Source organism: Colossoma macropomum, unplaced genomic scaffold (assembly GCF_904425465.1).
Source record: "Colossoma macropomum unplaced genomic scaffold, Colossoma_macropomum, whole genome shotgun sequence".
Taxonomy (NCBI): Eukaryota; Metazoa; Chordata; class Actinopteri; order Characiformes; family Serrasalmidae; genus Colossoma; species Colossoma macropomum.
In genome coordinates, this window is record NW_023494809.1 from 28,111,621 (window position 1) to 28,255,799 (window position 144,179).

At 39.5% G+C, this 144,179-nt stretch overlaps 4 protein-coding genes across 4 annotated transcripts in view; 1 reads left to right on the forward strand and 3 right to left on the reverse strand.

The window, feature by feature from the left end:
* Nucleotides 1-3,642: 3,642 nt before the first annotated feature.
* On the forward strand, nt 3,643-39,575 carry ankha (ANKH inorganic pyrophosphate transport regulator a). Its single transcript, XM_036558650.1, has 12 exons — nt 3,643-4,177; nt 11,586-11,802; nt 15,962-16,080; nt 17,558-17,641; nt 18,457-18,627; nt 20,577-20,711; nt 20,803-20,895; nt 25,126-25,218; nt 32,803-32,932; nt 34,248-34,371; nt 36,367-36,466; nt 38,736-39,575. Exons 1-12 carry the CDS (start codon nt 4,082-4,084, stop codon nt 38,883-38,885), a joined length of 1,512 nt encoding a protein of 503 aa, XP_036414543.1. The 5' UTR covers nt 3,643-4,081; the 3' UTR covers nt 38,886-39,575.
* Nucleotides 39,576-48,013: 8,438 nt separating this feature from the next.
* LOC118798717 lies at nt 48,014-68,382 on the reverse strand. Its single transcript, XM_036558232.1, has 10 exons — nt 67,596-68,382; nt 67,224-67,467; nt 62,939-63,085; nt 60,252-60,530; nt 58,124-58,206; nt 57,717-57,820; nt 53,529-53,672; nt 52,948-53,079; nt 50,950-51,219; nt 48,014-48,551 (listed from the first exon to the last, which is right to left on the reverse strand). Exons 1-10 carry the CDS (start codon nt 68,380-68,382, stop codon nt 48,321-48,323), a joined length of 2,421 nt encoding a protein of 806 aa, XP_036414125.1. The 3' UTR covers nt 48,014-48,320.
* Nucleotides 68,383-77,309: 8,927 nt separating this feature from the next.
* On the reverse strand, nt 77,310-81,301 carry otulina (OTU deubiquitinase with linear linkage specificity a). Its single transcript, XM_036558422.1, has 3 exons — nt 81,054-81,301; nt 79,565-79,686; nt 77,310-78,247 (listed from the first exon to the last, which is right to left on the reverse strand). Exons 1-3 carry the CDS (start codon nt 81,162-81,164, stop codon nt 77,809-77,811), a joined length of 672 nt encoding a protein of 223 aa, XP_036414315.1. The 5' UTR covers nt 81,165-81,301; the 3' UTR covers nt 77,310-77,808.
* A 22,796-nt stretch (nt 81,302-104,097) lies between these two features.
* The window catches only part of pou6f2 (POU class 6 homeobox 2), a 211,116-nt gene continuing 171,034 nt past the window's right edge, over nt 104,098-144,179 (reverse strand). Inside the window, 4 exon segments of the mRNA XM_036558920.1 lie at nt 104,098-104,786; nt 116,048-116,216; nt 122,672-122,828; nt 133,263-133,472. Coding sequence (XP_036414813.1) covers nt 104,282-104,786; nt 116,048-116,216; nt 122,672-122,828; nt 133,263-133,472 — 1,041 coding nt within the window. The 3' untranslated portion in view covers nt 104,098-104,281.

A 144,179-nucleotide genomic window follows, 5' to 3' on the forward strand; every position in this document is an offset into this window, starting at 1 on the left:
TATTTTTGCGTTAAATATTATTTTTGTATTAAAGTCTACTACTAGATTTCTATTTAGGTGCTATTTTTCATTCTTGAAATATGCCTTTAACTCTGATTTAAGTAGACTTAGAGTTAACTAATGTGACCACTACCAGTGGACGACACATATAAAAGCTGACAAGACAGACTCAGAACATTGTTTTCTTTATAAATCAAATTTTTAAAACGACATTCCAGATCAAAACAAAACACAACAAACACTCACAGTCTTCAGGGAGGTTTGATATTAGAACTGGTGGCAGGCAACCGCTCCGAAATCGGTCCCTGGCTGCCCACGAACAGGTTGCACTTCTCTACAATTTACATAAAAAATCAGTTCCGCAAATGTAATATTTACTCTAAGCTATTCCACCTCAAACTACAAGCCAAGTATACTTAAGCTTTATGTATAAGGCAAGAATATTTACTTATACTTTTCTTAAGTAAATCTCGATTAAAGGATTATTTACAAGTGTAGGCCAAATATACTCAGACTTTTCTGTATACTTGTCAGTATAAGCCAAGTATACTTAAGTATGATATTGCCCGGTATATCTCTGATAAGTACATAAAAAGTAAACTGAAAGCATCCTCACGTATTTTTAGTTTAAAAGAAATATAATTATAGCCACTTAAATAAACCTCCTTTTTTTTTAAGGGAAATCATTGCGATCTGACACGTTTCAGAACCGAAAAACGTCCTGGGCAAAGCTGTTTATGAGCCATAATATTTTTTATAAATTAACCAATTTAAAATTTAAAGTAATTTTTATCTTGGGTTTGCTGGGCTTTACTCCTCTGTTACACATGACTGCTGATACAACTTCATGATCGTACTCTGCTAGCTTGCTGGTTAGCATGCTAAAGGCTACACAGCTAACAACAACAGCAAGAAAGGCAGCAGCCCACGGCTCTAAAACAAGTTAAAAGCCAAAGAAAGCAATTATTCACAAATTTGTTGTACGTTATGTTCAAACTTCAAAAACGAAGATTTGCATTGTAAAGTTTTTTGGCTGGTTATCACGCTAAAGCTAACCTGCTGAGAGCGAGCGCGCTCCGTATGACTAATCCACTCCTCATCTTCTGCCGCAAGTAGCAACTTAGGTAATGTAGGTTTTCTCTAAGCAGTCTATCTTTTTGTGCTGCCCGCATAGCGAGCACATGGGTCATTCTACAGAAACGTCCACTTTTCTATCTCTCCATAGGAGTCACTGGTGTTACTGATCCTCATTGGTGTTACACATAATAAAGGAACACCAGAGACATTTTTAATGCACAATGCATTTTACTAATTGGCTGCTACAGAGCATCAAACCACATGTTGTCAGTCATGGAACATCCACTAAAATATGTAATTTAATCCATTTGTATTCTATTTTTTCACAATTACCTCAGAATAAAGTCGGTCACACCAGAGACTTCAGCTAAAAGCTTCATATGAAATCATGAGCTAAATGAGAAAATCTCTGATAACTGAAAGACACAGTGGACTCACCATGTGCTTTTCCTCATAGATCCTCAGAGAACAGGTAAAAGGAAGGAATGTGATGTCATCAGTGTGATTTTTATGGACTGAGTCCACCAACCAAAAATATCCAGCCAACAGTGTCCTGTGGGCAGTGTCCTGTGACCACTGATGAAGGACTAGAGGATGACCAACACAAACTGTGCAGCAGCAGATGAGCTATCGTCTCTGACTTTACATCTACGAGGTGGACTGACAAGGTAGGAGTGTCTAATAGAGTGGACAGTGAGTGGACACAGTGTTTAAAAACTCCAGCAGCACTGCTGTGTCTGATCCACTTGCACCAGCACAACACACACTAACACACCACACCACCACGTCAGTGTTACTGCAGTGCTGAGAATGATCCACCACCCAAATAGTACCTGCTCTGTGAGGGTCCACGGGGGGTCCTGACCACTGAAGAACAGGGTAAACGGGGGCTAACAAAGTATCAGAGAAACAGATGGACTACAGTCTGTAACTGTAGAACTACAAAGTGCACCTATATAGTAAGTGGAGCTGATAAAATGGACAATGAGCGTAGAAACAAGGAGGTGGTCATAATGTTATGCCTGATCGGTGTAAGTAGGACATATACAGTGACCTCCAGTGAAAAGGCTTCTATTTTGCCTTCTTTGAATATTTAATAAGTTTTAAAAGTTAAATATATAATATAATTTTTATTGCAAGTTAAATTATCAGCAAAGTGGATTAGTAGAATAATTGAAAAATTAACATGAATTTAAATTTTTTTAGCATTTGGTGGTATGTCCCCCTTTTGCTTTAATCACAGCATGCACTCAAACTGGCATGGACTATACCTGGAATGGACAGTACGATAAACACAAATTGCCCACTAAAATTTGCAGAAAATTCCATATTTACGTTTCTGGTAGAGCAGTGGTTCCCAACCCTGATTATAGAGGACCCCCTGCACTGAATAGTTTAGTGTTTGCTCTGCTCTCAACACACCTGATCCAACTAATCCGCTACTTATCAAGCCCTTCCTGAGCTGAGGTGAGTGTGTTAGAGCAGGAAAACACCACTATGTGCAGGACAGGAGGTCCTTCAGGACCAGAACCGCTGCTGTTGAGGACGTGTCGACTTATTTTCATTCAGGAAGTCAACAAAACAGGTAATTTGACCAGGTTGTTCAAACTTTTGCATATGACTGTATGTAATAATAGTAATAAGTTTGATCTCACACTGGATGAGTCAGTGGGGTTGGGGTGACTTTTCTGCTGGGCCAAATCAAAAAGTCCTCACAGGTCACTCTTTGGCAGCCCTGTTCTAGACTGATGCTGCTGTTTTATTGGATGGCCTGAAAATGTATATGTTGAAGCCATGTGGCTACAAGAAACTATATTAAGAAACATGGCCTCAGTATAGTAATTTGCTACTTCAATATATTATTTTGTGGCCTCAATATATTAATTTCAGGCCTAAATATATTATTTTGTGGCCTCAATATATTAATTTGTAGCCTCAATATAGTATTTCCCTGCTTCAATATATTAGTTTGTGGCCTCAGTATATTTTTTTGCAGCCTCAATATTTAAATTTTGGTCTGAATATATTATTTCGAGGCCTCAATATATTATTTCAAGGCCTCAATATATTAATTTGTGGTCTCAATATATTATTTTGAGGCCTCAATATAGTATTTCCCTGTTTCGATATATTAATTTGTGGCCTTACTATTTTAAATTGTAGCTCACTATGTTATTTTGAGGCCTCAATATATTAATTTGTGGCCTCAACATATTTTTTGTATTTAATATTTAAATTTGTGGTCTGAATATATTATTTTGAGGCCTCTATATATTATTTTACTTTTGGGTAAACAAACAAAACAAAAATACAATGTCACCTTAGAGGCACCTTTAAATAAAATGATTTAATGATCATATTTACTGGTTTTTACTGTAAGAATCACAGATAATCCTCTTTTTACACGCACAGCAAGAAGACTTGACTCAGCGGTGTGGCACATCACTAATTTCCGTCTAGTGGCTCATCTCGGAAACCCTGAGCACTCTTTGGCCGTGACGTAAGGCGGGGGGGCGGTGTGTCTGTGTTGTGCCGCCCCACGTGCGCGCTGAAAAAGATAGAAATGACAGCAGAGAGCCGGAGAGCAGGGAGAGGGAGCAGTGCGGCTGCAGGAGGCGCGGCGCTTTGCAGTGTTCTGGTCTGAGTCGATCAGCTGCCGCTAACTTTGTCCGCGGTTCGTTAAAAGTTTCCTGCGCAGCTGAAACTGTGACCTGTGACCTGTGTGGGATTACTCTGCTGATATATTCGGAGTGACCTTGCGCTGCTTCTCTCGCGCTGCTCCTCTCACGCTGCCGAGCTTAATGTCAGCTGCCTGAACTGCGGTGGGTTTTAGAAAGAGCTGCCAGCAGGCTGCCCGTACTGCGGTGGGTTTTAGAAAGAGAGCTGCCCGTACTGCGGTGGGTTTTAGAAAGAGAGCTGCCAGCAGGCTGCCTGTACTGCGGTGTGTTGTAATCAGACTGGGGCTTTCAGTTGGACGCGCAGGTTTCCTCCTCTTGCCGGTATCATGGTGGAACAGACCTCTTTCACTTCTTATTGGCCTCTCATCCGATTCCTGCTTCCTCTCGCAATTACCAACATAGCCATCGATTTCGGAGAACAGGTAAGAAGAGACCTTCATAACTAAGGAGTCTCCCACATTAAAGGGCCCATAGCCTGCATTTCCAGCGTCAGGCAAGCTTGTTTATACATTTCACACACAAAGGCAACTCAGTGTGCTTCACATGAATAAAAGCTGAAGGAAAATAAATAAATGAATAAAGACAAAGTGCTTCAGAATGAAAAACAATAAAAGATTTAAAAAAAAAAAAGCTGTAGCAGCATAACAGCTAAACACCGCTTCATCATGTTTATTTTGGTCTCTGGGCTCGACTAGCTGTCCTGAGTCCATAGATCTAAGAGACCTACCCACTTGATATTTTTTAAACGTATCAAATATGAGCTTTAAAGATGTCAGCTTGACTTAAAATATTTCTTTAAATATGGGCCCAAATGATTGGTGTAGTTATTAAGTAAAAAAATAAATAAGTAGTCAATATATTAATTTTTGGCTTTAATATATTAATTCATGACCTAATTATGTTACTTTGTGGCCTCAATATATAATGTTTTGCCTCTATATTATTTTGTGGCCTCAATATATAATGTTTTGCCTCTATAGTAATTTGTGGCCTCAATATATTATTTTGTGGCCTCCATATATTATTTTGTGGCCTCCATATTTTAATTCGCGGCCACTATATTTTATTTTGAGGCCTCAATATATTAATTTATGGCCTCCATATTTTAATTTGCGGCCACAATATTTTATTTTGAGGCCTCAATATATTAATTTGTGGCCTCAATATATTATTTTCTGTCCTCAATATATTATTTTCTGTCCTCAATATATTATTTTGTGGCCTCCATATTTTAATTTGCGGCCTTAATATTTTATTTTGAGGCCTCAATATATTAATTTATGGCCTCAATATATTATTTTGTGGCCTCCATATTTTAATTCGTGGCCACTATATTTTATTTTGAGGCCTCAATATATTAATTTGTGGCCTCAATGTATAATGTTTTGCCTCTATAGTAATTTGTGGCCTCAATATATTATTTTCTGTCCTCAATATATTATTTTCTGTCCTCAATATATTATTTTGTGGCCTCCATATTTTAATTTGCGGCCTCAATATTTTATTTTGAGGCCTCAATACATTAATTTATGGCCTCAATATATTATTTTATGGCCTCCATATTTTAATTCGCTGCCTCAATATTTTATTTTGTTGCCTCAATATACAATTTTGGGGTTCTCAATATATTATTTTGAGGCCTCAACATATTAATTTGTGCCCTCAATATGTTATTTTGTGTAAAAAAAATAAGTAGTGATGCATTAAGTTTTTTTATCACTTTATTTTGACAAAACCACATTTACCTACTTTATATTTAGACACTATTATTTTTTTCTTTTTTGATGATTCAATTAAACCTTAAATAAGACTTTAAACATGGGCCGAAACTATTCAGTGATTTATAGACCAGCAGCAGCACTTTAAACTCAGCGTGGAGGTTTCAGAGTCGCAGTAATGTAATATACTCTGTTCACCTGGTCCTGATTAAGAGTCTAGGAGCAGCAGTCTGAATGAGCTGCAGCTGTTTAATGTCTTTTTGGGAGGTCCAGTTAAGAGACCATTACAGTAGTCCACCATGCTGGGGATAAAAGAATGGATGAGAAAAGTCTTTTTGGGACACCAAACCTTTGATTCTGGCCATTTGATGGATCTAGAGGCTGTTTTGTTGACTGCTTTGATCTGGCCGGTGAAGGTTGCGAACCAAAAATAGTCCTAATTCATTCTCACGTGACATTTTCCAACTACTCTTTATCTTTTAGATGTGAACAGGCTGCTTTTGTTACTGTGCCTGATGTAGGCTGATATGCAAATGATCTCTGCTCTGATTGGCTGCCCTGTATTGTGCCTCATTCAAAAAGCGGTGTGGGCTGAAACACTAATGGCCAGAGCTAAACTAAAATGGTCATTTTCTTTTGCTGTTAGAGGCATTCAATTGTAAAATACTGTCTGTAGTTCAGGGTGAAAGTCATTGTATATATTAAATTAATTCAGAATAGTCCACCAACCAAAGATATCCAGCCGACTGCGGACCTGTGGTCAGAAATGCAGGGCTGTAGATTGGCAGTATCTGTGATAAGGGCTTTATTCTGTGATAAAAGAAATGCACCTGCTATTTGTTGGTTATTAAATAAAAATGAATAAGTAGTGATGCATTTAGTAAACAAATTTTAGCAATATATTTAGACTAGACAGCTTTTGTCTACTTTATATTCGTTCTTTTTTAATGATTCAGTTTAACTTTAAATACAACTTAATTAACCATATAACCTCTATATAACCTCTAAAATAACTATGTAGTTCTGATAGGCAGATTGCTATAAGATGTCTTTACAGTGGTGGTGATAGGAACCAGGTTTCGCCATGACTACAGCACAAATATAGACATTTTATTTACTATCCAGAACCACCAGTGAACCTACACGAGTCTTTTGTAGTGGTGATGATGGTAAAATGGTGGAAAATGTGGAAAAAAAAATCTTTTGGGGACTACTTTACTAACTTTCTGTGAGGGAGCTTTTAGAGGTGGATGTCTGGTTCCTTTCACCACCACTGTGAACTATTCTGACTATAAATAGGGAAGTTTTTGAAAAATCAGGGGAGTTTCCCTTTAACATCTGTGGAAAACAATGAAAGTGCATGAATTGTCATGTGATTGTATGAGCTAATAGACTGGGAGCAGGATGTATTTAACTGTATTCAGATAATTCAAAATGAATCCAAGTATTTGTCTTCATTCATTCACGCTCTTCACCGTCTGTTCCCTTGTGTCCTTTGTTTTCCAGCTGAGAGTCTGTTGTTTGTGTGTGTGTGTGTGTGTGTGTATGTGTGTGTGCGTGTGTGTGTGTGTGTGTGTGTGCGTGTGTGTGTGCGTGTGTGTGAGAGAGAGTGTGTGTGTGTGTGTGTGTGTGAGAGAGAGAGTGTGTGTGTGTGTGTGCGTATGTGTGTGTGCGTATGTGTGTGTGCGTATATGTGTGTGCGTGTGTATGTGTGTATGCGCGTGTGTGTGTGCGTGTGTATGTGTGTGTGTGTGTGTGTGTGTGTGTGAGTGTGAGAGAGAGTGTGTGTGTGTGTGTGTGAGAGAGAGTGTGTGTGTGTGTGCGTGTGTGTGTGCATGTGTGCGTGTGTGCGTGTGTGTGTGTGTGGATATATATAGATGAGCTCTTGGTCAGCAGCTGTCCTTGTAGTTCATTTGTGGGCCGGCCTTCAGTACCAAAACACTCTCACTGGAAAAACCTGGATCCATTAGGGTGGACGATCTGACGATATGTCTTTATTGCGATAAAATACATCATGATATGCTTTTCAGAGTAAATCATACTAGAGTAGAATGCAAAACTATATAATAACATTTACACCAGATATATATAATGATCATTGGTGATCAGCTCATTATGACATCATCTGATTTTATTAACTTATTTCAACACATCTTTTGGATTTTTTCCTCTCTTCTTGTTAAATACTTTAGTTTAGCAAAAATTAAATTGAAAAAGTGATCCTTTTCATAGACGTTTTTTAAAATGTGGCACTCGTTCAGAAAAATTAAATGTCATGATGCATATTATTACGTATATACTGAAAATTGCTTCAAGTATTATGAGGTTTTATTACATAAAATATATACTAAAATATATAATATACACTCACCAAGCACTTTATTAGGAACACCTCCCTGTTTCTACACTTACTGTTCATTTAATCAGCTCCACTGACCATATAGTTTCACTCTGTAGTTCTACAGTTACAGACTGTAGTCCATCTGTTTCTCTGCATACTTTGCTACCCTGTTCTTCAGTGGTCAGGACCTCCATGGACCCTCACAGAGCAGGTACTATTTGGGTGGTGGATCATTCTCAGCACTGCAGTAACACTGACGTGGTGGTGGTGTGTTAGTGTGTGTTGCGCTGGTACGGGTGGATCAGACACAGCAGTGCTGCTGGAGTTTTTAAACACCTCAGTGTCACTGCTGGACTGAGAATAGTCCACCAACCAAAAATATCCAGCCAACAGCGTCCTGTGGGCAGCGTCCTGTGACCACTGATGAAGGACTAGAGGATGACCAACACAAACTGTGCAGCAGCAGATGAGCTATCGTCTCTGACTTTACACCTACAAGGTGGACCTACAAAGTAGGAGTGTCTAATAGAGTGGACAGTGGGTGGACACAATGTTTAAAACCTCCAGCAGCACTGCTGTGTCTGATCCACTCAGGCCAGCACAACACACGCTAACACACCACCACCACGTCAGTGTCACTGCAGTGCTGAGAATGATCCACCACCCAAATAGTACCTGCTCTGTGAGGGTCCATGGGGGTCCTGACCACTGAAGAACAGGGTAAAAGGGGGCTAACAAAGTATGCAGAGAAACAGATGGACTACAGTCTGTAACTGTAGAACTACAGAGTGAAACTATATGGTCAGTGGAGCTGCTAAAATGGTGCTTGGTGAGTGTAACTGTAACTGTAACAGTTAAATCCTGTAAATTCAGTGCGCTCTGCACATTATTTTCAGTGTTGGCTGTGATAAAATATACCTAATAATACACCGAAGCTTATCAGTTTCAGAATTAATAGTAATAAAATTTTATTGTCAGTTTGGTTTGATTGTTGTTGACCTTTCACATGATTCAGATGTTTGCACTGAACAGTGACCATCAGACATGATTTCATCTTATCAAGCAAAAGTAAACAGATTTTTAATATACAGGTTGTAAATATTGACTATTGCTTGGAGATTTATGGAAGTTGGAGCTACCTTTTTCAAATTAATGATGAAGTGTTATTAGTGATGAGAGTTGGTGCCAAAAGAGTTCATTCATGGCCCACGACTCTGAGAGCCGGAGTGCCTTCAGTTGGAGTGTTTTTTTTTTTCCCACCATGATTAACTCAGACATTTTGGATGTGTGGAAACATGGAATTGTACCAAAGTTGAAGTACATTAAAATGAACATTAAGTAGAATGTGTACAAGTGCTGGGCATTATTGATAAAGTTTCAGACTGTAATATTTTCCAAATACATTATGATATCAGATGTTATTTAAAGGGATATTCCACCTATTTTTTTTATAACTAAATGGTTAAGATGTAAACAGTCATTCAGAGTGGTTTGGTGTGAAACGCTCTGTTCTAGAGAAACTTAGAGTCAGAATTGTTCACAGTGGTGGTGATAGGAACCAGACGTCCACCTCTAAAAGCTCCCTCACAGAAAGTTACTACATGAAATGAAGATGTTGCCTGAAGCCAGAGACTTTGTTTAGCAAAAGCTATTAGTAAAGATTTCAGCCTAGAACGTATATTTCCATTCCATTTATTGTGGAGAGGTGCATGCAGGGTATTCTGAGACAAAATAGAATCCAGCTCCACTCGTCATTTTGGATAGTAAATAAAATGGATATTAATTTATTCAAAATGAGTAAATTCATATTGGAGAAATTATGTTTGTTTTTTCAGTGTTGTATTTCAAAAGATTTTCCTGTGACTATCGCGTTTATGTCACTACCGAAACCGAGAGTTTTAGTCCATAGGCGGAGCCTTATTTTAGCCACACCCATGCATTTTAGAGCAGGAAGTGAGGCCGCATCCCTGCCCCTCATGGCCACATGGTGAGCAGGTAGATCCCATTGTTTTGAGGTAAATGTGTCCCAAAGTCTGAAAATCAGTGTGGAACATTAAGAATCGTCATATTTTCTGCAGTTAAGTAACCTTTTTGTGTCTTAATGAAAAATATGATGATTTTCTGTGTGAACAGCTGTTCAAAGCTGTGTTTGCTGGTCATATACTGGCTGCGTTTTTTAGTTCTGATCAAAATGAGCTAAAATTGTCACCACCATTTGGTAAAGTTTGGGTAGAGTTATGATGATAAAATGGAATGTGCAATTAATTGTTTTAATAAAATAAACATAAGGTTTAGAGTCACTCAAAGCAAAAAGCATTTTAGTCTAAAGTCAGTAAAATGTCAGAAATGTGTTTTCAACTCTGAACCACTTTGGTAGAAAGATCCATATACACAAACACAAATAGAGGTTTTTCTTGTCTATCAATACTGTTATACTAAAAATCAATATTTTTGTGTGCCACCAATACTGATATACTGGTATAACACTAATCTACAGTCAAATTATTAAACAAATAGATAAATTAAGTTAATATGGAGAATTTTTCCCCTTTTGTTTCTTTAAATGTTGAAGTTTTGTGTGTAAATTTGCAGACAGTCTTTTACAGAAAGAAGAGTCAGTATTGATCCGCTCAGCATTGACGGCTTCAAACAGCTGAAAAACATTAACCAGCCTAGTTTGTGTTTAATGTGAGACCAAACTAGTCTCTATATGGGTTTAATTCCATCAGTTACATCAGCCAAAACCATCAGTAGCAATCATTATATTTTGGGCTTGGCCCATTTATTTTGCACGGGAGTGTATACCAGTTTGCACTCCCTCCTGTGCAAATATCTGTATTTGCTTTGAGGTATATGTAGGATGTTGAAGTGCAATGTGTCCCATCATCCTCTCATACTATTCCTGTTTAGGGGACAGTGTTGGTGTTAGAGAGGACATGGATTAGTCTTGCATAGTGTCAGTGTGTAAGAGAGACTATATTAATAGAACTGAATAAAATAATGAATAAAACTGATTTTTTTTTGGCAAAACAATTGTCAAATTGTATAAATCACACTGCAGTCTTTTATAACTAAGCTGCTGAGTCATATGCTGAGTTTATCATGGTTGTGATGTCATCAGGCTACAGCAGTTCTGTCCACCCCTTCATACTGAATTGCAGTTACTGCAGACAGACTTCAATCAATCAACCTTTATTTAATCTCGGAGAAAATTGAGGGTGACCCTCATTTACAATGTTGCTGAGTTGATACAGAGCAAGGGATCGATAATGTGTAAAAAACATATCAAATAATAAAAGTAAATTTAATAAATAAAAAAGACTCATCAGGTAAGTATAAAAAAGTGAAACATTAATAATATAAATACATAAAAATACAAAAAAATAAAACAATAATTAAAATGTGGGTAAAATGTAAAGGTTAATAAAATCAGATCAAATAAAATAGGAGGGAGAATAAGATCAAAAAGTAAGCAAAAAAATTAAAATGACTAATAATAAAATAATCATAATTAAAATAAGAAAATGAATAATAAATAAATAAATACATAAATAATAGTGGAAATAAAATAATTATGGTAAAAAATCAGGTAAAACAGTTGCAGTGGCTAGAAAAAAAGCTTATTTGCATATTTCACTCCAAAAAGAACTGTAACAAAAACTAACAAACACAAAACACAGAAAAAACTGGCGTGTGTGCCCTTTAAGTGAAATGAGGAAAACGACTGTAGGCCTTTGTAACGCTCAAGCTCTCATCTCTCTCACGTCTCAGGCTCTGAACAGAGGAATCGCCTCAGTAAAGGAGGACCGTGTGGAGATGCTGGCCAGTTATGGACTGGCCTACTCTCTGATGAAGTTCTTCACTGGACCCATGAGTGACTTTAAGAGCGTTGGGTTGGTGCTCGTCCACAGCAGGAGGGACAGAAACAAGGCCTTGCTCTGTATGGCTGTGGCTGGTACCATAGCCATGATCCTCCATATCCTCATAGGTATGTATGAGAGTTATAGTTATTAAAAAAAAGCATGTGAGCATACTCTACCGTTCTGCGGAGGCCCTACTGTGAAATGGCGATTCATTTTTTTAAAAGGTTTGGCCACAAATTAATATGTTGAGGCCAAATTAGTTACAGGACAAATCAGTAAAAATAGAAGAAATTGGATGGGGGCAAATACTTTTTCACAGTACTGTTTTTGTGTACATATATATGACACAAGTAAACACAAAATGAAGATTTTCAATGATCATTCCGTTAGAATGACCAAGAAAGGAAAAAGATTTATTCCAAACCTATTTCACCCATGTGAAAAAGTTATTGCCCCCTAATCCTAATAGCTGGTTGTGCCGCCCTGGCCGTGACAACTGCAATCAAACATTTGCAATAACTTGTTATGAGTCTTTTACATCGCTGTGGAGGAACTTTGGCCCCCTCTTCTTTGCAGAATTGTTTTAATTTGGCTACATTGGAGGGTTTTCAAGCATTAACTGCCCGTTTAAGGTCGTGCCACAGCATCTCAGTGGGATTCAGGTCAGGATTTTGACTCGGCCACTCCAGGGCCCAGTCCCATTTCTTATTTTTACCCCTACCCCTTGTTTTTGAGTGTCACGTTGCCCCTTGGAACTGAGCTATAAGGGGTAGTGGTTGAAATCTACCCTCTGAAATGGGACCCTCAAATAAAAAGAGCATTACTTCATTAACAGCTACCAGCGCTGCTCTGTAGGTGACCCTGCCAGTCTGCAGTGACAGCAGAGGAGGGTAAAGTTCAGCTCCTCACTGCTGGGCTTTAGTTACATTTAGGGCGTCATATGCCTTCAAAGAGGGGGGCAATTATTTATCATCACCCACCCCTAATTCTTCAGTGATATGAAGCTGAAGTCAGATATTCACCAGCTTCTTGTTCAAATTTTCCCGTTCCACCTTAAATGGTGTAGCAGTTACATTCTGGCACTTCAGGCATCAGAACTGCTGGATTATTTAAGGTGGAACGGGAAATTTATCTAGCTAGCTACCGAGACATCAGCATACTATTAGCGATTTTTATGCTTGTTATGAAGAAAACGACCATAATACATTTAAATGACATTAAACTAATGCAATCATTATCATAATTTTTAACTGAGAAAATTCTCACATTTGTGGCTTTCTCTGGTCGCTTGCGCAGACATCTTGCCGTTTTTTTTTCTTTTCTTTTCTCAAAACTCTCTGTTTGGAGTCTCTGAAAACCCTCAGTTTGAAGGGCCATGTAGCCCTAACACTTCTCCCTACCCCTCTATCTCAACAAATATCGGGACACCCTACCGCTAGACGTGAACGCGGAAAACAGAGGGCTAAGGGCTAAGTGGTAGGAGCGAGGGCTGAAATGGGACTGGGCCCAAAATCTTAAATTTGTTTCTTTCTAGCCATTCAGAGGTGGACTTGCTTGCGTGCTTCAGATCATTGTCCTGCTGCATAAACCCAACTGAGCTTGAGCTTTAGGTCATGAACTGATAGGCGGACATTCTCCTTTAGAAATTTCTAACAGAGAGCAGAATTCATGGTTGAATTCAAGTCGTTCAGGTCCTGCAGAAACAAAGCAGCCCCAGACCATCACACTACCACCACCATGTTTCACTGTTGGTATGATCTTATGGTGGAATGCAGTTTTAGCTTTACGCCTGATGTAGCAGACACGTCTTCCAAAAAGTTCCACCTTTGACTCATCAGTCCACAGAGTATTGTCCCAAAAGTCTTGGGGGTCATCTAGATGTTTTTTGGCAAATGTAAGATGAGCCTTTGTGTTCTTTTTGGTCAGCAGTGGTTTGCACCTGGCAGTTCTCCCATGGATGTCATTTTTGCCCAGTGTCTTTCTTATTGTGGAATCGTACACTGACCTTAAATGAGGCAATTGAGGCCTGCAGCTTTTTAGTTTCTCTCGGTTCTTTTGTGAGCTCCTTGATGAGTCACTGATGCGCTCTTGGTGTAATTTTAGGAGGCCAGCCACTGCTGGGAAAGTTCACCACTGTTCCCAGTTTTCTCCATCTGTGGATAATGGCTTTCACTGTGGTTCTCTGGAGTCCCAGAGCCTCAGTAATGGCTTTGTAACCCTTTCCAGACTGGTAGATTTAAAAGACTTTGTTTCCCATCTGTAGTTGAATCTCTTTAGTGGCATCATGAGCTGCTTTGCGAGACCTTCTGTGATGTTTAGATTCAGCAGGTCTGGCAGTGATCATGCCTGAGTGTGGCTGGTGAAATTGATTGGTTTAGTATATAAGGGGGCAGTGATCTTTTTCACATAGGGCCAGGTTGGGCTGACGAGCATCTTCCTTCAATAAATGAAATCATAATTTAAAAACACGCATTTTGTGTCTACTTGGGTTACCTTTGTCTAATATTAAAAGTAGTTTGATGATCTGAAACATTCAGGTTTGACAAATATGAAGAAATTGGAGCAGCACTGTGTGTGTGTTTATATACACCGATCAGGCATAACATTCTGACCACCTCCTTGTTTCTACGCTCATTGTCCATTTTATCAGCTCCACTTACTATATAGGTGCACTTTGTAGTTCTACAGTTACAGACTGTAGTCCATCTGTTTCTCTGATACTTTGTTAGCCCCCTTTTACCCTGTTCTTCAGTGCTCAGGACCCCCATGGACCCTCACAGAGCAGGTACTATTTGGGTGGTGGATCATTCTCAGCACTGCAGTAACACTGACGTGGTGGTGGTGTGTTAGTGTGTGTTGCACTGGTCTGAGTGGATCAGACACAGCAGTGCTGATGGAGTTTTTAAACACTGTGTCCACTCGCTGTCCACTCTATTAGACACTCCTACCTTGTCGGTCCACCTTGTAGATGTAAAGTCAGAGACGATAGCTCATCTGCTGCTGCACAGTTTGTGTTGGTCATCCTCTAGTCCTTATCAGTGGTCACAGGACGCTGCCCACAGGACGCTGTTGACTGGATGTTTTTGGTTGGTGGACTATTCTCAGTCCAGCAGTGACACTAAGGTGTTTAAAAATTCCAGCAGCACTGCTGTGTCTGATCCACTCCGACCAGCACAACACACGCTAACACACCACCACCATGTTTGACTGTATCTATGTATATTTGACTAGGCTAGTGTCCAATGATAGTTATGTGAGTTAACAGCTTCCAAGGACTGTAAAACTTTGATTCCAAGTAAATGGTTTGATTTGAGTGCCGATTCCTTTTGTACAGTAGTGTATTTATGTGTTGTCTAGACGGCGCTGCTGCTGACCAGGCGCTGACAGATGATCAAACTCAAAAGAAGCATAACATGCCAACATTCACTGAGCAAAGTTTCAGTTGACCACATGAGTCATAGCCATTGCATCTGTATATGCTGATGCGCTGAGACCAGGGATATCAGTTTTTACATGTTTTTTGTTTGTTTGTTTGTTTGTTTATACTTTTATTTATGTTTTTATTTTAGTTTAGTTCCAGTTAGTCTTAAGAGTGCATGAATAGTTTTAGTCTTGTATTTATTTTCTGAAAAGTACTAGTTTTATTTTAGTTTTTATTTCATATTAGTTTTAGTTTTTAGTATTTTGATGAATGCTCTGTTAGAAGATATACGATAAGGGTAGAGTAAAGTTAATACAGCAGTAGACTGAGCTCAGCTCGGCTCCAGCTTCCCTTAAAAACGGCCAAACACAGAAAAGATCCGCTTCCGAATTCTCACTCATGCACTGAAAAAACTAAAACTATTTTTTTTTTCTCACTAATTCTATTTTGTTTCAAGTTAGTTGTGCAGTGAACATTATAGTTTTGATTTTGTTTTTGAGAACTGATGTTAAATATAATAGCCCTGGCTGAGACGGAGTAAAACTAATGAAATTGTTGCTGTTTCTAAGCACGTGACGTGTTTCGTGTCATGATTTTAAACATGAGCAGCACTTTTATAAGAGATGACTGCGTTTGCATTGTTCAAGTCAACTGTAGGCTAATATTAGCTGGATTATAGTGATTATAGTGTATTACTGTACTATGGATCATTTAATGTTTTTTTCTCTGCTATTTAGGTCTGTAATGGCATAGAGTAACTGTGTCTAATGCATGATTGTGGATTAATTCCATACAGACAAAACATTACAAAGCAACTGTTGTTGGCTGTAATGTCCATTATAAATAATGTTATTGTGCGTCAGCTTACACAGATCTGGGATATTACATCATCAACAAGCTCCACCATGTGGACGAATCAGTCGGCGGCAAGACGCGAAAGGCCTTCCTGTACCTCGCAGTGTTCCCCTTGCTGGACTCCATGGTGAGTCTGTGCCACCACCGAGACCCTTTAGCACAAATCAGTCAGGCTGTACTTTATACCTCTCATCAGACAGTGATGACCAACTCCACTGTATGCAGTACTGCGCAAACATCTCAGGCGTCTGATGAAAGATGTCTAAAGCTTTTGATCTGGACAGTAGATGATTGTTTGTTCATTTGAATAAATACAAATAAACAGTACTTTGTGTGTGTGTGTGTGTGTGTGTGTGTGTGTTTGTTTGACCATTTCCACAGTTCTTCTCTAGTATTTAGCCACCATTCAACACCTACTTTATCTAATCAGTCCTTCATTAATTTAAACCAGGCGCTGCTGATGGAATTTAACAAATCCATGCAATGATTACTCTTAAAAAAGGTGGTTCTTTAAGGGTTCTTTATTAAAGATGGTGGTTCTATGAACACTATGAACACTCGAAGGACCATTTGCATGCTGAAAGGGTTCTTTGCATGTTAAAATGGTTCTTCAGACTGATGGAGAATGTGTTGTATATGGTTCTAAGTAGCACCACAAAGGGCTCTTTTACTGTTAATGTCAAGCTTGTGATAGTAGAAGATATATATGTTGTACAATATATGTTGCAATTTAAAATATATAAATATACTCTTAAAGTCAATTTTAAAAGTCTAAAAATGTATTATTTGTCATGTATGTACACATACCTGATGACTTTTAAGGGGGAACAGACCAACAGAAATGGTCCATAATTACTTGGAAAAATTATTTATCCATATACTTCCATTAAAAGATAAGAGCATTTTCATTGGAGATCCTATATATATATATATATATATGTGTATGTGTCTGTGTGTGTGTGTGCGCGTGCGTGCGTGTGTGTGTGTGTGTATATACTCTTAAAAAGATGCTTCTTCAAGGGTTCTTCAGTGAAGAAAAAGGTTCTATATAGAACCTTTTTGAAAAAGATTCTATATATTACCCAAAAGGGTTCTTCTATTGTTACAAGCCTGACATCATAACAATAGAAGAAACGTTTGCAGTGCTATATAGATCCATGAAGAACTGTTTCATGACGCAAAGAACCCTTTAATCATGCAGAGGGTTCTTTGATTATTCATGGTTCAGTATAGGATTTTCTTTACTGCAGGATCCTTTACTAATTGCGCTGCTTTACACAATTAAAGTCATGACTTGTATCTTTGTTGTGATGTATTGTTTGACCTGTAATGGTGTGTTGTGTTGAGATCAGCTCTGTAATACAAGGTCCTGATAACATCTCCATTGTATTGCATTCTTAATTTGATGATACTGTTCTGAGCAGAATACCAGATGTAGCCTGAATATGTACATTTTCACAGCTAGGTAACATACATAATTTGGTGATTATGGTCATTTATGAATGTATTTTAGACTGAATTACCTGGAAATACCTGATTAACAAGTAAGATTCACCAGTTTATCTGATTAATATATTTTATTTTTATTCCTGTGTCTTACAAAGGCGTGGATTCACTCTGGCATCCTTCTAAAGCACAAATACAGCCTGCTGGTGGGCTCTGCCTCCATCTCGGACGTTGTAGCTCAGGTAAGTTCTACCCCAGTTCTCTCCTTCTCTTCGCTTAGAATGATAGCTTAGTAAAAAACACAGTTTTAAGCCTGCAGTTTGCACAGAGCTAATCGGTGAGCATTTATAAAGCTCAGCTCGCTGGGTCACTCAGTCATTTTAAACCTTTACTCTCTAACCACGTCCACCGTACCTTGTATTTGTTTATTTATTTGTTTATTTATTATTATTCATGTTCTTATTCTTACTTTAATTATGATTATTCTATTATTATTTTAGTCATTTTAATACATTTTTGGTTTCATTTTTGATCGTATCCCCCTTTTGTTTTATTTATCTTCTTTTGATTTTATTAAGTTTTACATTTTAGCTATGCTTTAATTATTGTTTTATATTTTCTACTGTATTTTTTTATTAATGTTTCATTTTTTATACTTACCTGATCGTTTTTATTATTAAATGTACTTTTATTATTTGATATGTTCTTACACATTATCAATCCCCTTTCCTGTATCAACTCTGCAACATTGTAAATGATATTTGATTTTTTTTTGTGTGTGTGTGTGTGTGCATATATATATATATATATATATATATATATACATATATATATATATATATATATATATATATATATATGTATTTATATATATTTATATTATTATATATTTTATTTCATTTATTCATTCATTCTTTCTTTCCTTCTTTCCTCAGAGTGGATGCTGCTTTTTTGCTTGTGTTTAAAAGAGTAATGTGTTTTGTGTGTAATGTTTCATTCATTGTCTTTTGTTGTCAGTGTCGTCTATGCAGTATTTCATCTCTCTCCTCTCCTGTAGATCGTGTTTGTGGCGATTTTGCTCCAGAGTAACCTGGAGTGTATTGAACCTTTGCTCATCCCCATCCTGTCTCTGTACATTGGAGCGCTGGTGCGTTTTACCATCGTGGGACTGGGCTACTACTGCAACATCCACGACACCTTCCCTAAGTCCAGCAGCCAGGAAGTGGGGGTACACTCACCCGCTCCACCCGTTCACCTGATCAGTCTGCTGATAATGGTGTTTTATCATACTGCACTAGAAACAGCAGCGTCACTGATTGCACAGTAACTCAAATACGCGATGTCTAAGTGTGAAAATATATATAAACATTACTCATGACTGTGTTTATAGTGGTTTATAGTGGTTTCCTAGCACAACATTCAGTCAGGCGCATGTTGCTTCTCTTAGCTTTGTGTCACTCTTTTGTTCATGTTTATGGGGAGTAGTCATTATGATGATTGACAGTGTTTGTGGAACAGCTCTAATAGCAGCTTGTGGTTATTCTCCTACTTTGAGACATTGTCTGAATTCACATTTGGGTGATTTAAAGATGGTTTGGCCAGAATTCAAATTTGTGCAACCCCACATTAAGTCCATCAGCCAAGACATGCTTGTTGTCTAAACTTTGCTTCTTTGGTTTTGCACTGGAGCTACAAAGCTAATGCAGCTAACAAGTAATGAAAGCTTTTAGCCAACAGGTGAGCACTGTGTAAACAGCATCCAGCACACATTCGCCTCAAACCATGTTAAGTAATCTGCATGTGGTTTCTGACACTGTATGTGTATCTATATCTATAAAATAGAAAAAAGTAGGGCTACAGTTCATGTATGAGATGGCTACTGCTACTGTTTTAGCTATTTTTGTACATTTTATAGATAACAGTTTGTCACACAGAGTCATAAACTACACAAGGAAGTCTATTTGAGATTATGTAATAATAATTTGACGCGGTTTAAGGCAGGTGTGTGAAGATTGCTGATTACGATAGGAGCTTGCTCAATGCTAACCTCGTGGCTTGAAGCTTCCATTGCTTAGCTACATTAGCCTCGTAGCTCCGGTATGAAACTAAGGCTATGTTCACACAGCAGGTAAAAGTGGCCTAAATCTGATTTTATTTCCAAATCTGATTTTTTGGTTTGTCTGTTCACATTGTCTTTAAATGTGATCTGTATGCGACATCAGTCTGAACAGATCAGCTCCTAAACTGACCTGCAAAAGAACAGAGCGTCATGCTGCTTCACGGCTCATCCAGAGGTAAACAATCACGACCGCCAACGAACGCCAGTCACTCCCGGAGGATCAGCTTCATCTTCAACAGCATCACAGGAGCCATCATGAAGCTTCACTGACTGACAGCTGGGCTCATCACCCAGAATGTGTTCAAGTTCGCCGTAAAAAGGGCGCGGTCCCTTCTTTGTTTCGCGTCCTTCGATTCTTTAAACTTTGCTTTCAGACATTAACTGTTCTTTGACGCTGCAGCCTCGTTTCTTTCGTTCAGCCATTTCTTTCTAAATCTCTTCAAACGTGGAGGGTTTTGGATGAGTCTCTTCTAATTTTTGTACAGAAATATCACCCCAAATGTTTATGAGTCTCAGCGGTGTGAAATTATGACTAATGTGGAGTTGGATTGACGTAAAAGTCGCATGAATTCCGATCCGGCTGTTCAGACTGAGTCGCATTGCCGCAGATCGGATACGTATCGGATTTCAGTACCACATATGAAAGCGTCTCAAATCGGAATTAAAAATGTCAGATTCAGTGTGTTTATCTGTTCACACAGACACACAGACACTCATCTGTGTCACATATGAGGAAAAAAATAGGATTTGGGCCACTTTTACCTGCTGTGTGAACAAAGCCTAAAGCAGCACCAAACATGTCTTGGCTGAATGACTGCATTTAGTGAAGAAAGTGATCCATTTTTGGCCTAACCATCCGTTTAAGTTAATTGTCAGTGTGTGATCAACTCTTTTGACTAGACTAAATTTGAGAAGTGTCGGTGGAATCATTTTGTCTCCTTATTACAACAAAAGAAAACTCTAAAGTACAGATTTCTAGCAAAGGCCAAAGCATGAGGAAGCCGTTCAGTGCCCTGTTTATCTTCTCTCATATTAGGTTTACTGCTGTATTGTTGTAGGGCAATACCAGCGTAAAGAAGATGTTGAATTTCTGGTGGCCACTGGCTCTCATTCTTGCCACCCAGAGGATCAGCAGACCTGTCGTCAACCTCTTTGTGTCCAGAGACCTCAAAGGAAGTGCTGCCGCAACGGAGGTCAGTTGTGCTGCCTTTCAGACTGTCTTATGGCCTACGGCTGAAACAAATTGGAACCTGCTTCAACCTTCGAATGTGTTTGTGTTGCAAGGCTGTAGCAGTCCTCACAGCCACCTACCCCGTGGGACACATGCCCTATGGCTGGCTGACAGAACTGCGAGCCATCTACCCAGCCTTCGACAAGGTGCGTTTCCAGATCTCTCTTAGATCCTAGCAAGTTTGACCACAGTGACTGATAAATGTTCCTACGTTCCCCAAGGTCCATACGCATGGAACGCCATGCTGCACCCCAAATGCATTTTGCCATAGATTGCTGTGAGTTTTACAGCATGGTTACCTTTAGTTACACTGGATGAACGTTACATTTAACCTGATGAGAAATTGTAGCACAAATGTTTTGCAATGTACATCCAGTAGGAGGGTTTTTCATTTTATTAGACAGGCTTTGCTTTATGGCTTTTACTGCTGACTGTCCTTTGAGTGAGTGAGTGAGTGTGTGCAGGTATGGAACTGAGTGCATTTGTAGACGAGCATATCGTCAAAATACCTCTAACTCTTAATGTGCGTTATTAGGACTGCAACTAACTATGATTTCCTTAAGCCAGGGGTCGGCAACACGCAGCTCCGGAGATTTGTAGGTAAAAATAAAATGATCCTCCTTTACAGTAAAATAAAGCTCTGCTGATCGTTCAACACAGTTTAACAATAAATGGTCTTAAACTCTGGAGTTAATGTAGAACTGCTGATTCACCCTTTAACCCTGAAGGTTGGCGCACAGACTGCTGGTCACCACAGAAACGCAGACAACAGTCTCGCCTAGCTAGTAGCTAACGTAACGGCAAAGAGGGAGATTTAAGACAAACATCGATAATTTGGAGACGAAATGGACTTATTTGCATTTATATTTACTCCAGCTGGTTTCCTGATACGTTTAATCTGCAACGAGAAACTGAAACACTAAAAAGTAACGAAACTGAGGTCACTTCCTCATTAGCAAGCTTCTTGATCTAATTCTCCCGTTCCACCTTAAATGGTGCAGCAGTTGCATTCTGGAGCCTCAGGCACCATTTAAGGTGGAACGGGAAAATTCAATCAAGAAGCTGGCGAATGAGAAGACGACTTTTGTCTCGTGAAAAGTTGAACGTTAAGAGACATTTTACAAGAAACTGTGCTACTTTTGTGGAAAAGTTTCCTGCTGGAGATGCAAGAAAAGTGGCTATAGCTGAGCTAAAGCTTAAAGCAGAGCAAAGTAAGTCTGCATTTTCGTGTATATATATATATATATATATATATATTATATATATATTATTTATATATATATAGGCTTTACTAGTAAATTAGCACATACTGAGACACATTTACAGCCAAAACACTGTAAATCAAATGCAAATGTAATTCGTTACATAATTAGAATTATGTAAATCAAATGTACAGCAAAATTACATACTTCTAATGAAGTAACTGAAAACAGGTGATGCAGTCAGTATTAATTAATAATAAATATTCAGTTAAAAAATGTAGTAGTGTTATGTAAGTCATGCTTGCTGCAGGAGTTACATCAGAACTTTTTTTGTTTCCTTTTCATTCTTTTTTCCCATAATGAGGTCTTTGTGATCATTTTGAAATCGAATCACAAACATGTCCTGGTCTGTCCCAAGACAACGGAATGTTCCAGCTTCAACACCCAACGCCCATCTCAGCCAGTGTGTTTTTCATAAAGCCCATGCCTGTAATTACATACCAGTGGTGTAACGGTGACGGTTTAACTAACACTTCAGCCCCTTTGCCTGTGGTGGTGGAAACCTACCGGGATGGCTGTGATTCAGCTGTTTGGGTTTGGCCTGGCTGGAGAAGCACAGGGACAGTGTCTACTTTTTTTTTCTTTGCGTGACTTTGCTTTTATTTGTTTTGCAGTGTACATTCAGGAGGAGGGTTTTTCATTTTATTAGACAGGCTTTGCTTTATGGCTTTTACTGCTGACTGTCCTTTGAGTGAGTGAGTGAGTGCAGGTATGGAACTGAGCGCATTTATAGACGAGCATATCGTCAAACGATAAGTGTCTCCAAAATAGTAACTTTACAGGAGAAGGCAAAAATACTCTGACCTTTCAATGTAAGTTAATGCAAAGAGATTTTATTCCAAGTGATTTTGGAGCATTTCTATTGGTTCAATCATCATAAAATTCTCACACAATATAAAGGACAGCTGGTGTGATGAAATGATACAAAAATAAAAATCAACAAAAATGGTGATACATGGTTTTCTTTGGACGGCGACAATATGCACCTGTGTATTTGAAAGAAATATTTTCATATAACATTTTTAATAATTTAGTTAGGTTTAATCATGCTGGGCTGTCAATTAGAGGCAATATTCTTATTGTTAATTGAGGTTAATTAAGTCTTATTTTAATTTTGATTTGCGTGTGGCGGAGCAAAGAATAGAAAACACAGTTAGTAGTATTTAAAAATGAAATATACTCTGAGCACATTCACAAACCTGGGTGTACTGCAGCACTTTCAGTTGGCTTAAAAGTAGCTTATATTATAATTTGATGTGTTTTTGAATTTGATTCTAAACAGTAAAAGCATTAAAAGCTAGTCAGTCCACCTTACAGGGCCCATATGATGGAAAACTGAATTTTATATTTTTATGAAGTAAAAGTATGATGAAGTATGTAAACACAGTTTCAAAATGTATTATTCATGCCGCAGTCCATATGATCCATATATGGAAACTAAGCTGCTGTTGTTTCCATGATGTCACAAAAACCAACACACTTTAACCTACATGAGTTGAGCTCCCATTCATGCTGAAGTTATACAGAGTGTTTCCGCCTGGACAGCTTTCTGAATGAGACACGGTACAAAGCAGCCAATCAGAACAAAGGTCATTTACGTATATCAGTCTTAAAGGCATAGTAACAATAACAATTTGTAGGTAATAATAACAATTTGTAGGTAAAAATAAAATAATCCTCCTTTACAGTAAAATAAAGCTCTGCTGATCGTTCAACACAGTTTAACACTAAATGGTCTTAAACTCTGGAGTTAATGTAGAACTGCTAATTCACCCTTTAACCCTGAAGATCAGCACAGACTGCTGGTCACCATAGCAACACAGACAACAGTCTCACCTAGCTAGTAGCTAACGAAACGACAAAGAGAAAGATTTAAGACAAACATTGATAATTTAGGGACGAATGGACTTATCTGCATTTCTAATCACTCCAGCTGGTTTCCTGATACGTTTAATCTGCACTGAGAAACTGACAAACACTAAAAATGCACAAAGTATTTGAATGAAATATTTTCATATAACATTTTTAATAATTTAGTTAGGTTTAATCATGCTGGGCTGTCAATTTGAGGCAATATTCTTATTGTTAATTGAGGTTAATTAAGTCTTATTATAATTTTGATTCGCCGGCTTCTTGTTCGAATTTTCCCGTTCCACCTTAAATGGTACCTGAGGCACCAGAATGTAACTGCTGCACCATTTAAGGTGGAACGGGACAATTCGGACAAGGAGTTGCAGAATGAGAAGCGACTTCAGCCTCATTAAAAATCGAACATTGAGAGACATTTTACAAGAAGCTATTCTAATTTTGAGGAAAAGTTTCCTGCCGGAGATGCGAGAAAAGCAGGTGTAATTGAGCAAAAGCAGAGCAAAGTAATTCGGAGTTTTCGTTACATTTTTTTTTTTGCCTGTACTAGTACTTTAGCACATACTGAGACATACTTACAGCCAAGATGGTAAAATGCTACTTAAATAAAATGTTGTGTCTCCCAAAGTGGTTTGATTGGTTTGTTGAAAGGACAAATTGGCTCTTCTTAACATTTGGGTTGCGACCCCTGCTCTAAGGGATAAACAGAGGTTGGAAAACTTATGGCTATTTTTGGTACATAAACCACACAAACGTCATAAGTGGAGATCAGGGAGGACAATTTAACACAATAAAAATGTTATGTGGTCTACAGGCTAAAAGCAAGTGAAAGCTCTGTGAAAGCATGCAGGCTGAGTGGCATCGTGTGCTTGTAGATACTTTTAACCCTCTTTTTTCATGACACCTTTTATTTAGCCAGATAAATGTAAATGATAGCAACAGTTCACTGAAATCAAATTGATGCACTTTCCACTCTTATCTTAAACAGAGTTGATCAGCCAAGTCATGCTTGGAGTCTGAAAGCTACTTTAGTTTTGTGCCTTATATCTTAGCAGCCTATATCACAAAAAACAAGCCTCATAACCAAAGAAGCAAACGTAGGACACCAAACACTTCTTGGCGGCTCGACTGCATTAAGGTTAAGAATGAAAATAATGTAGTTTCTGTTTCTTTAAAGATATGCCTTTGAGCAGTTTTTGGATTCAATTTAATGACAAATATATGTTTGTTTTCCTTTGTATTCAACAGAATAATCCCACCAACAAGCTGGCGGGTGGTACTGCTGTGACCAAATCTCAAATCAAGAGGTTCACGTTTGCCTGCTTCACGCTGTCCTTAACGGTAAGAAAGGCCTGTCTGTGTTACTACAAATGTATCCAAATACATCTGTCCAAAACTATCCAGACACACTTTCTAATTAATCCAGCTAATTTAAGGTGCAACCCTTGGTGACACAGGTCTTCACACGTACACACTCTTGAAAAGGATGGTCCTTTCAGGGTTCTTTAGTAAAGAAAACAGTTCTATATAGAACCATAAACACTCAAAGGACCCTTTGCCTGATTAAAAGGTTCTTTGCATCATGAAAGGGTGCTGGAGAATGTGCTATAGATGGTTCTATGCAGAGCCTTTTTGAAAAGGGTTTTTCTATTGTTCTAGTGTATAAAGCTTATAACAGTAGAAGAACCCTTTTGGATGCTATATAGAACCTTTTTTGAAAAAGTTCTACATAAAACCGCCTATAGCACATTCATGCACAATGCAAAAACCATTTAATCATGCAAAGGGTTCTTTGAGTGCTTATGGTTCTATATAGAACTGTTTTCTTTACTAAAGAACCCCTGAAGGACCATCTTTTTAAAAGTGCAGCTTAATTGCTGTAGCAGTCCTCCTGGAGATCTGCTGTCCTGTAGAGAACCTGCATCTAGCATGCCGACCTAACACTTATGCGTCTGGTCAGCCAGTCAGGGATCTCTGAAGAACTTAATTAGCTGGAGCAAGTTTGGCAGATTGTGGGACTCTGCAGGAAGGTAGATCTCCAAGAGCAGGGATAGTGACCTTGGATGCTCTGGAGCAGCCAGACGTGAGCCTAAGGTCACCATGCCCAATGCCAAGTGTAGGCTGGAAGGGTATAAAGCCCCCCAGCATTGGGCTGTGGAGCAGTGGAGCTGTGTTCTCTGCAGTGATGGAGCTCCATCCTATACCTTTGGGATGAGCTGGAGTGATCCAGAACTGACCATCCATCATCAGTACCTCACTAATGCTCAATCAAATCCTCACAGCAATGTTCAACATCTAGTGTAAAGCCTTCCCAGAAGAGTAGAGACTCAGCACACTGTAGCACATGAAACATCTTGTTTGACAGGACATTGAATAACATTTTGCTGTAGACAGTGTTCACAAGGCTCACAAGGGTTCTATATATTACCAAAATTACCAAAAGAGTTCTTTGGCTTGTAACAATAGTGGAACCATTTTTGGGGCTATATAGAACCCATTTCAAAAAGGTTCTATATAAAACCATCTACAGCACATTCTCCATCAATCTAAGAAACCCTTTAATGATGCAAAGAACCCTTTAATCCTGCAAAGGGTTCTTTGAGTGTTCATGGCTCTATATAGAACTATTTTGACTAAAGAACCCTTGAAGAACCATTTTTTTTAAGAGTGCACATGATACTTACATAACGTTGCTATCCAAAGAAAACAAGCTAAATGGCAACTTTACAGCAGAGGGCAAAAAAATCTTTACTTATAATGGAAGTTAATGAAAAGACATTTCATTCCCAGCAATGTTGGAGCATCTCTATTGATCCATTCATCATTTTTCACAACATAAAGGGCAGCTGGTGTCCTCAACTCAAGGGGATGCTGAAAAGTGAAAATCAGAAAAAATAAGGATGTATGGATAAGTTTTTTTTTTTTTAGAAAAAGTGACGATAACTTTGTCATAACAACTGACATAAACATATATAAACATTTATAAAGGCTTTTCCCAGTAGACGTCATTCAGCAGAAAGGTTACGTTTGCCAATTTTGATCAAAGTTGGTTTTTTGATCAAAGTGTAACTCAAAATTGGTTTTTGGAGACAAAAACTAACTTAAAAGAGAAAACTTCACATTCCTGTGGAAGATCATCCTAAAAGTTGTTTCCTTGTTGTTTTGGGCTGTTTTTGTTTAAATTAAAGTCACATGGCTTCTATTGGTTCTTGAGTCCTAAAGGAACCAAGCACTACAGTTTTTTGTACCATTTCTGGTGTCAGAGCAGGAAAAACAAACGCTCCTGGCATGTACCAACCGAACCAAAGTAACCTCCTGTTATGGCTGAAATTCCATTTTAATTATTGGTTATATAGGTAGATACTGCTATTGCAATATGCAAAATATTATGAAATATTTTAACTAGAGGTGTCAAATCATTAAAACAATTAATTGTGGTTAATCACATTATTCTTCGTAGTTAATCACAGTTAATCCCTTTGTCTTATTTGCACAATTTTGACTTTTTTCATTGACAAAGCAGTGCATTTTGTTATAACTACATCAGTGGACAAACTAAGCTTAATCAGAATATTTTTTAGTACTTTCTGTAACAATTATTTTCATCATGTGGATGCAGTTTCAGTTTTCATCGCCAGTGTCCAGTGAGAGCAGCAGCGGCTGCATGTTCCCAGTGAGTGTATATGTGTTTACAGTCGACTCCTCCATGACTGTAGCCTCTCACTCTGTGTCTCACTGTTCAGATGCAGTTCGTAGGCGTTAGGCCTGGAACACAGGTCGTACCTTTGAGGCATTGCTTGTAAAAAGGCTAAGTTTAAATGTTTTCTTTCCTGTCTGACGCATCTGTGTGTCGACTACAGGAGCTAAAATTATAAGCGGCTCTGCGTGAGTGCAAAGCCTGCCAGGATTAGTTGTTTTGTTGCAATTCAGGATCAATAACAGATGATGATGATGATAAAAGATGTATCCATGCAATAAAAAGTAGCCTGCAGTGAGGCTTGTGTGCACATGTTCTGCGTACGGAGAGGAGATGGAGGAGGAGTCACACGAAACGCTGAGAGATGGGGACTTGTGTCTATCCACTGTAAGGATCTGGCACTTGTAGCAGCAGTTGAGAGAGACTTATAAAAGACAAGGGAATCACTGACTTCTGCGCGCACAGGTCAGGGCTTGTCTCGCCTGATAAGCAGACGTACTGGATAATCAGATAAGATGGGCTCGGAGATCGTATGTATTGTAGATTTGCTTTAACTGCCTTACCGTTGTGAGTTTGTGTACGTTTTACAGACTGAAACGTACAAATGAATACAGTTCATTGACCTGCTACATTGTATTTCTGAATACTAGGCTTATTAAAGTTATTCATTTTAAACAGGGGTGTCGAACTCTGTTACTTCCAGGCCGCAGCTCTGCAGGGATTGGCATTTTCCCTCATTTAATGCTCTGAATTCAATTCACGGCTGTCTTGTTAATCAGCTGAGGAGTTAAATTAGGTGTGTTTCATGAGGCAATAATGAAGTCTGACAAATGTGATCTTACAGGGGAATTCCACTTCTATCTACAATGCAAATACAGCCATTTTATTTACTGTCTAAAACAACCAGTGAATTTACACGTCTTCTCAGTTTTATATGAAATGTTGGTGTAAAATAGTGGGAAATCTGGAAAAATTTGAAAAATGGATTAAAAAATTAAAAAGAATGGATTTAAAAAATAAAATTAGGCCAAACTCTCATCTCAAAACTATCATAAAGCAATGACTCAGACATCAGGCAGCGGATTCATAACCACTTCTTTGTAGTAACTTTCTGCGAGGGAGCTTTTAGAGGTGGACGTCTGGTTCCTATCACCACCACTGTGAATAATTCTGACTCTGAGTTTCTCTGGAACATAGAATTTCGCATCAAACCACTCTGAATGACTCCGTTTACATCTTAACCATTTAATAATAGAGAAATTTTGAAAAAATGGTGGAATTCCCCTTTAATTAGTGGTAAAGGTTATTAAGCATATCATCTCGGTGAACGGTGATAAACTGACAAATATGGCTGGATGGCGTGAAACGTAGCTGTAACACATTTATGCTACTAATGGCTTAAAGGGGAACTCCACCAATTTTTCAAAAGTTCTACATAATTAAATGGCTAAGATGTAAACAGAGTCATTCAGAGTGGTTTGTTGTGAAATGCTCCATTCTAGAGAAACTTACAGTCAGAATCGTTCACAGTGGTGGTGACAGGAACCAGATGTCCACTTCTAAATGCCCCCTCACAGAAAGTTATTGAAATGGACTTTATGATTGAACTGTGCACATTTTTTAATGCTGGAATTGCTCTTTAATATATTTTCCAGTCTCCAGTCAATAGTGGCCTTATTATGCATGATGTAAACTGCATTGTTATTTTAAAAGTACTGGTTGTACTTGCTGTATGTCTGGAATCTTGCCATCTAGGCTTTGTTGTTGGTGTTGGCTGCTCTGCTGTAGCCTGGAGGGGCTTTGTGATTGACTATATGAGAGTTTAATTATCTCGAGAGCTGGGCAGTATGACTGTATCGTTATCAAGATAAATTACATCCGTATGTTTGATGAAAAAGAGAGCATGTGTGTGAAATGTTGACTACAAGTAATTGAAATCATAGTTCTTGATAGTATTTTTAAAATGTGGAACTACTTTGTCTGTTCTGGCTTATTTGCATATCAGAAAAAAGAAGTATTGGACACATTGTGTATCGTAACAAAACCTATTAAAATATTGTGATGTTACGTTTTGCTGTATCGCCCAGCTCTAATTGCATCCCAGATCTTACAACCTGAACACTTTACCTTTGGCCTCATTTCCCTTTTGAAAATGTATTTTTTTAAATAGCATTTCAGGTTGTAATTTTTGAAAAAAAGTGAAAATGGAAAATTTTGTCCTGAACACTTTAACAGTAAATAAATTCAAATTATTTTAACAGGAAATTTTAAATCCATACGTATATTATTTAAATATTAATCAGTCAAATTCAAATTCTTTATTAATTCCATATTCAACAAAATAAGATCACAGAAGAGGTTTTTCAGCTCAAGATCTGACAGAACTGTGATTTTTTGACTGGTAATTATGTGGTTGCTCCAAAGAATTGCAGAATCCTGCTTTGGTTAAAAATATATATAAAAAAAAAAATATATATATATATATATCAAAGAATACATTTTAAATAAAATGAAAACTTCTTGTTTGCTTCTTGCTAGATTCTTGCTAATTTGCTGGAATGAGAATTCCATGTTCAATTTTTTTTTAAATGAAGGGTCAGTGGGCCTCTTAAATGTGTTCTTGAGAAAGGTTCTAAGAAAAAGTCCACGTCAGATTCATGACGTTCTGAAACCGTAGAACTGTTCTCACCTTCGTGCTCTTGAGTGTGTGTAGATAAGAAAACACCGGTGGATGTCAGAATCTTCATTAAAACTTGCTGAGTGGGTTTTAAGAAAAAATTTCCCTTTAATGTTCTGCTCAAAAATTTGGTAGAGCACATTTTGAGTCACTATATATGCCACAAAGTGCCATCCTGACCATTTGGTAGATGTGAATATTTAAAAAAACTGTGGGATTAAAAAATACGAGAGAAAAAAAAACAATTGTTTTTATTATTGCCCCAAAAAATAAAAAATACAAAATACAAAATTCCATTGCTTTTTTCTTGGTGAGGATATCAAAGGGTTAAGAACGGTTGGAGAACGAGGCCCAATGTTTTGATACTTTTGCCGAAGCATTTCTTAGAAGGCAATTCCACAGATTTTGCACCATTTCAGAACAAAGTCTTTCAGTGATTAGACATGACGCCTCTTTCTAGAAGATAAGACCCAGATGTTCCATGCATCTAATGTCTCTAAAGCTCCCTCACAGAAATCTCTTTCTTAAAATGGTTATGAATTCGCTGCCTGATGAATAAAACGTTGTGTTCTGATAGTTTTGTAAGCTTATGACCTATTTTAGTTTCAGAAAACTTGTTTGATCCATTTACAATGGAGGCACATGCAAGGCCGAAGAAAATATTTTTTTCAGATCTGCCACTGTTTTACGGTTCAACTCTACAATATCGCTGCTGGCGGAAGAAAACTTTGTATCTCCAAAATGGTAACTTTACAGGAGAAGGAAAAAACCTACTTTACTTTTAATGTAAGTCAATGGAACCAGAATTTTTTCCAAGTCATTTTGGGTCGTTTCTTTTGGTCCATTCGTCATGAAATTTACACACAATGTAAAGAACAACAGGCATTTTCAAATGATGTCAAAAACTGAAAAACTGCAAAAATGGAGATACAAGGTTTTGTTTCCCGACAACAGCGATATAAAACTCAGAAGACACATCCGGATTCACTGGTGGTTTTGGATAGTAAATAAAATGCTTATATTTGTGTTGTAGACATCGTGCCCCTCCTATCACCACCCCTGTCCTAAAAGAGACGAAGCATGTTGCTCCCACATGTGTGTATAACTTTCAGTGTTAATAGTGCTTTCACAGATGTTACCCACTGAGACACCCCCCAATTCTATGACTGACCCAGAAACTGTATGCTGGTATGAACAGAATGTAGAATAAAAAGTAATAATAGATGATGTACGAATAAGATGAACAAATAACACGCTATCTTTGAATATCTCCATATATATTAGCATAAGGTGACTATTTCTGAATCCAAGCTCAAAGCACATTTCTGTCCGTTGCCTTTTACTAACAGTGATCGATTTGTGCTGGTTGAGGTGTATAAATGTGACAAGTGGGAAACTAATGGTGGGTGGGATTCCCCATTCCTTCTTATGTTTATAAGAGGCACATTCTTTCATCATAACCTTGAATCACAACCCACATCATTTGTTATCGGCATAAAAGACAGTTTGGAATGCAGGTATGGATAGAAGACTGCAAGCCTGCAAGCTAGTTGGCCAGAAATTAATCCTGCCTGCATCAAACGTACGATAATCACAAAAAACTGCACAGAATGTCACTTTAAACGTTTAGGTTCTTCATCTCTGTTTGTGTTTTTCTCTAAATAGCGGTTGTCTCTGTGTTTTTAAGAGGTAGTAAAGCTGGTATGCCCATAAAAGGTAACAGAAAACGCCCAAAATATGCCCTTGTAAACATCACAAACTACAGATAACATGCTGGATCCAAACACTGACACATGCCAAATTGGTATCTTTTGTTTGGCTTTTGAGAAATAATAGAGCACATGCAAAGGTGTAGTTATTGGCAGTCCAGTCAGCTGTTTTGTTTTCTGTGGCTTGACCATTGATAAATGTTGTAGCCAGAGGTGCCATTACAGCGGGGAAAAAACAATAAAAACCACGCTGGTCAATAGAGATGAGGCAGCGCTGCTTTGATGTCCAAGCCTCGGGGACCAGCTGTGGTTGGAACTCGGTTTTTCTGAGTTCAATAACAGGATGTTTTGTGGTCTGGGCCGAGTTTCAGGAGGGCGTGGCGAGGAGCCAGGGGGCGGGCCAGCGGGCTCTCTTGGAGAGGCTCTGCGCTGTAAACAAGTGAGTCAAGCCTGCGCCTGGCCCAGCATGCGAGCGGCACGGCAGGGAGGCATGGCCGCGGGCGCTGGGCGAGGGAACGGGCGCAGTGTGTGAAAAAGCTCTGTGGGACGAGTCCTGATTGCATGTCTGTGCTAGAATGATGACAGACGTTCTGGCCCCTGGACTCGGTCAAAAACACTGTGCACGTTAGAGAAAAACAGCCAGCAGAGAAACAATGCACACTGCAGAGCAGGACTGACAGGATTAGATTGTTGTTTTGCCAAATGTGACATGTTTCCTGTGCAGGCTGGGTTATTTATATTAGCCCTTTCAGCTTCTTTGCAACAATAATGCTTAGTAAGGGTGACACATTTGTTCTCTCCTGTATACTCATGCATGTATATGTGTGTATTTATCTGTCTAGCTGTGCTTCATGGTGTTCTGGATACCTGGCGTGTCCGAGCGGATCCTGGTGGACGTAATAGGGGTGGATGCCGCGTTCGCACAGCTCTGCATTGTTCCTCTGCGGGTCTTCTCCTTCTTCCCTGTGCCAGGTTATATCCCTTGTCCACCACACCCACTGCTTGAAGCCATGGTGTCTGTCAACATGATCAATTCACATGTACAAATTACAATTTCAAAGCCAAAATACCAGCTCAATTCCAAACAAGTTGAACGGCTAATTAAAACAGAAAGCAGCGATTAGTAAATACTGTTTGACCTGCATTACATTGAACACGGTACAAAAACACAATAACAAATTTGATGCCCACAACACATCCCAAAAATGTTGGGATGGGTGCATGGTTTACCACGACAATAAGACATTACATAACCTGTCCTTTTAATTACACTTAATGATCGTTTGGTCATGCCAGTTGATCCAGTTTTGAGAGCGGAAATTTTTGCCCATTTCCGTTATGCATATTGTAATATTTTGCGCTTCATAACGCACCACCTGTTTTCAGTGGTTGACAGGTCTGGGCTCCAGGATGGCCAGTCTAGCGCCCACGCTCTCTGATTACCAGTGTTGGAAGTAACGAGTTACAAAGTAATGCATTACTGTAACTTCACTACTTTGGGCGGAAATTAGTAATGTGTCTAATTACCGTTTCAAATTTAATAATAATGACCTCCCGAGTGGTGCAACCATCTAAACCCTGTCATCAGGAGATCGCGAGTTCATCCCTGGTGATGCTACAGCCGTCTGTGCTGGGAGTCCAAGCGAGCGCAATTGGGTAGGATGGCCCCCCGTCTCCCCCATCACTCAGTGACACTCAGAACTGGCAGTTAGCGTCTCCTCCGAGCACGTTCAGCGGTCCAATGATGTTGCGTGAGCGACAGTTCGAAAAGATGCGCTGGAGCTTTGTTTGATTAGAAGTCAAACAAAGAAGCTTCTGGAGATTTTAGAACAATTCACTGACCACCTCAGAGTCCAGACCTCAACATCACTGAATGCGTTTGGCATTTCTTGGCTCGTAAAAACACTTTGGAGATATGAAAGACCATCCTGCAGATTTCTTTGAAAAACTGAAAACAACTCTTCCAAAAAGAATGGAGGCTGAAATAAATGAGTGAATGAATGAAGGAATGAATGAGTGATGATATGTTCAGTTGTTGGGGTTCATCAAGGGTTCTTTAGTAAAGAAAACGGATCTATAAAGAGCCATGAACACTCAAAGAGGGTTACTAAAGAACCCTTGAAGAACCATCTTTTTTAAGAGTGTAGCGTATGTGTTTTTCCTGACTCTAGTCTCTGACTCTGACTCTAACGGCTAGTTAAACCTGGAAATTAAATAAACGAACTCTCCATCTGTGAGAGACTAACAATGGCCCCATGTGACTCCTGACTCTCTCTTTGTGGTGCAGTGACTGTTCGGGCTCATCTGACAGGCTGGCTGATGACCCTGAAGAAGACCTTCGTGCTAGCGCCCAGCTCTGCGCTGAGGATCGCTGTGCTGATCATAAGCCTGACTGTGCTTCCCTATTTGGGGTATGCAAAACATCAGAGCAATGACTGTACGAAAACAAAGCGCTTCTGTAGGGTTGCATAAGTACCTGTATGTCTAGTTTCTCTGCTTTTCAGATTGTTTGGTTTATGTTGGTCATCCTGCTTCTACTGCGTACGTCACTTATTTTTACTTTGGTAGGAAAGACTCTCTCTCCCATCAAGCGAAAAGGGACCCTGCACTTTTTTGTTTCTGACTAAAACTCTCGGGGAGTTCAGAAGACATTCATAGCACATACATAACTTGAACTAAATATACATTAATAAATGCTTTATTTGCATTAGTAATATCTGACGAATGGACAGACAGAAATGGCCAAAATGGTCTGGAAAAACATCTGGTTCCATGATTTACATTAAAAGTAAAGTAGGTTTTTTCCTTCTCCTGTAAAGTTACCATTTTGGAGATGCGATGTTTTGTTCCAACAACAGCGATATGGTTATATATTATATATAATATTATATATGTATATATAGCAGAGCTATAGTTGTGTATGTGTATATATACACCGATCAGGCATAACATTATGACCACCTCCTTGTTTCTACGCTCATTGTCCATTTTATCAGCTCCCACTTACTATATAGGTGCACTTTGTAGTTCTACAGTTACAGACTGTAGTCCATCTGTTTCTCTGCATACTTTGTTAGCCCCTTTTACCCTGTTCTTCAGTGGTCAGGACCCCCATGGACCCTCACAGAGCAGGTACTATTTGGGTGGTGGATCATTCTCAGCACTGCAGTAACACTGACGTGGTGGTGGTGTGTTAGTGTGTGTTGTGCTGGTATGAGTGGATCAGACACAGCAGTGCTGCTGGAGTTTTTAAACACTGTGTCCACTCACTGTCCACTCTATTAGACACTCCTACCTTGTCGGTCCACCTTGTAGATGTAAAGTCAGAGACGATAGCTCATCTGCTGCTGTACAGTTTGTGTTGGTCATCCTCTAGTCCTTCATGGTCAGAGGATGCTGCCCACAGGACGCTGTTGGCTGGATGTTTTTGGTTGGTGGACTATTCTCAGTCCAGCAGTGACACTGAGGTGTTTAAAAACTCCAGCAGCACTGCTGTGTCTGATCCACTCAGACCAGCACAACACACACTAACACACCACCACCACGTCAGTGTTACTGCAGTGCTGAGAATGATCCACCACCCAAATAGTACCTGCTTTGTGAGGGTCCATGGGGGTCCTGACCACTGAAGAACAGGGTAAAAGAGGGGCTAACAAAGTATCAGAGAAACAGATGGACTACAGTCTGTAACTGTAGAACTACAAAGTGCACCTATATAGTAAGTGGAGCTGATAAAATGGACAATGAGCGCAGAAACAAGGAGGTGGTCATGATGTTATGCCTGATCGGTGTATGTATTATATAATATACATTTAGCATTCATAAACGTCTTTATAGGATTTTTGAGTGTGTTGCGTATGTAAGTAGGGCCTGTAACAGGAATCCGTAGGGAATAGCAGTAAGAAAGGGATACTAAGCAAATTTTCTCCCAGATTTTACATTCCTGCCTGTGTCTGCTTTATCCAGAACTAATTTGATGTCATGCTGCCTGTGAATTTTTGGACGGCCTAAAAATAGGATGGAGATTAGATGTTCTTGAGTGCTTTTGAATTAACGATGATTCAAAGCCACATATCTGTGGACCACTAGAGCTGCAAATACATGGCTGGGCTTAAATGCAGGCATTTCACACCTCTCCATAGATGGTAAAGCAAGTCTTCCTGGCATGATATATGCATGTACTTTCCTGTATATGGAAAAAATGCAAACCAAAAAAAAGGCTACCCACAGTAACAGAATAAATTCTGTTGTAATATCAAATGTATGCATTTGCCCTGCTAATGTGTAGCAGTCTCAGTGGCCAGTATATGTTTATTATGCACAATATGCAGGCTGTTCTGGGGACCAGTGTACATTTATTGAGTAAAATGCTCAGGCGCTGGACTCAGGACTGTATTCTTGAACAGGATCCATGGTGCTACGCTGGGAGTGGGCTCTCTGCTGGCTGGCTTCCTGGGGGAGGCCACGATGGTGGCGGTGGCTGCGTGCTATGTGTACCGAAAACAGGTAAGCAAACATCAAATTTAAAAATCGAGGTGCTGCAGAATCTTTCCAAAACACGAACCCCCATTCAAGAGTTTGGAATTATGTGTCATATTGACATATTCAGTAATAATTTATACAGCATATCGCTGTTGTCGGAAGAAAACCTCGTATCTCCATTTTTGTCGTTTTTCAGTTTTTGACATAATTTGAAGATGCCTGATGCCCTTTATATTGCATGTAAATTTCATGATGAATGGAGCAAAACAAACGGCCCAAAATCACTTGGAAAAAAAGTCTGGTTCCATTGACTTACATTAAAAGTAAAGCAGGTTTTTTCCTTCTCCTGTAAAGTTACCATTTTGGAGATACGAGGTTTTGATCCGACAACAGCGACATAATCTACACACTAAAGTGTAACTCCATGGTTTATACATGACGTTAGGTATTTTAAGAACAAAAAGAAATAGCATTGCTAGTTCATGTTATTAAATTATTAAAGGTAATTAAGTAATAATAAACTAATCATCCATTTATAGTAATTTTCCTGTCATGAAATTATTGTGAATAGTTATGTGAGATCTGATCACTGATTTTGATAGGAGACATTCTGTGTATTCATTTTATAGTAAGTTCATTCTTAATGCTATACTGCTATATCTGCAGCTCCATTAATCACTGAAAAAGTCATAATTTTTGCAGCTTCCTACAAATTGTTTGAAACCCACAGAATATAAGCATCATATTTTAATTATTTTATACCTGTATCTGCAACAGCACTGCCTTTATGATATTATAAATAGTGACTTCAAACTTTTTAGAGCATGTATAAAGGCACATTTTTAGGTTGTAAATACAGTTTTAATTCTATTCTATGAAGCAGTGTTAGTTTTAACATTAATCGTGTACTGTCTAGTCCACACAACCAATATACGTAAACTGAGCTGGCTAAAGAGCATGTTTTAAATTCATCATGGGTGTGATGTCATAACCATAAACATATTTACATAAGACTTTTTTTAAGCCTACAGCTGTTTAGCCAGCCCATTTATGGTGATGTAATAAGAACTGTTGTCACTGCAGCCAGTCTGTAGCACAGTTATTTAAGTTTCAGTGCAGGCTTTTGCCATATTGACGCATTTACAAAGTTCACTGTGACAGACTTGGGCCCAATCCCATTTCAACCCTCGCCCCGCTTAGCCCTCTGTTTTGCGCGTTCACGTCTAGGGGTAGGGTGTCCCGATTTTTGTAGGGCTTAGTGTTTGGGCTACATGACAGAGGGTTTTCAGCGGCTCCAAACAGAGAGTTATGAGAAAAAAAACAGCAAGATGGCTGAACAAGAGACCAAAGAAACCCACAAATGTGAGAATTTTCTCCGTTAAAAATTACGATAATCATTGTTTTATTTTAGTTTAATGTCGTTTGAGTGTATTATGGTCGTTTTTTCATAACAAGTGTAAAAAATCACTAACAGTATGCTGATGTCTCGGTAGCTAGCTAGCTAACTTTCCCGTTCCACCTTAAATAGTCCAGCAGTTCTGACGCCTGAACTGCCAGAATGTAACTGCTGCACCATTTAAGGTGGAACGGGAAACTTTGAACAAGAAGCTGGTGAATTTCTGACTTCAGCTTCATATCACTGAAGAATCAGTGGTGGGTGATAATAAATAACTGCCTCCCTCTTTGAAGGCATATGATGCCCTAAATGTAACTAAAGCCCAGCAGTGAGGAGCTGAACTTTACCCTCCTCTGCTGTCACTGCAGACTGGCAGGGTTGCCTACAGAGCAGCGCTGGTAGCTGTTAATGAAGTGATGCTCTTTTTATTTGAGGGTCCCATTTCAGAGGGAAGATTTCAACCACTACCCTGTAACTCAGTTCCAAGGGGTTAGGGTGACACTCGAAAACAAGGGGTAGGGGTGATAAGAAGAAATGGGATTGGGCCTTAGTTTCATGATGCTACATGAGGAACAATCAGCATGGGTTTCCTCTGAGAGCACTCATTATGAAAAAAGCTATAAGCTAAATCCACAAATGTCCCATTTACAAAAAAAATGAAAGTGAACATAACCATATTAGGTCTAATTTGCTCTGTTTACAATTTGAATGCAATGTGTTTATGGAAGACACTAATGGAGACTTGCAATGATTACCTTCTGAGCACAACCACAGGCCCAAAATTGGTGTATTACATCTATCGTGTCATGCAGTGCATGGCACACCTGTAAGGTAAGGGTCATGGCTTTGTAGTACATTACTGATGTCATTTCCTTTCTCTCTCATTCAAATACCCAGAGGAAAAAATCGGACACGGAGGTGGTCGTGCAGGCAGAAGACGCTGCCCCGATGACTGAGGTCCCATCCAGGACTCAACTAGACAGCGTCCAAGAAATTACAGAGCAAGACAGGCAAGGGGAGGAAGATGGAGAACGAATTGAAGGGTGAAAATCCGAAAAGGTGGCTGGACAGGATGAAGCGATCTAAAGTCTTGACAAGGTTTTTGCCTACAACTGAAATAACGGTGCAAATAAGGACAGTTTGTTGGACAATCCACTGTATCCCACTTCTGACACCAACACAATACAGGACCACCTGCTGTGGGATGTGGACATTGAGACTGAATTTATGTACACTATATGTCCAAAAGTATTCAGACACCCTTGTAATTAGTGAATTCAGCCACTTGAAGGTGCTGACATGTTTATGTGTGCACAATAGAAATGCATTGGAGATAGAATGGGACCCTGTGGAGCAGTGGAACTATGTTCTCTGGAGTGTTGGAGCACATCGAATACCTTTTGGAATGATCGCCCAACATCAGTACATGACCTCACTAATGCCCTTGTGGTTGAATATAATCAAATCCTCACAGCAATGTTCCAAAATCAAGCTTGAAGCCTTCCCAGAAGAGTAAAGGGGGACAAAAAAAAAGGGGACAAACTCCCCATTAATACCCTTCATTTCAAAAGAAACGTAAGCAAGTCTCTACACCTTTGGACATGTAGTGTATCTGCCATAGCACTTTCTGCACTGATGGAAACTTTTTTCTTGCACATACAAGTTCTTGCAAGACTTCCTGCACAGCAGCCGACAAACAAACCTTTGCCAAAGCAGCAGGACTGGTGAACTGGTGGATGTTTGTGCCCTCTTTATTGAGCTTAGCTGTCAAAAACGACAAGTAACTGTGTGAAGGGAGATGCTCCTCCACCCTAAGATGCATCAACAGCACATCGAGGGGAGGTGCTTTCTTTTTTTTGCGACAATCACAGACCTGCTAGCTGCTGAACTCTGCCAAAACATACCGGCTGGGCTTGTTTTGGCCTTGAAACGCACAATAGCTGTTAGCGCACAATAGCTATAGCACATTTACTCTGGTGAAATGTATATTTTGTTCGGGTTCTGGTTTTGAGGGATATTACATATATATTTTGAATTCTTCTATATTTTTATAAATGTCAGATATTCAACTTTTAGTCTAGTTTTCTATAAGAGGTTTAGCTAAGTAAAGCCCACTGAGGTAAAGAAAACTTTACTGAAAAATATCAACACAGGCATCAAGATATCAGTACAGGACTGCATTATCTATCATTTTTTGAGAGTTTCAAGCAGGACATGAGTGCAGCGTAAGAGCCTTCAAATCTCTGGAATAATGATAGCTTAGCGAAACCATGTAGAACCTTTCCCAATCCCAAGATCCTTGGCTTAAATCCACGATAAGATGCACTCCCTGACCTCCTCAAACCTTCAAACACTGAATAACAAAACCCATGAAAGCTCACTTGATTACATAACTGAGTTATAACTCTTCACAGGTGATACGGTAGTGTGCAAAAGTCAGAGTGAGTCACTCTTCACCTTTATTCCAGCTTCCATTCCTTTCAGGAGACTCACTTTCAGCTCCTCAAAGAATCTGCAGACACACCTCCAAAGTTCAGTCTTAGAAGCTGGTTGATAATTTTCTGAAGTAATCAAACCCATTCAGTGGTGTTGAGGTCTGGACTCTGGGGTGGTCAGTCCATCGTTCAGCTTCTTTGTTTGATGTGTCCGTCTCCTTTTCTCAGTGAGGTTCTTCTTGATCAGCTACACATCCTTTCAGACCCACAGCGCTGAGTCGTCTTCTCACAGTGGAAGGATGGACAGAAACACCTGTGGATGTTTTCAGATCTGAAGCAGCTTGATTTTCTCCTCTCTCTCAGAGATGAAAACTTGAAGTGCTGTTTATCTGATGGGGGCAGCTTTGGTGTCTACCAGCTCTTCCAGGTGGTTGTTAGGAGCCACATTTTCTCTGTAGCTTTTAACCATTTTTAAACTTCATTTTGGCAAACTTTTTTTTTCATGCAAGATTATCTAATATCTAATCTCCATAGAATTTTTACCTGAGAAATGAATAACTTGTGACTAGTACTTAATGGCCATTTTAACTCGAAATTAAATGAAGGGCGCTCTCTGGCTTTTGCACATTACTATATATTCAAAAAAAACTTTGGTGTGCAATATTCTTTGCCATTTTCTGTCCTACATATATATGAAAAAGAAACAATAACAAAAAGCATTTTGTTTTATTTTGGGAATGGCTATAAAGTTCTGCCTATTAACTGACAATTTGTTGGACTCTCAGCCTTTAAGTTCACTTATTAAAATCATTTTGGACGTTCTGTAGATGTGTGGTTTGGTGGGCAGTTTCAGTTCCAAACGTCTTCAACAAGCACATTACTGTCCACTGTAATCAGAGTGATTTCTGGACTTGATGCTGTTCTTTCAGGCCTGTAAAATTTCTTCTGGTGCTGTTATTGTTGTATCATTCACATCTGGACCAGCTATAAAGACAATCCACATATCGCTGCTGTCGGGACAAAACCTCCTATCTCCATTTTTCAGTTTTGGACATAATTTGAAAATGCTTATTGTTCTTTACATTGTGTGTAAATTTCGTAATGAACTGACCAAAATAAACATCCCAAAATGACTTGGAAAAAATTCTGGTTCCATTGACTTACATTAAAAGTGAAGTAGGTTTTTTCCTTCTCCTGTAAAGTTACCATTTTGGAGATATGAGGTTTTGTTTCTGACAACAGCGATATGATGCTGGAATCGTTAGCAACCCATTACCTTTAACATTAGCATCAATCTTCAATTTTTCACAAATGGTGCTGTCAGCGTCTATAATTCATAACATATACATGCATTTGTACAGTCGAAAAGAGGGGCCAGGTCAAAGTAAGCTAGTTAGAAGTTGCATGTTTAACTGCATTTTGCATACGGTTGCCTGCTGACTTTAATTTATGGTATCCTCATTATACTGTTTGTCAAATAAACCTTTGTCTAAAGACCTGTTCTTTCTCTGAGCCTCCTATTAGCGAAAGCATCGAGATGACAAGTTTACTTTGTTCATAAAATATTTTATTGATTTACATCCACGAACAAATGGGCTAGTCCATACACCACAAAGACGACCATATTACATTCTTTCCAGTTTCATGACAATACTGAACCTTACAGGTTTGCTAATCATTATTTATTTTTTTTCCCAACAAAAAAATTGGCTTGATGACTTTATGTATCTTATATCCGTACTAACTGAGTGCAAAATGATGTGGCACTTCTTGCTCTTAAAAGCGATAATAAATTCAAGTCTTCTGGGTATAAGAGTGGCACTTCGTGTGGAGCACCTTTTATTATTTTAAGTTAGTATATTTTTTGTTAAATTAGCTATAATTTACATAGTAGTACTGCTAACATTTAAAGAAATGTTAGAAATGTTTTTGGCAGCATTTATTAAAACCAGCTTAAAGGTGCAGTGTGTAAGATTTAGTGGTGAGGCTGCAGTTTGCAACCATCTGAATCATCCTCCCTCACCCTTCCCTTTCCAAGCGTGTAGTAGAACCTACAGTGGCCAGCAGGTTTTCTGCCGTCGCCTGTCCCGACTTCGTTTTGCTTCTTCATGTTTTTGCTTCTTTGATGATGAGGATTCATCCTCCCTTGTGCTAAATAATAAACCTGATCCTCCATTTGTCAAAATTTGGGTTCTCAAACTTCTTGCAACCTAAAATGGTCAGCCAGCAACAGCAGCAACCACTGATTCTTCTTCTTTCTACGTCTTCCAACCGGAACTACAGTGCCACCAAATTCAAGTTGCTGCTTCAGCGTAAGAATGCGAATGGCGCCCTCTAGAGCCAGTGTTTGGTTTGTCTATTCTCAACTTCCGTAGAAACATAGCGGCACAACATGGCGCCCTCTGTTGGAAGAGGAGCCACCAGAGCCAGTTTATGAAGAGACTGACCTCTTCCTATTTCCCCTATTATATCAAAAACATGACTCCAAAACGCCAGAGGGCCACTGTGAGGGAGTTCTCAAGTAATGGGAGTGAATGAAGCTAAACGGCTAAAAACGAAAAGTTAAAATAGTTTCTAATCACTCGCCCAGAACTTTCCTTTAATTTTAGAAAGTAGAAGGATGGATTTCACTAAAAAAGCAAAGAAAACTTACCTATATCTTTAATTTTTTTCCACAGTAAACGGGTTTTGGGCAGCAGGACGCTAACATTACTGCTACTGAGTGCTGATTGGTTGGTGAGCGGAGCAGCTCATTGGCTGTTTGTGCTCACAGACGTTATGTACGTACGAGACGCCGTTTTAAACTCCTATAACTCGAGTTTAAAAGCGGAGTTAAAATGTTTTATGCTGCTCTGTGTTCAGGATATGAATGTATTCTTTTATATGTAAACATGTTTAAGCATTTATAAACTATGATTTTGTTTAAACGCTCCATATTAACTCATTCATTTTATACTTGCTCCGGAGCGCCCTCTAGTGTTTGAGAAACCCAGAAGACATTACAGAGTGGGAATTCTCCTCTCTACAAGTTCTCTTTCAGGGCTCATTTGAAGGGACCTTAGAAGGGCTCATTTTAAGCTAACGAAAACACAACGATTCATAGCTACAGGTGATTATACACTAATAAAAACATGCTTTTCCGTTTCTGCTAATACAGGGGTGTCCAGTCACACCCGCAAAGGGATGGCATGGCTGCAGGTTTTCATTCCAGCAAAACAGGAGATCACCTGATCAGTTGTTCGACTGAAACCAGTTGATTAAAGAAGTGGAATCAGGTGAGCTCCTGCTTGTTTGGAATGAAAACCTGCAGCCACACCGGCCCTCTGGGGGTAAGACCGGCCCCCCACCCTGTGCTAACGGACTCCCCTAAATCTTACACACTGCACCTTAAAGTCAGACGCTCAACAAAATTTAAAAAAAAAAAACAAAAAAAAACTTGTATTAACTAATGATGTAATACCATTCAGTGTTCACTTCTATTATCTAACACAGAAGGCCTCAATCTGGTCCTCAGGACCCAAAACAGTCCATATTTCCCTGTGTGAACAAACATGTGGACCATCTGGGGGGCCCTGAGGATCAGTTTCAGAACCACTGATCTAACCACTTCAGATCATACTAATGGCAAACAAACCTAGTTTTGTTAAGTGTTGCAAAAATGCCAGCTACACTACAGACTTTTTCAGTTCTGCCATATTTCAAAACATTCACTTGCATCTGTTTTTAAAGTCTTCATAAAAACAAAACAACAAAAAAAACACAATTCCCAACATGATTCTTACTTTTCACAATATTAACATTCTATTCTTTCGCTACACCAGCGTTAATGAACTACCACTGAAATGAATTCTGTCGTCTGGAGGTTCTCAAAGATCCCCAGCACTTTTTTTTTTTTTAAATATTCCAGCTTCCAATACACCTGAGCCAAATAAGCATTTTATAGCCCTTGATTACATAGTACAGATGTTCTGGGAGCTGAAATAAAAAAAAAAACGCAGACTGGATGGTATCCCTGTGGTCTGATGGGAACGTGTGATGTAGTCCAACAGTGCAAAACAACAATTCGAAAACAGTAGACTAGCCTTTACCAAGGCAATAAGTGGGTTTTTCTGGAGTCACTGGGGCCTCAGTTCTCAAACACCAAAACGATTTGATCATAACTGTGTACAGCAGATTCAGACCGATCATGACTGTGCACAACAAAATGCCAGTGTAAGGATATATAAATTCCAGCAAACACAACGTAGACGGCGCCACGTGCCTGAGCTTCAGCATCAGGCCTTAAGACTTTTTTTAGGTGTAAGACTTTGTCACCTGTATTACGATAAAAGATGAACTAACATTCATTGCAAGTGCAGCAGTTCAGTTTTTTAGCATCAATTATTCAGAATCATTTTCTTAAAACTGTATACAGCTAGTATTTCTCAAAATTATGTATACATCTGGTGCCATGAAATAGCTTCTGCCCCCCTGTCTGAACGTGACTGCTAATGCCTGGACCACACTACAGGATAACCAAGCCGATTCTGAGGCCAATATGCTTTTTCCGACAATTGCAAAAGGTTTCCCAATTTCAGGCTGGATTAAAATTCTATATGTATATTAAAAGTATATATATATATATATATATATATATATATATATATATATATATATATATATATACACACACATATATACACAGTGGTGCTTGAAAGTTTCTGAACCCTTTAGAATTTTCTATATTTCTGCATAAATTTGACCTAAAACTTCATCATATTTCCTCATATTGTATCATTATTCTTCCAAATAAATGACCAAGTCTAATATTTTTGTCTCATTTGTTTCATTTGGTTCTTCTTATCTACTATTAGGACTTGTGTGAAAATCTTTAGGTCAAATTTAAGCAGAAATATAGAAAATTCTAAAGAGTTTTCAAGCACAACTGTGTCTGTGTCTATATATATATATATATATATATATATATATATATATATACACACACACATCATCTAAACCGCTTATCCTTCTGGGTCGCGGTGGGGTGCTGGAGCCTATCCCAGCTGTCACTGGGCGGAAGGCAGGATACATATATATATATACACACACACACACATACATACACACATACTGATGAGCTAAAACATTATGACCACTCACAGACGAAGCAAATAATGTTGATTATCTAACATGTAACGATGCCATGTCAGGTTCTGGTTCTGGAATATATTCAGTCATTATGTAGTTGTTGTGTTGGATGTAGGAGAAACGGGCAAACCTGAGGACTTCAGCACCTCTGACCAGGCCCAAACTCTTACAGCCAGACGACTGGGTCGGCGCATCCCCAAAACGCCAAGACTTGTGGGGTCCTCCTGGTCAGCAGTGATGAGGTTACTGATATTGGTCCAAAGGAGGGACAAACCATGAACCAGCGACAGAGTGCCAGGTGCCCAAGATGCATGAGGGCAATGAAGGCTAACCTGTCTGGTCTGAACCCACAGAAGTGCCACTGTGGCACATTCCAGAAATTGCTGCAGACCGTGGACAGCCAGGTACGTGTGCTCCGTTTTCCCGGGGAAGTGATGGCACCAGGATGCATTGTGGGAAGAAGACAAGCCGGTCGAGGGAGTGTGGTGCTCTGGGCGATGTTCTGGTCCAGACATTCTTGTGGAAGTTCATTAGACAAGTGCCACCAACCTGAACATCACTGCGGACCAGGTCATGGCGATGGTGTTCTGCATTGGCAGTGGCCTCTTTCAGTAAGATAATGCACCCTGCCACTCTGCACACACTGTTCGGGAAGGTTTGAGGAACATGAAGACAAGTTCAAGGTGTTGCTCTGGCCTCCAGATTCCCCAGATCTCAATCCAATCGAGCGGAGATGTGCTAGAACAGCGAGTCCGATCCATGGCGGCACCACCTCACAACTTACAGAAGAAATGTTTGTTGTTGTTGAAGGATCTGCTGCTGACGCCATGGAGCCAAATACAAGAGGTACCTTCAGAGATCTCGCAGAATCCATGGCTTTGTTCACACAGCAGGTAAAAGTGGCCCAAATCCGATCTTTTTCTTCATATGTGACACAGATGAGTGTCTGTGTGTCTGTGTGAACAGATAAACACACTGAATCTGACATTTTCAATTCCGATTTGAGAAGCTTTCATATGTGGTACTGAAATCCAATATGAATCCGATCTGCGGCAGAGCGACCCTGAACAGCCAGATCGGAATTCATGCGACTTTTTACTTCGACCCAACTCCACATTTGTCATAATTTCACGCTGCTGAGACTCATAAACATTTGGGGTGATGTTTCTATTCAAAAAACTAGAAGAGACGTATCCAAACTGCTCTGTGTTTGAAGAAATGTCGAAAGAAATGTCCGAACGTGGCTGTAGGAGAACGAGGCTGCAGCGTCAAAGAACAGTTAAAAGTCTGAAAGCACCTCCGAGTGGCGCAACCGTCTGAGCGTTGGCCCTGTCATCAGGAGATTGTGAGTTCGATCCCTGGTGATGCTACAGCCATCCGTAGCCGGGAGTCCGAGAGAGCACAACTGGCCTCGCTCTCTCTGGGTGGGTGGGATGGCTGCCCTTCTCCCCCCATCAGTCACTCAGCGCGATGCTAGTCAGCGCAGGCGTCTGTTAGCTGACGTAACAGATCTGGCGGTTGGCGCTTTCCTCCGAGCGCGTTCAGCTGTCCAGTGACGTTGCGTGAGCGGCAGCTCGAAAAGATGCGGTGGCTGGTTTCACAGGTCTCGGAGGAAGCCTGTGTTAGCCTTCACCCCCCTAGCGTTGATAGTACTGTGTGATTGGGGGAGTCCTAACTAGCGGGTGGGATTGGAGACGACTAAATTGGGGAGAAAAATCGGGTAAAAATTGAGTCTGAAAGCAAAGTTTTAAGAATCTGAGGACACAAACCAAAGAAGTGACCGCGCCCTTTTTACGGCTCAAACACATTCTGGGTGATGAGCCCAGCTGCCAGTCAGTGAAGCTTCATGATGGCTCCTGTGATGCTGGAGAAGATGAAGCTGATCCTCCAGGAGCAACTGGCGTTCGTTCATAGTCATGATTGTTTACCTCTGGATGAGCCGCATGAAGCTGAGAAAATCAGATTTGGGCCATTTCACCCTGCAGTATGAACGCAGCCCATGTCTCCTCGAGTCAGAGCTGTTATGGTGGCATTCATACTAGGCCATAATGTGGTCATAATGTTTTGGCCCATCTGTGTGTGTTTGTGTCTGTATACATCCTTTTATCTGTCTTGCTGTCGTCTGCCATCTTTGTTTTGATCTAAAATCACGTTGGTTCATGAGAAATTCTGCAAGATCTCAGATTCTGAGCGATGGGACTGTTTTTGATGCTCGGTTTACGAGAATATTCTGAAAGAATGTGGTGTTTTGTTCTGGGCAAATCTTGTAGTGTTGGGGGCTTTCATGACTGAACGATGACTAACGACAAAAAAAATCCATGGAATCTATCATTATGTATACGATCACTCATTTTCAACATCGCTTAGGACTGAAAAACCCTTAAGTGTGGGCCAGGCATAACATATACTGTGCAGCCTTTGTGCTAAAATATCAAATGTTGATATTTACCATAACAAAACCCTTAACAAAAATCAGTCACTACTCTTTCAGGGCACTGCTACACTTCAAGGCTGAATAACCTTCCTCTGGAGCAAAACACATAAGGTTAAACTGTACTGAAGTCACTAAGGCTGTTCATGTCGGCACAGTTTCGAGAACAGTTCAGTTTAAAATTAAAAGCTGTGAGTAAACAGTGCAAACTTAAGCTTTGGCAAATGATTGTAAACTCATATTTAATACAAAATCTAAGCAATGTCTCTAAATGAGACCCCTGTGCTGAAAAGCACTGCACTGCACTGTAGGTGATACCTCTAATGAGTACTGTTAGCTTTTTGCTGCATGCGCTGAACACATAAAAAACTGTTACATGTAAACTATTCTTCATTAATTAAATATATACCAGTAAAACAAGGAGTCAGTTGGATCTTATAAACGAGTCTGTTCCTCTGATCACCTTCCAGAAGTCATTTTTAAGGCCAATCAGCTGAGATGAGGCCAAAGTGCTGAGAGGTTGTGGTTAAGCTGGTGTTGTGCTCGTTTCCTGATGGGGACGTTGTAATGTCGATCGTCCTCTGTGACGATGCACACACAGGGCCAGTCCTGTTTGTGGTCATCAGGGTAGTGCGTCACAAACTCCTCGGTGTCCATCTTGTAGAGGCGGAAGGTCTGAATGGTGTGCTGTAAGGCGTAACCCAGCAGAAACATCTCCACCTACAGGACAGAAGGTATAAGTATATATTGAAGGAATTGTGGTTGTTGTGGCACTTAAAGCAATTGTTGGGCCAAACTTACCCCAAATGTAGTCAATGGCTGTGTTTACATGCAAAGATTTTTGCCAATCTGATTAAATACATTCCGATTATAGATTAAGACTGAGGTGTTTATGCTCACTCTACTCAACAATCTGATGGAAACTCTCTGTTTACATGAAATCAGTACCGACGTTACCATGACAACCAGCATCACGTGAGTCCAGTCAGAGTGAGGTGAGCAGCGCTTGTGTTTTTAACTGCTTTAAAATGATGTCAGACTCAGGAAAATGTACTTCACATGTCCTTATTAAGGAAGGCCGAGAGGAAGGCGCCGTGTTCTGAGACACATAAGCTGGACGTCCGTCCCACCGCCGTCTTTTAAAGATCAGAGCATAAACTTCGTCTCCTCTGCAGACCAGTTTCTGCTCCGCCATGTTGAACGGTATAAACTTTCACTATGACGCGACGAACATGATCAGAACGGACTTAAACTTTCCGATAGGGAATGTAATCAGATACAGGCGTTTACACGGATATTATTCTTCTATTTAACAGGTTATTTACAGGATTACCCACCTCGATCAATAGGATAGAAACTGTATTCCGAATGGCCTGAATCGGACTAGTCAGTCTATTCTGATTGAGGTATTTACGTGGACGTATTCTATTCTGATTGAGCTATTAGATGGATTATTAACGGATTATCAGGCTGCATGTAAACGTGGCTAACAGGCCTATTCACATTGGCTTAGCTTATAAGGGGGTCGTCTGTAACGTTTTTATGTCCTTATGGATAAACTCTTGCATCTGGATAGCACTAAAATTACTGCAGCAAGAGGGAGTTTCTAGTGAGCATGGATGTTTAAGTGATGCAACTGGTCATTATTTCTAGGAAACTAAAAGTCGATGATATTGTGCACGTGTGAGTATTATGTATTGCTGTAGCTGCCATTATAATTGCTCCTTTAATCAGCCTGCAGGATCTCACTTTTCTGACTGACTGTTCTTTCTCCTCCTGTTAATACTTTCACAGTGTAGAAAGGATGGTGAAAAAGTTCTACCCCCCAACCAAGTACATGGTTGAGAGCCTTTTCCAAACGTCAGAATTCCTCCTCTTTTTGTCATGAGGCGCTCAGACTAGACGACAGAGCAAAGAAAGAGAATAACACACATAAAGAGTTTGGGCTACGAATGAGAACTCAAACACCACAAACAAAGCTAAACTTACTGGACCTGTTTGGGCTTTTATATGCAGCAACAGTGCGAACTGGGGATTGGTATGTGGTGAGAAACGCTGATATCACAGTGAGAGCTGGAGAAATATTTCACTACAAACTGGCAGCTGAGCTGAAGCTGTAAAGACAGTGACCTGATCTGGATCAACATTATAAACATGATATTGACTCTTATCTGCCTGTGTTTTACACTCAGCTCCTCTGTCTCCGCTCCGCTGTTCATGAGTGTCTCTTTGCCTTTTCTTCACTCTTCCAGCTCTCTGATTGGCTGTTTGAATCACTTGATGAGTAAATCTCTGACCTTCTCACTCTGCAGGACTCGTGAACACTCTAAGTCATAAATATCAACATGTCTGATAATATCGGAGGATCTCTGATCACTTCAGAGTTCGATCGGAGGGCAAAAGAATCACTTGTTTCGCCGCTCACAATATCAGATCATCCACGCGGTCAGTCGCTTCTGATCGAGCTCCCGACCTGGAAAATCGTCGCAAGGGGCAAATCAGGCTTAAAATCGATCAAAAAAGTCATGTAGTGTAAGTTAAGCTACCCTTTATTAGTCCCACACTGGGAAAATTCCACCTCTGCATTTTAATCCATCCGTGCAGTGAAACACCCACATACACACTAGTGAATGTACACACACTAGGGGGCAATGAGCACACTTGCCCGGAGCGGTGCCCTGGGAGCAGTTGGGGTTTAGGGGCCTTGCTCAAGGGCACTTCAGTCACATACGGTCAGCTCAGAGAATCAAACTGGCGAACTTCCAGACACAAAGCTTGTTCCCTAACCTTCAGCCCACGACTGCCCCAAATTGTTATCTTTAAAAATGGACAAAAGTACGTCAAATAGCTAAAAATGGTAACTGAAGCTTTGAGGCAAAATGACTTGAGATACAGCTCGAGAAGTTTGGCCTCTTTATAAGATATTAAATTACATTTGTAAGCAATACTTTTAATTTTCTGGGTATTTTCAGTACATACTTCTTAAAATGTCAATGCTAACGTGAAATAATTCCTCCCTTGCATAATAATTCCTGTTGCATAAAGCATATGTCACTTCATACTGCTGGTGTATATAGAGTGTATTAGTATTCACTGTGTGTAAAAACATGGTATCTACCTGCTCTACCCCTCCACCGAAACCGACTTGGCTCAGGTGATTGCTGAGGAGTGTTTTGGGATTTTCTGATGTGTCCCGGGCGAACAGTAGCCAACAGAACACAGGCACTTCTTCTCCCGCCTGCATTTTGCCATGCAGCTCCACTGCCCTGGCCAGCATGAGGAACTTCAGCACCTCCAGAAGACCATACTCTTCCTCCCTACCCTGAAACACACGCTCACACAAACGCTGCTTCTCCTCTAGGCTCTCTGTCTCAGCCGCTGCCTGCCACTGGGAATAAACACAGCCAGACATACATATAGTTATAAGATAAACGACAGTATGATGCATAACTGATGAGTGTTTATCTGTATAAAGCATTTATCTGTCTTAAAGCCCCACTTATGGATTTATTATTGTGTAAATGCATACTCGGTCTAAATGTATTGTTAAAAAAGGCCAACCATTAAAAACCTGAAATTAACTGACTGTAATGAAAAGAAGACAATTCTGTAAACTTCAAATTAGTCAGTCTGCTTTGCCTAATATTGAGAATTATTTTTAAGACACCTTAATGGGAGCAATATTTCATATTATAGACACTAACTGTTTAGTCCTGCAGGGCCGGATGGGATCTCCCAACAAGAATACACGTCTGGAGACAACCTGTTCAACTCTCTGGACCTCTGATTTAGTTTTGTTGATTCAATGGAGCCACTTTTGCAGAAAATAACTCAACAAATGTCTTGGCTTGTTTGCCAGCAAGATACAGTAAAAGTTTAGTCTACTCTCTTCTCAGTGGTGAATATATGTATTTATGTATTTTAACAGCATTATTGTTTGCTGCGGACAACTGGTGTCCGTTTCACAGGCTTGTTGTCTGTTGGATAATGCTGAGAGGCGCCCAATACTTGGAGCTCTGCCTTCAAGAAACGTTGGTTTAGTTCAGAACTTTCACTTTCGCTTTGTTCCCATCCTAATAAGTCTATGTTCCCACCCACATCTGGCCCAAAATGTCTCTTAGTTTTCCCCAGATGTGTTTTCCCATTACACAATCACATCTGGCCTCCAAGACTAAATGGCTATGTTCATACACCCTGTAAAAGTGGCCCAAATCCAACCTTTTTCTTCATATCTGACACAGATGTGTGTCTGTGTGTCAGTGTGAACGGCAAAAAACACACTGAATCTGACGTTTTCAATTCCGATTTGAGACGCTTTCATATGTAGTGCTGAAATCCGATACTTATCCGATCTGCGGCAATGGATCGGATCGGAATTCATGCGACTTTTACATCAATCCAGTCAAAATTTAGCGCTGCTGAGACCTCAAACATTTAGGCTGATGTTTCTGTACAAAAAAAAAGAGACTCATCACAACTGCTCTGTGTTCGAAGAGACTTCGAAAGAAATGTCCGAACGCGGCTGCAGGAGAACGAAGCTGCAGCGTCAAAGAACAGAAAGTCTGAAGGCAAAATTTAAAGACTCCGAAGACATGAACCAAATGAGTGGCCGCGCCCTTTTTTACGGCTCCAACACATTCTGGGCGATGAGCCCAGCTGTCAGTCAGTGAAGCTTCATGATGGCTCCTGTGATGCTGTTGAAGATGAAGCTGAACTCGTTGGCAGTTATGATTGTCACCTCCGAATGAGCCGCGTGAAGCAACGTGCAGTATTGTTTATTGCGCATGTGGGTCAGATTAGGAGCTGATCTGTTCAGATCAATGTTGCATATAGATCACATTTAAGATACTGTGAACAGCCAAACAAAAAAATCGGACCACTTTTACCTGCTGTGTGAACGTAGCCAACGTGTACTATCAAGACTTTTTTGTCTTCGGCTACTAATGAAAATACTGATGGGTGCAAAAACAGTTTGGGCGTATTTGGTAAATCCAAATAAAATAATTACTAAAATTTTCAATTTGCTGACTCAGCTAAAATGCATATTAAGACTTTGTGTCACGTACACTAATGAAAATGGTATCTAATGAAATGACAGGAGTACATCGGTATTTACCCTTTTCTGCAGGAGCTCCAGATAGTGCTTCAGTTTTTCCACTGCATCCTCCTTTTCTCCTACTTCCCTACACTCCGAAGGGAATGCCCATCCACCAATCAGGTGCTCCTGAGATTCAAGTTTCTCTGGCAACTTAAGAAATCGACCAATCAGTGGTTAGTACTGGGTGGCTGCAGCTACACAATCCATACAGTTTGGGAGTTCAATGTGTTTATGAGAATTCAACAAGTGAGCAGAGACTATCACTGAAAGCACAAATGAAATTAGAGAATCCGATTTTAAACGTAATCAAAACACACCAGACTTACGAAGGTCACTGCACTGGTTCTTGTAAGAACGAAATGTCTTCTGCCTTTGCTCCACATGGCTGTTTTTTATCACTAAGCACTGTTTTTTATTAGACATCTGAATCAGATACTCTGCTTCAGGGAGCCTTTATCCCTTTTGACCTGCTGGGATTGTTTCATCCACTTGCAACGAGTTGGCTGACCTTAGCAGAACAATGTCATCCATTGTTCATTGTCTCAGCTGCGAGATTCCTAATGACCTAATCAGTGTGGGACACATCTGTGAGCGCTCACCGATGTGAAGTCCTCTTCCAGAAGCCAGGCTGGTGTCTGTGTGGTGGTGGCCAGCACCTGATACAGAGTAGCCCTCAGGGCGCAGTAGTTGTCCCCTCTTACTCTCCGCAGGCTGCTAAAACTGCAGGACATCTCTGAATAGCCCTAAGAACATTCAAAACACAGGGGTATTAGCTGCTACTGGCAGAAAACAAAGGAATATAGAAGGGTTGAGTCAAACAACAATAGCCGATTGTTAGATGATTTGAAGTCAGAAAAGTCAGTTGTTTGCTTGTTGGCTTTAAGGTGCACAAAAGTGAATTATATCTAATCTGGGTTTCTTTTTATTCTTGCAGTCCAATACAAGCCATAATATGCTGTCTGTCTTCAGAGCAGGGCAACAAAACATCAGTCTAAGGCGGTGCAAGGCAGCATATTTTTCCTGTAAGGCAGCACATTCTTACCATGGCTGAGCTTGCAAAACAGATAAGCCTTGCTGTAGCCCATTACGGAACGTCTTCCCTCGCGAAATAAGAGCTTGAGTTGTTTAATATTAGGGTTACATCAAGGCTATTAAAAGGGCCAGTTTTAGAGGATGGAGAAAAGCCTAGCCTTGGACTGTATTATTTCAATGCATTCACAATCCGGTATAGTCTAGGCATAGGACTAGGCATAATCCCCATGTGGGACACCAGCCCAAAACCTATTTAGAGAAGATTTACGGTCAAACGTATCATCGCTGTCCAAAAACAAGTATATCCAACATAGTCACTTTACAGGAGAGGGCAAAAAAACACTCTTACCTTTTAACGTAAGTCAATGTAAAGAGATTTTATTCCAAGTGATTTTAGAGCATTTCTATTAGTCCATTCATCATAAAATTTTCACACAATGTAAAGGACAGCTGGTGCGTTGAAATGATGTAGAAAAATTAATCACCGAAAATGGAGATACACTGTTTTCTTCGGGCCCTGCGATGGACTGGCGACCTGCCCAGGGTGTATCCTGCCTTCCGCCCATTGACCGCTGGGATAGGCTCCAGCACCCCACCGCGACCCAGAAGGATAAGCGGTTTAGATGATGTATGTATGTATGTTTTCTTCGGACAGCGATGATATGTGAACAACCCTTCTAATTCAACTATTTCAACCCATCCACTGCTAACAACTGCATAAAATCAAGCAGTCCTGTTGAAGAACTAAGAGCTCTGTGACTTTCAATGTGAGACCGCCACAGGCTGGCACCTTTCCAGCAAGTAAGTTCATCAAATTTCTGCCCTGCGGTCACTGTAAGCCTTGCAACTTTGAAGCTACTTGGAAGTCAAGGAGCAACAGCAGCTCCTCAGTGAAGTGGTAGGCCAAATCATCTGGCCTCTGTTGCAACACTAGCTACGAAGATCCAGACTGCCTCTGGCAGCAACATCAGCAAGAACTGTTCACTGGGAGCTTCAAGGAATGGGCTTCTATGATCAAGCAGCTGTGGAAAGACCTAAGATCACTATGTGCAATGCCAAGCGTCGACTGGAGTGGTGTAAAGCTGCCGCCACTGGACTCTGGAGCAGTGGAAACACATTCGCTGGAGTGATGAATCAGCTTCTCTATCTGGCAGTTTGATGGATGAATCTGGGTTTGGTGGAGGCCAAAAGAACGGTGGAGGAGGGATACTGAGCTGGGCCTGTTTTTCAGGGTTTGGGCTCCTTAGTTCCACTGAATGGAAATGTTCCCACAGACATGCAGATAAATCTTGTGGAAAGGCTTTATAGAAGAGTTGAGGCTATTAAAGCCGCAAACTCCATGTCATTATCCAACAAGCTCATATAGATGTGATCGTCAGGTGTCCACATACTTTTGGCCATACAGTGAAGCGTAGAATGTTTCGGTTGCGGCTCATTTTTTGAAATGCTTAGTGCAGCTTTCTGGCCCTTTGCTGACCCTGCATTGAACATCTCAGCCTCCAGTGCACCGTCACAGTGGGATCTATTACTCTGCATCTGACAGCTGGACCTGCTTTGGTAGTTCTGTTTTTTTCTGGGCTTTGTAGGAGGACGACTTGAAATTCCTGTCCTACAAGACGATGGCTGTTATCATATGCCAAACGCTGAGCTTCTCCGTCTCTGACCTTTATCCCAGTGCTTCGAATCTGCCTGGCATCGCCTTCTGCCTACACATGCTGGCGGTGAACGGTGCCATTGTATCATCTGGTTTGCATGAAAGCTCAGTCCCAGGAGGAACCGGCTGATAGGTTTATGTGATATGTAAACAAAATCAAATGAAACGCTGCACGTCGTAAAACTCGGCTGTGCGTCTCATAAACGGGTGGCGTAACATGCAGGCTTTATGATGTACTGTGGTTGACATATTGAGATTTAATATGATGGTGCGGCAGACAGACGGAGCTGAGAGCAGATCTTTCTCAGCCAAAGGCTGCTGCTCGATTGCGTTTCAGTGAATTATATGGAGCGTGTAATACTCATGAGTAAGCCAAACAAACGAGACTCCCAGCGGTTCACATAACTGCTCTTTCTTCTGTATTACATGCATTGCCTGTCAAAAGTTTGGGGACAACTTGCTGCCTTATGAGACTTTCTGAGTATGAGAAGTAGAATTTATTCTTACTTCTCAGTTAAGAACGAAGAAATACCTGCAAAGGTTTTAACATCAAACAGCTATTTCCTGATACTTTAGGTGTATTTTGCATCATACATCATATATCACTTACTAAAAACTCCAGCAGCACTGCTGTGTCTGATCCACTCAGACCAGCGCAACACACACTAACACACCACCACCACGTCAGTGTTACTGCAGTGCTGAGAATGATCCGCCACCCAAATAGTACCTGCTCTGTGAGGGTCCATGGCGGTCCTGACCACTGAAGAACAGGGTAAAAGGGGGCTAACAAAGTATCAGAGAAACAGATGGACTACAGTCTGTAACTGTAGAACTACAAAGTGCACCTATATAGTAAGTGGAGCTGATAAAATGGACAATGAGCGCAGAAACAAGGAGGTGGTCACAATGTTATGCCTGATCGGTGTGTATATTCAATTCACTTTTCCTGCATAAAATGCTCCTTGATTTATTTTTTCTGACCTGATTATTAAATTCAAAAACATTTAAAAAAAAATATAATGTGTGCATGGGTCCTTCTAGAGTATGTTGCCTTGAGGCAACATTGTGCAACAATAGGAAGAAATGATATAGAGCTGTGTTCCCTAAAGTGGAAAGACCTGATTGTTACTGTCTAAATCCATTAGTGGGTCTCATAACGAATGTTGCTTCTGGACAACAAACATATTTCTGCAAATTCTCATAACAAAAAAAAAAAAAAAAAAACAACATACTGAATGTTTAAAAGAGAGGGTTAAATGTGCCCATTAAGAGACAATGTGACACAGTACATGCTTTTTACTGACTTACTCAAACTCCTCCCTTTATTGTTAACCCTATCGTTGTCTTTAAGTATGTATAATGTTATTGTAAAGTGAGGAAAATGAGTTTGTCGCTCTGAGGCAACATCGTGCAAAAGAGGGTTAAATAACAATCTTGTGGTCTTCTTTTCCAAACTGTCAAAGTCTTTTGGCCCAAACGAGGTTTAAACAGCTGAAAAGTTTGAACCTGTGCTGACAGTCACAAGGGAATAAAATCAGTGGGACATCAAAAGATTTCCAATGTATTTTATCAGCTGTTCTTTCAGTTTTGCGAAGAAAAACAGCAAAATCTAAACGTCTTTGTATTGAAAAACTTTTTGAAAAGCTAGCTGTCCCCAAACTTTTGCTGGGTAGCGTATGCTGATGAAAACAAATATATTGCCTTTGTCGGAAGAAAACCTCCAAAATGGTAACTTTACAGAAGAAGGAAAAAACCTACTTTACTTTTAATGTAAGTCAATGGAACCAGAATTTTTTCCAAGTCATTTTGGATCATTTCTTTTGGTCCTTTCATCATGAAATTTATACACAATGTAAAGGGCAGCAGGCATTTTCAAACGATGTCAAAAACCGAAAAACGACAAAAATGGAGATACAATGTTTTCTCCCGACAGCAGTGATATACAGTACACTGGTGAAAACACTGTACCTCTGTTAAAGAGCTATTTTTTTAGGAATACTGCTGAACTCACATTAATGGACAGCTGATTCATCCTTTTTGTAATCACTCTGACTTAACAGGCTTTCCGCTTTCCTTCCCCTTTAAAACCCTCACTTACCTTTCTGATGAGTGTGCTCTTGGCTGTGTTTCCCTTCCACTCCCTCTCACTGTAGGCCAGTATGTCAATAGCTGCTGCTAAACTACATGACTCCACTCCAGGAACTGAGACAAAGGAAAAACACAAGTTAATGTCACTGAACTGCTCTTTATTGACCGTGATGTCCACTGCTACCCGCACTACCTCGTCTGCAGCCTAGGCTTTGGAACGCAGCTAGTATAAATAAAACTTCTAAATATTGCTAAATTTAATTTTTAAGCCTAGAAATTTACACTGGCCGATATTATTGGACATCAAAACTGCTTAAAATTTATATTTGTATCAGTGCCAGTATTTTTGTATCAGGCCGTCCAGCTTTCTGCTTTAGAGGAGGCACAAAATGATGTAAACAAAAGAAAGGTTCATACTTGTGAGCTCCAGCAGAGGCTTCGATTGCTTTTCTTGGGCTGGCTCTTTTTCGATCTCTTCAGCCCCCCGGTAGAGGTCTTCACTTTTGTGAGAGAGACAGAGAAGCACAAAACACAGTTCTCTTTACAGACAGACTGAGGAGACGCACAAGCCTAGGATACTAGGAACTAGAAGTCTCCAGTCTGATGATTCATTTTCAGTTCTCTAGAAAACGATTCAGTGCATCATGAAATCTCCACCTTTGATTTGATTCAATTATTGTGGTACAATTCAGAATTATTAAAAAAAATAAGACTAGAAACATAAATGTGAACAGAATAACTATTTACACAATAGTGCTGTGCAGACAGTACAATATACAGCGATCAGGCATAACATTATGATTCTTTATGTTTCTACGCTCATTGTCCATTTTATCAGCTCCACTTACTATATAGGTACACTTTGTAGTTCTACAGTTACAGACTGTAGTCCATCTGTTTCTCTGATACTTTGTTAGCCCCGTTTTACCCTGTTCTTCAGTGGTCAGGACCCCCATGGACCCTCATCGAGCAGGTACTATTTGGGTGGTGGATCATTCTCAGCACTGCAGTAACACTGACGTGGTGGTGGTGTGTTAGTGTGTGTTGTGCTGGTCTGAGTGGATCAGACACAGCAGTGCTGCTCGAGTTTTTAAACACTCTGTCCACTCACTGTCCACTCTATTAGACACTCCTACCTTGTCAGTCCACCTTGTAGATGTAAAGTCAGAGACGATAGCTCATCTGCTGCTGCACAGTTTGCGTTGGTCATCCTCTAGTCCTTCATCAGTGGTCACAGGACGCTGCCCACAGGACGCTGTTGGCTGGATATTTTTGATTGGTGGACTGTTCTCAGTCCATCAGCGACACTGAGGTGTTTAAAAGCTCCAGCAGCACTGCTGTGTCTGATCCACTCAGACCAGCACAACACACACTAAAACACCACCACAATTGTCAGTGTCACTGCAGTGCTGAGAATGATCCACCACCCAAATCGTACCTGCTCTGTGAGGGTCCATGGGGGTCCTGACCACTGAAGAACAGGGTAAAAGGGGGCTAACAAAGTATGCAGAGAAACAGATGGACTACAGTCTGTAACTGTAGAACTACAAAGTGCACCTATATAGTAAGTGGAGCTGATAAAATGGACAATGAGCGGAGAAACAAGGAGGTGGTCACAATGTTATGCCTGATCGGTGTGTAACCATGCAATAAGCCAGGGGTGCCCAACACGTCAGTGCATGTCGGCAGATCGTGCCTATCAGCCTATCAACTTTCAACACTTTTTTGCTCCTGGCAGTTGGCAGGTCAATGTGATTGAGTGATGTAAAATGTGGCCACTGTCTCTTTATTAACAGCTTGTTACCACAGCTACACCACAGCCCACCTAAAGCACTGCTGTGAGTTTGCCTCTCTGGCGATCTAGAACGTTTTCATTTATCGGGAGCCAGTTTGTGTAGCGCTATTTTGGTGTTTTTCTTTTATAACCTACAAGGGGAACTTCCTAAGGGGATCGCCGAGAGGCATTTTCGAACTATGCACAGAAACGATGACAAATTCCCAGTTAAAAGTGAAGAAAAAAGTGGTCCAGACTACACAAACCTGGCTGACACCACTGAGTGCAAATCATCAGAATAAGGTTAATGTGATTTCAGTCGTTTGCCCTGTAATGCTGAATATCAATATAGGCAGTGAAGTGCATTAAAAAAGTTTTAAAGCTTTTATGAAAGGATGAGGCCAGCCTTTTTTTTCATTAAAGGTAGATCATGATGACCTGTGCACTGGAAAAAGTACATCTCAAGCGACAAAAGTATGGGCACCCCTGCAACAAGCCTTTTATTTTTCATTTTTACCTTTAAAAAATTGCCTACAAGTTTTATTTTGGCCCAAAAAACGAGTACATACTTTACTGAATATTACTGTAGTCGAATATAACATTCTGAAATCTATGTACTGAATCACCACCGTCAGACTGATACTTTTGTGGTGCATCTATCCATTTTTACACCGTAAATAGGATCTGAAAAATACCACTTCCTTTAGTGTGTCATGCTACCCAATCTGGACTAGAGTTTACAGTCCACAGGAATGAAGAACAGGTACTTACTCCTCCTGCTGCTTCTCCTCTGCGATGCTTTCACTCACAGGTATCAGCGCGACCTCCACAGCATGGCTACTGCTCACAATGATCTCTCCCTTCTGGACCTTGTGGCTTTCAGTATCTTCTTTTTCTGCCTGGACAGCGTTGGTTGTTCCTTCCCTCTCGCTCTCAATCTCCTTCTCGCTCGGCCGGTGCTCTGGCTCTTCCTCCTCTGGTATGTGGGCATCCAATGGGAGAGCATCACTTGGTCCAGTGGGCTCAATGTTCTCTACCTGAGCAGCAACACTGCAAAAGGAAAAGAAGTTTGGGTGCTACTAACAGCTAGTCCTTCCCCAGATAGTCCTTCCCCTACTCGACTTTTAATGTAAGTCAATGGAACCAGAATTTTTTTCCAGTCATTTCTCAGTCGTTTCTTTTGGTCCATTCATCATGAAATTAACAGACAATGTAAAGGGAAACACGCATTTTCAAATTATGCCAAAAACCGAAAAACGACAAAAATGGAGATATGAGGTTTTGTTCTGACAGCAGCGATATGCTTTTATATAGTAATATACATCTTTATAGTATATATATATACAGGGAGATTCACTCGAAAGAGGCCCCAAATATTCTGTTGTAACTCCTGTTAGGATGAAGCAATCAGAACCAAAAAAATACACGTATGTGTAATCGACTGCATTACATGCAATGCTGGAAGTGATCTCCATTTCTGCCAGACACAATAAGGGATACAGGGGTATGCACCCGGAAGTTGCAAATGGAGGTTAAACGTCGCGTCGGCTACCTTATCACTCCGACACAGGGGCACCCCAAGCTTGTTCGAAGCTCCATATACTGAGGAGCACATTGCATGCTGTTGCGTTCAGATTGCTTCGTCTAGCAAGAGTTATTACAGAATATGCAGGGCCTCTTTCAAGTGAATCTCCCTGTGTGTGTATATATATATACATATATATATATATATATATATACATATATACATATATATATATATACATATATACATATATATATATATATACATACATATGTGTATATATATATATATATATATAAATTAATTAATAAATTAATATATATATATATTTATTGTGATAAATAGATAAATAATGTCACAATAAAATGTGCTTTTCTGAAAATATCTTGTATATTGTCAGTACTTACAGAACATTGACCAGCTGCCTGTTTCATTATAAAGAGAGCAAAATTAAAATCGCCGAGTTTATGATGGTATTTTTTAAAATGTAGCACTACTGGTCCTTTGGCCTTGAACCAACCAAACAAATGTCTGAAAAAAAACCTTTCGTGACATATTGTGTACTGTGAAAACTTCTTAAAGTATCATGATATTATATTTCTGCCATATCGCCCACCTCTACAGTGAAAACACCCTTTATTCCTCACGGCAGTGCACTTTTGCTTTCACTCACTCTGCTTTTTTCTGTAAATGCTACCAAAATCTTTCCTGATAAGTCAATGACTTTGAACCTCAACACAACACAAAAGACGTTTGGCAGCTTCAAACAGCTAGTCCTTCCCTTGTTTATTACTCAAAGGGGACTGCCAAGCTAATTCAGTCAGGCAGAATGGAAAATTTGAAACATGAGTAAATGTGGAAGTTTACATTCGTGCATATGGCTACGTTCATCCTAGTGAGTGATTTTCCCTCACATATGGTAAAACAGGGCTGGGCAATATGATAATATATGTCTTTATTGTGATAAACAGTGTCACAATACAATATGCTTTTCTGAAGATATCTTGTATATCGTCAGCACTTGCCTGTTTCATCATAAAGAGAGCAAAATTAGTCTGTTTAATTGGATTTAGTGCAACACAGTAAACCAAATACTAAATAAAACCCTCTGTTTTGATAGTATTTTCTTTTTAATGTGGCACTACTGGATATTTTTCCGTGTTCCAACTGATCAAATGTCTGAAAGAAATAAATATCGTGACATATTGTGTATCGTGAAAACTTCTTGAAGGATCGTGATATTATATTTCTTATTATATATTATATATCACCCACCTCTACAGGGAAAACACTCTTAATTCCTCACGGCAATGCACGTTTGCTTTCACTCACTCTGCTGTTTTCTGTAAATGCTTTTTTTCCGACGAGTCAATGGCTTCGAATCTCAACACAACTTCAAGCTACAATAATCATTCAGCGACAATAAGTGGTGACAATATCACTTGTAAAAAACAAACGTTATTTGCTCTGGAAAAGCATTTTCTAACAGGTTTGTTTACACCATCAGTGTTGGTAAGTGAGGAAACCAAGCCTGGACATACACCAGTTATATATATCCTGCCAGACAACCCAACTGTCCTTTAACTACTGGTTTAAAAGGTGATCGGTGAAGTCATAAGCACATGGCTGCTAATTAATGCATCATCACATGAGCCACACCTGACTTTGTGCGTCCCTATAAAAACATTTCACACATTCACCTGTGACGTCAGAAGCCTGTTCTGAACTCTGGGCTATAATTAATGGCTTCCAAGTCAATAGACACAGCCCACTTATGCACTCAGTCCACATCCGTCTAGTGATCCTAAGGTAAAAACATGTGGGTGGCAGCGCTATAATTACCCGCCCTCCTTAACGTCACAGCACATTTTGAAGATGTTTTGGTCTTTGGTTCCATCTGTTGGTGGAAGTGCGAACAGCAGGAGGTACCCACCCATGAGCCTCTGTGGAGTCAGACTTCTCGAGAGGAGTGGCGGAGTCTAGACCGTTCAGAAGAGACTCTTCTTCCTGTTCAGTAGACTCGGCAATGTTCTCCTGGTCTGCTGCAGCATCTCTGGCCTGAACCACCTCCTCTGCAGTGCTAACATGAGAGAGGAAACGAGATTATAATGGATTCCATCTAAACAGCTTTACCTAAGTTCTACAAAATAAAGGAAGTTATAACTAGAGCTGCACTAATCATGAAGTGTTACGGCCAATTTGGAGTTACTTACAGCCAAACTGGCTCTTTTATATATACACAGATCAGGCATAACATTATGACCACCTCCTTGTTTCTACGCTCATTGTCCATTTTATCAGCTCCACTTACTATATAGGTGCACTTTGTAGTTCTACAGTTACAGACTGTAGTCCATCTGTTTCTCTGCATACTTTGTTAGCCCCCTTTTACCCTGTTCTTCAGTGGTCAGAACCCCCATGGACCCTCACAGAGCACGGTATATCAGTTATATACACATATACTGTGGGTCAGAAAATAATAAGAAACCTGAAAAGCTACCTTCTGCTTTGTGCAATAATGCCGGTTTTAGTCACCTGGTGCAGTTCAAGACCCAGTCCAATTTTTTATTTTTAACCCCTACCCCTTGTTTTTGAGTGTTGCCTCTTGGAACTGAGTTACAGGGTAGTGGTTGAAATCTTCCCTCTGAAATGGGACCCTCAAATAAAAAGAGCATCACTTCATTAACAGCTACTAGTGCTGCTCTGTAGGCGACCCTGCCAGTCTGCAGTGACAGCAGAGGAGGGTAAAGTTCAGCTCCTCACTGCTGGGCTTCAGTTACATTTAGGGCATCATATGACTTCAAAGAGGGGGGCAATTATTTATTATCACCCACCCCTAATTCTTCAGTGATATGAAGCTGAAGAAGATATTCGCCAGCTTCTTGTTCAATTTTTCTGTTCCACCTTAAATGGAGCAGCAGTTACATTCTGGCGCTTCAGGCGGACTATTTAAGGTGGAACGGGAAAGTTAGCTAGCTAGCTACTGATACATCAGCATACTATTACTGATTTCTTATGCTTGTTATGAAGAAAATGACCATAATAAATCATTTTTCCTCATAACTCTCTGTTTGGAGTCTCTGAAAAACCTCCGTTTGGAGGGTCATGTAGCCCCAACACTTCACCCTCCCCCTCTATCTCAACAAGAATCGGGACACCCTACCCCTAGACGTAGCACGCAAACTGAGGGCTAAGGGCTAAGTGGTAGGGGCGAGGGCCCATGTGTCTTTCGTACTGCTCTGACTGTGAGTTAGGATGCTCTCAAGTGCATTTATTTCCAAGAATAAACAACAGCATGCTGGCTAGTGAGCTGTCCGTCCAGAGTAGAAGGAAATGTATTAAAACTGCTCCAGTATTGTATTAAAACTGCACATGTTCAGGTACAAAGCGGTTTCTAAGCAGCTCTAAAAAACACATGATCATATAGAACAGAGGTCACTAATAAGCAGACCGTGGTCCGAGTCCGGACCCAGACGCTGTCCAGTGCGGACCCGGACCTATAACCGATAAACTATAGAGAATTACTTAATTTGGACGGGGTGGTCCTATTTTAATCGGCATAACTTTCCTAGCATTTACGGTACCGGTTTAGCGGCCCAGGAGACTCACAGACCAATCACATGCGTTGTAAAAATCACACGTGACGCTACTCAGCCAATCAGATCTGCGCATAACAATGAGCACTGAGACTCCAGTGAGTGTCACACACACAGTGGAGGGACGAGGCGAGACACAGCAGTCGGAGAAGAAAGTGAGTCAGAGGTCAGAAGTTATTTTACATGACAGCTCTAAAAAGAGAAAACTGACAATAAATGTTGAAATAATGTTGCAATAATAATAGCACTAATAATAATTTAATATGTTTTATTTTATTATTAAAGTGAAATATCTTAGCCTTCCTTCTTTTCCTTGTCAAAAGTAAGCATACAGGAACTGAAATGTTTAAATAATTATCATTAAATATTTTTTGCATGTTCAAAATTGTAATGTTCATTTAATGTTAAATAAAAAGTTGCATTTTATTTATTTATTTACTTATTTATTTAACACGCAACGCTTCAGCTTGTCACATGTTTCCCAGGCTACTGGGGATTTTTAAAGGGAAGTTGTTAACCACATACAGCTGTTTGGGGGCATTTTGTTATGTAAATGAGCCGGGCACGAGTAGAGCAGCATAAGATGTATCATCATACATTACGCACAGCTGTGCGCACACACGGGTGATAAATGCCTACTTTTTAGTGCGTATTTGGCAGTTCTTGTGCACACGCATAGAACATGTTCTCCGCATGCTTGGGATAAATTAGATGCTAGATCTACTACACGGAACTGCATTAAATCAGATTGTGACTGAATTTGTCAATGCAACAGCTAATACGACGATGTTATTAATGTACACTGATCAGGCGTAACATTGTGACCACCTCCTTGTTTCTACGCTCATTGTCCATTTTATCAGCTCCACTTACTATATAGGTGCACTTTGTAGTTCTACAGTTACAGACTGTAGTCCATCTGTTTCTCTGCATACTTTGTTAGCCCCCTTTTACCCTGTTCTTCAGTGGTCAGGACCCCCATGGACCCTCACAGAGCAGGTACTATTTGGGTGGTGGATCATTCTCAGCACTGCAGTAACACTGATGTGGTGGTTGTGTGTTAGTGTGTGTTGTGCTGTTCTGAGTGGATCAGACCCAGCAGTGCTGCTGGAGTTTTTCTCCTCCTACATGACCTGCTGTTAGTGTCTGTGCGTGTCTGGGTGTGTGTATGTGTTTGTATATGTGTGTGTGTGTGTGTGTGTGTGTGTGTGTGTGTGTGTGTCTGTGTGTGAGGGTGGACAACATGGACAGGCTGCTGACTGGCTACAGCTGCTAATGGAGAACCCTACACTGGACACTTGTGATATTTTAAACATCTGGTATTTTTACATAAATTGTTGTGGCTGTATTGATTGAAGAAAACAATGTGGTGGGTCCAGCAGACCACTGAGTAACGCACACATCAACACCACACAAGCGTTAATAAAAATAAATATAAATTAATAAAATAAAAAATAATAAAAATAAAAATAATTCCACTAAAAATAAAAATCATTTCACTAAAGAAACAGCTTTATATCCAGTGTACCATATAATGCTGGATATTATCAGTGCATGTCTAGAATCCACCATTCCAAAAATTAATAGATTACAATTAATTAATAATATTCTGTAAATCATGCACTCATTTCAGGGCCAAAATAAAATTCTAAGGCTAATTTTAAACTAAATAAATACATAAAGATTTACTCTAAACTAAACTGAACTAAAATATCAAACTTTGAAATTTCACTACAAAATGAATAATTTCCCAAAGAATCATAATCAAACTGAACTCTTGAAAGGTCAAAGATTTAGGCCCAATCCCATTTCACCCCTCGCCCCTACCACTTAGCCCTTAGCCCTCCGTTCTGTGTGTTCACGTCTAGGGGTAGGGTGTCCTGATTCTTGTTGAGATAGAGGGGTGGAGCGAAGTGTTGGGGCTACATGACCCTCCAAACGGAGGTTTTTCAGAGACTCCAAACAGAGAGTTATGAGAAAAAAAGAAAAACCGGCAAGATGGCTGAACAAGAGACCAAAGACACCCACAAATGTGAGAATTTTCTCTGTTAAAAATTACGATAACCATTGTATCATCTTAGTTTAATGTTGTTTCAGTGTATTATGGTCCTTTTCTTCATAACAAGCACAAAAAAATGCTAATAGTGTGCTTGTCTCAGTAGCTAGTGAGCTAAATTTCCCATTCCACCTTAAATAGTCCAGCAGTTCTGATGCCTGAAGCGCCAGAATGTAACTGCTGCTCCATTTAAGGTGGAACGGGAAATCAGAAGCTGGCGAATATCTGACTTCAGCTTCATATCACTGAAGAATTAGGGGTGGGTGATAATAAATAATTGCCCCCTCTTTGAAGATCATATGATGCCCTAAATGTAACTAAAGCCCAGCAGTGAGGAGCTGAACTTTACCCTCCTCTGCTGTCACTGCAGACTGGCAGGGTCGCCTACAGAGCAGCACTAGTAGCTGTTGAAGTGATGCTCTTTTTATTTGAGGGTCCCATTTCAGAGGGAAGATTTCAACCACTACCCTGTAACTCAGTTCCAAGGGGCAACGAGACACTCGAAAACAAGGGGTAGGGGTAAAAAATAAGAAATGGGACTGGGCCTGACTCTCTTATATACTCACCTGGCGGAGGTCTCAGGCAGCTGTGCTTCATCCTCAACGTGTGAAGATTCCTCACTTGTTTTCTGGAGGAGCTCTGTCTGTTGGGGCGTCTCTGATGCAGCATCCACAATAACAGAGTTTTCATCTTTCAGATCTTCCACCTGCCCGTTTTCCAAGCTGTGAGGAGTGAGTTCATCAGTAATTTCCACAGCTGGAGAGGCCGCTATCTCAGAAGGTTCCTGAGTTTCAGAGGGCAGTTCACTTCCTTTACTTCAGCCAAACTGGATACAACATCCTCTTCGTGTTTGTCCTCCACTTTATCTGCTGCTTCTCCAACAGGTTCTTCAGCGATCACCTCAGCTGATGCAGATTTTTCAACCACTATAAGCTCACCTGAGGGCTCTGGTGGACAAGTCTGAGGTTCTTCTCTGCTCTCTTCCATCACTGAGGTATCTGCCGTTACGTCAGTAGTAGTCAGCTGTTCTACTTCCTGTGTGTCAGCTGTGGAGTCCTGCTTGGTTCGAGTATCGTCCTTCTCGGCTAAAACATCTACAGAGGTTTCTGGTTTCTCCTCTATGTCCATTTCACCAGCCTTCTCCACGTCAGCCACGGCCTCCTTTGCGTCCACCTCAGCTGCCTCTTTCTTTATGTCCACCTCAGTAGCCGCCTCCTTTGCGTCCACCACAGCGGCCTCCTCCTCTACATCCACTTCAGCTGCTTTGTTCTCTGCATCTACTTTAGCTGCCTCATTTTCTATGTCCACTTCAGCATCGTCCTTCCTTATGTCCACTTCAGCTGCCTCCTGCTTTGTGCCCACCTCAGAAGCCTGCAGAGGTGCCTCCTCAGCCTCTGCAGGGCGTTCCTGGACTTCCAGCGCAGCCCCTGCTGCTTCATCCACCTTTACTATCTCTATAGGTGCTTTGACCGTGTCTTCAGCAGCAGTCTGGATCTCTTCTGTCTCAGCGCTGTTCTTTGTTTCAGCTACTTCTATGGCTGTCACCACTGGTTCTGTTGACACTTCGGGTGAGGAACTTTGGCTCGCTTGTGCGGCACGAGAGATATCAGTGTGCAGTGTGTTTATAACAGCGTTATACGAACTTTGTACCTCTACAGGTCTGTTAATTGCATTCGGCTGACTGGTGACCACCTCTTTGTCCAGTCCTGGGTGCTTTGTCTTCATGTTTTTCTGCGGAGTAGAAAGTAACAGTGATTTTTAAAATTAGACAACTCAAACTACTGTGGGATCAGTCCCACAGTTACAGTGTAAAACACCAAAAATGTTTGTTTGGTACTAAAATTGTTGAACATCTAGTTTTAAAAGAGGAACTTCATTATAGAAATATAATAAAATATGGACTAAATATAAGTGCAAAGGTTTGGTCAAACTGTAAAGTGTAAATAAGTTAACAGATCATCTAAAGGGAACATAAATATGGCATTTTCTGCTAATTTTAGTACACAATTTCTGTTTGTTTGCTGAATTAACATATAAAACATGTTTTAATGTTTCTACAGGCCATATTTTATGCTTTATTTTTCAGCTATTTCCTTCACACAGTGGCCTTTGGCGTCCAAATACAATCACTCCTTTTTGCCAAGCATTAACATCTGCTTTGTGACCCACTTTCCACATATCGAACGAGACATTCACTGCACTGTACCACCTTTTCTCAATCTATGAATCCCGTCACAAACCCCGCAGGTATTTATAGCCTGATCATCCTTGTGCAACGCCTGAAGTTACTACCACCTTAAACACATAAGGTGACTGATTTTTTGTCCGGGGAGCTTACGTTAAATTCAGCAAATAAACAGTGATTGCACACAGTTTTCTGTAGAGGATGTGTTAACTTACTTTCACTTCAACAAAAATCAACAAATTGGGGGTTTCCCAAACTTTTGCACATGAATGTATCTGAGGACTGTCTGGGCGTGGTCCTAACACTCTGATGAGCAAGCGTGATTGACAGCCCTCAGTCCAACACTCCCATCCTGTGTCACCGCTGAAGCAGAACCAAACAAAACAATACATGTGGGACGAACGTGAAACGGGCTGTATGTATGCAGGTGGTATTGTAGACCATCCCCACTGCGAATGGCTAAAATGTAACAGAGTTTAAATATTCCTTTACTCACTTTAGTAGAAGTAAAAACAATACAATCTGAAAATACTCAGGAGAGTAAAAATTAATCAATATTTCAGTGAAGTACATGTACTTGAGTAAATGTAACTAGTTACTAGTCATTAGCATGACATGAAAGGCAGTTTTAGTCAGTGGCCTAAATGCATTTCATCGCCCAGCCACCCATTTTTTGGAGGTGTGGCAAAACATACTGTTTCAAAAATAATAAAAATATGCAGCTGGCTGAGTGACGAAATACAATTTGACCAGTAAGCTCAGCCAATCAGATTTTAGAACAGGGACAGTTTTATTGATGTTCTAATGGGTCAACTTCCTGATTTTAGGTTTGCCGATTAACAATTAATTACCGAGTAATGACGATTTATTGTTCAAAACAACTTGCAAAAAATTTACATACTTAATAAGAATTTAAATCAGTTATATTTATTATTGTATTTTGATGAAATGTTGTTATTATAAGTTATCAGATTATTTGAATACCATAAATAAATAGACGGTAATTCCATAAATAACTAAATAAATAAATAAATGAATATAACAAAAAGTAAAGAAACATATGCATTTATTTATTTCTGCTTTTATGAATTCATACTGTTTTTTTTTCTTTTTCTGCGATAGGCTGGACAGTCTAGGTCAGTAAACTTCAAGGTTCAGAGTGTCTCTTTGATCCCTGACGTGTCCACATCAGTCATGAAAAGAAACAAGATGGGGAAGAGAGAGAAAAGAAAATGCTGTCCAGTTATTTGATATGCTGCAGCGGAGGATAATGATGATGATGGAGTGACTCAGGAGCTCTGGGTTACTTCCTGTAGTGCAGTAAGTGAATCAAGGGGCTTAATGCCAAGCACAATAAGCCAAAATGTTCTTTTGCTTTTCAACTTTGCTTAAACATTGAAATAGAAATGGACATAAATATGCAAATAAAATTTTTTTAGCCAAAAATTATGGGATGTAAATTTTGGCAAACTGTTTTGAGCGATACACAGTATGTTTTGCCCCACCCTGCATCACAGCCACGATGGGTTTAAAAAACCCTGCTTCTTTTGCTGCTTAGTTTCATTTTGTTTCTTTAGTCCTTAAATGAAAACGTGAAAAATAGTAATAAGAATGACTTTTTCCATAATATGGATCCTTTAAGAAAGGATACTACCAAACAACAGCTTGAAAAGAGAGAGAAAACCATGAAACTCGAGCAGATCTGTCAGCTCACCTCTCCTCTGCCACTTCTTCTGGGCTAAGTCCATCTCCCTCTGCCTTCGTCGAGGTCTTGGACTCCGACGAGCTCAGCAGCCCCTTCGTCTCATCCGCCGTTTGGTTGCATGGATTCGGTGGACAGCAGAGGTTCCCCATACTGGCGGCTTTACAGTCCCTCTCTCCCAGTCCACAGTCAACAGATAGAGGTCACTGCACATCCACTTACAATCTACACTGTACAGTATCCAGTCACAAAGAGACACAGACGCCCTCTTCGGGGAAACCAACATCCCCAGCCATGTGATAATATTCCGTCAGATACACTGTGACGTGTCCCACACTTACGCAGATGACCGCCGTCCATACACCAAGCTCATCTGTGAGATTGCAGTCCGATTACGGCTGATCATTGGTGGACGCCAGTGAGGATGTCAGGACATAAATTCAAACCTGTGAACGACAAACAGCAAAATGAAACCAACACATCAGCCGCAGGAGCCGTGAGATAACACAAGAACGTTACCACACTGGTTCACCGATGTTTCAAATGTTTTCAGCACATTTTTTATGAATTATGAAAGCAGTAAGATGCAAATAAAGTCATTCATTATGGTAACTTAAAATGAAACACAGGCCTAAATGACACAAATGAAGAACCTACACTTTATCCTGCAGTTCTCACTGAGTCATTGAGCTGCAGATGCCATGAGATAAAACAAGAACCTTACCACACAGGTTCATCTGCACATACACAGATCAGGCATAACATTATGACCCCCTCCTTGTTTCTACGCTCATTGTCCATTTTATCAGCTCCACTTACTATATAGGTGCACTTTGTAGTTCTACAGTTACAGACTGTAGTCCATCTGTTTCTCTGCATACTTTGTTAGCCCCCTTTTACCCTGTTCTTCAGTGGTCAGGACCCCCATGGACCCTCACAGAGCAGGTACTATTTGGGTGGTGGATCATTCTCAGCACTGCAGTAACACTGACATGGTGGTGGTGTGTTAGTGTGTGCTGCGCTGGTCTGAGTGGATCAGACACAGCAGTGCTGCTGGAGTTTTTAAACACCTCAGTGTCACTGCTGGACTGAGAATAGTCCACCAACCAAAAATATCCAGCCAACAGCGTCCTGTGACCACTGATGAAGGACTAGAGGATGACCAACGCAAACTGTGCAGCAGCAGATGAGCTATCGTCTCTGACTTTACATCTACAAGGTGGACTGACAAGGTAGGAGTGTCTAATACAGTGGACAGTGAGTGGACACAGTGTTTAAAAACTCCAGCAGCGCTGCTGTGTCTAATCCACTCGTACCAGCACAACACACACTAACACACCACCACCACGTCAGTGTTACTGCAGTGCTGAGAATGATCCACCACCCAAATAGTACCTGCTCTGTGAGGGTCCATGGGGGTCCTGACCACTGAAGAACAGGGTAAAAGGGGGCTAACAAAGTATCAGAGAAACAGATGGACTACAGTCTGTAACTGTAGAACTACAAAGTGCACCTATATAGTAAGTGGAGCTGATAAAATGGACAATGAGCGTAGAAACAAGGAGGTGGTCATAATGTTATGCCTGATCGGTGTATATGATGAGTAAAAAGCAGGACTGAGTGATGTTTCAAATATTTTTCAGTACACTGCACCAATTTTTATGCATTATTAAAACATTAAGATGCTATCAAAGTCATTCACTATGGTCAGAGTCACCCAGTGCTCAAAAAGAAACAAGGGCCTAAATGATGCAAAAGAAGAACCTACACTTTCACCTGCAGTTCTCATAGCTTTTAATGCCCGTCAGGCTGAATCAACAAGTCACTTGACCTGCAGGAGCCGTGAGATAACACAAAAACGTTACCACACTGGTTTTAGAAAACATGCAAGCAGGGCTTTACAGTACATTCCACTGTTATTGCACGGTTTTTGTAATGCACTGTTTACCTAAAAAGAGTTTGCAGCACAAAGCAGCAGCAAGAACACATCATCTCTGCATTAGCAGCACTTCACTGGCTTCCCGTTCAATACAAAGTAGGTTTTAAAGCACTTTTACTTGTTTTAAGGCCATTAACGGGCTGCATATCAGATGATATAACTGAATATTCTCCACAGCACCGTCTAAGCCAGGGGTCGGCAACAAACGCGGCTCTTTTCACTGCCCTGTTGTGGCTCCACAGCAGAATCAAAATAAAATAATCCTCCTTTACAGTAAAATAAAGCTCTGCTGATCGTTCAACACAGTTTAACAGTAAATGGTCTTAAACTCTGGAGTTAATGTAGAACTGCTAATTCACCCTTTAACCCGAAACGAAACAACAAAAAGAGCGATTTAAGATGAACATGGATAATTTAGAGATGAATGGACTTATTTGCGTTTATAATCACTCCAGCTGGTTTCCTGATACGTTTGATCTGCAAACTGTCAAACACTAAAAAGTCGCAAAGCTGAAGTCAGTTTCTCGTTCGCCAGCTTGTTGTTTGAATGCTCCCGTTCCACCTTAAATGGTGCAGCAGTTACATTCTGGTGCCTCAGGCACCATTTAAGGTGGAATGGGAAAATTTGAACAAGAAGCTGGAGAATGAGAAACTGAATTCAGCCTCATAAAAAGTTGTTGAGAGACATTTTACAAGAAACTGTTCTACTTTTGTGGAAAAGTTTCCTGCCAGAGATGTGAGAAAAGCGGCTATAGCTGAGCTAAAGCTTAAAGCAGAGCAAAGTAAGTCTGCGTTTTCCTTTATATTATAATTTTTAGCCTATATTAGTACATTAGCAGGGGCGGCCACAGCAAGAAGGGCCTGGGTTCGATTCCCGGCCGGGCGACCAGGGTCCTTTCTGTGTGGAGTTTGCATGTTCTCCCCGTCTGAGTGGGTTTCCTCCCACGGTCCAAAGACATGCAGTCAGGCTGATTGAAAATGCTAAATTGCCTCTAGGTGTGAGTGTGTGATTGTATACGTATGTCTGTCTGTCTGCCCTGCGATGGACTGGCGACCTGTCCAGGGTGTATCCTGCCTTCCGCCCAGCTGGGATAGGCTCCAGCACCCCACCATGACCCAGAAGGATAAGCGGTTTAGATGATGTATGTATGTATGTAGTACATTAGCAAATACTGAGACACAATTACAGCCAAGATGGTAAAATGGACATATAATGTTGTGGCTCCCAAGGTAGTCTGATTTTTGTTGAAAGGAGAAAATGGCTCTTCTTAACATTTGGGTTGCCAAATGCTGGTCTAAGATCACCAAACACAGGATTACGCTTTGTTCCTAGAAGTGATATCGCGGCATTCAGTGCTTACGCTCCTAAACTGTGGAACTCATACGACAAAACATCCTCAGTCAGCAACTTTAAAAAGCAGCTTAAAACTTATTTTTCACTTTAGCTCTTCTCTAGTTCTATAGTGTATTATTTGTCCTGATGTCCCAGTCTTACTCTATTATATTGTACGCTATTATATTATATTTGTGTTATTTCATTATCATATTTGCACATAAGGCTTTCTTTATAAAGCACTGCTAAAACAGCTTCCACTCTATATTTCATCTTTCCTTACAGTTAGAACAGATTAAATATGCATTAGAAATAATGACAGGCTGGTTCTGAATGTGCAATCCTTATATAGAGAATTTGTAAGAAAGCATTGTTTAGGTAACGCCTCGTTAGTGTGGAATAATTATCAGCTGAAAGCTAAAATACAACAACTCTTACCTTTAAGTCAATTTAAATACTTTTAAACAAATTGGTAGATGAGAGTTGTAGGTGTAAATCAAATTAATTTCTTGCTTCTTTTATTTGTTTATTCTAACTGTTATTCTGTGTTTGTTATCATTTCTGTTTACTATAATACTGTAACGTATTTGTGTGTATATTTTACAGGGCCCTGCTGTAAATGAGACCTAAATAAAGAGAATAATAATTTTTTTATGTGATTTTTTTTCTTTGATCCCCTTTTTATGCAGTGCTTTTATTTTCTCAAATGACTATGTTTTGAGCTGCATTTCACTGTATGGAAGGTGCTATAAATAAAGTTTTTTACTGTTATAGTAATTAAGATAAGATCAAAGTCATTCAGAACGGTCAAAGTCACTCAGTGCTCAAAACGAAACACGGGCCTAAACGGCCCAAATGAAGAACCCACACCGGATCTTGAGAACCGGCAGTCCTCGTAACTTTCAGCGCAAAGCTGTCAGGCTGAATCAACAAGTCACTCGAGCCCCAGTACCACTTGAATTAGATCTGGACCTCCGGGGTTTCGTTTCACTGTGGTATTCGCACTATGTGCAATGTGTCATTTAAACACGTTTCCAAATCTCAAGGGGCCATTCCACCCAAATGTGTAAACAATTCAGTCCTTAAGGTGTAAACAGACTCATTCAGAGTGGTTTGGTGTGAAATGGATTGAAGAGACTCAGATTTACAGTGGTGGTGATAGAAACCAGGAGTCACCATGACTACAACACACATATAGACCTCACCAGAAACCACCAGTGAACCTACACGTGTCTTCTGAGGTTTTGTGTGTAATGCTGATGATGGTAAAACAGCCATAAATCTGAAAACTATTTTGGCTCACAACATCCTGCATGTATTCCTCCACCATAAATGGATCAAAATAGATTTTTTTATCACAAAACTGTGATAAAACACTGTGTCAGACATCAGGCGGTGAATTCATAACCATTTCATGTAATCATTTTCTGTGGGGGAGCTTGTAGAGGTGGACGTCTGGTTCCTATCACCACCACTGTGAACAGTTCTGACTCTGCATGTTTCTCTAGAACGGAGCGTTTCACACCAACCCACTCTGCATGACTGGGTTACATCCCAACCCTTTGATTACGGGGAATTTTTGAAAAATCTGCGGAGTTCCCCTTTAAGCTAGAAGTTCTCGTCGTGGTACCACTCGGTGCCACAGCTCGGACGTGCCGAGCATATAATGAGCGATTGTTTCACACAACAGTCCTCAACCAAACCCGTAGCTACCGTGTAGGAACCTCGACGAGAACCTTATTCACCAGATTTAACTGCTACAGATGATCTTTAGAGCCATTTTTCTCATTGACGATACACAAACGCAGAAAACACCGCTGTTGTTGTCCATGCTTCCTATTCGAATTCTCCCGTTCCACCTTAAATGGTGCAGCCGTTTTCCCCCGTTCCACCTTAAAAGGCGCAGCAGTTACGTTCTGGCGCCCGAGGCCCGAGTCCCCAGAATGTAACTGCTGCACCATTTAAGGTGGAACGGGGGGAAAACCGCTGCACCACTTAAGGTGGAACGGGAAAATTCGAACGAGAAGCTGGCGGATAGCGAACATTTGGCTAATGGCTGTTACTGAGCCTTTCTCTGTGTCGTTAAAGCGCTTCTCCTGTCGCTTATACACCACTGCCGCTCCTCCCTACCTAATTCCTGAGTCTTTGTCTTCGTTTTCTCGAGATCACGTCCTTTTCTCCAGCAGGAAGTTTACCATTTAGCTTACAGTAGTTTCACTTTCCCTCCTTGGACGCATTATTTACTTCCCCCACCCGAATTCCGGAAAGTCCCGCCTTCCCGCGCTGTGATTGGCTAGTCGTTCACACTCCCCAGCGGTCTGCCAATCGGAGAGCAGGAGGGCGCCCAAAACCAGCCAATCGTATCAGAGGATGTAAGATTCGCCGGAAAACGGGTGGAGGAAAAAAAACCAATGCTGTACACACTTAAAAAGACAAGTCAATGGTTCTATAGAACCACATGTTCTGTATAGAACCATTTGCATGCTTGAATGGTTTACATCAGATCCATGGGGAATGTGTTGTATATGGTTCTATATAGCACCAAAAAAGGATGTCAAGCTTGTAACAGTGGTAGAACCCTTTTTGGTGACCATTTTCAAAAATACAACACCATCAGTCTGAAGAGCCATTTCACCATGCAAGGAACCATTTAAGCATGCAAATGGTTCTATATAGTCTAGAAGAACCATCTTTTTAAAGTGTGTATATACACTCGGCATAATCATCAGACTATTTTAAGAATGTGTATTACCTTAATCAATGTATTTGCATGAAATGCAGTCATTTCACAGAATAGTCTAGACCCTTTCTGTAAACACTAGCTCTCTGCTAAGGAGTGTGTGCTCAGATTTAAGGTAACCCAACCCTGAAGGGTAGCATAGCGCCTCAATGCTGCCTAGAACTTTCTTGGACTTGTGCCGGTGTAGCAGGCCTAAAAAAAGATCTTGGGATTATGCGTCCATCTTAAATGTTCCTAGAGTTGTGTGCAGTAGTACACGCTTAGAAAAGATGGTTCTTTAGTAAAGACAATTGTTCTATATACAACCATGAACCCTCAGAGCACTATTTGCATGCTTAAATGGTTCTTTGCAGGGTGAAATGGTTCCTTGCATTGTGAAATCGTTCTTCAGATTGATGGAAAACGTGTTGTATATGGTTCTATATATAGTGCCTTTTCTAAAAGGGTTCTATCTAGCACCAAAAAGCGTTCTTGCGTTACAAGCTTGACATCGAAACAATAGAAGAACCTTTTTTTTCTTTTTTTGGTGCTGTATAGGACCATTTTAACCATAAACAATATACTTTCCATCAATCTGAAGACCCATTTTACCTTTTACATTTACATTTCAGTGTGAATTGGTTCTATATAGAACTCATAGTTCTAAAAGAACCATTGACTTTGCTAAAGAACCCTTTATTAACCACCTTTTCAAAGGGTATACATGGATTTACACACTTCTCAGTCTTTTTACCAATGGGACATGAACAAGACTTTCTTTGTAAAATCATTTTAATCATATACAAATGTGAACAAATAGGTAGCATATCATAAAATTATAATAAAAAATATGATTTAATAATTTATTACAGTTTTGAAAGTGGTCTTGATCAGTCAAAATAAATACAATCCAGCACAAAAAAGCCCTCAATTGCAAGAATACTCAATGAAATTGATTCTTTTCTGCCATGGATGTTATTATGAAATAATATTCCTACAAAGCAAAGTATACATCTTAAATAACAATCCATTAAAATGCACGTGACCAGTCAGTGCAATGCCCTTGCAAAAGTAAAAACTGCACAAATCCAGCACATTTTGTCATGTAGATGGAAAAGAAAATGGAAAAATGAGCAAATCCACAGCAAATCCATCACCGGGAAAGCAAACAGTCTGAAAAAGAACTAATATAATTTACTTCAAATGTAATATCAACCTAGCAATGTTCGGGTGCTAGGTCGTGCGGAACCTCATCACCGTGACCTGCCCCAAGTCATGCATATCTGAGCTGCTGGATATGAAATGTCAGCTCTTCAGGCAGCCCCATTTCAGTCACTAGCTCCCTACAGCTCTGAAGCAACTGCTCCAGACTTTCACTCGTCTGGAAGAAACTACTTGAGTACATCCTGAACGGGCTCCTACTCTGGTCCTCGTCCTGCCCACGGCAGTCCGTCTGCCCATCTTTCCCGCAACAGTCACTGTCTCCATCCTTCCTACAGCAACCAGAACCCTCCCTATCGCCGCTCTGCTCTACACCCAGGTCCTCCAAATCTCCTGCCACCTCAGACACGCTGGGAGGAGGCCGCTCCTGAGCTTTCCGCATGGCTTCCACCAAATCCTGCTCATGCTGATCTACCCTCTGGAGCAGCTCTGTGATGAGGGGTAGCTCTGATATCCTAGAGGGCTGAGATTGACACCAACACCGCAGAGCACTGTGGAAAAGCAACAGACAATGCACATACAGCCACAGTTGTGGACAATGAGAGAGATGTCTGGTATGGGCAGGAAAATGAAGGGACACAATGAAGTCAAGCATAATAGAGCAGCACATGACTTGACCTGAACATTGCTGCTGTCATGACAGGACATCCCATGACCAAAACAGCAGCGTTTCACTATTTTGCCTCATTATCACTAAACAACTAGGGCAAATATGGACCTGGAATCCAGTTTACACCCCAGAATCTTGTCATAACTATTGATGTAACTGATTCTCCACTTAAAAGTAATGAGAAAATCCTAGACCGGAAATTGGATGCAAGCTTTGGAGTTTAAGACCTCTGATCTAGGGTAGGGATTCCCAATCCAAGTCCTGGTGATCCTATGCTCTGCACATTTTTGTGTGTCCCCTACTTCTACACACCTTACCCAGTAAACAAGGCACTTATTAATTAGTTAATGAGTTCAATCAGGTGAGCTCAGTGAGACAAAAGCACAAAAATGTGTTGGGTCACCAGGACTGGGACTGGGAACCACTCGTCCAGGAGATTAGGGTTTATGTGTGTGGTCAGTTCTGGGCTTTGACATGTTTGTGTTCTCTCTTGTGTAATCACCTGACCCAGCGCATGAGGACCTTTTTAATGAGTAAATGAGTCAAATCAGGTCTGCTAACCCTACATGAGGGAAGGCACAAAAAGCATGGAGGAGTGCCCAGAAATGGGACTGGGAACTTGTGGCGTATGTTAAAGGTTTAAACGCATATCAAAACAAAAATAAACGACGCAAAAAGGATCATGACAACATAGCAGTATGACAATATTTATCATTATTGTGACAAATAACATCACAATATGTCCCAATATATTTGTTTAAGCATACTGTGGATATCATCAGTACTTAAAAACACTTCCCAGCTGCATGTTTGATTAGAATAAGAGCATTATTAGTCCTGGATTTAGCGCAGCACAGTGTGTGAAACTGGATTCATAGATTTTGTTAGTATTTTTCAAAACGTGGGCACTACTTTACCTGTTCTACCTTGTCAGATGTCAGAAAAAGTCAATTTCATGACACCGCATGTTGTTAAAAGCGTCCTGAAGTATCACGATATTACATTTTACTACGCTGCTCACCTCTGTGACGACACTATAACGGACGTAAGGTAGGCCTATTGCTCATGACAGCAGCAATAGGAACACAGAGTCTTGGTTTGAAAATAGGTGTTCAAAAACAACATAACAGACGAGACTCAATCGTGAAGATGTGAAAATGGGTGAGAACAGCTAAGAGCGCGGTTTGCAAACGCTTACCTAACTATTCCTTTGAGCTGGCCGATGGTCTTCATTTGGATAGCACCTTCTCTATAGCCCAAGTTGAAGCCAATCTGAAGTGAAGCCTCTTTTCCCGCATCCATTCCATCTCTGTAACCATCCTAGTAGAAAAAGAGACATTGGAATAGGGGTGGGCGATATGGCAAACATATTAGATCATGATACTTCACAATAAATGATATTCACCATGATATTTTATAGATTTATTAAGTTGGAACAGGAACAATGAAACCTCATGTTTAAAACATACAATAATAATGACATTAATAATAATAAAAACAATTATAACAATAATATTAAAAACCCACAGCTACTTTTATTCAAGGTTTCAGAAACAGGACTGCACTTAATCAAATTAAACAGGCCTAATTATCTTCACTTTGTAATGAAACATAGTGTTCTTTTAGTAGTGACAGTATCCAAAATATGCTCAGAAAAGCACATTGTGACAATTTATAACGGCAACAATAAAATATTGTCATATTGCATGATGCCCACCCCTACACTGGAGGGTTCATTCTAACTTAATGTAGGTATAACACACATTTATCACATTAATACCTCAACTCATGCAGAAATATATGGCAATATATGGATTTTATTTATATTAAATATTTTAGCATTTCCCTCATCCAACATATATTTGCTACATAAGGACACACGTGACATACCATATAATAACATATATGTGACATACAACTTATTTGAAATGCGCTCTTCTGAGACTTATGAGATTATTTCAGCCATTTAACATGTACAAACACAACTATGTAACCCAAAATGATATGATTCATGATAGAAAATATTATGTGATATGATATATACACTATGATTGAAAACATCATTCATATATCGCTGCTGTTGGAAGAAAACCTTTTTTGACGTTTTCGGTTTTTGACATAATTTGAAAATACCTGTTGCCCTTTATATTGAGTGCAAATTTCATGATGAATGGGCCAAAAGAAACGACCCACAATAACATGGAAAAAAGTCTGGTTCCATTGACTTACATTGAAAGTAAAGTAGGTTTTTTCCTTCTCCTGTAAAGTTACCATTTTGGAGATACAGGGTTTTGTTCTGACAGCAGTGATATGCTAGTTTCATGTAATATAGGTCTTTTTTTTATTTAATGTATGCTGCTGATGTATTTAATGTAGATTTTTGCTTATGAAGCTCTTTACACGGATAAATGCTTTCAGTATTTGTATCAGACAATATCAGACATACAGTATACGCAGTATGATCCATAGACAGATGTGTTTACCCACCTATCAGACATGTATGATCCATATTTTGTGTATATATATCCTATATTTGACACTTACATATATGTACACTACCTTTATGTTCATATATTCTGAAACATATGCTTGGCCCTTTGTGATGTATGTGCATATATGTCCATAGGTCAGATATATGTATGGGAATCCTGCTAGATGTGCTTCAGGCTCTGGGAAGATGACTGTACCTTAGCTCGCTTCTCCATGTTGTATCTCCACTCTTTGTGTTGGAGGCTGATTTCATCCACGTCCTCGTCGAAAACATCATCGCTGCTCGGCACCGCTTTCAGCCACGCCATGCTGCGCTGCTCTGTCAGCTCACAGCCGCCCACCTGCGGAGAACACAGCGCCGTCCGTGTCAGCAGCCTTTCAGACAGGCACTGATGGACCGGGACACGCCGGAGAGCTCACCTCCATCCCTGGGCACATGGTCAGGTGACCGACGTCATCGCTGTTTCTTCGTGAGTGGCCAGTTCAGCCAAACTGAATAACGTCACATCGCCCCCTGCAGGCAGGCAGAGAAATAGCTCAAGAAATACTCCTCATGCTTCAGTAGAAACCGCTATCTCCATTAAATCCCTCACACTTTCAGAGGTTTTGTTTGCACCTTATTTTTCCCGCGGCCACCGCGCTTCGTGATTATGGCTGAAAGACCCAGTTAGATGACGAAAGTGTCTCTCAGGCGTTTCTGGGAGTGAAGCTGAAATTACGGCAAAACAGTAACACTACAAGCATAAACAGCGCAGAGCTTCAGCGGACAAGTAGGACGGCGTTTAGGGCCACTGTCAATAAAAACAGTAGACTTCGAGAAAAAAGTCGCACTATTTCGAGAAAAAAGTCGTAATATGTTGAGAAAAAAGTCGTAATATTTCGAGAAAAAAGTCGTACTATTTTGAGAACAAAGTTGTACTATTTGGAGGAAAAAAAGTCGTAATATTTCAAAAAAAGTCGTAATATTTCGAGAAAAAAGTCCTACTATTTGGAGGAAAAAAGTCGTACTATTTTGGGGAAAAAAGTTGTACTATTTCGAGAAAAATTCGTAATATTTCGAGAAAAAAAGTAGTAATATTTTGAGAATAAAGTCATAATATTTCGAGAAAAAAGTTGTAATATTTCGAGAAAAAAGTCGTAATATTTGGAGGAAGAAAGTCCTACTATTTGGAGAAAAAAGTCGTACTATTTCGAGAAAAAAAGCCGTAATATTTCGAGAAAAATTTGTAATATTTCGAGAAAAAAAGTCGTAATATTTTGAGAATGAAGTTATAATATTTCGAGAAAAAAGTCGTAATATTTTGAGAATAAAGTCATAATATTTCGAGAAAAAAGTCGTAATATTTTGAGAATAAAGTCATAATATTTCGAGAAAAAAAAGTTGTACTATTTGGAGGAAAAAAGTCGTACTATTTCGAGAAAAAAGTCGTAATATTTCGAGAAAAAAAGTCGTAATAATAATACTTTTTTTTCTCGAAATATTATGACTTTATTCTCTAAGTCTTTTTGAGAAATGTTTTTATTTTTATTAACAGTGGCCCTAAAACGCCGTCGTAGACATGAGACTGTGGCTTCATAAGGAGCCCAGTTGTTAGCGTTAAAATCTGTGTCTATTAAATAAAACCAGATGAAGAACTGCCCGGTGAACATCACTGTTTGCTCCTAAACCCAACAGACTCGCTTTCACTTAAGGTGTTACTTAAAAACGGAGGTATGCAAAGTACATCATATTACTTATATGCCTGTTACGAGCTAAAAATGCCCATATTTAAACTAGAGCTTACACAAAAATCTCAAATAGAACAGAACTACACTGCTAGTTTGATGCTAACATAGTGAACAAGATGCTACCTTGGTGAAAAGGAGCAAGGAGCGAGATCGAAGCGCTGGTTTAAAGAACAGATTCCTAAATTAGGGATTACACTGCTGTGTAAAAGTACTGCTTTATGGTTTTCTACCTGTTCCTGACTCTCAGTGTGAACACATTTAAACAGTTTAAATGAAATGACTGCATTAGTGTGAGTAATCGGTGTGGGTCATAAATAGGATTGAGGTTTCTGTTGACATCGATTAAACTACAAACGTGAACACACAAGTATTCAAGAATCCCGACAATAAAGATTATTGATGGTTTTATTTATTCAAACACGTATTATAACGTCTCTGTTTGTATTTAGTTTTATTGACTCCAGCTAATGTTGGCTTCAGACACACTTTAGGTCTTCTACGTGCGCTGTAGAAAGACTAGGCCTTATTTTTAGAAATGTAATTATTTACACTATTTATTTTTTCATGACCATCGTTTACTACAAGGTGCAGCTTCATAAGCTCACTTTGCCCTGTCTTCCAGTGTCAGACTATCATGAGACATGGAGACATAAGGACGTTTTTGTACTTGTTCTTAGAATTCCTGATAGAAAAGTTAAGAAATTTAGAACATTCTAAGGGAGTTTTTTTCTCAGAAGAACATTAATTTATCTGAACTTTTTTTCCTGAAGTTGGAAATTAAAGAAAAAAACTATAAACATTTGACTTTTTAAGACACTTCAGTGAATCGAGACCCAGAATTCAGTTCTGTCTGTCATGAACACTCAAAGAGCTTTGGCATGTTTAAATGGTTCTCTGCATGTTGAAAAAGGTTCTTTAGATTGATAGAGAATATGTTGTAGATAGTTCTATATAGAACTGTTTTGAAAATGGTTCTATGTAGCACCAAAAAGGGTTCTTCTATTGTGACAGGCTTGACGTCATAACAATAGCAGGATCCTTTTCGGTGCTATATAGAACCATATACAATACACCAATCTGAAGAAACATTTCACCATGCCAAGAAACATTAAGGCATGTAAATGGTTCTTTGAGTGGTCATGGTTCTATATAGAACCACTGTCTTTACTGAAGAACCCTATAATAGTGTATGATAACATTATGTGTCTTAAAAATACACTTTTGTCAGTTAACATGTGCATTTTACTACATTTTGACAGTTTTCTGTGCTGTTCTGTTGAATGTCCTGTCGAAGGAGCTGTGGGGTATGTGGGGAATGATGGTTCTTCAAGGGTTCTTTAGTAAAGAGTTGTATATAGTTGTAAGAGTTGTAAAAGTTGTTTATAGAACCATGAACACTCAAGGAACCATTTGCATGATTTAAGGATTCTTTGCATCATGAAAGAGTCCTTCAGATTGATGGAAAGTTTGTTTTATACGGTTCTATATAGCACCAAAAAGGGTTCTTCTATTGTTATAGGGTTGACATTGTAACAATAAAAGGACCCTTTTTGGTGCTATATAGAGCCATTTTCAAAAAGGTGCTATATAAAACCATCTACAGCACATTCTCCATCAATCTGAAGAATGCAGAGAACCACTTAATCAAGCAAAGGGTTCTATAAGTGTCCATGGAGTACATTCCTTTCCTTACCAGTATGTCTGAATGAATAACAGCATTATCATTTGAAAATACAAATCTATTTATTATTATTATTGTTATTATAATTTCAAAACAGTGCAATATTTCACTTAAATAAATAAAGGGATTCCTACCTTGCAGGTAAGTGAAGCCTTTTGCCACCAGATGGCGCCGCTTTCACGTTAAATGTTGTTTGTTGACTGTCATCCCGCCTTAATCTGGACTATTTATTGTATGAATGACATGAAAAGTTCTTAGTCTGATTAAGAAATAGGGTCATTCTACAGAAACGTCCATTGTCGTGTCCGTAGCGTTTACAGATATATTACACTTAAAAACATGTTAGTTATGATTTATTTAGATTTTAAAATAAAACAATGAGTTATTTTAACAATTACACCTTCTTGAGCCTCAATTTAGCAATATTGGTTTTTAAATCAATTATCTAGAACTCCAAGCACCACAGAAGAGCTCGTCCTCACAGTCATGTGTGAAGGCTGAGGCCATATTTTAAAGAAAAAAACATGTTTTTCTGCAATTTTAACTACAATAATCTATACATGTCTATGGGATATATAAATTAAATGACATAAAGAAAACAAATGCCAAATAAATATTATAAAATATATAATGAAAGTTGTCCCCAGGGATCATGTCACTGGTGTTACTTTGTAACAAAAAATCTCTTATTTTGAAATAAAAGTCACACTGATGACATCACTCGACTTTCCTTTTACCTGTTTTCTGAGGATCTGTGAAGAAAAGCACATGGTGAGTCCACTGTGTCTTTCAGTTATCAGAGATTTTCTCATTCAGCTCATGATTTCATATGAAGCTTTTAGCTGAAGTCACTGGTGTCACCGACTTTATTCTGAGGTAACTATGAAAAAATAGAATACAAATGGTTTAAATTCCATATTTTAGTGGATATTCCATGACTGGCAACATGTGGTTTGATGCTCTGTAGCAGCCATTCTGTAAAATGCATTCTTCATTAAAAATGTCTCTAGTGTTCCCTTTATTATGTGTAACACCAGTGAGGATCGGTAACACCAGTGACTCCTATGGAGAGGTAGAAAAGGGGACGTTTCTGTAGAATGACCCAATTAAGAAATAAAGGGTTTTGTTTGCTAGAACTTACGCATACTTTCTAAACGAATCAGATAATTCATTAGGCACACGCTGCCAGCTAAACAGTGTAGTCTATTAGACACTGATTGTGTTTTTCCTCAGCATTACGGCCAAAGAGTTTACAAATTAGTCACATATTAAGGAAATCAATGTACAAATTGAAAAGTCAATACTACATAAGTAAACTAGGCCAGTAAAAAAGGCAGTGACTCAGTGAGTAACATGATTTATTAGGCCCATCTCCTCTACAAGCTCACCTCATATGCTAAACTCTCCACCTATAAAGGACCATACAGTCAGAGAGATGAGGCCCCGGTTAAACCAGATATGTGACCTTTATAATGAAATTAATTAATACCCCTCATTAATCTTCATCGTCCTGATGGGCCAAATATGTTGCAGGTTTAAGATAAAGCCACCTGGCCTGGATCACTTCACAGCCATTTTTCATTTTCATACATACTCCCATGTATGTATGTGTGCAGTGGCAGTTCATGATTATGTGGCACTCCTGCTAAGGGCCCAATCTGACCAGTGATGGTCCAGCCAGCAGGCGAGGGCATGATGAGGAGGGTGGAAGGATCATTTGGGTCATTCTCCATTTGGAGTGTGTCCATGTCACAAAGGCTGCAGGGCTTAAAAAGATGCTTAAAATATCAGGCGCAGCTCCAAAAGTCAGTATGTCCATTTACACTGCTGACCTAAGATTAAATAACACTTTTCCCTTTATGATTCTCTGATTTTTCTTCTTTTATCCTGTTTCATAGTCGCTCTGCATCTGTAAAACAGCTCGTCACAGAACCAATTTTCGACCATTTTTAATATAAAACGATATTTACTTTTTATATCATTAACATTATACTACATTTTAAAAAATATGTATTTTGTTTAAAAAAATCATTTGAGATTTTGGTCACTGGTGTTATCAGGACTCTTATTTTACATTTTAACACAGTATTTTCAGCTCTATTAAAAGGAAGCGTCTCAAGCCATGAGAAGGCGAGTCACACTCGCTCACTATATTTCATTAATTTATTAATAATTTTGTTTATCAGGCAGCTCATAACTTCTATGTGTCACCGGTGTTCTGTGCTTTAATGACTGGGTAATTAAAATTTTGTCAAAATAATGTCAAATATCATTTTTATTACTGATTTTAAACAGTTGCACAAGGTCACCTGACCAACAACGAGTCAGCCAGTTTAAATCCTCAGTTTTACCCAGAAAGTCACTGGAGTCACCATCACTGGTGTTACACCATATTCATACAACACCAGTGACCATAAAATAAAGGGAATGGTTCTATTTAGATCCATGAGTTCTATACCTTTTTGAAAATGGTTGTATAATATAGCAGCGTTCTTCAATTGTTACAATGTAACACACTCTTTTTGGTGCACACTTAAAAAAGATGGTTCTTCAAGGTTTCTTTAATAAAGAAAATGGGTCTATATAGAACCATGAACACTCAAAGATTTGCGTGATTAAAGGAGTCTTTGCATTATAAAGGGGTTCTTCACATTGATGGAGAATGTGCTATAGATGGTTCTATAGAAGCTTTTAGAAAAGGGTTCTATATAGTGCCAAAAAGGGTTCTTCTATGGTTACAAGCCTAACATCGTAACAATAGAAGAATCCTTTTTAGTGGTTTATAGAACCATTTTTAAAAAGGTTCTATATAGAACCATGTATAGCACATTCTGTTTAACTATTTGACAGTGCAATGATGTTTAACAAGGTTTTTTGATTGTTCATGGTTCCATTTTAAAAAAAAATAAAGAACCCTCAAAGAAACATCATTTTTAAGAGTGTAACACTATCTGATCTAGCCAAACAATGACTTCTGAAGACGTTCATTATCTAGAGCAGGTGTGGTAGATTGTGGTTGGTACTAGACTCTGCAGGAAGGTAAATATAGAACTATATATAGCATATTCTCCATTAATCTTTTTTCATGATGCAAATAACCGTTTAGGATTCTTTGAGTGTTCATGGTTCTGTATAAATCCATTTTCTTAACTAAAGAATTTTTGGAGAACCATCTTTTTTAAGAGTGTGCTATATAGAGCCATTTTCAGATAGAACCATATATAGCACATTCTCCAGTAATCTTTTCCTTTAATCACGCAAAGGGTTCTTTGAGTGTTCATGGTTCTATATAGAACCATTTTCTTTACTAAAGAACTCTTAAAGGACCATCTTTTTTTAAGAGTGATGCTTTATACAGCCATTTTCACATAGAACCATTTACAACACTTTCTCCATCAATCTGAAGAAACATTTCACCATGCAAAGAAACTTTTAAGCATGCAAATGGTTCTAGAACTCATGGTTCTAAGTAGAACCATTCACTTTACTAAAGAACCATCTTTTTTAAGACTGTAAGATTACAGAAGGAAGCCTGTCTTGGCTTGGATTGACTGCATCTGGATAAAATTTTGCAAAATTTGATATTTTGGTGAACTACTCCTTCAGGTCAGGCCTAGTACATTTGACATTTTTATATAAAAATAATAGCGAAAGATGGTTTACAAATCAAACATTTTTTCCTTCATGACCCCCCTGAGTTTGTGAAATGGGTGGGCACTTTTTTTTGTTGTTTGTTTCCCGTACTCAGGTGCTGGGAACACGTTATTAACGATGACAAACGCATTATTCCTCTTATCAATATTGCATTTTCCGTCTCTTTCCACCGCACCACTGAGTCTGGACACAAAGAGCCCCCCCCCCCGCTTTTGTCTTAAGATGGGGCCATTCTTCATCTTGCGCTTTAAGGGAGGAAACACACAGGAGAGATGCAGCCGATGGACAAATGCGTTTGAGCCCCGATGCCCAGTGCATTTGCAGGACGCCGGACAACAATAGTGCGGGAGAATACTCGGGAGGGCCGCGGAAAATGGAGGCGGAAAAGGGGGCTGGAGGCTCTGAGGCTTTTTTCTGGCCCCCTTTTTTCTCTAGCCGCCTGCGCTTCGCTCCGGTGGCGCACTGCACTCTTCCCCCCTCGCTCTTTCTCCCTCTCTCTCTCTCCGGGAGAGCAAAACAAGCAGGCCGGGGCAATCACCTGACACATTTCCATCCAATTTCCACCGCCGAATGTGTTCATTTTCGGCCCTAATGGCATGTCATTTCGCCGGAGCCTTTGGTCAAGAATTAATCCTGGAATCAAAACAGATTTTCCGGGGAGCAATCTTCCATCAAGTATTGATTTTTTTACACTCGCGGAGCCTGTACTCCCTAATTTAACCTGACAGCACACTGCACAATGGACTAGAGAGCACCTTGGCGACTTGCAGAAGGAACTCTCTCTCTCTCTCTCTCTCCTCGCTCTTTCTTTTTTTTTCCAACCACTTTTTTTTAAAAGTAAGGGGCAGAGCAGGAGTTTTGAGGGACGAGGTGTATAAAACAAAGGGCTCGACCATTGAAAACAGGAGCTGGAGTGCATCTGCGCTTCTATGTGTATGTGTTTACGGATGGACGCACCTTCTCCTCTGCTTTAGCCCACCACCTCTAATTATCTTTTCAAGTGCATTGCAACTTAGGTGGCTTAGACTGAGAGGGGGCAAAAGGAGGAGAGAGAGAGAGAGAGAGAGAGAGAGAGAGAGAGAGAGTGAGAGAGTGAGAGAGACAGAAGAGTGTTTTCCAGGGCCCATCAGGTATCATTATGGGCCTGTTGACACCCAGCCCCTCCGTGTGATTCCCCTCTATGATTTGGCCCTCCCTCGGCAGCCATTTTCTTTCTCCTCTCCGAGTGGCTGAAGAGGGTTTCATCATGGCCCGGAGAGGAAGGAGAACGAGGGAGGGAAGCAGGCTAGGAGAGCCGAAAGTGGTCAAGGCGCAGCTCCTAATGAGCGCGGCCGGCCCGAGCTTCTGCCCCAAGCCTGTTTCTTCTCACTATGCTCTCATGGTGAGAAAAGAAAGATAGCGATTCTATGAAGCTTTATCTTCAACATACATGCACACTGCAGGCTGAGATACTGTATGCTGGAATACAGTGGGGTCCAATAGACCACTAGTGAAACTCCTTCTGTTTTCCATTGTTTCTAATATTATACAAAGTTTATTATAGAATATACGGTAACACGTTATTTGTAGATGATTAATAAACTCTTAACAGAGCATCAGTAACACATCAACAACATATCAGTGAAGTAGCAGCACTGAAGTAAATATCTTGTAGATGTTCTGTTGATACATTACTTACATTAAGTAGATGTTTTGTTAATATGTTACTTCCATTACGCAAAACCTGACCCTACCAACCTTACCCAACACCTAACCTTAACGCTGGCCCTAATCCTAACCCTAAACTTAACCTCAACCCAAAACCTAATCCTAACCCTCACTCTGGCCCTAATCCTAACCCTAAACTTAACCTCAAATCAAAACCTAATCCTAACCCTCACCTTGGCCCTAATCCTAACCTTACCCTAACTTAATCCTAACCCTCACCTTGGCCCTAATCCTAACCTTACCCTTAACCTCAACTCAAAACCTAATCCTAACTTTAATCTCTACCCAAAATCTAACCCTAACCCTCACCCCGGCCCTAATCCTAACCTTAACCTCTACCCAAAACCTAACCCTAACCCTCACCCCGGCCCTAATCCTAACCTTAACCTCTACCCAAAACCTAATCCTAACCCTCACCCCAGCCCTAATCCTAACCTTAACCTCTACCCAAAACCTAATCCTAACCCTCACCCTGGCCCTAATCCTAACCTTAAATTTACCCTCCACCCAAAACCTAATCTTAACCCTAACCCTGGCCCTAATCCCAACCTTAACCTCTACCCAAAACCTAATCCTAACCCTCACCCTGGCCCTAATCCTAACCTTAAACTCAACCTCCACCCAAAACCTAATCCTAACCCTCACCCTGGCCCTAATCCTAACCTTAAACTCAACCTCCACCCAAAACCTAATCCTAACCCTCACCCTGGCCCTAATCCTAACCTTAATCTCTACCCAAAACCTAATCCTAACCCTCACCCTGGCCCTAATCCTAACCTTAAACTCAACCTCCACCCAAAACCTAATCCTAACCCTCACCCTGGCCCTAATCCTAACCTTAAACTCAACCTCCACCCAAAACCTAATCCTAACCCTCACCCTGGCCCTAATCCTAACCTTAACCTCTACCCAAAACCTAACCCCAACCCTCACCCTGGCCCTAATCCTAATCCTAACCTTAACGTCAACCCAAAAACTACTTCTGACTCTCATATGTTTTTGCCGTTACTGCGAGTCTGTTGAGAGTTTGATCATCTAAAAAGGACACTCAGAATAAAGTGTCACCGAATAAATGATCATCTTAACAATTTGCGTGAAATCTTTGAAACATTTACATTAATTTCAGCATTTCTTAGTTTTTTGGTACGCTCTCCCTTTTGAGCTGACCTTTGTATGTACCTGACCATTTTGTACAAAGGCCTTAACACGGTCAGTGTCACAAATTTGCTTACCCCCCTACCAATCCAGGTTTATTTCATACAAAGCTTTATTACTTAGTAACTACAGCAACTTCAGTGCAAACCAATAGAGCTATTCTTAGGTTATAGTAGTGTGTGATACTTGTTAAGGGGTTAAATTTGAATAGTAACCTAAAAATAGTGCAGAATCTTGAATACTTTTTCTTCATTTAACTTATCGTAGCTTCTCTTTGTTTTAGTTTTTTTTTAAAAAATTATAAAACCTTTTTTATTTCCAGGTTCAAATGAAAAAAAATCTGACAGCTCATTTAATTTCACACAACTGACTCAGTTTCACTGACATGCTTTTGTTAAGTTGTGTCAGCAAGAGAAAAAGTATTAAAATCAACAACAGAGCTTTTTTTTAGTATAATGAAAGTCGATCAGCCAAGACATGTTTGGTGTCTGAAGTTTTCTGCTGAACTTTGATGCTGATGTTTTATTTTTAAGCAAATATATGTTGGTACTGATATGTGCATCCCTACTAACTGGTGGCTATAGGCATCCAGTATTTATTACTTATTGTCTACACTCTTTAAAAGATGCTTCTTAAAGGGTTCTTTAGTAAATGAAATGGTTCTATATAGAACCATGAACACTCAAAGGACCCTTTGCATGATTAAAAGGACCCTTTGCATGATTAAAGGGTTCTTTGCATCGCTAAATCGTTCTTCAGATTGATGGAAAATGTGCTTTAGATGGTCCTATATAGAACCTTTTTGAAAATGGTTCTATAGAGCACTAAAAATGGTTCCTCTATTGTTATGATGTCAAGCCTGTAACAACAGAAGAAACCTTTTTGGTGCTCTATAGAACCCTTTTTTAAAAAGGTGCTATATAGAACCATGTACAGCATATCCATCAATGGGAAGAACCCTTTCACCATGCAAAGAACCCTCAAACCCTCAAGTGCAAAAGGTTCATGGTTCTATATAGCACCAAAAAGGGTTCATTTATTGTATACAAACTTGACATCATAACAATAGAAGGACCCTTTTTGGTAGTATATAGAACCCTTTTCAAAAAGGTTCTATATAGAACCATGTACAGCACATTCTCCATCTTTCATGAGGCAAAGAACACTTTAATCATGCAAAGGGTTCTTAGAGTGTTCATGGTTCTATATAGAATCCTTTTTGGAGCTATATACTACCATTTTCAAAAAGGTTCTATATAGAACCATCTACAGCACATTCTCTATCAATCAGAGGAACTCTTCCATGATGCAAAGAACCCTTTAATCATGCAAAGGGTTCTTAGAGTGTTCATGGTTCTATATAGAACCCTTTTTGGAGCTATATACTACCATTTTCAAAAAGGTTCTATATAGAACCATCTACAGCACATTCTCCATCAATGTGAAGAACCCTTTCACAATGCAAAGGACCCTGTAATGCAAAGGGCTCTTTAAGTGTTCATGGTTCTATATAGAACTATTGTCTTTACTAAAGAACCCTTGAAGAACCGTCATTGTTAAGAGGAGCACACTTCAGACAGCAGGCCTGTCTTGGCTGATTGATTACATTTGGTGTAATGGAGGAAACTGTAAATTAGATTTTTGCGCTTTAACAAACCAGCCGTCTTTAAACTGTTCCTAACATGGTTCTCGTTGTAATGGGTCTCTTCACCGGTCTCTTCAAAATGCCTACAGAACTTAAACTCCCCTTGGCGTCCCACCTCAGCTGTAGCTGCTGAAGCTAAATGGAGCGGAGGGCGACGGCCTGCGCTGTCCCAGTCACGGCTCCATCGGTGCGAGGCACAGGGGGCGTTATTTTCCTCTCTAATCATGGGGGGCTGAGACGGACAGGGGCCAGCGGGGCCAAAAGTACGAGTCCATGCACAGACGCCTCGGACAGCCTATGAGCATTGGTAATTGCCCCTCCGGAGGCAGCAAGGTGTGTGCAAACAGCAGAAGGCGGCAGAGTGGCTGTACGTTCTTGCTGGTTTGTGTGTGACAGAATGAGAATGTGTGTGGATCTCTGGCGAGGGAGGGGGGAGAGTTGTAGGTGTGAAATTAGAGTGAGAGTGTTTATGTGAAGGTGTGTGTGTGTGTGTGAGAGAGAGAGAGAGGTACAGGAGTGGCGTTTGAGCGATGCTGCGACAGTTCATTTTCTCAGAACATCGGCCCCGCTGGCCGTCCATAAGAGAGATAAGGCGTGAGAGCACCTCTCTTCGGATGGAAAAACAAAGGGAGCAATTTAAAACCATCTGCATCGCTCGCGCACACACACTCGCGCGCAAACGTACACCACACTCTCTCATTTTCCCTTCTGTAGTGTCCCGACTGATATTGAAACATAATCCATTTGAGCTGCTGACAAGTCATAATGTCGCCCCACCCGGCCCCCGTCTCACTCTTTTCTTCTCTCACTTTACTCAGACGAAAAGTTGTGTTTTATTACAGTGAGGGGGGAAAAGGCTGGGGTGTGAAGTGTGAAGCTTGAGGGATATTTAATTCTCAAAATAAGCTCTGTTAATCAAACTCATATAGCCCCATGCATAATACAGAATTTAAGCGAAATAAAGGAGTTTAGACTCTGACTTTTCAAATATTTGAACAGTCATAAATGCCTAAATTCAAACAGTCAATTTGGATTTTCAGTGTTCGTCTCTAACAGTATATATTCTCATAAGAACCAGGACTTGTCCACACTTTATTTGCAGGTAGAGGGAATTGAACAGCCTTCATCAAACCTTTTGGTCATTTTTTTTAGTCCGTTTAGTCCAAAGAAGGAAGCCTAAGCCAGGTAGACAAGAAGCAGGAAGGTCTTTGATGCCGGGTTGCAGATAGTACGAAGCCCAGCTAAAAAAAGTTAGTAACCTGGTTGCCTTAAAAAACTTTGAGTTCTTTCAACTTCAAATAATAAGTTAGCAGAAGTTTAATGAACTGAGAATTTGAAGACAACCTGGTTACTAACTTTTTAAGTTGAAACACTGAATAATTTTTACAGTGTATAGCACATAGGATGCATCGCATAAAAGATCTGAGAAAACATCAAGCTCAAGCACATTTTACACAGATTTAATGCAGAACTTTCAGTATCATTTAGTGAATTTAGCAGGTTCTTTATCAGCTTAATAGCTCTTCACAAACTGTTTTTGAGCTAAAAGGTATGAGGTCAAATACAGTGCAGCTGGGCTAGTAACATTATTACATGAGATGAAAAAAGACAAATCGATTTTTTTATCTTAAAGACACCTTTCTATATAGATTGACACCTGACTAGCATCTCTGAGTGGCATCTCTGGTCACTGTCTCCTGATGTGTCCGGTGTATAATAGCCTGTAGCCTACAGTTTTCTATACTTTAGACTTGTATCTCCAAAATGGTAACTTTACAGGAGAAGGAGAAGGAAAAAACCTACTTTACTTTTAATGTAAAAAGTGATGCAAATGTAATGTAAACTTTTGGGCCGTTTCTTTTGGTCCAATCATCATGAAATGTTTATATATATATATAAATAAATAAATATATATATATATATATATATATATATATATATATATATATATACATACATTAGGGGTGGGAATCTTTTGGCACCTCACGATTCGATTCGATTACGATTCAGAGGGCTGCGATGTGATTATAAAACGATTATCGATGCATCTTTTTTCTCGATACATGATTTCTGTCTTCCTACTGTCTGATGACTTGGTAGTTTTATAGCAAAGTATTTGTAATGATCCATAATGTAAATGCATTACGGATCATTACAAATACTTCGTTTTAAATATCTAAAATATCTTTTATTAATAAATCAAATGGAAGTGATGTGGCAAGTGAACTAGAAGGCTCTCATTCAGAGACGCTGCTGCCACTCATCTGCGATAAAATGCGCTGTTGCCCTGAAATAAGATCCAGTGGTAACGGGTGTCCACGCAGCGCGTTACAGCCATCCCGTTTTACAGCCATCCTTCCCTTTTTCTTTAGTGATTTTATAACTTTGGTTTTGGTCTCGTTGTAGATCACATAGCCCCGAGGTCTGGCCTCGCCAGTAGCGAACGAAAAAACAGAGATTAAGACGAACATTTGCATTTGGAGGACTTATTCGCATTTATAAGCAGCGCGGTTGGTTAAATCTGCAACGAGAGTTTAAAAAAAAGCTGCGAAAATGAACTCGCTTCTTTTTCGAATTTTCCCGTTCCACCTTAAATGATGCAGCAGTTACATTCGGCGCCTAAGGCAGAATTTAAGGTGGAACGGGAAAATTAGAACGAGAAGCGAATGAGAAGCGACTTCAGCCTCGTAAAACAGCCGGACGCTGAGACATTTTACAAGACACTCTTCTAGTTTTGAAGAAAGGTTTTCTGGCGGAGATGGGAGGAAAGCGGCTAAAGCTAAAGCTTAAAGTAGAGCGAAGTAAATCTGCGCTTTCGTTTATATTTTTAGCCCATACTAGGACATTAACACATACTGGACATACTGGGCATTAAATGTTGCGGCTCCCAAGGTGGTTTGACTTTGTTGAAAGGACAAAATGGCTCTTATTAACATGTGTGTTGTGACTCCTGACCTAACCTGGCTTTAATGCAGAGGGAGCCGGTCGGATTTCTCACTCATCCAGTTGTGTTTTTGTTATGTGCCGCCACAGACTGTCCGGGCGCTGCACTTACCCACTTCCAGTTCCGCCTTTTGCGTTCCGTCAACATTACGGTATAAATTAAATATTTAGAAAATTTTTGACATTTGTGAATCGATTCAGAATCGTTCATGTCCGCATCGCGATGCATCTAAGAATCGAGTTTTTCCCGCACCCCTAATATATATATATTATATATATTATATATATATATATATATATATATATATATACTATCGCTGTTGTTGGAACAAGACCTTGTTGCCTGTTGCCCTTTACATTGTGTATAAATTTCATGATGAAAGGACCAAAAGAAAAGACCCAAAATGACTTGGGAAAAAGGTCTGGTTCCATTGACTTAAATTAAAAGTAAAGTATGTTTTTTCCTCTCCTGTAAAGTTCTCATTTTGGAGATATGGGGTTTTGTTCAGACAGAAGAGATATACAGGGTGATTCAAAAAGATTAATCCGATTTTAAAGCGGCATATTTTTACAACCGTGAGGTGCCTAGGAACCAATCACAATCCAATTGAAAGAGGGGGTCCTAGAGTTTCTGACTGTCAGTGGAAGATGGCTCCTTCAGTCTGAGAGGAGATGAGACCCCTGAGCAGAAAGCGTTCCGCGTTCTCCACTTAAATAAGAGTGAATCCGTCATAACTGTGCAGCGTAATTTTCGTCAGCAGTGAACCTCCAACAGCTCAGAGCGTTCGTCGTTGGTTCCACAGCACTGGATGATCTCCGAAATCGCACTGAAAGAGCCGTGAATGCAGTGACATCGAGTATGGGATGAATTTAACTATGGCGTTGATGTTGTCCGTACAGCTGGAGGAGGTTCATACTGAGACCTTGTAACATTACACAATAAACTTTATGCTCATTTAAACCATTTACAGTTCACTGCATTGTTCTATAATGATTTACAAGTGAAATAAATCATTTTGAAATCAGATGAATCTTTTTGAATCACTCTGTGTATATCTACATATAGAAGTGTGTGCATATTGCATAGTTTGTTGTCAGAGAAGAAAAAAGCTTGAAACACTGAAACACAACCCAATCAGTCACACAGAAAAAAGGATACCGTCGATCCAGATCAATGTCTAACCTCCACTCTGCTTCTATCAGTGCCTTGCAGAAGCTCTGGCACAGATATGAATTTATATGCCTGCCACACACACACACACACACACACACACACACACATGCACAAAGCATCATTGAATTAACTTTCTTTATTACCTTGAACAGATTAACAGAACTCTAATACAGTAAATTTGCTCCATTGCAACCTATTCAGTAAGTGGCTAAAAGCCCCCTTTCTGTCTTCTCTCTCCTCTCTGTGCCGAAACAGACTGAGAACTGATAAACAATAGCAGGAGATATAAAGCACATCTCTGCACAATTACTGCAGTAAAAGAGCAAAAACGGTACAGCTGTGAGAAGGGACACAAAACAAAAGAATATCAAATAGTCCAACTTCTACCTCCCCACTTAAAAAACAAAAAGAGAGGGGGGGAAAAACACGGGGGGAGGGTGGGTTTGGTGGGGGGGGAGAAAAAGGACGACGCAAACATCTTCGACATCAGTTCTCAGCCTAATGTTAATAATTTATGTTGTGTGCGCTTTTTTATGATTATTATTTATTTATTTACCGCTATTCCATTCGGCAAGCCAGTCAGCTTTTGAAAGGCTTTGTGGACAAGAAAGCTGCCTCCAAACTTTGGAGTTTAGTTTCTAGAGGCTTTCAGCAGAGAGATGTGCTTCTCTCTCTCTGTCTCTCTCTCTCTCTCTCTCTCTCTCCCCTCCTCAGACTTGTCTCATTATTGTTATCTGCTACGGCAAAGAGATGAAATATTGATGTGCAGCAGCCCCGGCGTAGATTCCTTTCTGTTGACCCTATGGGAGTCTAAATGAATTGCCGGCAAAACCCTGGAGCGCCGCGTGCCGTCCGTTCTGCTTTTAGGTGCGAACGCCGCACTGAAAAGGCCTTTGTGGCTTCTCGCTCCCAATCAGCAATGGCATGGAAGAAGAGTGCATTAAAAAGGAGAAAAAGAAAGGGAGGCCTTTATTGTGAACAAACGAGGATCTGTCCTGTTCTTGGGGTCCCTCCACCAGATCTGACAAACAGCTTTATAGCGTCCTTTTCACTACTGCTGTTGTGGGTACAGTTGAAGCATGAGATGATTGATCCACAATGGCCCAAACATTTCACATTAGAATACAGGGTGATTCAAAAAGATTCATCCGGTTTCAAAGCAGCATATTTTTTACAACCGTGAGGCGCCTAGGAACCAATCACACACCAATTGTAAGAGAGGGTCATAGAGCTTCTGACCATCACTGGAAGATGGCTCCCTTCAGTCTGAGAGGAGATGGAGACCCCTGAGCAGAAAGCGTTCTGCGTTCTCCACTTCAATAAGAGTGAATTCGTCATAACTGTGCAGTGTGATTTTCGTGGTCAGTGAAGCTCCAACAGCTCAGAGCGTTCGTCGTTGGTTCCACAACACTGGAAATCGCACTGAAAGAGCCGTGAGTGCAGCGACACCCGACATGCTCACTCGAGTATGGGATGAATCTGACTATGGCGTTGATGTTGTCTGTACAGCCGGAGGAGGTTCATACTGAGACCTTGTAAAATTACATAATAAACTTTATGCTCCTTAAACCATTTACAGTTTACTGCATTGATCTGTAATGATTTACAAGTGAAATCAATCATTTTAAAATGGGATGAATCTTTTTCCCAGATAACAGACACATTTGGGCCTAATCTGTGCCACTTTTGGCACTTATGGCTCAGTTATGGCACTGGCAAGTGTTGTGTGGGCCAGATGTGGTGGACCTGTGGCTGAGTTGAGGCAGACAGACTTACCCTGAGTCAACGCCATACATGAAGGCCATATGTGGGCCATAAGAGAACTGCAGATGTGGGGGAGATCTGGGTTGAATCACCCTGTATTTAGACTTGTGTGGTGTCAGTTTGCTTGTTCACTCTTAAAAAAGAAGACAATATTGAACTATATTTCAGATACCAAGAGTTTTTACTGAGCTGGGAAAATCTGCCTTTAGTCACAGCACCAGCGAGCTGGACCCTCACTACAGGAAACTCTAAAGCTCAGTTCGCTGGGTCACTCAGTCATTTTAAACATTTACTCTCTGACCACGTCCACCCTGCCTGCAACTGTTTTACCTGATTTTTTTTACCATTATTGTCTTGTTTTCATTATTTTAGTTATTTTATTTTTTCCCATTTTTTAATTTGTTTAGTTTATTATTTTTCATATTCTTATTCTTGTTTAAATCATGATTATTTCATTATTATTTCAGTCATTTTAATCACCTTTCACTTCCTTAACTTCCTTCGTCGCTGTCCAATGAAAAACATGTATCTCAAAAATAGTAACTTTATAGGAGAGAACAAAAACGTTCTTTACTTTTAATATAAATCAATGGAAAGATTTTTTTTTTCTAAGCAGTTTTGGTACATTTTTATTGGTCCATTCATCATGAAATTTTCACACAATGTAAAGAACAGCTGCTGTGCTGAAATGATGTAGAAAAGTGAAAATCGCAAAAAAAGAGATACATGTTTTTCTTTGGACAGTGATGACATATATATATATATATATATATATATATATATATATGTTGTATGGCATTTAAGCATGCAAAACAGCTTTTTTTAACAGTTTTACTCTGAAGCTACAAGGCTAATGTAGGTAACAAGTAATAATGACTCAAAGATGTGTAACATACTGACATAAAGGTGATATAAATGGACAAAAGTGCGTAGCTGAAAATCTTATTACTCACATATCTTATATGTACACTATGCAGTGTCAGTCTATTTGAGATTACTTGCAATGCAGGTTAAAGCAAGTGCATGAATATTTAGGCATGCAGTTTGCACAATGCTGTTAGCTTTTATTAGCTACATTAGCCTTGTAAGTCCAGTGCAAAACTTAAGAAGCAAACTTTCAACACCAAACAAGCCCAGATTTAGGCCCGATCCCATTTCACCCCTCGCCCCTAACACTCAGGCCTACCCCTCCGTTTTGTGTGTTCATGTCTAGGGGTGGGGTGTCCCGATTCTTGTTGAGATAGAGGGGTAGGGTGAAGTGTTAAATGACCCTCCAAACAGAGAGTTATGAGAAAAAAAGAAAAACCGGCAAGATGGCTGAACAAGAGACCAAAGAAACCCACAAACGTGAGAATTTTCTCTGTTAAAAAATTACAATAACCACTGTATTATCTTAGTTTAATGTCATTTCAATGTGTTATGGTCCTTTTCTTCACAAGAAGCATAAAAATAATAGTATGCTAATGTCTTGGTAGCTAGCTAACTTTCCCGTTCCACCTTAAATAGTCCAGCAGTTCTGACACCTGAAGCGGCAGAATGTAACTGCTGCTCCATTTAAGGTGGAACTGGAAAATTCGAACAAGAAGCTGGAGAACAGCTGACTCAGCTTCATATCACTGAAGAATTAGGGGTGGGTGATAATAAATAATTGCCCCCCTTTTTGAAAGCATATGATTCCCTAAATGTAACTAAAGCCCAGCAGTGAGGAGCTGAACTTTACCCTCCTCTGCTGTCACTGCAGACTGGCAGGGTCGCCTACAGAGCAGCGCTAGTAGCTGTTAATGAAGTAATGCTCTTTTTATTTGAGGGTCCCATTTCATAGGAAAGATTTCAACCACTACTTATAACTCAGTTCCAAGGGGCAAGGAGACACTCAAAAACAAGGGGTAGGGGTAAAAATAAGAAATGGGACTGGGCCAAGTGTGAAATTTGAGCCTGCACAAACATGGATTTTCAACACTGACCGTGCAGTGTAGTCCAGTTTTATTAGTCCTGAGCATCATTTATTCCGATTTGGCATTCGTGGTGCACAGTGTGTGTCTCGAAGTTGAGGCTCCTCTTCGGCAAGAACATCCAAAGGCAGCTGTTTCATGTCAAACCATTGTTTATTATTAATAATTATGGTACAAATAAATGTAACAGATTTGAAGCTGTTAAGGAATACACAAAGTGCAGCTTAACTGACCAAACATATATTGCTCTATATATTACGTACAGTTTTCAGTCTATAAAATTTAAAGCAACCTTAGCAGGTTTTATCAGCTTTGGTTTCGAGGTGTGGAGAGTTACAACAATGGTCAACTTTTCATACTTGTCGTTCTGTGAATCTGTGTGTGTGTATGTGCATATGCGTTTAGATGTGTTAACTGTAAATGTGTGTGTGTGTGTGTGTGTGTGTGTGTGTGTGTGTCTTTTTTTTCCTAGAAATCTTAGTCCAAAAACAATTGAGTTCGGTCACAAAGCTCTCTTTGTTCCCCATCATACAGGGCAATTCCAGGCAACACAACTCATCAGTGTACCTCACACGGCAAAGGGAAGGGACCAACAAACAAACAAACAAACAAAACATGTTACAACAATGTCGAAAATGGTCTATACATGTGACCCTGGAAACCACAGCATGGAACCCAAACAGAACCGGTAGACTCCTGTTTGCCTTTGGGAAGCTACCATGACTGGTGGAAACTACTTACACACATATACACAATTCCACAAGTTTGTTGTTGTCGATTTTCTTTCCTTCTGAAAAAAAAAACGTGTCGTATTAACGTTGCTCACTACGTACCAGGACAGTCATGAGGTAATCTTTACGATATACTTAATTTCATCCATTTTCTTCAAACAGTTAAATATTTCAAGATTGTCAGCAACATTTAGCCATTTCTCTGTACAATGTGCATAATACTATTGAGCTTTGGTCCAGCATTGAGAAGATGAGCAAAGGCATAACTCATTTCTTTGTCTCTTGGTTGACTTTTTTTCCTTTTGGTTACAGCTTCATTGTTAAGCCTCTGTACAATAGTCTCTGCAACCAACCATAAAACCAAAGCTTCTCAGGAATGGAAAAGGAGTATAAGGAGGTGGGAGGTGGGGGGGTATTTCAGCCATACTGTCTGCTGGAAGATTTCTGAAAACATTTACTGCAGTTCAGAGCAAAGAAACCAGACTTATGACGTATGAAGTAAATAGGAAATGGATAATTAAGCATCATTGTGATTCTCCTGATTGCCTGTTTTTGCTTGAATATCACAAACAAAAGGTTCTTTGCAGTAGGAACTGACCTAAAAATGGTAACTAACGTTGGAAAGGTGACCTCTGATAGCAATATTTTATACTGCATTCCAAAAAACATGAGTTTGTTTTACTGAAACTGCATTCTTTTTTATTTTAAATGGACACTGAGTTCTTACAAATTATAATCCAACATAATCTGGCAAATAGCACAATCCATAAATTTCTCAGGACATTTAAAAAGCATACTAAGCTGCCAACGTTTGATAACAGATTACACTGGAATAAGCTGCATCTTTCATTGTTCTGTTCTTGCCCAAAACAACATCTCTCCTTGTTTGAGATCCGTCTGATTCAAATAACAGAAGCAGTGGTTTTTTAGTAGCGTAAGTCAGTAAGTGTTCTTTAATCATGGTGGAATGTGAAGCTACTGTAGGTTGTTCATGTTCATGAAATAAAACTAAACTAAATAAAAAGCCAAATAAACCACACATCAGGTATTTAGGATTTGCATGAATGGTTCATCGTTAAGGGTTCTGCTGAAAGTCTTCCGAAGCTCTATCGTTGTTTACTGAAGTACGGTGGATTATAACTTGGATGTATGAAACTAGAAGTTTTGCTCCTCTGATGAAATTTACTGTCTGGCACATACAAAGCAAAGCGACTCAACAAACTTACCAACAAAAATGGGTCTAAGGCTACGTTCACATTACCAGGTTGAAGTGGCACAAATCTGATTTTTTTGCCCTAATGTGACTCAGATCTGATGTTTTCAGGGCTGTATGGACATGCAAATCTAATCTTTTCAAATCTGACCTGAGCCACTTTCATATGTGGTTCTAGATCGGGTACGTATCCAATTTGTGGCCATGCGACCTTAATGTGAAGCTCAGATCGGAATTCATGTGCTTTTTTCCATCTTTCAGAGTTACTCTGGCAGCAGCGCCGAACAGAAGTTAAAGTCTGTAAATGGTGGAAAAGCAGCTCATCTTACCTTTTTCTCCTTCGTCTCGCTCTAATAATGAAGCTGAGAGCTGATCAGAGTTAATTACCTTCTCAGCGAAGCTCGTTCTGCTCGTTAGTTTGTGCTGATGATGAACGTGATTCGTTCACGTGATGTTACTGAGTAGGATGAGCTCATGTGAGTCATTTCAGGACACCAGTTCGTTCACATTAATGACAGATTTGAATCACTTACCTAAACGAGTGTGAACCATCCTGTCAGAGAGATCAGATTTGAGCAAAAAATCGGATTTGAGCAATGATGCTTGTAATGTGAATGTAGCTTTTCATATGCAGTCCTAGATCGGATACGTATCCGATTCATGTCCACGCGACCTTAATGTGACGCTCAGATCAGAATTCATGTGCTTTTTTTCCACTGCGCCATCATTCAGCGTTACCATGGCAGCAGCGCCGAACAGACATAAAGCCTGTAAACAGTGGAAAAGCAGCTCATCTCACCTTTTTCTCCTTCGTCTCGCTCTAATAGTGAAGCTGAGAGCTGATCAGAGTTAATGATCTTCTCAGCGAAGCTCGTTCTGCTCGTTAGTTTGTGCTGATGATGAACGTGATTCATTCACGTGACGTTACTGAGTAGGATGAGCTCATGTGGGTCATTTCAGGACGCCAGTTCGTTCATATTAATGACCGATTTGAATCACTTACCTGAACGAGTGTGAACCATCGTGTCAGAGAGATCGGATTTGAGCAAAAAATCGGATTTGAGCGATAAGGCTTGTAATGTGAACGTAGCCTAAGTGGTTAAAACAGTTTTCAAATCGTGACAAAAGCTCCCGTTTAATGAAGCACTCATTGGTCGTGTCCTGCAGATTGCGCAGGCCTGAAGCAACTGCTGGAGCAAAAGGTTGGAAACACATCAAGGATGAAATGTTTTGAGACGTTTTGGCCCAGGCGTAGCGCTGTCCTGGGGCTGAACAATTCTTTTCTTTGGCTAGAAGGCTTTGGCAATAGAATGACATACTGTAGCTTAAAGCCACGGCTGCAACAACGTGAGTACACCAAAAGCTCTTTGTCCACTGAGAATCCCTTTGCAATATGGACCACCTTTGACATACAACCCATTTTTACCAGAGATAAGTTTCTTAGAAATCATAGTTTTACAAACAGGGGTGAGGTGACTGGAATATGGACAGTAGGCATATGATGCAGACATCTCTGAGACAAAGTTTCCAAAGAGTTTGTGATTTCCGTTTTTGAAGACAAAAATTATCTTAAATATTTACATATAAACCCAAGTGATCAAGTGAGACAAAGATAGAACGTTACACACACCCCGCCACACATATACTCTTTTTTTCTTTTTGTCAGTATAAATGTAAAAACTTCGAACACATTTACAAGTTAAAAAATCTCAGGAATCAGATGCAACAGACTTTGGTAGTAGTAGTTTCTTAGTTGTCCTTGATTTTAGGGGTGATCTGTATTCTAAATTCTTGTCTTCATCCTCGAATTTCGGTCCTACGCTCCCTCAGAAATTGCAGTTTTGACTTTATTCTTTTTTTATTCATTTATTTATTCTTTTTTTTTATTTTTTTGGTTTTGCTTAAGTCTCTCACTGTCACTTCACTGTTGCTAATAATATTTCTGTTCGCTATCCTTGTTGACAGTCCGTCGCGATACGACGGGTAGGAAACGTCCTGGTCTTTAGTGTCCGGTCGGTCGGTGGTTTAGACATTGGTACGTGGTTCGGCACTCACATCAGATACCGGTCCGGCTTAAGCTAAGGGTGTTCTTCCAAGGTGTCGGTCAGAGGGTCCATGGGTGCCACCGGTCCGAGTTCCGGCTGTTTCAACCTTTTTATTGTGTTTTTCAACGCCTGCCTTTTGTTGCAGAACCAGACGCGCACCACCTCCCGGTCGTAGTTCAGTTTCTCCGCGATTTCGGTCATCTCCTGGCCGGAGGGGTGTGTGTTCTTCTCAAAGTGGCTGTTGAGGATCTCCAGGGCCTGCGGGGTGAAAGAGGTCCGGCGCTTGCGCTTTTTGGAGGGCTCGCTGCCGATAAACTCGGTCAGGTTCTGCATGCCGGAGCGATGGCGGGCTTCCGCCTCGGCCATCCAGCGCTCCAGCACAGGCTTAATCTTCTGGGCGCTTTTTGGGGTGATGTCCAACTTCTCAAACCTGGCAGGATATAAAAGGCCAGGGTTCAGTTTGCCTGTCAGACTGCTAGCTATAGTGTTCTCTTGGGCTTCCTGTGGTAGGAAAAAGTGGCTTCTCAGGATGGTGTGTCTGGGGGAGAATTGAGAGAGAACAAGCTTACTCGGGTGCCCTGACCGGGCGAGGGGTTTTCCCGCCTGACCCAGTGTCCCAGGAAGGGCCTCCCGGTCCGAGCTGCCAGTAGGACAGAGAGTTTTTCTTGCTGATCTTTTTTTATCCTTTCCTTGTTCTTTCAGCAACTGCATGCTGGGAAAGAGCTAAAACAATCTAGCAGTCGCTTTGTTTGAACCATCCCTTCTTTTGCCAGCTCAGTGTTTACTCTCTGCGCCCACCCTGCAGTGAAGGACCAGGGAGACTCTTCCACAGGCTGGAAGAGAAAAACCAGATGCTCCAAAAAAACAAGACTAAACTCCATAATTACACAATAAAGTGGGCTTAAACTGTATTCTTCAACTCTAATGCACAATAATCAACAGATTTAAACAGAACACATTGAACAATATGGTCTGATTTCACATTCCCTCTTTTCGTGAGAAACATTAATACATTGTCAAGTAGGTAGCAGAACATGCACTAAAACATCAAAAACATTATTTATTCACATTTACGGCTTAAATAATTCACTCTAATGCACAGACATTTTAATACACCAGCTTCTTTTCATCCTCAAATAACCCTCCTGTTCTTTAAATGTTTAAAGCTAATACATTTTCACCACTTAGTTTTGAATATGCCTGCAAGTTTATGGGGATTTTAGGGATTTTAGAGAAGCACTTGCTTTAACGTGACGTGAAAGATCAGCTTTAAGTAATGTATGTTGAATACTTTATTACTAAAATAATATTTTTATTATTATGTAAAGGCTTGTCATTTTTATAGTTTTGCGGTATTATTTTTGCATTGACATTGGACTATTTCTGACAACATTATCGGCCTTGTTTCTACACTCACTGTCCATTTTATCAGCTCCACTTACTATATAGGTGCACTTTGTAGTTCTACAGTTACAGACTGTAGTCCATCTGTTTCTCTGCATACTTTGTTAGCCCCCTTTTACCCTGTTCTTCAGTGGTCAGGACCCCCATGGACCCTCACAGAGCAGGTACTATTTGGGTGGTGGATCATTCTCAGCACTGCAGTAACACTGACGTGGTGGTGGTGTGTTAGTGTGTGTTGTGCTGGTCTGAGTGGATCAGACACAGCAGTGCTGCTGGAGTTTTTAAACACCTCAGTGTCACTGCTGGACTGAGAACAGTCCACCAACCAAAAACATCCAGCCAACAGCGTCCTGTGGGAAGCGTCCTGTGACCACTGATGAAGGACTAGAGGATGACCAACACAAACTGTGCAGCAGCAGATGAGCTATCGTCTCTGACTTTACATCTACAAGGTGGACTGACAAGGTAGGAGTGTCTCATAGAGTGGACAGTGAGTGGACACAGTGTTTAAAAACACCAGCAGCACTGCTGTGTCTGATCCACTCAGACCAGCACAACGCACACTAACACACCACCACTACGTCAGTGTTACTGCAGTGCTGAGAATGATCCACGACCAAGATAGTACCTGCTCTGTGAGGGTCCATGGGGGTCCTGACCACAGAAGAAAAGGCTAACAAAGTATGCAGAGAAACAGATGGACTACAGTCTGTAACTGTAGAACTATGAAGTGCACCTATATAGTAAGTGGAGCTGATCAAACAGACAGTGTAGTGTAGGTACAAGGAGGTAGTTTTAGTGTTATGGCTAATCAGTGTCTGCTGAGCCAGTTTATTAGGCACTTTGTGTCTACTCATTGGTCATTTTATCAAGTGGACCTACCATATAGGCTGTAGCCCTTCTGTCGCTGGGCACTATTTTTCAGCCACCCATCTACCCTGTCCATCAATGAAACGGATATGAAATGGAATGGAAAAGTCGCAGTAATGAGCTGGTAGAAGAATATCAGACACAGCATCGCCATCCACTACCATACCACCATGCTGCTGTGCTGAGAACGGTCCACCACCCAAATAATATCTGGTCAGCAGTGATGCTATTGTGGTGCCTTTCCATTAAACGACAAATGAGACGATTAATTTGCTGTATTATCTAATAATCTACACTGTTAAAAAACATGTTTTTTCAAGCCTTCTTAAGTAAAGCCAATGGTTATATTTACTGGTTATATTTATTTGCATGCTTAAATGGTTCTCTGCATGGTGAAATGGTTCTTCAGACTGATGGAGAATGTGTTGTATATAGTTCTATAAAGAGCCCTTTTGAAAATGGTCCTATATGGCACCAAAAAGGGTTGCTTGTGACAAGCTTGACATCGTTGCAATAGCAGAACCCTTTTTGGCACTATATAGAACCCTATAACATCAATCTGAAGAATCATTTCACCATGCAAAGAACCTTTTAAGCATGAAATGGTTCTATATGGTTCTAAATAGTCCATAGTCGTTACTGAAGAACCCTCAAAGAACCATCTTTTTAAGTGTGTTTGTAGTTACCAGCAGTTCGTCGCGCAGCAGAACTTCGTGCTTGATCGCTTTTAACCATAAATCTATTACAGACTTACGAGCTCCTGTCTACGGTCAGAAACAATCCACAGTCAGGGTTCTACTCTCCGCTGGTTCTGCCTGGCCGAGTTATACAGTGCTAAAACGCATAACAAGTCTCTGAGGTGCTCTAATGGAGAGCTGTGTCTGTGCATTCGCTGTCCTGCCCTCCTCCTAACCAGCTCACGGACACCTGTCAGAGAGGCCGAGAAAAGCCCGGCTCCTGCTCTCTCCAACAGCACACTTCCCCTCAGCCCGCTCCTCCACAGGCTCCTGCGAGGACGCCTTTGATGGAATCTTAACTGGCATTTGAAGAGACGCCTCGAGCAGGGGCAAAGGCCCCCCGCTCTCCCCGGACCCCAAATGTAAGAAGACACTTTTTTTAACAGAAGGATGAGTGACGGGCTGGTGTGAACGCTGGACTGAGGAGGAAACAAAGACGGAGACGTGGCACAGCAGGGCCTAACTTATTTATCGCTTTATGAATTATTGCATTTATTCTTTCTTTTTTTGGGGGGGGATCGTCCTATTCGCCCTGACCACTGCTGTGTTTTTGTGCCGGTTTAAAGGCCGGTATATGGGGTCAGTGGAAAGCAGTGGCATTATAACACAACTAGAGATTAGAAAGAGCGTTTTGTTCCTGCTGGATCAAAACCTTGTAATGTTTTTGGTGTATTTTTAATACAAATTTTTAAAATGCCAGCTGCCCTTTATGTTATTTTTTTCTTTTTTCCTTAATGAGACTATTGTATCTTTTATATTTGTTGCCATGGTAACAGATTCACCTACCATGGCACTATAATTTCTCTACTTTCTCCATAAAAGTGAAGCTGCGCCCTTTGGTAGATCTTTCCTATATATCTATATATCTATATCTATATATATATCTCTATATCTATATATCTATATCTATATATATCTCTATATCTCTATATCTATATCTATATATCTCTATCTATATATCTATATCTCGTTTTGGTGCCCTTTTCAAAAAGGTTCTATATAGAACCATCTACAACACATTCTCCATCATGGTAAAAGAGTTCTTTGCATTATGAAAGCGTTCTTCAGACTGTTAGAGAATGTGTTGTAGATGGTTCTACGTAGAACCTTTTTGAAAAGGGTTCTGTATAGCATCAAAAAAGGGTCCTTCTATCCTTACAAGCTTGACATTGAAACAATAGAAGAACTCTTTTTGATGCCCTTTTCAAAAAGGTTCTATATAGAACCATCTAGAGCACATTCTCCAACAATCTGAAGACCCCTTTAGAACCATGAGCACAAAGAACCCTTTGCATGATTAAAGGGTTCTTTGCATTATGAAAATTTGGTGCTGTCTAAATGTTTTTCAGTTTTTGACATAATTTCCTGTTACTCTTTATATTGTGTGTAAATTTCATGATGAATGGACCAAAAGAAACGGCTCCAAATGACTTGGAAAAAATTCTGGTTCCATTGACTTACATTAAAAGTAAAGTAGGTTTTTTCCTTCTCCTGTAAAATTAGTATTTTGAAGATACAAGGTTTTGTTACAATACCATAGCTGCTACATTCTTTTATATCCACCCATTTTTATTTGACTTTTTTATCATTTTAAATTAGTAATTTAAACTATTTAAATCATTTAAATAGTCTTTCCTTTAAAATACTGCATTTTATATTTTACATTAGCTCATATTTTTGTTTTAATCCTAGTTTAATCTTTTTATTTTTTTTTGTTTATGCACCATTAAGACTGCTGCCCAATTTCATTGTGCTCTATGCAATGACAATAAAGTATCTTGAATGTTGTTCCGACAATATATATATATATATATATATAAGTGTCTAAGTATGAGATGCTCTCAGTTGTGACCTGCTTTGCCTAAGCCTGAGATGTTGTAGATGGTTCTACGTAGAACCTTTTTGAAAAGGGTTCTGTATAGCATCAAAAAAGGGTTCTTCTGTCCTTACAAGCTTGACATTGGAACAATAGAAGAACCCTTTTTGATGCCCTTTTCAAAAAGGTTCTATATAGAACCATCTAGAGCACATTCTCCAACAATCTGAAGACCCCTTTAGAACCATATAGACAATATATATATATATATATATATAAGTGTCTAAGTATGAGATGCTCTCAGTTGTGACCTGCTTTGCCTAAGCCTGAGATGAACGTGTCCCATTATCCTGCTGAACAGTGGCTGTTAGCAGACTTGAGGCATGAATCCGTGAGTAATGTCATGAGTAATTCCTAAAGAGATGAAAAATGAATGATTAAATATACTCGTTTAGGGGCGCTAAGCATCCCTTCTGCCTAATTTGTCGTGCAAATTATGAACAGCAGCTTCCCATCCTGGGATATGAATCATTGATGGAACGTCAGTGTGTTGGTCTGGATTAATGGTGTACATTCATGCAGCTTAAACGTGGTAAAACGATTCCCATCTCGGAATTATGCGGAAGGACGACATCTCGCAAGCGTCCGTGTGCAGCGCTGCATTCTAAGTAGGGTTGGAGTCGAGGATGGTGGCGAATCGTTTCGTGTGAAAAGAGAATTTGATTTGTCACAGGAAGCTGGTAGAGAGTGCCGTTCTACCTATTTGAGTCGAGTGAATTAGCAGTTATTCACTCCTGTAGTAAGTAGTCACGTCTGTGAGGGTAATAAGGTTCTCCATTCGTAGAACTGTAACCTTAATAAAACGGCTCTTTGCTATAAACCCAGAAGAAATTAGACTGTGTTAAAAACTGAGCTTCACGCTTCTGGAGTGGAAACAGGTTCCATGCTTATAATTCACACTAAAGATGATGGTTCTTAAAGGGTTCTTGAAGAGAAATGGTTCTATATAGAACAACCCTTTGCATGATTAAAGGGTTCTTTGCATCATGAAAGCATTCTTCAGATTAATGGAGAAAGTGCTGTATAGGTTCTGTATAGAACCTTTTTGAAAAAGGTTCTATATAGTACTATACAGAACTATATAGTTCTATATATATGAAAAGGCTCTTCAGATTGATGGAGAATGTGCTGTAGATGGTTCTATGTAGAACCTTTTTGAAAAATGTTCTATGTAGCACCAGAAAGGGCAGCTTGACATTGAAACAATAGAAGAACCCTTTTTGGTGCCCTTTTCAAAAAGGTTCCATATAGAACCATCTACAGCACATTCTCCATCATGATTAAATCTCTGCATTATGAAAAGGGTCTTTAGATTGATGGAGAATGTGCTGTAGAAGGTTCTGTATAGAACCCTTTTTGAAAAATGTTCTATGTAGCACCAGAAAGAGTTCTTTTATCACTGCAAGCTTGGCATTGAAACAATAGAAGAACCCTTTTTGGTGCCCTTTTCAAAATGGTTCTGTACAGAACCATCTACAGCACAGGACTCAAAGAACCCTTTGCGTGATTAAAGTTCTTTAGTAAAATTCTTTAGTAAAGTTCTTTTCTAAAGTAAAGGTTCTTTGCATTATGAAAAGGCTCTTCAGATTGATGGAGAACGTGCTGTAGATGGCTCTATGTAGAGCCTTTTTAAAAAAGGTTCTAAATAGCACCAAAAAGGTTTCTTCTATTGTTTCAATATCTAGCTTGTAATGACAGAAGAACCCTTTTCAAAAAGGTTCTGTATAGAACCCTGAACACTCAAAGATCCCTCTGCATGATTAAAGGGTTCTTTGCGTCATGAAAAGGCTTCTCAGATTGATGGAGAATGTGCTGTAGATGGTTCTACATGGAACTTTTTAAAAAGGGTTCTATATAGCATCAAAAAGCGTTCTTCTATCCTTACAGCTTGACAGTGAAACAACAGAAGAACCCTTTTTGATGCCCCTGTCAAAAAGGGTCTATATAGAACCATCTACAGCACAATCTGAAGACCCATTTCTAATCATGCAAAGGGCTCTTTCAGTGTTCACGGTGCTATACAGAACCATTCTACTTTACTAAAGAACCCTTGAAGAACCATCACTTTTAGAGTGAGCACCTAAAAAGTTATACATAAACGCACATGAGTGTGAATGAACTGAAAGTCTACAGATCAGACTATATTAACCTTTTCAGCTCCTTGGGACCACCGGTGGTTCCAAAATGCACTTCGTCATATTCTTCATAACTTTCATATTTCATAAGCTACATTCTAAAGGTGGGGGTCATATGAGAGCTGTAACTGTCTTCTTTCCAGTCAAATAGATGGGTGATGTAATTTTAAACCCTTATAATAAAAGAAGCTGAACTCAGTTTTTTGTTTCTACTGAAAGTCGACCCATTTTTCCACAAATCTGAGTTATAAACTATAAACAGATGGCGTCTCTTCAGTGATCTGCACTGTAAACATTATTTTTAATGGCTTTCAGCAGTAAATGGTAAGCATACAGCAATATGTTTATGATCATAAAACACGTTCTGTTAAATTTGAGGGGAGCTTTTACAAAAATAAAATAAATTTTTAAATAAAATAACTAAATAAAATAAAAATTTACATTTATTTCATGCAGTTAGTGAATAATTTGCCTTACGATTTGTAAATTCAGATGGAAAAACCAAAATATTCCCTGGAAAATGAGAGGTTAAACAATCTCAGAGTGTTTTTAATCAGCTCACAGGTCTGATCAGGGCTGACCGTGTCCTGTTTGTGATTGTTGGGACGAAGCAATAAAGCTCCCCCCCCCCGCCTCAAAGTAAGCAATGAGATCAGACAAGATGGAGACATCTGTCAGGCTGAGTTTGACTGAGCAAAGACTACGAGAGCCCCAAGAGCCTCAGCGCTCGCGAGCGGAAAACACGCTCTCATCCTCATCCACCTCGTCTCTGTTGATGCTAACCAAAGGAAAGCATGTGAAGTCTGCCTTTAAACGCCACGACGCCGAGCAGTCTGTCATGTCCAATGTCATACAAATGAACATATAATGAAATAAAGGAGAGAAGCCCGCGTCTCTCAGATGAAAGATCACGGGGGCGAAAACATCACATCGCCCGTTTATTTTGGAAGCTAATGGCTTTTAATGTATGTTATAAATATCTGAATTATGTATTGGGAAATGTTAATATTTCATGTGGGATTTTTAAGACTTTAAGCGTTAGTTTGAAGCTTCATAAGGTATTCCCCCCTCCCCCTCATACAACCCCCCCCTTCCCTTCCCTTCCTCGCGCCGTTTCAGGTTTAGTCGGCCGTTTGATGTTGATGGGATGAAATTTTTAAAAGTGTGTGACGTCGCTGTGTCACATAAACAGAAGCGGCTCATCAGCCTGTCTGGTGCTTCCTTAAAATTGCAGCGCATTAGAACGAAAAACTGAACAAAGAAAAGCTCCGAGCAGAGCCCCTGTTCTAGAACGCTGTAATGTGACGTAGCCAATTACAGTAGAACCGTGATTATATAGTAACTTACTGCATTATACAGAGTCCTCATTTCTTACTGAGGGCAATTACACCAATCAGGCATAACATTATGACCACCTCCTTGTTTCTACGCTCATTGTCCATTTTATCAGCTCCACTTACTATATAGGTGCACTTTGTAGTTCTACAGTTACAGACTGTAGTCCATCTGTTTCTCTGCATACTTTGTTAGCCCCCTTTTACCCTGTTCTTCAGTGGTCAGGACCCCCATGGACCCTCACAGAGCAGGTACTATTTGGGTGGTGGATCATTCTCAGCACTGCAGTAACACTGACGTGGTGGTGGTGTGTTAGTGTGTGTTGCGCTGGTCTGAGTGGATCAGACACAGCAGTGCTGCTGGAGTTTTTAAACACCTCAGTGTCGCTGCTGGACTGAGAATAGTCAACCAACCAAAAATATCCAGCCAACAGCGTCCTGTGGGCAGCGTCCTGTGACCACTGATGAAGGACTAGAGGATGACCAACACAAACTGTGCAGCAGCAGATGAGCTATCGTCTCTGACTTTACATCTACAAGGTGGACTGACAAGGTAGGAGTGTCTAATAGAGTGGACAGTGAGTGGACACATTGTTTAAAAGCTCCAGCAGCAAGGAGGTGGTCAGCTACAAACTTAAAAATTATGATTCTTCAAGATTCTTCATATAGTTCTCTACAGAGCCATAAACACTCAAAGAACCCTTTGCATGATTAAGTGTTTGTTTTGTGAAAGCGTTCTTCAGATTGATAGAGAACGTGCTGTATATGGCTCTATAGAGCACCAAAATAATTTTGACCTAATTTTCAGTCAAAATGACCTTTAATGACCACAAGTTATTTATTTTTCAGCACTTGTCAGTGTTTAGTGTGTCACTCTTTGCCTTTATTACAGCATCCATCCTTTTCAGGAGGCTCGTCTTAGTTATTTAAAGAAATCTCCAGGGATATTTTTCCAAATTTCAGTCTTAGAAGTTGGTTTTACGCTTTCTGCTTCTCACAAACAATTAATCCAAACACATTCAGTGATGTTGAGGTCTGGACTGGGGTGGTCAGTCCATTGTTCTGAGAATATCAGCAGCTTCTTTGTTTGCTTTGCTAATTTTCTTTTTTTTGTCTGTTTGTTGACAGTGTTGATGCTCTTCCAGGTCTTGCATGGTTGTAAATCTTCAATTTTCTCTGACTTTTGGCTCCTTAATGCAAGTAGATTACTTTAAATTTATTCTCTTCAGAAATATCTCCTGAAAGATGAGTAACTTGGTGGCTATATTGACTGACTGGAAATTAACCCCTTTAAAATCTCAGGATTATTACAAACTAAGGCTTATTATTCAGTAACTACAGGGACTCCCAGTGAAAAACGGCTGAGCTTTCCTTAAATTACAGAAGTGTGTATTAAAACTTCGGGCCTGCTGACAGGCTCTGGCCATTTAAGGGGGTAAATAAACCTTCTATGTGCTGTAGCAGGTTCTGTATAGAACCTTTTTGAAAAAGGTTCTATATAGCACCAGAAAGGGTTCTTCTATCATTGCAAGCTTGACACTGAAACAATAGAAGAACCCTTTTTGGTCTACAGCACATTCTCCATCATGATTAAATGGCTCTTTGCATTATGAAAAGGGTCTTTAGATTGACGGAGAATGTGCTGTAGAAGGTTCTGTATAGAACCTTTTTGAAAAGGGTTTCTATATAGCACCAAAAAGGGTTCTTCTATCATTACAAGCTTGACACTAAAACAAAAGAGGGGTCGTTTTTGGTACCAAAAAGGTTTTATGTAGAACCATCTTCAGCACGTTCTCCACCAATCTTCAGAAATATCTCCTGAAAGATGATTAACTTGGTGGCTATATTAACTAGAAATTGACCCCTTAAAATCCTCCGGTTTATTACAAACTAAGGCTTATTATTCAGTAACTACAGGGACTTCAGTGCAAACCGGCTGAGCTTTCCTTAGATTATAGAAGTGTGTATTAAAACTTGGGGCCTGCCGGTGGGCTCTGGTCATTTAAGGGGTTAAATAAATGGAAGGTGGTCTCTGACTTTTGCACAGGACTCTGTATGACCTGACATGCACTGCGTAAGCCGACATGACATCGCCGCGTCTGATGAAGAGTCAGAGTGTGTATTATGCACGTTTTTAAAGGTGAGTTTGAGACATTGCTGAATATTTTATCAGTAATGCTCCATAATGTCCCACTCCATGTTGCTGTGCTGTGGAAACATGTCATTTTTATTAAAAGTCTAGTCCTGTCACGTCCTCTTTAGCTAAATGCACGACAAACACACGGCAATGGACCTTAGTAATTATTAACCGCTTTAAGTGCATCGTGTAATACCTCAGCTAACTGGATCCTCGCATACAGACAGGACACAAGCTGGACAGACACTGAAGACGTACCAAAATGTTTCTGAGTTGGGATGTGAATTATATATATTCTCTTTAATATCTTAATTACTTCTGATTAAATATACATACAAGTCTTGGATATTGCAGGCGTATAGAGCGGATTTCTAATTGGGTAACAGGTTCAGACAGTGTAGTGATTGTCATGGCAAAAAATGGTGGCTTGTCAAGTAAAATTATCTAAAATATAGTCAATAAATCTAATATTTCCTATTGAGATTGTTGTAAGCTTAATTTAAGATTATTTACCTTATTACTAGATATTTGTACTTGTTTTAAGTGATTGTAATCTCATTATATTGGCAGATAATTTTGCTTGTTTTAAAAAATGTGCTTGAAACCAGCAAAACTATCTGCCGGTATAGTGAGATAATTAATTACTTACTAAAATTACCTAAAACAGGTAAAAAAATGTCGAGAAATAAGATAGATAATCTCATAATTAGTGCACAGCCATCTCAAAATGGGAAATATTAGATATACTGACTAGATTTAAGATCATTTCACCTGACAAGATACTGGGATATACTAACATATAATATAAGATAAGTAAAGAGTTAGAATTTTGCTTTTAAATTAGCCATTACAGATTACAGTTCATTTAAGTTGCTAATTTCTCATTGCTTTTCATTTATGGGCCTATTTGATAACACAGTTATGGTAGTCTGCACTTGTATCTTTGTTGTTTTAGGAACAAAAGACATTCATATTTCTAGCATAACAATAACTGTAATTCTCCTCCTTATGCACAATTAGCAGCCTAATTTCATACTACTTATTTGAGAGTCAGAAGAACTCTATGGACCCTCCGCAGTGAGGTGGGCATTAATTGAGAAATGCACTGACTTCAACTGAAATTAAGATGTGTGTAAACGTTTGAGAAGGTTTTGAGAAGTTTTAAGGTTTTGAGAAGTTGGGATTTTCATCCATATCTTCAGTCCATCCTGCTCCTTTCACTATACGCAACCAACATTTGTGGTGTAACAGGTGAATGACTACTAAAATAGTTCTGTAGCTTGTTTTTGCGCTTGGTCCTCCTTACCTGCAGATGGCAGACTGGCTGTAGGCAGGCCCCTCCGTAGCACTGAGGGCCTGGCCCACCTGAGTTTGTGTCAGGCCTAGAGACAGGCGGCGAATTTTGAACGCTTTGGCGAATTCCCGGATCTCCTCCAGATTTACCCCGTCCACTTCGCTGGGGGCAGTTTGAGGGTCTGAGGGGCAGAAAAAACAAGGGAACAAAGATATAATCTATCCACACGTCTTTGAAAGGACATAATTATGCTTAATCATACCATTCAGTGATCACAACTCTGGCGTTTGAGGACGTTAGAGCTACATAAATCCAGGGATGTGGGAATGATTGGGCTGCAGCATCCCCTGATTGCAGGATTTAAACGGCTAAAAACATTCATAATATATAAAACAATAACAATACAATAATATCGTTGTTGTCAGAAGAAAACCTTGTATCTCCGAAATGGTGACTTTACAGGAGAGGAAAAAAACTACTTTACTTTTAGTGTAAGTCAATGGAACCAGACTTTTTCAAGTAGTTCTGGGTCGTTTCTTTTGGTCCATTCATGATAAAATAATTATTAATAATAATAATAATAATAATAATAATAATACAGAGATCTGAACTTTTTTAATTATTTGAGCGCAGTACAGACCCATGTGTCCTTGCTGAGAGGAGTATTTGTCTCTTTTTACTACACACTTAAAAAAGATGGGTCTTCAAGGGTTCTTTGGTGAAGACAATGGTTCTATATAGAACCATGAACACTCAAAGAAAATGTGCATGATTAAAACATTCTTTGCATCCTAAAAGGGGTTCGTCAGTTGAGAAAATGTGGTGTAGATGGTTCTATATAGAACCCTTTTGAAATGGGTTGCTCTATTGTTAGTAAGCTATTGTTGGTAAGCTTGACATCGTCACAGTAGAAGAACACTTTTTTCACCATTCCTTTCACGATGCAAAGAAACCTTTAATCATGCAAAATGTTCTTTGAGTGTTCATAGTTCTATATAGAACCATTTTCATTACTAAAGAACCCTTGAATACCCTTTTTTTTAAGAGTGTGGAACATTTTCAGAATCTACAGTAGCACCACTGTTTAAGTTAACTAAGGAACCGAATCACTTTCCTCAATGACAGCCGGATGCCTTGGGCACGTCACTAAAGCACGCACAGGTTGAGGTTCAAAGAGTGAAAGTGTGTACAGAGATAGAGGCCAGTTCTGAAACCCAAAGTGGCCTAATACTGTTTTCAAACTTACAAAAGTCATCTAACGTGATTATAACGCTTTATCAACTGTTATGTCCCCCACTCAGTGTGTGTTCCAGTGTTAAATCTCACTGCATGACCGCAGCCATGTCTCAATTAGTGACACATCAACAATTGGTCAGTTAATTTGCGTCCACAATAGCCACGTTTACATGCAGCCTAATAATCCGTTAATAATCCCACTAATAGCTCAATTGGAATAGAAAACGTCCATGTAAACACCTCAATCAAACTAGACTAGTCAGATTGAGGCCATCTGGAATACAGTTCCTATCTGACTGAACGAGGTGGGTAATCCTGTAAATAATCTGTTAAATAGAAGAATAATATCCGTGTAAACGCCTGTATCTGATTACATTCCCTATCGGAAGGTTTAAGTCCGTTCTACATGTTCGTCGCGTCATAGTGAAAGTTTATACCATTCAACATGGCGGAGCAGAAACTGGTCTGCAGAGGAGACGAAGTTTATGCTCTGATCTTTAAAAGACGGCGGTGGGACGGACGTCCAGCTTATGTGTCTCAGAACAAGACGTCTTCCTCTCGGCCTTCTTTAATAAGGACATGTGAAGGACGTTTTCCTGAGTCTGACTTCATTTTAAAGCAATTAAAAAACACAAGCGCTGCTCACTGCTGCTCATCTCACTCTGACTGGACTCACGTGATGCTGGTTGTCATGGTAACGTCTACACTAAGTGGTTCTCTACGCATGAGCGTAATTTTGGATCTGATTACTTGTGGTGAGCATGTAAACGAAGATTTTCCATCAGATTGTTGAGTAGAGTGAGAATAAACACCTCAGTCTTAATCTATAATCAGAATGTATTCAATCAGATTAGCAAAAATCTTTGCATGTAAACACAGCCAATGAGAGAGCAGAGCGAGGATGTGCGTCAGCGGTCTGATGTGTCAGTTATATCATCGTCTCTCTCGCCTCATTATAGTGCAGTATGACCCATTGTGTTGGATGTAATGTAACGAAAAAATACAAATGGAAAAAAGGCAAATAATTTAGCATTCATGTCACGTATACTGGCACTATTCAACTGAACTGGTGCTGACTGGTGGCTACTAACTTCCATGCGCTGACAGCCACATTAGCATGTTTCGCCGAGCTTTTCCTTTGATGACAAAGAGCTATTTTAGCGGCATTACTAAAAGTTTGTGAGAACACTTGACTGTCCTTAAAACGTACAGGAAATTGTACTGGAAATGTAGCTTTGAATTGAGATCTCATTTGAAAAGACCTTCATGATCCATCAAAGAGAGCGGCTACTATTTGATTTGATAAGCTCTCTCGGATGACAATGGATACATTCATCGCTAAATTGAAAACTCTGGCGTACAAGCCGCAAATATGTGGCAACTATACAGCAACTCGTCTCGCAAATTGCCATTTCCAAAGGTTCGTGAGAAGACTGAAAGAATGTCACAAGCAAAAAAGGGACAAAAAGAAGTTCCAAAAAGAGGAGTTTTCCAGAAGGAATGCCAGCCCATTATAGCTAAGAATTCTTTCTTGTCCTAGATCAACAGAGTCAGAACAAGTGGCCACACTTAGTCGATTCCAGCAGTTACAGGAATGCGAGCTATTCGTTTAAAAACTTCTTCTGGATAAAAGGAATCTTTCACACTTTGATATCAAAGTGCCTCCTGGTCAGTAATATGTGATTTTCTGTTGTGCATCGCTGGCCCTTGCCCTGGCATCCTGCTTATGAGGGAAAAAGTTTGGCAGATTAAATAATTCATGCTGGTCATTATCCATAAATTATTAAAGGCGTCCTCCAGGCGTATCGAAGGTAAAACCTACTGAACCGGCCCCCTTGTCACCCCTCATAAGTAAATGTGATCTTCAAATGTGGAGTCGCGCTTGCGTCTGCTCTGTGCTCATGTTTAACATAGTGTTTAATGGTGAGGCGCTGAATGGCTCAGAGTCAGCCAGACAAAAGAAGGCGTTTCAGAACGACACATTAAACGTTTAATTGTGTTAAAAAAGCGTTTTTAAAATATTGTATGACTAAAAACGTATGACTTTTTGTTTCTCAACAGCCTAATATGCCTACATTTGTTTCCAGCTGGGTTGCTGGATTTACAAACTGAAAACATGTCGATATTAAATACACACTGCAAAAATGGTAGTGCGTCAAGTAAAATTACCGTAAATCTACTTAGTAAATTTAATATTTCTCCTGCTGAGATTGTTGTGAGCTTATTATAAGATTATTTAACTTATTTCCAAACATTTTTTACTTGTTTTAAGTGATTTTATTAAGTAAATTTATCTCACTGTGTTGGCAGATCATTTTGCTTGTTGTAAGAAATGTGTGTGAAACCAGCAAAATGATCTGCCGGTATAGTGAGATATTTTTACTTAATAAAATTACTTAAAACAAGTAAATAATGTCCAGAAAGAATCTAGAAATTCTTATAATAAGTGCACAGCCAAATCAAAATGGGAAATATTAGACAAACCGACTAGATTTCAGATCATTTCACTTGAGAAGAGACCATTTTTTGCAGTGCAATAATTGTGTTGTATTTAAGTAATTTTTTTTTTACTTATAATGGACAAAAACATTGAAGCACATTTCAATAAATGAATATGGTTTATGCTGAGCCAAAGAGAATTCCAGTTCAGTAAAACTGATGATTGATGATATTATTCCAATGAGACTGAAACAATGGAATAATAACTGAAACTGCACTGAAATATTTCAATTTTGTTCCATCGACAGTTGAATTTTCTGTTGATGTTGATGTAAGCTCTGCTCTGTTGGACTGAACAGAAATGTGTGGCTTAACTAAATTGAGTTAATGTAAGAAATGTTTTGGGTACAATATTTAAAGCTGTTACTGTCATTTTGCTTTTCTATTTAATTGTATTTGCATAATTATTTACATAGTTAGGAGGTTGAGATGTGCTGACTGCACTTCCAATTTTTTTCTACTCATTTTAATGACAAAAAGAAAAGACAAAAACATGGCAAATGAAGTAAAGGATGTTTTCTGCAAAACAAGACTATTCACCACAATTTTTCATATAACCTCTTAAATAGCCAGGACCCACCGACGGGTCCGAAATTTTACTATACGCTTCTATAACTATAACATAAGAATAATAGCCAGTTTGCATTGTAATCCATGTAATCGCTGCAAAATAAGCTTTAGTAGGTAAAAGGATTGTGCCTTTAAGGGGTTAAATAATTATAAAATATCTCAGTGTTACTGAGCTCTGCTAAAGCCTGAGTAGACTGATAAATCAATGTGATCAGTTATTAATCTCAGTGTTATTAAGCTCTGCTAAAGCCTGAGTAGACTGATAAATCAATGTGATTGGTTATTAATCTCAGTGTTACTGAGCTCTGCTAAAGCCTGAGTAGACTGATAAATCAATGTGATGATCGGTTATTAATATCTGTGTTACTGAGCTCTGCTAAAGCCTGAGTAGACTGATAAATCAATGTGATCAGTTATTAATCTCAGTGTTACTGAGCTCTGCTAAAGCCTGAGTAGACTGATAAATCAATGTGATGATTAGTTATTAATCAGTGTTACTGAGCTCTGCTAAAGCTTGAATAGACTGATAAATCAATGTGATGATTAGTTATTAATCAGTGTTACTGAGCTCTGCTAAAGCCTGAGTAGACTGATAAATCAATGTGATGATTAGTTATTAATCAGTGTTACTGAGCTCTGCTAAAGCTTGAATAGACTGATAAATCAATGTGATGATCAGTTATTAATCAGTGTTACTGAGCTCTGCTAAAGCCTGAGTAGACTGATAAATCAATGTGATCAGTTATTAATCTCAGTGTTACTGAGCTCTGCTAAAGCCTGAGTAGACTGATAAATCAATGTGATCGGTTATTAATCTCAGTGTTACTGAGCTCTGCTAAAGCCTGAGTCGACTGATAAATCAGTGTGATGATCAGTTATTAATCTCAGCATTACTGAACTCTTCTGTTTGTAACAGTGAATTAAGTTTTTTTCGTATGTGCCTTATCAGTATGTAGTATAAATGTATTTATATATATTCTGAATACTTTACTTTTTTGTGTACTGTAATGGAATATGTTACTGATATACATTGAGGACAGTGTATTTGATATTCGATCATCTCTACTTTTTTCAAAGTATTTTGCCCAAACCTTGTTATAACTCTATCAAGACTGATGATACAAGAACAACTATTACATCTGCAGAATATAAAAACAGATCTCTTTACAAACTTAATCTCACAGTACTCTTACTTCGACCTGCAGCCACCGTTCTTTCAAACTTCCCAAACAATATTTTTTTTAAAAAATCAGGCACATTCAGCAGCATTCAGGTACTATTTTGAATGATTATGAATAAAAAAAATAAATAAAATAAAAAAAACAAACAAAAATGCCATGAATGTAGACACGGCCTTACTGTATGGCTATGGATTTGTTTTCTCGTCCTTTTTGAGCTGAACGCAAAGTCTGGGATTGGACTTCTTCCAGCCAAGCAAAAAACATTCAGGCTTTTGTGGCTGTGGGTCACTTTGATTTTTTCCCCTCCATTCAAAGCCGCGTTGTGCGGAGTTAGTGTTAGCCAAGGACATTGCGACAAACACAGTGTGGCATAGAAAACTGCACCCTGGCGGCAAATTGACAAAATGAATGGAGAATGCCAGAGGTATTATGTACATGTTGACACAGAAGAAGGAGGAAAAAAAGAAATATGAATCAGTCCATTGGCTGTGTTCACAACAAGTTGATCAATGGCAACTTCCCTTTTATTGAATTCAAAACTCCATAGCAGATGCCTTTGAAATGGGTTTAGGGCAATTGCCTGTGACAAATGAGAATTTATCTAAGTAAAGCAGTTTTTAAAGGGACGCCGCGGCTGTGACAGGCAGCCGAGAGTGATTTATATGTGGCGGTAGCCGAGGCTAAGCAACTCCACACAGCCTCTCTGTTCGTGAAGCGTACAGTTTTTTAATAGTGTGCCGAAAAAAAAATGCTAAGAACCGTTCGGCTGCTGACGAAGAGATGAAGAAATATCGGTGGAGTTTGCGGCGTTGGGTCATACAGACGGCAGAGAGAAGTAGAAGAGCCAGGCTCAAAAGGAGCGACATTCTTTGTCTTGTGGGCTGACCAGAGCTTTGTGCCTGGACCCGTGATGTTGCGCTATGACCCCTGTTCACTTCAGGGTATTCATACCATTATTTCCTTTCAAAGCTGAAGTGCATGCTAGAGCCAGACATACCGCGATAACCACCACTTCACTAACCTGTAATTTTATGCGGGTTTGTGCGTGCGGGAGAGAATGAGAGCGAGCACGAAGTGCGGGCGTCCATAAATGTGGCCACATGTAGCGTAGCGTAGTGTAGTGTGGTGCAGTGTTGCTGTGGTTACTCACTGCTAACCAGCTGTCCCACGCTGAGAGCTGAGGACGAGGATGATGATGTTGAGGAGGAAGAAGAGGCCTGGCGCAGAGGGCTCTGGCTGTGGGGCATTCGCAGCAGGCCTGGCTGAGACACCGGGGGAGTCGGCTGGGCCTGGGGGGCCTGGGGCAGCTGTGGACACACATGAAGAAGGAATTATTACTGTTATTCCACATCAGGGCTTCGCTGCAGTTTGAGTCTTGATAAATTCTGCACTGTATTTACTGTATCACTTCTATCCTCACACTTTGCTCACTTGTGCTTATATTTAGATATTTATTTGCCTTATTTATGACCTTATTATTGCCTTAATTGTATTTATAATGGTGTTTTATTGCATGCTTTCTTCTAGGTTTTATTACTGCTGTAACCCAGACTACACTCTTAAGACCATGGTTCTTCAAGGGTTCTTTAGTAAAGGAAATGATTCTACATAGAACCATGAACACTCAAAAAACCCTCTGCATTGTTGGAGAAAGTGCTATAGATGTTTCAAACTTTAAAACCTTTAAAACCTTTTTTTTTAAAAAAGGGTTCTATATAGCATGGGTTCTTCTATTGTTACAAGCTTGACACTGAAACAATAGAACCCTGACAGCAAACCCTTTTTGCCGCTCTTTTCAAAAAGGGTCTGTATAGAACCATCTACAGCACATTCTCCACCAACCTGAAGAACCCTTTTACAACCATATAGAACCATGAACACTCAAAGAACCCTTGGTATGATTAAAGGGTTCTTTGCATCATGAAAAGGGTGTTCAGATTGATGGAGCATGTGCTGTAGATGGTTCTATATAGAACCTTTTTGAAAAGGGTTCTATATAGCACCAAAAAGGGTTCTTCTATCAGTATAAGCTTGACATTGAAACAAAAGAAGAACCCTTTTGGTTCCATATAGAACCATCTAAAGCACATTCTCCATCAATCTGAAGATCCCTTTAGAACCATAGAGAACCATTATGGCAATGTCAAGTTTGTTACAATAGAAGAATTCTTTTCAAATGTTTTCTGTATAGAACCATCTACAGCACATTTAATTATACTGACAGGAAAAAAGATGCTTCTTCAAGGGTTCTCTAGTAAAGGTAATGGTTCTGTTTAGAACCATGAGATCTATATAGAACCACTTCATGCTTAAATGGTTCTAAGCATGGTGAAATGGTTATTCAGATTGATGGAGAATGTATTGTATATGGTTGTATATGGAACCTTTTTGGCATTGTAACAATAGGCAACAATTGGCGCTATATAGAACCATTTTTAAGTTCTATATGGAACCATATGCAACACATTCTCCATCAATCTGAAGAACCATTTCGCCATGTAAAGAACCACATAAGCATGAAATGGTTCCTTTTTGACATTGTAACAAAAGGTAACAATTGGTGCTATGCAGAACCATTTTCAAAAAGGTTCTATATAGAACCACAGATAATGTATCCTGCATCAGTTTGAAGAACGATTTTGCCATGCAAAGAATCGTGTATGCATGAAATGGTACATGCACTGCTGTGTGCATGTAAGCCGTATAATTACGCAGAGTTATGAGTAGAATCAAATAAAGCTACTGTATTTCTTGAAATATTGAAAATATGAGCAAAACAAACAAAGTTATCTAGCTAACTCACAAATGAACAAACTGTCCTCTAAACGTTTTAGTACAACAATTAAAAGCTAGAACATGTGTTGTTTCTCTAAGACCCATGACGTTGTCTCAATAAACGCATCTCTGCTTTCTTATATTTACATTAATTAGCCTCAATATAATGGAGGAGAATGAACCCAGTTCACATTGTTTGTCACGGCATAAACATAACGACTGTGAAGGCTGACAACCCTGACCTTCACTGTCCTATAGAACCTGACTGTGGTCAGCTCAAATAACTGCAGTCACATGAGTCCATAATAATGGTGAGAGGGCCATTTATTACTCAATGTAATAAGTCATAAAGTGTTTTATTACTGTTAAAATAATATGATTACCTTTAACTCCTGACCAATCCAGGTTTATTTCATATAAAGGCTTATTATTCAGTAACTACAGGGACTTGAATGCAAACTAATGGAGCTATTCTTAGGTTATAGAAGTGTGTAATAAAACTTTGGCTTGTTAAGCGATTAAACTGCCAGGACCAGGATGCGAGTGGACACTTCAGTGAATACAGGCCTTGCATATCAGTTTCATAGCAGTTACTGATTAAAACGTAACTCTAGTAACTAAAGACTAAGCGCATTTTTGGGAGTCAATACAGAACAGCAGGGTTTGAATAAATGTCTGCAGCAAATAGATATTCATGTGTGATCATCATAGAGGCATTCCAGTATTTAATACAGTGCCATCTGAGGGGTCGAAGGTCATGAACATTCAGTTGTGGTTTTTGGCCTCGCAGAGAATTTTCCAGATTCCCTGACTCTTTTAATAATTCCATGCACTCTAGAGGGTGAAATACCTAAAATCCTTGTGAAAGAACATTGTTTTTAAAGAGCTGGACAATATGCTGATGCATTTTTGGCAAAGTGGTGAGTATTGACCCCTCCTGGCTCATAAAGGACACAAGCATTTAACAGTGCTGCTAGACTTAAATTGATAAGGTAAAACATTAAATGTCTTGTCTTTTGTTTTTGTTTAAATACAGGTCAAAGTGGATGTGCAAACAATTGCCTTCTGTTTTTTACTATTATTTTAAATTTTTATTTATTTATTTTTTGCATTTCATGTACTGTCCCAACTTTTTTTTTGGATTTTTCCCAATTTTCTCCCCAATTTAGTTGTATCCAATTCCACCCACTAGTTAGGACTTAACCAATTACACGATACCACCAGTGTTAAGAGGCCGAAGGCAAACACAGGCTTCTTCCTAGTCCTGTGAAGCTCCACCAGAGAACTTGTAGAGAGGAGAATTCCCACTCTGTAATGTCTTCCAGGTTTCTCAAACGCTAGAGGGCGTTCCCGAGCGAGTCCAAAATGAATGGGTTAATATGGAGCATTTGAGGAAAATCATACTTTATAAATGATTAAACATTTTAATATAAAAGAACACATTCATTTCCTGAACACAGAGCAGCATAAATCACTTTAACACTGCTGTTATATTTTTAAGAGCTTTTAAACTCGAGTTATAGGAGTTTAAAACGGTGCCTTGTATACGTTCATGACATCAGTGAGCGCAAACAGCCAATGAGCTGCTCCGCTCACCAACCAATCAACACTCAGTAGCAGTAATGTTAGCGCTCTGCTGCCCAAAACCCGTTTGCTGTAGAAAAAGGAAACCATACAGGTGAGTTTTCTTTGCTTTTTTAGTGAAATCCATCCTTCTACTGTCTAAAATTAAAGGAAAGTTCTGGTTAAGTGATTAGAAACTAGGAAACAGGAAATTCTGTTACGTCAGCTAACAGATATCTGAGCTAACTAACATCACCCTGAGTGATGGGCGGAGACGGGGGGCCATCCATCCCACCCAGAGAGAGCGAGGCCAACTGTGCTCTCTTGGACTCCCGGCCTTGGCTGACTGCAGCATCACCAGGGATCGAATCCCTGATCTCCTGATGACAGGGCCAACGTTTAGACAGTCACGCCACTCTGGATCCTCCAACTGCTTTTGGGACTGAGTTTGAGCTGGTCAGTGTGAGCGACTCTTACCAACAAAGAGCACAGAGTCTTTTCCCATGCATTAAGTAAGAGTTCATCAGTGCAAACCAACAAGTAGGAGTACGTCAGTGCCAACCAATTCTCCACTGTCTTTGGAGAAATAAAAACTTTAGCAAAACTGGACGAAAATAAACATTAGTTGCTTGCAAATTGACATAATTGTCGAACATTTCAGAAACTTTAAAATGTCACTGTGTGCTCCTGTCCTGAGGTGTACCCCAGACAGGCCAGAGCGTATGACAGACAGACTCTGCCACCATGAGCAGTGAAGACCGAGGTTTAGACTGGATGAGTTGCCACTTCTACTGTTTGTCTTTCTAGACAATTTCTCCTTGAACACTCCTGTCACATGCTTTCAAGCACACATAAAGAAAAATGCGGCACAATGACAATGCAGGGATATTCGGAATCCTTAACATGAAATCGCAAGCGCACCGCTTTAGCGAAAGCAGCAATCACAGCCCCAGCAGAGCCGTATGGGCCGTCATTAGGAGCAATGTGGCATGAGCGTAAAACGGTATATTTTCATGTTTTATGCACGATTGAGCTGCTTTTACAAGATCAAGACAGCGCGTCTCCTCTCGGCGAGAAAGGCCTCGTTGTCAATCTAAAAGTAGGTTAGATTCTTTATGCTATTCCCTCGCGCTATTAATTATACTCTCCAGAGTGTGTGCACGCTTGTGTGTGTGTTAGGGTGTTTGTTTGGGGTGGCGAGAGGCATCAGAAGAAGTGTTGCACACACTGTCAGAGCTGTCGGCGGCTGCCGGAGGAATTATCCGGAATCTCGGCGGCTCCGGGCTGCTTGACAGCCGTAAATTATCGGATGGCAGAGATTGTTCCCGAGTTATTTGGAAGACGCAGACGGCAACCATAAACATTATTACAAATGCATTAATGTGCTCGCAAGGGTGATCAGACGCAGCGGGAAAATGACACGGGACACCTCCCGAAAGAAAATGAGGTCAACCTGTGTTCGTTTCTTTCTTTTTTTTTCCAAGTGATTGACCATAAATCGTAAAGTGGTGTGGGGAATAAGGAGCAGGACTATATATCTGCAGTGAAGGAAACAAAGGCCTGTGCTTGCAGTCTTCCTTTGTCCTGTTCTCGCCCATTTGTTTTGACCTGGACAATGCGGTTAATGAACAATAGCAGTGTTTGTTGGGAGGCGGGCTGAAAGTTTTGCTCCGCACTCCTCTCTGCAGGGGTTCCAATGAATGAGCGCCTGACTCTGAGAGGGCTCCTGACAGGAATCACACACACACATCTGACTTGTGGTTATACAGAGCACTGTACAGTTTACACACATGAACACTTACGTTCCTTATATTTTATACACAAAGAATTTTATGACTTCCTCTACAAAGCTATCTCTGTACCCATACAAAACATCGTACCCATCCTCAATAGGGCTGCACGTTGCGGAATTAATACTAGTATTGCAGTTATATTTCTATATATTGAGATTGTGATGTGCCTTGCAATATATTAAAACATAGCGGGGAACCCTTAAGGCCTTCGGGGCCTTCAGAGAATTCATCATACATAATTATTTAAGAAAGAATTTTATTAATACTCTTATTTCATTGTTAAATTCTGGTTGGAAACAAAATCTTTTTTTGTCCAATTTGTTTTCCACTGTGGTATGTAGATACAGCCAAGCTAGCTCTCCCGTTGGTTGGAATCAACCAACCACATTTTGCAACAGGTGGAGCCAATATCATAAAAAAACACCCCTGCTGTGAAGAAGGCCACTGTAAAACTGCAACACATATTAAACACATCCCCACTGTCCAAAAAAAAAAAAAAATCCAGGCATCTCATTTTTTTTTCTATATTATATTTTTCTACAACATTTGAAGACAAGTGTCCTTTACACTGTGTGAAAACTGCATGATAAAAAAAACAATAGAAATGCTTCAAATTATTTGGATCAAACATTTTTACCTTTACTTGCATTAAAAGTTAGGAATATTTTGATCTTCTCCGTCTCCTATACAGTTATCCATAGAAGAGCCCTTTATGGTGCTATATAAAACCCTTTTCAAAAAGGTTCTATACATAAGCATATACAACACATTCTCCATCAATCTGAAGCAAAGAACCCTTTAATCATTGAAATGGTTCTTTGAGTGTTCACGGTTCTATTAATGACCATTTTTTTCACTAAAGAACCCTTAAAGAACAATCTTTTTTAAGAGCGTAGAGAATATTTGGTCTCACATTAAACACAAACTAGGCTGGCTAATGTTTTCAGCTGTTTGAAGCCGTCAATGCTGAGTGGATCAATACTGACTCTTCTTTCTGTAAAAGACTGTCTGCAAATTTACACACAAAACTTCCACATTTAAAGAAATCAAAGGGAAAAACTCTCCTATATTAACTTAATTTATCTATTTGTTTAATGATTTGTTGTTAAGACCATTAAAAGCTTCATGTTTTGCCATTTTGGGCTTGGTCCATTGTTCTTCCCAGGAGTGTATACTCAATATCATATATTAATTGTAAAATCTTATTCTCTGTCCATTTTGCTCATGCACTGCAAAAAATGGTCAAGTGAACTGATCTTAAATCTAGGTGATATATCAAGCGTTTCCCATCTTGAGATGGTTGTGCACTCATTATAAGATTATCTAGCTTATTTCCAGATTTTTTTCCAGTAAAATTATCTCACTGTACTGGCAGATCATTTTTGCCGGTTTCAAGCTCATTTCTTAAAACAAGCACAATTATCTGCCAGTATAGTGAGATAATTTTACTTAATAAATCAGTTAAAACACATAAAAAATGTCTAGAAATAAGTTAAACAATCTTACATTAAGTTTACGACAATCTCAACAGGAGAAATATTAGATTTCTTGACTATATTTAAGATAATTTCACTTGACAAGATACCATTTTTTGCAGTGTGGGTTATTGTTTGCTATCCACTGTGGACCAGAGGAGGTTGGGTTCCCCTTTTGGTTCTTGGTTCTTCTCAAGGTTCCGTTCTCTTGCTCTTAGGGAGTTTTTCCTGCTACCGTCACCCTTTGGGGTTTTGACCCGGATTTTCTGTGAAGCTGTTTTGTGGCAACACCTGCTATAAAAAGTGCTGTATAAATAAACTTTGACTTGAATATATTGTACAGCTTTACCACACACTCTCCTCACATAGGCCTGTTCTCTCTCACACACACCTTACTATACAACACAGACACACATAGACCAACAGGCAGCCCCCACTCACTGACACACACACACACACACACACATACAAACCCACACAAACTTCCTGCAGCTTATTATCAGCTGAGAAAGACTGAACCTTTGGTTTCTGTCAACACAGAAATGCTCTCTCTGTCTCTCTCTCTCTCTCTGTAATCCTAACTCGCCGTGTCAGGAGTGTTCCTCTGAAGGGAAACACTGAGACAATGAGATTTTACTTTTGTGTGCTATGCTGCTTCGCTGCTTCTTAAGTCAGTAAGAAAGCGAAGGAGATAAAATAAACCTTTTCATGTCGAGCAGAGTGTGGGAACAGGAGAGCGAGGCAGAGACTGTGCGCGTGGAACACGACTCTGACTAGTTTGGGTTATAAATGCAGATGGATTGACTAGCATGTGTGAACGATCTCATTATATTTTAAAGTTATTCTGTAGATATAGACAGTAATAGTTCTAATAAGGTCCTTTATTCATTTCTCATAACTGTAATTCAGCCTGTTCTGTCTAGAAAACAGGCTTCATATCAAACACAAAATGCTTCAGAAGGCACATCTCATTTTTTATGTTATAATATAATGTGTTTGTGATGTTACGGATGTTATAATAACACGTATGTCAGTCCTCTTGGACGCTGCTGCAAAGTTGCACTGCAGAGTGAAACAGAATGTAGTTCATATTCATCAGTAATGTATGCATCAGGAAGCAGGTTTCAGTCCAGCTCTTACAGGAGAATAAAACTCTCTAGGTCACATTTGAAAAATAATTTCGTAGAAATATGGGACCCCCTCATTGCTGGGCAGCTTAGTGTTGCTGATTGTTTATACTATGGCAGAAGAGCACAGAGACAGAGCGCACTGGCACACATAACACCTCAGGACATGTCCATTAATCAGCAGCAGACCTCTTATGTCTGTTTACTGTCGAATCACTGCTATGTTTGTTTCCTAGGATAAAATAAAGGTACATTAATATATTATTATTCAACTGGAACCTGCTTTCTCTTGTCATGTTTTGTAGCTACGGCCTGGCAAGTAATTAAATATGAATAGAGTAGGGTCATATGATTGATCACAAATAGGATCAATGAAAAAAAAAAACAAAAACAAAAATTTGAGGTTCTATCTATATATATATATAGATAGAACCTCAAATTTTTGTTTTTGTTTTTTTTTTTCATTGATCCTATTTGTGATCAATCATATGACCCTACTCTATTCATATTTAATTACTTGGCAAATGTATTTCCATTGCAACTGATCTCATTTCTTGTTACTCAATAAAAAATGTATTCAGCAAAAAAGATCCCCCCTCAGGCAAGGGTACAAATGTTTATCTGAATTTTGGTCATTTTATTCCATATTTGTTGTTTCAAGCCTTTTTTAAAATTCGATCTCAAAATGAAAAAAAAAACAAACAAAAAAAAACAAAAACAGGAGCGCATGATCAGTCATATGACTTTATTCTATCCATAGTTATACTATTTATTCAACAAATGCATCTCCATTGTAATTTATGTCATTTCTCATTATGCCATAATATATTTATTCAGCTGAAAAGTCCCCCCTCCGATGAGGGTACAAACTTTTATCTGAATTTTGACAGGTTGTTGATATTCATCATCACCATCAAGTCAAAATAACATTAATAATATGCACCTGGAAGAGTGTAGTAATGTGCTGCAGCTGTGTTTAGTAATCTGTCTTCAGAAATGCCCACTTTAACTATTTTATTCTGCCTTTTCAAACAGCAGAAGTAGGTTATGTTTAACGATAACTCTCATAACATAAACTCCAATAGAGTCTGGCTGCAGACATGCACTCTCAGACAGATGCACTCTCAGCCCCAGTGACGTCACGTGCACATGTACTCTCTGCCACAATGGCAGAAGCAGCCCAACGGCACATTAAGTTTTGGCTGCTGCTGCTTAGCGACATCATCACTCCAATCCATTTCTCATCCATAACACAGCTAGAGAGTTACATTTAATGTACCTCCCTGTTGAAAAAAATCAGAGAACCCATTAAAAGTGTCTGTTGGTTCCTGGTGGTTTTCAGTAGTCGCTGATAGTGTTCTGTGTTTTCCTGATGGGTTGATATCACAGTGTAAAGGATTCTGATTGGTTAATCAGGTGTTTTGGGACTGATTCCACATACATTTGATCATTTCCTAATGCTCTCCAACGGCAACCATCAAGCCAATTCAGCAAAACCATCAGGTTTTATTCCTAACAGCCCTGCAAACACAGTTATGCTGTGACAATGTACTGTTTCAGGGCCCACAGCGTCGTCTGCCTGGTGCTTTTCTACGTTGTCACAATGTTGAAATGTAATTCCTCAAAAAGTTATGAACGTTGTCTGACAACTTTCTAGGAGGCTGTAGTAATCGGTACTAAGTTGACTGTACGCTGTCACAACCTCCTAGAATCCTTAATAATTTCTATTTTAATCAATATTACAGTTTTTGATAAGCGGTTCTGATCGTCTTCAGCCTGGCTTTCATGAGTTTCAGCAGCCTTTTTGTTTTTTCTGCGAATAAACCCAACGTTCATGTCTCATCGTCGTGGTAGGTTTTATTTCGAATTTTTCCATATTTAATTACCTTATTATCAGTATAAAAATGTTCATATACATTCAGTGTAGCTCTTGTTGCCCAGCAGTTTGTGTTTCGCTGTTTTTCCTCATGAAACCGACAAAAAATCTGTCGTGGCAGAGCAGCACTGACGTCATCGAGAGGCTGGCGGTGCACGTCAGGCTGGGAGTGCATGACTGCAGCCAGACCTTCTCATAAACTCTGACAACATTTTTGTTTAGATGACACTATTTGAGATGCTAAGTCAGCTGCTTGTGTTCATTCTCGGCAATTTTACACTGTACGCTTAGTCAAAAACGTACGATTATACACGTTTTAATATTTCATTCCTCAAATAAAAATATGATTAAGTAAACAAATGCTAAGATGATATAATTCAAAAAAAGATATATGAAGGTATATTTAGAGGTAAATAGGGCATATTTGAAAATCCACACCCATTTCTGCACAGTCTAAAAAGATGGTTCTTCAAGGGTTCTTCAGGAAAGAAAAGGGTTCTATATAGAACCATGATGCTTTGCATGATTAAATAGTTCTTTGCATCGTGAAGGTGTTCTTCAGATTGTTGGAGAATGTGCTCTGCATGGTTCTATATAGCACCAAAAAGTGTTCTTCTATTGTAACAAGCTTGACATCAAAACCTTTTTTGGTGCTAAATAGAACCATTTTCAATAAGGTTCTACATAGAACCATATAAAACACATTCTTCAACAGTCTGAGGAACCCCTTTTGTGATGCAAAGAACCCTTTAATCATGCAAAGGGTGCTTTGAGTGTTCATGGTTCTATATAGGACCATTTTCTTTACTTAAGAACACTTAAAGAACCATCTTTTTAGAGTGTATGTAGAACCTTTCTGAAAATGGTTCTATGTAGCAACTAAAAGGGTTCTGCTATTGTCACAGTGTCAAGTTTGTAACAGTAGCATAACCCTTTTTTTGTGCTATATGGAACCATATACAACACATTCTCCATCAATCTGAAGAACGATTTCACCATGCAGAGAACCATTTAAGCAGCCAAATTGTTCTTTGAGTGTTCTTGGTTCTAAACAGAACCACTGTCTTTACTAAAGAACCCTTGAAGAACCATCTTTTTAAGTGTGTAGTTCTGTGCTTGTATCAGGCCTCACCTGCTGTCCGGGTTTGATTGGTGACAGCGTGATTCCCTGGGTGTTGATGACGGGCAGAATCTGGTTCCCAATCACCGTGGCGATGATCTGACCTTGCGCATTGGTCAGCAGCTGCGGCGTGATTGGCTGGACTTGTAGTGAAGGTGTCCCGCCGCCCGATTGGTTGGAGGGTCCTGCAGAGTTTGGCATCAGTGGGATTGTCCCAATTATCTAGAAATAATGAAGGAAGAGAAGAAAAACTACATTTATCATGTGAAATCAGATCAAGATCACGCTGAAAACACCCGACTAAGCATTTTCTTAGAAATTGCAAATAATTTTGTAATTTGAATTTTGAGTGAGTTTGAGTTTTTTTTATTTCTGCGTAAGTAAATCGTTAAGATGTGAGTCATTCAGAGTGGTTTGGTATGAAACGCTCTGCTCTGGAGAAACTTGCTGAGTCAGAGTTGCTCACAGTGGTGGTGATAGGAACCAGACGTCCACCTCTAAAAGCTCCCTCACAGAAAGCTTTTACAAGAAATGGTTACGAATTCACTGCCTGATGTCTGAAACAGTCTTTTGGAAAAGTTGTCAGATACACTAAAATGGAATTTTAAAAAGCATAACACAAATACTGAGGATGCAACAGCAGTTTCTTCGGATTTGTGCAAGAAGCAATGCACCTTGACTTACTATACAGATACTGCTCTGCACTGTAAATGAAGTTTTCAGTCTACTTTATATATTTAAATATTATAAGTGAAGGATATTTTAACCCTTGTGTGGTGTTCAGGTCTGTGGGACCCATTTTTAGTGTTTATCAAAAGAAAAAATGATGTGATTTATTATTATTTCAACCTCAGATTCTTGGTCTTTGCTCATTTTCTGTGAAGAACATATAAAATAACCCATTTTCAGTGTCTTCACTCTGTTCACCCCCCACACATTTATATGACACATGTGGTGTTGGGTGAACCTGCGGGGGGTGAAAGTGTGGAGGTGCTGTGTCCTTCACTCTGTTCTCCTCCTACATGGCCTGCTGTTAGTGTGTGTGTGTCTGTGTGTGTATGTGTTTGTATGTGTGTGTGTGTGTGTGTGTGTGTGTGTGTGTGTGTGTGTGTGTGTGTGAGGGTGGACAACATGGACAGGCTGCTGACTGGCTACAGCTGCTAAAGGAGAACCCTACGCTGGACACTTGTGATATTTTAAACATCTGGTATTTTTACATAAATTGTTATGGCTGTATTGATTTAAAAAAAACAATACTGTGGTGGGTCCACCAGACCACTGAGTAACAAACACATTAAAACCACTCAAGGGTTAAGGTACTTTTTAAGGTATTTTAAGGTAATTTCATTTCAAAATTTTTTAATGCAAAAAAAAAAACACCCGTATCAGTTAGGAATCATAAACAAATATAAAACTAAAGCCCTCAAACAGTCTTTCCACATCTCATCTGCCATTATATGTTCTAAAAAAGCTCAATCACACACAATACACTATTTTCATAAGCCTTGATTTCGCAGTAGACCATCAAGGATTTCATCAAGAGAAGCTGAATATCTTTGATATCACCATGTCAAGTGATCACTGTCCACTGGAGCCATTTTAATAGGTATTAATTTGCTGAAAGAATTTAAGTTAAGGCCACTGTTGCGTTTTGGCATCATCTAAAAAATTTCTATCATTTTAACGGGAGGTTTTTATGCAGCAGCACCGCCAGTACACTGTTAGAAATAAAGGTTCTATGCAGGAACATTTTTCATTCATCAAGGTACAAACAGTGTAAATGTTCCCTCAAAGCTCCAACAGTGGTTTTAAGGTCTGATTGTGAACCTTAAATAAGTTTTTCCAGGTGAAAAGTTCGTATTTGTACCTTTTCATAACCGAATGTTTTAAAACAGAACAGTAAAATAAAAGTCCTGGAGACGAGACGGGGTGTGTGGAGTCAGTACAGCTTAGAACATATCATTTCAGTGGATTATGGTTCAGTTATGTTCCCTGACTAAAGGTACTGAGATGGAGCCTTGAGGGGACCACCCTAGTGACAAGAGGGGCACTGACCCAGTGACAGTTTAGTACCTTTATTTCTGAGAGTGTATAGCAGGTCGCAATACTTTAACTTTTTTAGTACAGTCTAATTGATAGTATAACACAATGGTCTCTTTTATCTTGTAACGTCCCTCATTTATAGTCAAAATAGTGCTTTATGGTAATAGTGATTTCTCTTTTAGGCCATGTCTGGTGCCCCCTGTGTGTCGTATGCACTGCATACCACCTGTTTGTGCCCCTGCACACATTTACACTCATAATGATGTCATATATAACGTCCCAGAGTCACATCTGGTAGTGGATTGAGGATCCGGCCTGTAACGTCTGATTATCCTTCAGAGAGGCTTGAGTGTGGGGAAGGGCAAAAAGCTGCAGCGGTGCAGACACACACACACACACACACACACACACACACACACACACACACACACACACACACACACACCGCCCGCACACTGATGCTCACTCGCATTTAGAACACACCTACTAAAGGTCAGGATCTGAGTACATTTGTGTTAGCTGGTGCACACCACTGACTCATGTCCATTATAAGACCAGAAGAAATGAGCGTGCATGCCTGCGTGTGTGTGTGTGTGTGTCTGCCAATAACAGGCTGTCTGTTCAGTATATGAGTAAAGGTGTCATTTGTGTGTATGTAATTCAGAGAGTTACTGATGTGTCATCTTACAGCCCCCCCCCAATGCACTAACACACACACTTCATACTAACATCTTTATACACAATGTCAGAACATGCAGTCATACATACGGTCACACCCGGAAATAAAAATCTCACATCTCTGAAATGGTTCATCTCTTAAACTTTTCATACTAAATCTAATGTACTAGATTTGATTCCACATCATTTTGGACCATCTGATTGGTCCATTCACTATTAATTATAAACACAAACATTTGTTTTCTTACTAGGTTTTGACATGACCATGACAATGTGCTCTATATTAAACATACAATTACAACCCCATTTCCAGAAAAGTTGGGACGCTGTGCCAAACGTAAATAAAAATAAAATGCAATGATGTGCAAATCATTTAAACCCTATATTTCATTGAACATAGTCAAAAATAGTCTAGGGTTAGGGTTAGGGCATGTGTTATATATATTTATTATGTGTTTTTCAAAAAACAATACCATTTCTCAGTTCCAACGTTTGATATGTTGCCTTTGTACTGCTTTCAATGAAATATAGGTTTAAATGATTTGCACATCATTGAATTTTGTTTTTATTTATGTTTTGCGCAGCATCCCAACTTTTTTGGAAATGGGATTGTACAATAACATACAATATCAGACAACCAAACATCTTCAGCCAATTCAGAATGCAGCTGCCAGAGTCTCACTAGGAGTAAAGAAGGAACAGTAATTGTGTATGTATGTATCTTTGCATGGTTCATTTATTTTCTATGATGGAAAGCGGTATTTGTATGGCTCTTTAAAGATATACATGGTTCTTTAAACAAAATGATCCCTGACTTTAGTTACGCCACAATATAAATTTTGTGTATGATCTAAATTTTATATATGCAGGACTGTGCAAGTCTGAGGCATCTGAGAAAATAAACATTTACCTGGGAAGTAAGCATGTATTTTTACAGAAAAGCACTAATATTAGAGTAATGCAGAGTTTATTAGAGTATTAGACTATATTAGAGCATATCAGAGTATATTAGAGTATATAAGATAATATTAGAGTATACTAGAATACATTAGAGTGTATTAGACTATATAAGAATATATTAGAGTATATTAGAGTACATTAGAGTGTATTAGACTGTATTAGAGTATATTAGAGTAAATAAGAGAATCTGAGAGTATATTAGAGTACATTAAAGCATATTAGAGCAAACTAGAAGACATTAGATTATATTAGCATACATAAGAATATATTAGAGCATATTAGAGTATATAAGAGTATATTAGAGTACATTAGAGTGTATTAGACTATATTAGAGTACATTAGAGTATATTAAAGTATATTAGAGTATATTAGAGTACATTAAAGCATATTAGAGCATACTAGAATACATTAGATTATATTAGCATACATAAGAATATATTAGAGCATATTAGAGTATATAAGAGTATATTAGAGTACATTAGAGCATATTAGAGTATATTAGAGTATATAAGAGTATATTAGAGCATACTAGAATGCATTAGATTATATTAGACTATATAAGAATATATTAGAGTATATTAGAGTACATTAGAGTATATTAGAGTGTATTAGAGTACATTAGAGTATATTTGAGTATATTAAAGTATATTAGAGTACATTAGAGTACATTAAAGTATATTAGGGTATATTAGAGTATATTAGAGTACATTAGAGCATATTAGATTATATTAGAGTATATTAGAGTATATTAGAGTACATTAGAGCATATTAGATTATATTAGAGTATATTAGAGCATATTAGATTATATTAGAGTATATTAGAGTATATTAGAGTACATTAGAGCATATTAGATTATATTAGAGTATATTAGAGTATATTAGAGTACATTAGAGCATATTAGATTATATTAGAGTATATTAGAGTACATTAGAGCATATTAGATTATATTAGAGTATATTAGAGTATATTAGAGCATATTAGAGTATATCAGAGCATATTAGAGTGTGTTGGCTTAATCATTTCCAAAACATCCTTCCTTTGTAGAAGCCCAGTATTTACAGTTACCATCCAATACCTGCTTCAGTTAATCAGACCTTCCTAAAATTAAATCAACTGTGCTGCTGATGGAATTTGACAAATTTGACAAAAAACAAGAGAGAAGTCAGGAACCTATATGTAATAAGAATTTTCTAAGAGTGACCTTAACCTAATCTTGACTTTACCTTAACGTTAGCAGGCAATAACAGATGATGTCCTTGCATTTCTTAAAAATATGAAACATGCAGCTTGGGTAAAAAAAGCACTTTCTAAAGTCAGGATCATGGTAAAAAGGGTGAATCTGTCATTTAACGTCCCTGTTTTTGGTCCCCTTTCTTTTTCTCTATGACATCAGAACATTTCATATTAGAGCATATTAGAGTACATTCCACTATATAAGAGTATATTAGAGCATATAAGAGTATATTAGAGCATATTAGAGTATATTAGAGTATATAAGGGTATATTAGAGTGCATTAGAGTATATTCGAGTATATAAGAGTATATTAGCATATATAAGAGTATATTAGAGCATATTAGAGCATATTAGAGTATATAAGAGTATATTAGTGTACATTAGAGTATATTAGAGTATATTAGAGTATATTTAAAGAGTGACTTTAACCTAATCTTGACTTTACCTTAACGTTAGCGAGCAATAACAGATGATGTCCTTGCATTTCTTAAAAATATGCTTGGGTAAAAAAGCACTTTCTAAAGTCAGGATCATGGTAAAAAGGGTGAATCTGTCATTTAAATTCCCTGTTTTTGGTTCCCTCTCTTTTTTTCTACAACATCAGAACATTTCTGTCCTGAAAATGTACAAAAACACACACACACTCGCAGACACTTCCAATTCAGCTCTCTGGGTCTCTCAGGGTACTCTCGCCCCCACTATCTCCTGGTCTTCACCCCTTCATTCAGCATTCGCCCCTCTAGTGCTGCCCTCCAGTCGGCACGGAGCAAAGGCCACGGCAGCGCGTGTGGCTGCGGCGCTTCATCTCTCTAAAGCACAGCCTCGGTGCAGCAGGCTGGGGAATAAAGCCTCACTCACCTATTTCACCCTGACGACTACAATTACAGAAGATTACCAGCACTACACACAGACATTCATAGCACTTGTTACAATAAAAACAAAATAGGGGTGATGGGAGAGCGAGGGTGCGGGGCGTGTGGACTGCTGAGGCTACATACTGTTATACTGGTACAACCTGGTTAGCCTTTATAGCAGCGCTGAGCTCTGGAATTCCTCACCACAACACATCCGTGACTGCTCATCCATTTCCTCCTTTAAAACTGAATTGAAAACTTATGCCTTCACTCAGAGCTGCTCTTCTACCTTCTACCTACCTGCCGCACTCTCATCTCTCATCTCTGTCCTGTTTGTTTCTTTTGTTTGTTTCTTGTAAGGTTTTTGCTGGCCTGTTTGTGAATGCTCTGTAAAGAGACCTTGAGCTTTGGATTTTTTGTAAGATGATATATATATATATATATATGATATATATATACATATATATACATATATATATATACATATATATATATATATATATATATATATAGCAATTACTCAATTACTAATTACTAAGTACTTAATCAGTAATTAATACTTAATGACCAGTATGATAATGAGTATTTAATTACTTATTAGCATATACATATCAATTAATTTGCACCCCTTAGTGTAAACTTTTAGCATTATTATTATTATTATTATTATTATTATTATTAACAGTGACTGTCATAGGAACAGTCAAACATTTTACCACTTTAACGATACACCTTTCACCTAATCAGAGGTAAAATGATTGCAAACTTATACTCTACTTGTGTGGAACATTTTATTCATCTCTCTTTTGGTTGTTAATGTTTATTTTTAATTTCTCTTTTCCTGTCTAGACTAATTTCTTTCTGTTCTGTTCAGCATCTGGGCTGCTTTGTTGTTGCTGACTTTAGCATTTTATTTTAGTGCTGTTTTTGTGACATCATAAAAACAATGAATTCAAAGTGGACTGTTTTTGTAGTAAAACTTTGATATAATTTTAGATATATATATATATATATATATATATATATATATAAAATTATATCAAAGTTTTACTACAAAAACAGTCCATTCTGAATTCTTTGTTTTTATGATGTCACAAAAACAGCACTTTTAGCTCTGCCCACTCACAGTGAAGTTATAAGGAGTGTTTCAGGCCAACTTTCATTTTGAAAGAGGCTGAATACAGGGCAGCCAATTAGAGCAGAGATCATTTGCATATATCCATCTTAAGGCACAGTAACAAAAGCAGGATGTTTGATTTCTTGGGGATAAAGAGAAGCTGGAAAAGGCTAAAATGAATTATGTCACAACCACACAAACATCATCAACTGGACAGTGTAGAATATGGATCATTATTTCATTAAAAACCCTTTTACGTCAGGAGCAGATGTCGGTTCTTCACCCTGCCTACTGGTGTCTGAGGTTTTCTTGTGTTATTTGCACTGGAACTATGAGGCTAATGGAGCTAACAAGTAAGAAGTTTAATGTCTTAGACTGAATTTAAGAAAATAATAAAAATAAATGCAATAATCTCTGACGTATAATTTCCCCCGTGTCTGCCGATTGCCACAGACAGACCCCCCTGACTCCCTCAGTCATGCTAACAAACCCCACAGCCCTGCTAGCGCGCTTTCCCTCCCTCCCTTCGCCCTCCTCTCGTTGACATAATGGCGACGGAGCGGTGGAAAAAAAGAGGCCGGCAATCTGTAATTCATCCTCGCCACGGCTCATTTGCCTGCGTTGCTTCGCATTAAGTGACAGATAATTTATCTCTCTCTCACTCACGCTCTCGCGGTGTCTCTCTCCCTCCTCCCCCCCCCCTCAGCGTTAGCCACTTAGCATGTTTTACAGCTCTGCCTGACGACGCTAGTGTCCCCCTGTCTCTGGAGCTGTTCCGCTCAATTATTCATCCTCATTGGGCTAAAGTGGCTCTTCCAACAGCCGTATTTAAATGAACAGAGAGGAGATGACAGCTCACACGCGCCAGATAGCATGGAGCCATTCACCACAGCACTGAGGCCATTCACTAGCCGTACTGCTTAGACACACAGCTAGCCTACAGCAAAGCGTTCAGTGCTAACTAGGCACAGCAAATGAGCCTAGACTGCAAAGCACATAGAAGGCTACACCAATCTGTCATATTTCTAAATTTCACCTCAGTGATGTGTTTATGCTCCACCTACAATTATTATTATTATTATTTTGTGTAGCAGCTCTTGCTTTACAGAACACTGGAAAAATTCCCTCTGTTTACAGTCGGTGTAGTATGTTGTTGCAGCTAAGCAAGTTTGAAAGAACATTAGTTCTCAACATTGCTACTACCCACATGAGTTTGCTAATACTCACATACCCACAGTTTGCTCTACATGCTAATGTTCAACTACCCACACTAGTTTACTCAGCACGCTAATGATCCACTACCCACACTACTTTACTCAGCATGCTAATGTTCAACTACTTACATAAGTTTGTTCAATACTGCTAATGTTCAACTACTCATATGTTTGCTCTATACTGCTAATGTTCAACTACCCACACTAGTTTGCTCAACACTGCTAATATTCAACTACCCACGCTAGTTTGCTCAACACTGCTTATATTCAACTACCCACACTAGTTTGCTCAACACTGCTAATATTCAACTACTAACACTAGTTTGCTCAACATGCTAATGTTCAACTACCCACATACATTCACTCTACATGCTAATGTTCAACTACCCACACTAGTTTGCTCAACACTGTTAATATTCAACTACCCACACTAGTTTGCTCAACACTGCTAATATTCAACTACTCACACTAGTTTGCTCAACATGCTAATGTTCAACTACTCACACTAGTTTGCTCAACACTGCTAATATTCAACTACTCACACTAGTTTGCTCAACACTGCTAATATTCAACTACTCACACTAGTTTGCTCAACACTGCTAATATTCAACTACTAACACTAGTTTGCTCAACATGCTAATGTTCAACTACCCACATACGTTCACTCTACATGCTAATGTTCAACTACCCACACTAGCTTACTCAACATGCTAATGTTGAACTACCCACACTAGTATACTCAGCATGCTAATGTTCAGCTACTTACATAAGTTTGTTCAATATTGCTAATGTTCAACTACTCAAATGTTTGCTCAACACTGCTAATATTCAACTACTCACACTAGTTTGCTCAACACTGCTAATATTCAACTACTCACACTAGTTTGCTCAACACTGCTAATATTCAACAACTCATACTAGTTTGTTCAACATGCTAATGTTCAACTACCCACATACGTTCACTCTACATGCTAACGTTCAACTACCCACAGTAGTTTGCTCAACATGCTAATGTTCAACTACCCACACTAGTTTGCTCAGCATGCTAACATGCAATTACCCACACAATTATGCTACATGCTGACATTCAACTACCCACACTAGTCTACTCAAAATGCTAATGTTCAACTACTAATATAAGTTTGCCATGCTTATGTGCAACTACCCACACAAGCTTGCCACACCATGCTAATGTTCAGCTACCCACACAAGTTTGCTATGCCATGCTTAAATACCTACACCATGCTGTGCCATGTTCAACTACCCATGACTTTGCCACAAAAGGCTAAAGTTCATTTACCAAAAACAGTTTACCACACTATGCTAACATTCAACTACCCACAAGTTTTCCATACTATGCTTGATTAGCCAACAAAATGCTACTGGAACTGCACTACAGAAAATAAATATAATTTAAAATTAAAGATCTCTAAATTCATGCATTTTGACAAAGAACTGCTACAGGCTAAAACCGCTAAATGCGCTATACTTCCTCATTAGGCTGAATGGGATATTTGCCTGCACTGTGGGCAGAGCATGGATAGATCGTTTACTTTTTAAATGACTGATCAGATCTTGTGGCTAACTGAAATGAATCTGTCAAATGCAAATAATACCTCGGATGTCTATGTCTGTGCTGAAGGCCTCCAGGCTGCAGGTCTCAAATCCAACCAAGTTTACTTGGCTTAACTTAGAGTTGTGGGGAGCACCTGGGTTAACAGGTGTAGAAGATAAGAGAATGTAACTCTCTCAGGTCCACAAACACTTCTCTGTATCATTTTCCTGCTGCCTCTCAGCGCCTCGCTTTCTTTTTCTTCTTATGGAACAAATTTTACAGGGTAGAGTCAGAGCGTTCATCTTCATCCTCTCTCTCTCTCTCTCTCTCTCTCTCTCTCTCTCTCTCTCCTCTCTCTCTCTCCTCTCTCTCTCTCTCTCTCTGTCTCTGTCTCTCTCTCTCTCTCTCCTCCGTGAGCAGAACTCATTAGAATTATCCAGCCACTGTTTCCCAGGGAATGTCATCTCCTTCCTCCAGCCAGGCCAATCTGTAGCGTTCGCCATGGTCGCCAGGCAATATCCCTGCCCATTTTCTCCCTTACTGCCCCCTGTTCGGAGCGGAATAGGATTGGGACCCATATTGGGAGAGAAGCCCAGACTTCTAACATCCATTACTGTCAAAGAAACAAAGCACACACAGTTTGAAGTCCATGCTGCACTGAAGAGGACCTGTTCTATCACATCAAAAACACTGATTATTTGGACAATGAGTCTCATTGGCTAAAAACTTAATAACGTTTTTCTTACCCAGTAATAGACTCTTGGGCTGACGTTAGGGCTGTCACATTATATTAGTAATCAAGTCATCCACTGATTACTTTAACTACTAGTCAAGTCAAAAAAAGGCCCAACAGTAAATATGGACTTATACCAAAACATATTACACTATGCATAATGCTTCACTGGAAAAATATAAACAGCAAATCTTTTACGAAAACTAAATTCATATAAATAATTTGGCGAAAAATGTATATAAACAGGAGTTTCTATTGGATTGTTTCTTACCTTAAGAGTTTTAAATAATTTAAAATATGCCATATCATCAACTAATCATTGACGATTAATCGACGAGAAGGTAATTTATAATCTGTAATTTAAGTGAAGTAAACAATTGTAAACAAGTAATCATGACAGCCCTACTTTACATTTTGCTGCTGTCGGAAGAAAATCTCGTATCTCCATTTTTGTTGTTTTTCAGTTTTTGAAATAATTTGAAACCCTTTACGTTGTGTGTAAATTTCATGATAAATGAACCAAAAGAAACGGCCTAAAAT

Bases quoted from the DNA above. Each gene is read 5' to 3' on its own strand.
- otulina (XM_036558422.1), bottom strand. From the start codon at position 81,164: ATGGCGTGGCTGAAAGCGGTGCCGAGCAGCGATGATGTTTTCGACGAG. The intron at 79,687-81,053 runs GTACAGTCATCT...TTTTTCTACTAG, and splicing joins ACATGGAGAAGCGAGCTAAG to GATGGTTACAGAGATGGAAT. The intron at 78,248-79,564 runs GTAAGCGTTTGC...GCTTTTCCACAG, and splicing joins CAGCTCAAAGGAATAGTTAG to TGCTCTGCGGTGTTGGTGTC.
- LOC118798717 (XM_036558232.1), bottom strand. From the start codon at position 68,382: ATGAAGACAAAGCACCCAGGACTGGACAAAGAGGTGGTCACCAGTCAG. The intron at 60,531-62,938 runs GTGGGTACCTCC...TTCCTTTTGCAG, and splicing joins GACTCCACAGAGGCTCATGG to TGTTGCTGCTCAGGTAGAGA. The intron at 48,552-50,949 runs GTAGATACCATG...TCTGTCCTGTAG, and splicing joins TCGGTGGAGGGGTAGAGCAG to GTGGAGATGTTTCTGCTGGG.
- ankha (XM_036558650.1), top strand. From the start codon at position 4,082: ATGGTGGAACAGACCTCTTTCACTTCTTATTGGCCTCTCATCCGATTC. The intron at 16,081-17,557 runs GTGAGTCTGTGC...TGTCTTACAAAG, and splicing joins TCCCCTTGCTGGACTCCATG to GCGTGGATTCACTCTGGCAT. The intron at 34,372-36,366 runs GTATGCAAAACA...ATTCTTGAACAG, and splicing joins ACTGTGCTTCCCTATTTGGG to GATCCATGGTGCTACGCTGG.